This window comes from Nyctereutes procyonoides, unplaced genomic scaffold, assembly GCF_905146905.1.
Source record: "Nyctereutes procyonoides isolate TBG_1078 unplaced genomic scaffold, NYPRO_anot_genome, whole genome shotgun sequence".
Classification (NCBI taxonomy): domain Eukaryota; kingdom Metazoa; phylum Chordata; class Mammalia; order Carnivora; family Canidae; genus Nyctereutes; species Nyctereutes procyonoides.
Genome location: NW_026575125.1, coordinates 30,774,760 through 30,918,938, shown reverse-complemented (window position 1 = coordinate 30,918,938; position 144,179 = coordinate 30,774,760). Strand labels below are relative to the sequence as shown.

The 144,179-nt window shown below is 37.8% G+C and overlaps 2 pseudogenes; one reads left to right on the top strand and one right to left on the bottom strand.

Annotated features, from left to right (window-relative positions):
- Positions 1-12,670: 12,670 nt before the first annotated feature.
- On the bottom strand, positions 12,671-12,741 carry LOC129519028 (U4 spliceosomal RNA; annotated as a pseudogene).
- A 34,549-nt stretch (positions 12,742-47,290) lies between these two features.
- Positions 47,291-139,408, top strand: LOC129517871 (60S ribosomal protein L10a-like; annotated as a pseudogene).
- Positions 139,409-144,179: the final 4,771 nt, after the last annotated feature.

Sequence of the window (144,179 nt, the reverse complement as noted above, 5' to 3'; positions counted from 1 at the left end):
CAACTCAGTGAAAAAATACACTGATATTATCTAGAGAAATTAATGAAGGCCTAACTAAGAGAAATATGTTTGTAGATAAAAAAGTCAATACTATGACCATACTAAGTCTCCCCAAATTTAATCTACTGATGACTGTCATCCTTCTCTATAAATAAAACCCCAAAAGTTTGTGTGTGAATGTCTGTGTCTATGTGTACGTGTGTTTGAGACTTGATGAGCTAATTATAAAATTTAAATTGATTCACAAATGGCCCCAAATACCTAATATCCTCTTGAAAAATAAAAATAACATATAGTTTAGCCTACTAACTAGTAAGAATTACTAAAAATCTATAGTAATTAAGAGCTTGTGGCATAAATGCGAGCATAAGCAAATAGACCAATGTAACTAGTGTCTCCAAACAGATCTGCTTATACACCGTTGTTTGATTTATTAAAAGTGTGTCATTGCAGACAAGTGGAGAAAGAACAGCATTTTTATGAAGAAACGACAGTGGAACAGTTGGCTGTAGAAGAATTCAGATCGGGGTATAATCCCACATTTGTCATAGTGTAGCCTTGTGAATTTGGACATATAACCAAACTTTATATTCCTCAGGCTCTTCATCTATTAAATAGGTTTGAGAAGCTCTGTCCTTTAGGACTGTCAGAATATATGTAACGTACACAAAGAACATATTAGGGCCTGGCATATCTTAGATCATTAATGAATAGTTAGTTTATGGATGCATATCTCAGAGAACCTGACATGCTGTAGGACATGGAATAACAGATCCATCAAAATGCTGCTTTGCGAGTAAAAGTCCACCAATCTTCTCCATTCGAAGATATATCATTTGAGCTTTGGGGAGTCTTCTATAAATGGAAGCAACTCCAAACTCCTAAAATTTTTTGTTAAGGGCCATCTTCTTCTGTCCCTCCCAGCTGCCTTTCCATCCAAACCACCTCTGTTCTCACTCATTCTGCTGCAAACAGAACTCTGTCCCTTGTGTGTAGATTTACACAATTACATTCAAGATAACCTAATTCGTGACATTTTTAATGGAGCAGGCTCTGGCTCTCTCAGTGCAGGACAAAGAGTGCCAGCCCAGGGTCTTCTTCACATCCTCCTCAATGGAGTATCAAATTTATTTCTCAGAAACTCTTGGACACAAAATTCATAAAACGCCTAGTTTGTGTATTGAGCTCCACTGCCTGGGACAAGAGTACACAACTGCCTCGTTACTGCTGCAGCGGGAGATTCTTTCTGGTTTACCTAAGATACCAAAGTAACTGTAGTGAGCAGTTTTTCATTTCAGGCCTACTCTCTTAAGTCTAAGATACATCATCTGAGTGTTTGGCCTTGGCTTACCACTCTGACCGCCTAAGATGGCTTGCCACCCAACTTAACTTAAAATTACCTCCCAATGAAGAAATGGCAGTGTCCAAAACCTCAAATTTCCTTGTTTCATGACATTTACACTTAACTGTTCTCATCTGAAACCCATCTCCCCTAACTCTTTCTTTTTATTTATTCTTTAGGTCTTACAGAGTATCTCACTGTCTTCCTTATAGGATTGCTGTTCCTAGAGGCTCAAATTCTGTGAGCAAGGGCTGAATCTTCTTTATTTTAGCATACCCAGTACTAAGAAGGAACCTTCTGAAGAGCAGATTCTCAAAGTTTGAATAATGAAAGGGCTAGGGTTAATTTACGACAGTTTTATTTTTCCTACATCCTTGTTAAGCAAATCTACATGTCTTTAATTTTACTGAAAGGAAGACTAAAATATAAAGGAAACCAATAGTTAAACATTTCTTCTATTTTGTGATCCTATTTTACTGTGTGATTCTTTCCTATTTCCAAGAAAATACCAAAACTATTATTCTTAAACCTGATAAACAGCAATAGATGTGTGATACATGTCATTCATAAACATTGATTCTGATGCTACATAAACCTTCTGTATAATGGACATTTGCAAAATACAAAAAAGATTATTCATATAGAACAGGAACACAGAGACTATATACACTGTATCCCCTCCAGTCCTACTTCGACTTCACTACTTGGAATATTACTGCTCCCTTCATCCACAATGTGAATAATCTGTCTCAGACTTCACTAGGGGCAGGAAAAGCAACTGGACATAACTTTGTAATTTTCCCTGACAATGGAAATAGTGTGAGCACTGGCTGCAACTCTGGTTCAGGTTCTCTCTTCCTCATCTCTCAAAGCCTCTTCATACCAGGACGAGAAGACACTGGGACAGTATTGTTGACTTTGGCCCAAACTTCCTTGATTTTCCTCTTGCAGGTTTCAGCCTGGGTTCTTGGATCCCACAGAAAATCCTAGCATGGAGGATCATTGTTAGGCACCTGCCCCTACTCCAGGTACTTTGCCTACATCAAATCTCTGGTGATGACTTCTATGGGCTCCTTCCAAATGAACGACTTCCTCCCAGCATTTATCCCAACAATGTTCAGGAATTCCAAGATCTCTTTCTCAGCGGTATAATTGCCATTCACGGAGATCACACCCAGGAGAGGGATCATGAGCCCAATCTCATGCAACCCCCTGCCAACCCTCAAACTCCCTCTGCTGACAATGCCCACCTTGCTGACAAGGGCACAGGAGTGACTTCTGGAGTCAACTTCTTTCACATTAATGCCAAAGATAGCTCCACGTACTTAGAAGTTTTCGTGAAGATTTCAGGGTACTGGTCCTTGTACTTTGTTCTGACAATTTTTAGCATGTCTGCTTTTGTAATGGATCTTTCATTTTATACTTGTACAGCAGGAAGTGCACCATCAACTGCATTATTCTTTCTTGTTAGAAGGTCTTAGTGTAAGTTCTTAATTGAGAGTGGGGCCTTAAATAAAAAAAGAGTGGGGCCTTACAAGTGTTTGGTCTTTATCTTGGCTCTTGGCACCTTCATCTGATATCATACATGAAACACTTGCAAGAGCAGTGGTAGTAGATGTGGCTTTCTGAAGTTCCAGGGGAATACTAGCAGCAGGTAAGCTCTGGAGAATATTCCTCAAATTAAAAGTCTCAGGATAGGGAGGGGGGTGTTTCACTTTGGATCTTATGTTTCTCACAAGCACATTGCTTACTTCTTGACCTCAAGGCATGATAACACTGGTCAAGGGCTTCAGGCAGAAGTGTGGGCAGGAGAACAGGTAATGCCAGCCCACTGGAGGAATGAGGATGAGAAGATGTGCTCATCTTCAAAAGGGAAATACTTCCCTGGCTATAATAAGTTCCTCCTGAAGGTTTCTTTGAAGTTGCTTTTCTAGGAACCCACGAGAATTTTCTGTTCTGATCAACCTATCCCCTGAGAACTCTGATATAGTGGATTGAATTGTGTGTGCCCCCAAAAGGTGTTCAAGCCCTATCCTCCAGTACTATAAATGTGACTATATCTGGAAATAGGATCTTTGCAAATGTAATGAAATTAAGATGAGGTCATACTGCAATAGGATGGACCCTAAATTTAGTGATCGGTATCTTTATAAGAGAAAAGAGAGAGAAATTTGGATATATGCAAGAGACACAGAAAAGAGACAAAGGTAAGGAGGCCATGTGATAGCAGTGGTAGAGGTTGGAGTGGTGTATCCACAAGCCAGGAATGCCAAAAATGTTGCCAAACCATCAACGGTGAGGAGAAAAGCATGGAACAGGTTTTCTCTCAGAGCCTGCAGAAGGAACCAACACTGCCGATAACTTGATTTCAAATCTCTAGCTAAAGAACTGTGATTAAATAAATTTCTGATAATTTTAGCCAACAAATTGTGGTAGTTTGTTATGGTAGTCCTAGAAGCTAATACACCAGAGAAGGAATTTACAGTGAGCCTTAGGGTGAGGTTTTCCATCTTTGCCTGAGGCGTGCTGGGGTGGCAGCAGGCATTGGCAGTGGAACCCTCCCTATTCTGGAGTGGGTTGTCCCCTCAGTTCACATTCAGGATTATCATATCAACTCTTAGCTGGGTTGGGTCCCCTCTCCTCTACTGCTCCAAATTTGACACTTTAAACAAAGGCACTTACTTCCCTGGTGCCTCAGCTACCACCCTTACCATGGGGTACCTAGTGTTGGTTGTTCTATGAAGTCCTCTCCATTCTGGGATACTTATGGTCAGAAATCAAGGAGGGTTCTCACCTTTTCTCCAGATGGGATCTGGAACTACTTGCTCCCTTTGGTAACCAGTGGCTACATCTTTAGACCAAGGATCTCATGCCCTTTAGACCTGATATAAAGAAGTGAATAGGACCCTCAGACTGACAGTCTGGCTCAGGGTCTTCAAGGGCTGATCAAAGAAATTGTAAGATAATAATTTTGTGTTGTTTTAAGCTACTAAATTTGTGGTAACTTGATATTGCAGCAATAAAAAAAAACTATTATTCTAATAAAAAAACTGGGTTAAGCATATAATATCAGGCAAATTTATTTTGATAAATTAAAAAAATCAGGCAAACTAAGTGTTCAGAACAAATAAAATTATTAGTGACAAAGGAGACTATTATATGATAAAAAGGTTGATCCACCAAGAAAACAAAACAATCTTAATATACATGCTCAAATAGAAGAGCTTCAAAAACATAATCTAAAATCTGAGAGAACTGAATGGACTCATAGACAAATCCATATTTATAGTTGGAGATTTAAATGCCTCTCTCTAAGGGATCAACAGTAGTAATAGAAAGGAACTCATCAAGGATTTAGAGGATATAAATACAAGATAAAGGTATAGAACTGAATAGTACACAATCCAATGGGATACAATTAATGTTTATAGAACACAACCTAACACAACAGAACACATGTTGTTTTCAAGAACACATAGAATATTCAATAAGTTAGACCATATCTTGAGTAGTAAAAAAACAAAAACAAAAACAAAAAAACCTTAACAATTGTAAAAGAATTAAATCATACAGTGTGTTTTGTGGACATAATGGAATAAAACTAGAAATCAAAAACAGAGATATTATAGGGAAATCTATAAACCATTGGAAATTTTTTTTATTTTTTTTTTAATTTTTTATTTTTATTTTTTAATTTATGATAGTCACACAGAGAGAGAGACAGAGAGGCAGAGAGGCAGGCTCCATGCACCGGGAGCCTGACGTGGGATTCGATCCCGGGTCTCCAGGATCGCGCCCTGGGCCCAAAGGCAGGCGCTAAACCGCTGCGCCACCACCCAGGGATCCCTAAACCATTGGAAATTAAACAGCATACCTTTAAAAAATATATGAGGCAAAGAGGATTTCTCAAGGTCAATTTAAAATTGTGTTCAAGGGATGCCCGGGCTGCTCAGCGGTTGAGTGTTTGCCTTCCGCTCAAGGTGTGATTCCGGAGTCCCAGGATCTAGTCCCACATCAGGCTACCTGCATGGAGCCTGCTTCTCCCTCTGCCTATGTCTCTGCTTCTCTGTGTGTCTCTCATGAATAAATAAATAAAAATCTTTTTCTTTAAAAAAAGAATTTATAGCACAAATTGCTTATACTAGCATATTAGTTTTCTCTTCCTGCCTTAACAAATTACCACAAACATAGCAGCTTAAAACAACACAAATGTATTGTTTTACAGTTCCATATGTCCAAAGTCTGACTTGAGTCTCATCAGGCAACAATCACTGTGTTGACAGGACTGTACTACTTTCTACAAGTTCTAGGGTCACTCTACCAAGAAAATAATGCAATGTTTACTGTAGATTCATCAAACAACAGAGCTGAAAAATATGTAAAACAAAACCTGATAGAATTGAAAAGAAATACAGATAAATCTATAATTATGTTTAGAGGCGCTAAGAGTTTAGCTAAGCTACTCCAATGGTATTGTTGCTTTGACATCCATTTTGTTTGGACAAGCAGCCTGCAGGGACCTTAAACTGACAGTAACCTCTCATGAAAGTACATGCCCTAGGTAGCATCCTGCAGACTCACAAGCAAATATAAGTTCCTGTTATGACTTTGCCAATGGCCCCTTTTTTTTTCTAAGATTTTATTTATTCATGAGAGATACACAGAGAGAGAGGCAGAGACATAGGCAGAGGGAGAAGCAGACTCCATGCAGGGAGCCAGGTGTGGGACTCAATCCCCACACTCCAGGATCATGCCCTGAGCCCAAAGCCGTTGCTCAAACGTGGAGCCACCCAGGCATCCCCCAATGGCCCTTTGATCAAGTCTCTCCCCTGCCTCTCAGTTTCCTCTCTTTGATGCACCCCTTAAATAATATCCCTGTGTAACTTACCAAAATTCTGCTCCTTTGTTTTGAATTGACCAACCCAGCCTTAGCCTAGGATTCACCCAGGAACCCTAATAAAGACGTGTTCTCCATGTCCTGCCTCCTTCTGCATTCTGCTTTGATTTCCCCATTTGGCTCCTCAAGGCATGCTATGTACTTCCTCCAAGATGTGTAAGTAATAAATTTGATTTCAATTTCTCTTGTGGTCTATTGTAGAACTGTGCAGCTCAACATCTACTACCTTTTGCTCCACTTAATAAATGTTCATTTAATAAAGACATAACAGGAGTGTTCAATACTCGTTTCTCAACAAATGATTGAACACCAGATACAAGATACAAAATCAACATGGATATAAAAGAACTATCAGCCAGTTGAATCTAATAAACATTTATAGAACATTCTACACAAAAAAGGAGAGTGCACATTCTTTTCAAGACCCTATGCAACATATACCAAGATAGACCATACCCTAATTAATAAAAGAAACCTCAACCAATTGAAAATAACTACAATTATACAGTGTGTGCTCTCTGATCAAAATGTAATCAATATTAAAATCAATTAACAGAAGAAGAAGAAGACACCAAATATTTGGAAACTAAAAAAACATACTTTTAAATAAGCCATAGGTCAAAGAGGAAGTCTATAAAGAAATTTAAAAATCCATAAACTGAGTAAAAATAAAATATGTAATATTTCAGAATTTGTGGGGGCACAGCTAAACCAGCGTTGAGTGAAATTTATAGTACTAAGATAGTACATTTAAAAAGTAAGGGGGAAAAGGTGGAAAATACTCAAATCAATAATCTAAACTCATACCACAAGAACCTGGACAAGGAAGAGCAAAATAAATGCAGAGCATGGGAAAGAAAAAAATGGTAAAGAGCAGAGCTTAATGAAATTGCAAGCAGGCAACAAAAAGATGGGGACAACTAATGAAACAAAAAGCTAGTGGGTTTTTGTGTGTGTGTGTGTGTGTGTGTTTAAGGAAGAATCAATAACATTGATAAACCTCTAGGAAGACTGACAGAGAAAGAATAAAAAAAGAAAAAAGTTACTAAAGTCTGGAAGGAACTGAGTGGCCTGCCTCTTTCTTCGGTTGCTCCCTGACCTCTTGCATATGGGAGCTGGTTCCAGATTATACCCAGGGAAGCTCTCAAGAGGGCTGCCACATGCAAACCAACATATGGTTAAGGCTACAGGCTTTTGGATTCAGACGACCTGGTTTGAATGCAAGCTTCTCAAGTCATTAGACCTATGAGCTTGGCAAGTTATTCAACATTCTGTGCCTCTGTTTCTTCATTGATAACATGGTATGATATTAGGACTGGTCTTAAATTGTTATAAGAACTAAACAACTTAATGTATCCCAAAACCAAAAAAAAAAAGGACATCATACTAACAGAAAATAATAATAATAATAATAATAATAATAATAATAATTCTTATCATTGACATAATTCAGCACCTGTTGGTGACAAAAGTCTTAGGAAATAAACAAGGGGGTTCCCTTAACTTAATAATGAACATCTACCAAAATCCCCATTATGACATTATACTTAATGGTGAAAGACTGAATGACTTTCCCTTAAGATGAAGAATAAGGTCAAGAATGTCCAGTTTTATCACTGCTATAGTGTTAAAATGTCTAGACAGCCCATTAAGGCAAGAAAGGAAATAAAAGTCATAAAGATCACATATGAGTAGATAATCCCATGCCTCTTTGAAGATGTCATGACTTTGAAGATGATGTGTCATATAAAAAAAATCCCTAGAAATCTATAGGACAACTCCTAGGTCTAATAAGTGAGTGCAGCATGGCTATAAGATCAACATGAAAACATCTGTTTGTATTTCAATACACTACCAACAAACACATAGAAACTACAGATGCAATACCATTGACAATTGCTCAAAAAAACCCAAATCTAAAATACAAAGGTATAAATCTAACAAAACATGTACAGGCCTTGTTTGCTGAAAAGAGCAAAACCCAAAGACCAAATAATATCTAAATAAATGGAGTGATATAGTATAGTGTGTTAACATATTAAAAGAATCAACATAATAATGGTACCAATTCTTATCAAATTAATGAACAGGTTTTAACACAATTTCTATCAAAATTTCAGCAATATTTTTCTATATATAGCTAATCTTATCTAAAAATTTCTATGGAAGGACAAAGGAACTAGAATAGCTAAAACAATTTTTTAAAATAAAAATAAAATGGGAAGAACTGCTTTACCAGATTTCAAGACTTATTCTTTAACTGTAGTAATGATTCTTTGATAGTGATGGCTGGATGGACATATAGATGACTGGATCAGAATATAGAGCATAGGAATAACACCACATTAAGTATGTATAACTGATTTTCAACAAAGTTACAAAAGCAACTAGATGGAGGATGGATAGATTTTATAAAAACTGGTGCTGGAGCAATTGAATATCCATTAGGAAAAAATAAATTTTGACATAAACCTCACATCTTACATGAAAATAAATTCAAATATAACAGATTTATTTTATTAAGATTTTATTTATTTATTCATGAGAGACATAGAGAGAGAGAGAGACAGAGACATAGGCAGAAGGAGAAGCAGGCTCCCTGCAAATAGCCCAATGTGGGACTTGATCCCTAGACCCTGGGATCATGCCCTGAGCCAAAGGCAGATGCTCATCCATTGAGCCACCCAGGCATCCTAACATAACAAATTTAAATGTAAAATGTAAAGCTATAAAATTTTTTAAAGAGATGTTGGAGCGGGGTGCCTGGGTGGCTCAGTTGGCTGAGCATCCATCTATGTAAAAAAATTCATATATGGAATATCTAAAGACCTCTGAAAGCATATTTTAAAAAGAAAATAATTTAATTAGAAAATAGGTGCCTGGGCAGCTCAGTTGGTTAAGCGTCTGACTCTTTATTTTGGGTCAGTTCATGATCTCAGGGTCATGAGATTGAGTCCCAAATCAGGCTCTGTGCTCAGTGGGGAGTCTGCTTCAGGATTCTCCTTTTTCTTCTTCCTCTGTCCCTCCCCCTGCTCATGCTTGCTCTTTCTCTCTCTAAAAGAAAAATAAGTAAATCTTTAAACAAAAAAAAGAAAATGGATAAGACATTGTGAAATTTAAAAAATACATATAGTGGTCTCTTCTCCCATTCCTAGAACAGAGCTCCTAAAATCTTTATAATTTGCTAAATGATAAGAACACTAGGAACGTTTTACATCTCTTGTTGTAATATTTGTCTTTAACCTCATTCCTGACATAAGTATCCTAAAACCCTTGTGATTTCCTAAGTGATGAGGGTGCTAGTTGCATAATTTTTCTAATGAGATGACTCTGGGTGGGCTCCTAGATGGCTTCTAGATGGGGGCTGGTCACTAGAAAGACCAAGCAAGCCATGATTAGAAGCTTGGAAATTTCAGCCTCATCCCCATCCTCCAGAGAGGGGAGAGGGGCTAGAAAAGGAGTTAATAATTGATCATGCCTACATGAGGGAGCCCCCATAAAATCCCATTAGTGGACTTGGGGAACTTCCAGGTGGGAAAACACCAGACCTCACCCTAAGTACTTCTTCACTGGCTGTTCAACTGTGTCATTCATCATATCCTTTAATAAAGTCTGTGAAATGTTCTAGCAAATTAATCAAAGCCAAGGAGGGGGTCTTTGGCACCTCTGAAGTTGGCCAGAAGCATAGATGACAACCTGGGCCTAAACTGGTGTCTGAACTGCGTGTGTGCTGTCAGGGGTAAGGGGAGACAGTGACAGTCTTGGAGGCCTGAGCCTTTAACCTGTGGGGCCAGACACTATCTTTCAGTAGATAGTGTCAGAATTGAATTAAATTGGTAGGATACCCAGCTGGTGTCACAGAGAATTACTTGTTATGGAGAAAAAAAAAATCTCCATATTTTTGGTGACCAGAACTGTAAGATGTATGAGTATTCTGTGTATCTAGTAAAGGAGACACACAGGACAGAAATACACAGTAGGGAAGAACTGGATTTTTCCTTACAGAGGAAGGTGGAAAATGGACTTTTTTCCTATACAGACATGAAGGGACATTTCCCTAAAGAGGATATACAGATAGCAAATAAGCACATGAAAAGAAATTCAACTTCACTACACTTCAGGAAAATGCAAAATAAGGATCATGTTGCGATACCTCTATATATTTATCAGAACAGCTAAAAAATTTTTAAAAATGGTAACAATATCAAATATTGGTAATGATGCAGAGAAACTGGATCACCCATACATTGCTGGTGAGAATGTAAAATGGTACAGCAACTCTGAATATAGGTGAAAAGTAAAAACAAACAAACAAAACAAAACACTAAATATATATTCGCCATATAAACTAGAAATTGCACAACTGAGTATTTATCCCAGAAAATGAAATCTTATGTCCACAAAGAAAGCCTATACATAATTGTTCACGGTAGCCTAATGCATTATTTAAAAACTCTGATTATGAAAAAAATATTCCTGGTAACCACAGTCTCTGATGTGTCAGCTTAGGATCACCTTTTCCAAAGTAAATATATATATATATATATATATATATATATATATATATATATATATATATATATATATTTGCACACTGTAAATGTGATAACTGAAAATTTGAAACTGAAAATTTGAAATGTGCAGCTAAGTATAAAGAAAAATACAGAGTGGGGGGGGCAAGATGGGGGAAGAGTAGGGGTCCTCAACTCACCTGGCCCCACAAACTTATCTAGATAACTTTCAAAACATCCTTAACACCTGTGAATTTGACCTGGGGTTTAAAGAGAGAACAGCTGGAATGTACAGAGAGAAAAGTCTTCACTTCTAACAAGGTAGGAAGGCGGAAAAAACAAAATAAAAAAGAACAAGTTGGGAGAGGGGAACCGTGAGAAGCCAGGCTAAAGCAGAGCAGTGAAAGCCTCTGGGGCAGGAAAGCCCAGGCCTGGAGAAGTGAGAACTTTAAAAATCTGTGCCAGAGTTTTCCCTGATGAAAAAGTGCTTAGCAGGGAAATCGGGCCAAATTGCAGGAGGGGCAGTGAAGCCTCCAGTTTCCCAGTCGCTATAAGACTCTGGGCGAAAGCTCAGAAGATGCAGGGCGAAAGCTCACTGCAAACCGTGGTCCCATATTGGTAAAGGGCTGGAGCGCCACAGCCCTCTAGGGCATTTAGGAGAAGCCAGTCCGTTAGGTGAGCCGACTCCGGATGGAGGTGGCTCTACCCAGTTCCCTTCATGAGATCCAGCGGCACAGGGCCCCAGATCCCAGGGCACCGAAGCAGACAAAGCCGGGGATCCTGCATCCCCCTGGGACAGGCCGGGGATCCTGCATTCCCCCTGGGACAGGCGGAAGCGGGGAGGGCACAGGACAGCGAGGTGGCTCCTGCCGCCGGGCGACCCGCAAGCCGTGCAGATCAGTGCACCTGTGCCTATCCCCAGGAGCATCTAGGCCAGCGAGGACTGGGAGACTGCGGTTAGTTACTCACGGGAGGCTGACTCCAGAGCTGGAAATCTGGTCACTGCCGTTGTTTTTTCTCCTTGTTTCACCTTGTGCCCGGGAGAGGGGAGGCCGCCAGGGAACAGGGTCCTCACGGGATAAACAGCTGCCACCGAGTCCCCAACGGGGGGGCAGCTCCCCCAGGTGCACACACCTGAGAATCAGCACAGCAGGCCCCTCCCCCAGAAGACCAGCTGGAAGAACAAGGAAAGAGCAAGTTTATTGACCAAGCAGCACTGGAAATCTCCAGGACTAAGAGAATATAGTGTATAGAACTAGAGGGTCCTTTTTTTCCATTACGACTCTTTTATATCACACAAAAAATTTCCAATATTTTTCCCACCTTAACTGCAATATTTTACTAGCTCTTCATTTTTAAGTTTTTCCCTTTTTAACTTTCATATTTCTACAATTACATGTCTTAGATATATTTTTCACTTCTGGATTCCCTTCAATGTATTTAATTTCATTTTGGGAGATATACAAGATATGGGTTTTTGTTTTTTGTTTTTTGTTTCTTCTGCCTCACAATGGTGGAAGTTAGTACCTTCTAAAACATGGCCAACACACACCCAGAACCAAGTGGAACACTGTTTTGGTTCATTCTGAGAGATTATATTTTCTCTTCCTTTCCATTCTGCCCCCCTCTTTTATCTTGTTTATGCTTTGGTGGTCAGTGTTGGGCCTTTCTATAAGTATTGCTGTTTTATATAAATTTGGAATTGAGCATCTTCTAACATAAAGAACAAAATACACTCAGACCAAGAGGATCACCCTGTAGGACCCTTCAGGTAGACTACATTCTCTCTCCACTACCACTTCCTCACCAAAACCATCCCCCCTTTTTTTTCTCATTTTCCTCTTTTCTTAACTTTTTTTCTTCTTCTTCTTTTTCTTTATTCTTCTTTGTTTTTGGCTTTTGGCTTTTTATTTTTACTACTTTGTTTTAATTAACAATAATCGTGCCTCAGATAGACCTCATTGGCTACGATACTGCCACTGTGCAAAGCTACTACTTTGTTTTAAAATTTGTTTTTCAATTTAGTGTTTCTTTTGTTTTCTTTTGTTATGTTCTTTTTCTTTTATTTCCTGGTCTCTGACTTGTTTGGAATCATCTAGGGTGTATTTTACTTAGGTCGTGGTTGATATTTTTGACTCAGTCCGCTTATACAGCCACTCTGCACTGGACAAAATGACTAGAAGGAAGAATTCACTGCAAAATAAAGAACCAGAAACAGCACTCTCTGCCACAGAGTTACAGAATTTGGATTCCCATATGATGTCAGAAAGTAAATTCAAAAGCACAATTATAAAGCTACTGGTGGCTCTGGAAAAAAGCATAAAGGACTCTAGAGACTTCGTTACTGAAGAATTGAGATCTATACAAGCTGAAATTAAAAATAGATTAAATAAGATACAATCCAAACTGGATGTTCTAACTGTTAGGTTTAATGAGGTGGAAGAGAGAGTGAGCGACATAGAAGAAGTTGATGGTAAAGAAGGAAGCTGAGGAAAAAAGAGAAAAACAATTAAGATCCCACGAGGAGGGGATCCCTGGGTGGCGCAGCGGTTTGGCGCCTGCCTTTGGCCCAGGGCGCGATACTGGGGACCCGGGATCGAATCCCACGTCGGGCTCCCTGCATGGAGCCTGCTTCTCCCTCTGCCTGTGTCTCTGCCCCTCTCTCTCCCTCTCTCTCTCTGTGACTATAATAAATAAATAAAAATTAAAAAAAAATATTTAAGATCCCACGAGGAAAGGCTTAGGGAAATAAACAATAGCTTGAGAAGGAAGAATATATGTCTAACTGGGATTCCAGAAGAGGCTGAGAGAGAGAGAGGACTACAAAGAATATTTGAACAAATCATAGCTGAGAACTTCCCAAATCTGGGGAGGGAAACAGGCGTTCAGATCCAGGAGATAGAGAGGTTCTCCCCCAAAATCAGTAAAAACTATTCAACACCTCGACATTTAATAGTGAAACTTGCAAACTTCAAAGATAAAATCCTTAAAGCACAGAGAGACAAGAGATCCCTAACTTATATGGGGAGAAGTATTAGATTAACAGCAGACCTCTCCACAGAGACCTGGCAGGCCAGAAAGGGTGAGCAGGATATATTTAGGGTCCTAATGAGAAGAACATGCAGCCAAGAATACTCTATCCAGCAAGGCTCTCATTCAAAATGGAAGGAGAGATAAAGAGCTTCCAAGACAGGCAGAAGCTGAAAGAATATGTGACCACAAACCAGCTCTGCAAGAAATATTAAGGGAGACCCTGTAAAATAAAGAGGAAGCCCAAAGAAACAATCCACAAAAACAGGGACTGAATAGGTATTATGATGACACTAAATTCATATCTTTCAATAGTTACTCTGAATGTGAATGGGCTAAATGATTCCATTAAAAGACACAGGGTTTCAGACTGGATAAAAAAGCAAGACCCATCTATTTGCTGTCTACAAGAGACTCATTTTAGACCTGAGGACACCTCCAGCCTGAAAATGAAGGGGTGGAGAACCATTTACCATTCAAATGGTCCTCAAAAGAAAGCTGGGGTAGCAATCCTCGTACCAGATAAATTAAAGTTTATCCCAAAGACTGTAGTAAGAGATGACAAGGGACACTATATCATACTTAAAGGGTCTATCCAACAAGAAGACCTAAGAATCACAAATATTTATGCCCCTAATGTGGGAGCTGCCAAGTATATCAATCAATAACCAAAGTAAAGACATACTTAGATAATAATACACCAATAGCAGGAGACTTCAACATGGCACTTTCAGCAAATGACAGATATTCTAAGAAGGACATCACCAAAGAAACAAGGATCTTAAATCATACACTGGACCAAATAGATTTCAAGATATATACAGAACTTTGCATCTGAATGCAACTGAATACACATTCTTCTCAAGTACACATGGAACTTTTTTCAGAATAGACCACATACTGGGTCACAGATCAGGTCTTAACCGATACTAAAAGACTGGGATTGTCCCCTGCATATTTTCAGACCATAATGCTTTGAAACTAGAACTCAATCACAAGGGGAAATTTGGAAGAAACTCAAACATATGAAGGTTAAAGAGCATCCAACTAAAAGATGAAAGGGTCAACCAGGAAATTAGAGAAGAGCTAAAAATATTCATGGAAACTAATGAAAATGAGGATACAATCATTCAAAATCTTTGAGATACAGCAAAAGCAGTCCTAAGAGGGAAATACACCACAAAACAAGCATCCCTCAAAAAATCGGAAAACCTCATATATGCAAGCTAACCTCACACCTCAGGGAACTGAAGTCAGAAAAACAAATAAAACCTACACCATGCAGAAGAAAGAGATAATAGGGATTCGAGGGATGCCTGGGTTGCTCAGCAGTTGGGCACCTGCCTTCGGCTCAGGTTGTGATTCCGGAATCCAGGACTGAGTCACGCATCAGGCTCTCTGTGGGGAGCCTGTTTCTCACTCTGCCTATGTCTCTCCCTCTCTCTCTCTCACTCTGTGTCTCTCATAAATAAATAAATAAATAAATAAATAAATAAATAAATAAACAAATAAATAAATCTTAAAAAAAAGAAAAGATTCGAGCAGAACTCAATGAAATAGACACCAGAAGAGCTGTAGAACAGATCAACAAAACCAGGAGATGGTTCTTTGAAAGAATTAATAAGATAGATAAACCCCTAGCCAGCCTTATTAAAAAGAAAAAAGACTCAAATTAATAAAATCACGAATGAAAGAGGAGAGATCACAACCAATACCAAGGAAATACAAATGATTTTTAAAACGTATTATGAGCAATGCACCAATAAATTAGGTAATCTAGAAGAAATGGATGCATTTCTGGAAAACCACAAATTACCAAAACTGGAACAGGAAGAAATAGAAAATCTGAACAGGCTAATAACCACCAAGGAAATTGAAGCAGTCATCAAAAAGCTCCTCAGACACAAAAGTCCAGGGCCAGATGGCTTCTCAGAGGAATTCAATCAAATGTTTAAAGAAAAAATGATACCTATTCTACTAAAGCTGTTTCAAAGGATAGAAAGGGAGGGATTACTTCCAAACTCATTTTATGAGGCCAGCATTACCTTGACTCCAAAACCAGACAAAGATACCACCAAAAAGGAGAATTATAGACCAATATCCCTAATGAACTTGGATGCAAAAATTCTCAACAAGATACTAGCCAATAGGATCCAGTAGTACATTAAAAGATTATTCACCATGACCAAGAGGGATTTATGCCCGGGATGCAAGGGTGGTTTAATACTCGTAAAACAATCAATGTGATAGATCACATCACCAAGAGAAAAACCAAGAACCATATGATCCTCTCAATAGATGCAGAGAAAGCATTTGACAAAATACAGCATCCATTCCTGATCAAACTCCTCAAAGTGTATGGATAGAGGGAACATTCCTCAGCATCTTAAAAGCCATCTATGAAAACCCCACAGTAAATATCATTCTCAATGGGGAGACACTGGTAGCCTTTCCCCAAAGATCAGGAACATGACAGGGATGTCCACTCTCACCACTGCTATTCAACATAGTACTAGAAGTCCTAGCCTCAGCAATCAGGCAACAAAAAGAAATAAAAGGCATTCAATTGGCAGAACAGTCAACTGTCCCTTTTTGCAGATGGCATGATACTCTACATAGAAAATCCAAAAGACTCCACCCCAAGATTGCTAGAACTCATACAGCAATTCAGCAGTGTGGCAGGATACAAAATCAATGCCCAGAAATCAGTGGCATTTCTATACACTAACAAAGAGACTGAAGAAAGAGAAATTAAGGAATCAATCCCATTTACAACTGCAGTTTACAATGACCAGTGTTTAATTAACAATTGGTCAATTTCTCTCTCATCTTTTAATATGTACATGTCTGTGTTTATTATACATGTGTTTGTATATATATATATATATGAGAAGCTACATATACACATTAATAACTATTCCTTAATGTTTGCTACATACCATGTGTTAAGAACATGTACTTTATGTACATTTTAATATTTAATTCTCATTATAAACTTATTTGCCTTCACATGTTTAAAATACCTGAAGCAAAGAAACATTTTTTAAAAATTCCCAGTATCCAAATAATTAAGTTACTAAGTGTTGCAGTAGTTTCAGAATAGCACTACCATTAGCCTATCTGTCATACAGTAGACATTTAAGCATCATAAATACACACATATACAGATATACATCTGAATATATCCCAGAAAACTTGGCATTAATTTAACAAAATTATTGACTTAACTATCTGTAGGAAGTTGTGAAGGTCCATGGTCTTTGATATGTAATTTATGGGAAAAAAAAACAATCATATTTTTTGCAGAGCTAGTTTGTAAGAATAGATCAGTTATGTGAATCCAACAGACTGATTGGCACACACCAAGTGTGCCACGGACGTAGAGGGAAAGGTATCCAGAACTGAGAATGAAGCCATGAACTGGGAACATGCAATGGAGACTTGCAACAATGGGAATCCATGAACATAACAAATGTTAACTACATGGAGATTTATGATAAATCCCATCTAAATGGAAAAAGTCTATATGAGCTTTTAAATTACACAGAGAATGAATTATATTTTGTATTTCTAATTACAAAATAAATCATAAATTATTTGCATCATTTGGTTAACCTAATTGATTTTTCTTTGCATACTTCTAATTTCCAAAGATCCTGATGATTTAAATAGTCTAAGTCATCCATCAGATAACAAACATGACCAGTCAACCTCATGTACTTCATAAAAGCATTTTTCTTTCTTAATGATCATTGGGATGAATATCGAGACACTCTAATCATTGAAACCCATTCATTTGAACTCAATCTCGGTGGTTTAATTGCCTGCAGGATATTGAGTACTCATCAACATTGCTTATTTCAGGATTAAAACTTATTATTCCTGCAGAAATTGAAAACTTATTATTCCTGACCTTTGCTATCATAATATCTGGATACTATTATATCACAAAGTGTCTATTTCTTTTTCATGTATGACATCTAATTTTTTGTTTTTGTGTCAACTAAATTTATCCAACCCACCCTTGCTTTACCTTTCCTTTAGATTGCTTAAGGAAGCTATAATGTATGAGAACTTTAAATTTTATTTTATGAGATAATATAATTTGGTTAGGAAAATGTAATTAATATGATGGATCATGGAAACAGAGACTTACCACAACAGATCAAACCAGTCATTTCTTTTCTAGGGCCTCCTCTTTCTTTAGCAAACCAATTCCAACTCTCTTCCATAGCTTTCCTGAATTTTAGAAGTTTTTCTCAGATCCTTGATTCACTAGTTGTCCTCTAGTCTCCCCGTCTAACTACTACCAGTTCATCAAATTTTACAATAGTCTATTAACTAATTTACATTATGAAACAGATAGATTAGCCGATTTCTTACCATTGTAATTATGTGATCACAACATTTCACTAAAACTTTAGCGATTATCATTGCCCTCCTCCAATTAACTGATGGCTACTTCCCCTGCCATTTATTTGTCCTTGATTTGGAGTGAGATTCTATTCCAGTCTTCATACTCTTTGCATGATAGATAATAGGGTTTAGGGCAGGCTGCCGAAGAATATGCCACTCTGGCCTGTTGATTATTTTGAATTAAAATTACCTGAGGAACATCTCATGCAAAAAGAATATTCTGACCTTTCTTTTTGTCTGCCTGATAGCAGGAAATAAATCCCCAATGTGAAAGGTACCGTCTCTGCACCAGGAGGTAGAGAGACATCCTTATCATCTGAGATAGGGATTTCAGGGCTGAGAAAACTATATAAACGATTCCTGCTTAGATTCTTCACGAATGAATAACCAAATCTACCTTTCTTTGTTTTATTAATTCCTCAAAAATTTATCATTTATTTGTCTAAAATTTATAAAAGCTGCCTGCTTTGGTCCTTTCTTAGATCCCATATCTATAAGACCTCCATACATACTAATTAAAGTTTTTTTTCCTCCTATTAATTTGTTTTGTGTAAGTTTAATTATTAGAAGAACCAAAATAACTCAAGAGGGGTAGGAGGGATAATTTATCCCTCCCTTACAAAGCTGATAAGTTCTTTGGTGAATGAAGTATCTGCTGAATAATTTTCTATCTTTCTAGGTTCTTGGGTGAGAGCCCCCTCCCATGAAAGACGAAGTAACAGGAGTAAAACAAACAAAAGTTTAGTAACATGTATACCTCCCGTATACAGAGACCCAGAAAAATTGAGTAACTTCCCAAAATGACCTTAGTCACCACCTTAAATACCATCTTCAGCTTAAGACAAAAGAGATGCTGGGGGTGTGGGTAAATTATGGAAATATTTGCTACACAAAGGTTGCCTTGCAGATCAATCTCTCACATGAAAAAAGTTATCTCTGGTAATAGCTGTCTGTCTGTTTGGTAAGGACCCCTTTCCAATATAAATTTCCTTTATAAATGCAGGTTTTCCTACAAAGAGGTAACTTCTCTGTTTAGAGCTTCTCCTACATCTGCTATTTCTCAAAGCCATCGGCTCAGATTAATCCTTATGCCAAAGAGGCATATTTTGGAGTGGCATATTCTGCTCCCCTTCAAAAGCATCATTGGACTTTCAACCATTTTCAACGTTGTTGTTGCCATGACAAACAATTTCAAATTCTGTTCACATTGCTCCTCCAGAACATTTCTTTGATTTCTATTATTCCTCCTTTTCCTTACATGAGCATAGTCTATTTTTCCAGGCCTGGATTATGCCAAGCACTGGTTGATGGATTTTGTAACTGAGCAAAGAAGCAACTATATTTATTGAAATAGTTCACTGAATGACCTTACAACTGGATGCATGCTATAGCTGTGTAATTGATGGATTAAGAAGCTTCTTTTGTGTTCTACTTAGTGCATGTGTATGTATGCATGTGTGCACATGTACATATGAATGGTGTATGTTTGTTGCAGGAAAGAGGAAGGAAGTACACATAATGCAGAAGGAAAATGATGTAAACTTACTTTATTAATTAATCTTAAGACTAAATTAATCTCACTTGTTTCTGACCTCTACGCTAACTCACTTATCACAGAATCAAGAAAAATATTTCAGTTCAAATATAAGAAGTTCTCAATGACATTAAGCCTCCATATCTTCTCTATGTATCTAAATTGTTATTTATTTCGTGGTCCTACATATGTTATTTTTTCCTTGCAGAGTACATTATTCATTCATATTAAACACTTAAAAATCTTCAAAATTTTATGCAAAATACACATATTAGGTGTTCTTTTCAAAGCATTTATCTAAACCAATCATTCTATTAACTGTAGCCTACACACATATATTGGATTTCCTTGTTGAGTGTTAATTTGCATTTATATGCTCTCATAGGCAGAATTCTATAAATAGTTCCCCAAGATTCCAGCCCCCAAGTTGTTCACTCAAACACTGATCTATGTCCTGCTAAGAAGTTTTACAGATGTAATCAAAAGTTCCAAATCAGTTTACCTTAAAATATGGTGGGCCTGACTCAATCAGGTGAGAAGCTAAACAGTTGTTTCTCCAGATATGCAGAAATCAGAGGCATCTGCTCCTGCTGGCCTAAAGGAAGAAGGAATGAAGTACCATTGAAACAATGCCCCGTACACGTAATGAGGTTAAAAATGTCACCAGCAAGACCCTCACTGACCCCTTTGTTCTTCACAGGAAGGTTAACCTTATCTTTTGGGGGTTTTAAAGATTTATTTATTTGAGAGAGAGAGAGAGAGAGAGAGAGAAGGGAGTTACAGAGGGAGAGGGAGGAGAATTCCAAGCAGACTCCATGGAGAGTGGAGTCCAACTCGGGGCTTGATCTCAGGACTCTGAAATCAAGACCTGATCTGAGATCAAGACCTGAGTTAAAACCAAGAGTTGGATAATTAACCAGCTTCACCATCCAGGCACTCCTAACCTTATCTTTTATAGGTAAACATCAAGAAGAGTTCTGGCTGGCCTAGACCAGTTTGAGCTTGGCCCCCTCCTCACTCCTGCACAGATGAACCATGGAGTGCCAGCTATCTCTACCTTATTATAAAGTTAAAATCTCTGCCCAGGGGAGCATACATCTCATTAATGGAATATATAATGCATGTGCAAGCATGTTTCCTAAGTAGGCACGTGTGACCTTATACCTACCTATACATGCAATGAAAAGCTTTCCTTTCTGGATATTCCACCCTAATCCTAAATATAAATAAATAAATACACACATACATACATATACATTCATACAAACTGCTCACCTCTGCTTCAGGAGCCACAGTTTTGAAAATTAATCCCCATGATCTCCTTATTTGTGGAAATAAAGTTTCCTTTGTGTGACAACTCCACATGGTGCAGGTTGTATCTATAACTCACCAAAGAGCAAACTCACTTAAGTTTGGTTGCACCATATTGTGGGATGACTTCTGAGTGTGAGGCCTTTACAAACTGACAGCCACCCTGCTTGACAACCAGCAAGAAAATAGGGCCTTAGTCTTAAAACCAAAAGGACACAAATTCTTGTAAGAATCATTCTATTTGGAAAAGGAGCTAACCAAGACTTAGATGAGCACTGTAGTCTAGATGATACCTTGATTTCAGCCTGTGGGACCTGAGCAGAGAGCCCTGCCATATCAGGTTGGAATTTGATGTACAGAACTGAAGTAAGTGGTATTATTTTAAGACATTGGGTTTATGTTAATTTTGTATGACAGTGTTGTGGAAGAAGAATTTCCTCTGCCCTTCAAAGTCCTTCTAGTTGGACTAAGAATCAAGTTGACATGAGATGGATTACCAGAAGAAAATCAAATTTAATAGCGTATGTACTTACAGGGAATTCACACAGACATGGAAATTCCAAAGACAGGGACGTAACATGTTGCTTATAAGAGCTAAGGAGAGGTGTAGGGGTCTGAGGATATAAAGGGGAGAAAGACCATTAGCAGGAAGGTGAATGGTGTTTGGAAAACAATTTCTGTATTATTTGGATAAGTTTCTTAGATAAAGAAGAAAATGTTAATAGCTCTCTTCCTGGTATAAGAAGGCAATTGAGGGTAAGACAAAGAGCTTTTCCTGAATCTGTTGGCTTTGAATTGCTTTTAACTCAAAATAATATTCATGCCAAAGTGGCTGATCATGGGGCAACCCGCCCTAAGGCCCTACAAAAGCCCTGTCAAATAAATGATATTAAACCCTCGTAGATTAGTAGGTATGTTATTCAAGTAAGTGTTCTAAAAATTAAATGGAACTCCTAGAAATCTGATGTCCTACTTACTATGTTATTATCTTGCAGTTTTGTGTGTCACAGAAATAACAAATTTCCTTGTCAACTGCATTCTAATCAGATCTGTAACCATGTCCATTTTTAAATCTTTTATTATTTACAGTTATACTTCTACTCAGATGCCTTCATAAAAACTCCCTGCAAGTTTGCTTCATCTTCAATGAGACTCATGGAAAAAACTCTTGAGTACAGGTTTCTGATAACTTTAGATCATAAAACTGAACTACATAAAATTTCCAGAACTAATGGAAAAATCAGATTCAAGCAGAACGAGAATTAATAGCATGGCATTGAATGAACTGAGGAAGCTAATTATACTGTTTATGACTTTTTGCTTAAAACATTGCGGACTTTTAAAAAATGTTTTATTTTTTCCAAATTCAATAACATTGTTTCTCTTAAGCTAATTGGCTTACAGCGATTTGATAAAATATACTTTTATGAACAAATTGAAACATTTATCTTTGCTCCCTACTTGAACCCTCCAGAATTCAGAGACTCTCAGTGACTATTCTTATATTTTTATGGCAATATATTTATTTGTATAAATTCAATAAGACTCTGTTCTTCTTAGGACAGACCACAGTTGGAAACTGGTTATATTACCAAGGATTTGACTGGAATATCTTATCTGGGAAAAACATGTATAGGCTCAAATATGACCAGACAGCTTTAAGGAACTAAGGTTGACTTTATGGAGCCAATAAAGCATCTCTTAGCCTGATACCTTGCTTACAGAGTTCCCAGCAGCCTTACCAGTTGAGTAAAGAAGGTCACTTCCAGGCAGGTGCAGGAGTCTCAGGATATTTTCAGGACATCAAGAAGAGAGGAACTGACCCAAATCTATAAGTATATTGCAAACAAAGTCTGATGGCAAGTATTTGGCTTGGCTTTTGGCCTTGAGAAACTGTTAAAAGTTCAATCTAGAGATTGCTTATAAAAAGTTCCAGCAAAACTTTTTCTTGAAAAAGTTCCATATAGTCTTTTAAAAAGACTATATTCTTGCTGCACTTGTGTAAATAATCAGGCCAAGTTTTTTTTTTTTAACTCATCTTATTTTGCAAACAATTAATATTAATTTGGCTATCTTTAGTAAGATAGAGGGTGATTTATAGAGAGAAAATACATTTCAATAGTATGTTTTTGTAGATATTCAATTGTAATAGTATTCATTATAAACTGGACTAGATCCTGATTTCTTCTAGTGTCCCCCAATATCTGGCTACAACTCTCCAAAGTAACACTCTCATTTTTCCACCACCATTCTAACCTGGAATCATTTGAGAACTAAAACTTCCTTTTTTCCTGAAGCCCAGCAAACTAAATATAAATGACTTGATGTAAACTTCAGAGAAATCCCCAATAGCTCATAAATAGACAATCTTCATGCCTATTGCTCTGTAGGCCACTCAGATATCACCAGAGACATTTGAACTACAAACCAGGAAGATCTTGAGATTGCCACTACCTGCCCTCACTCTATCTGAAGATGCTTTGAGTCTAACATCTAGAAGTCTTCTCAGCTGGTTACCCCCAGAAATCAGAAAATGGCTTAACATTTGAACCAATCATTAACCCACTGTTTTTCTTTTTTTTTTGTTGTTGTTGTTGTTGTTTTTAGGAAGAATAAAAACATATAAAAACATTTATTCACTAGGAATAATTGTGGCAGACACAATCCAGTGAAAGCAGCTCAATCCTGCCCAGTTAGGCTAGTTGAAGAACCATGCTTTAAAAAAAGAAAGGAAGACAGGCAAAACCCCAAGTCCTGCCGTTCTGCCCATCGGCATCCAAATACCCAACAGCGAGTTTTCTTTTGTTTTGATAGAAATACTTCTTATTCAATACCTGAGTACTTAAACCACAATCCCGAGTCTGCCATCATCTTCATAACTAGCCTGGTGATCTTTAAAGATGTTCTTAAATTCATACGATTGATTTACTAACCCTTCTTGTAGATGTATAAATCTTACACTTCTTTCTAGAAGAACGGAAAGTCCCTGCAAGTAACAGAACAGGAATTAGGTCTCTTGTACAACCCTCAAACACTGAGATAACATCTAAAAGCTGTAAATAGGTATCATTAAATCTACATGGAGTCAGGAAATGTTACAGGCCACTGCACCCCCTCACTGATTAATGACCCCTTGTTCCTTTAAAACCCTCTTGGCTAGGCAGAAATGTCAGAGTTGGCTTTGGAAAAGATCCTGCCCTCTCTCTGGGTGGCCTGCCTTCTAAATAAAACTCAAAATCCTTTCCAATGAGCACTTGTCTCTTGAGTATTGACCTTTGAGTGAAGGGCAGCCAAACTTGGAATTTGGTAACAAATTTTGGCCAGCTAGCCAGAACCCAATGTCCCTGTGGGGTCCGATTACCCTGGGAATTGCAAAGTGGAGCAGTTGGCTATGGCTGCTCACTAGGGCTCACCCATATTTGGGCAGAGGAAGTAGTTAGCCTTGGCAGTATAAATTTGCTTCCCAGGCTATTAACTTGGATGACTATAGAAGGTTAGCTCTTCAGGGCTAGTTGGTCTTGAGGAAGGAATCTGAGGGATCTGTCTCTTCAGCTGCTGAGGTTTCTTTTGTCTAGAGGAAATTCCTTGTGATTCCCTACTGACACTGCCAGTTTCACCTTTTGACTTGAATGGAAAGGAAAAGAGCATTTGGGGCAAGAGTGTCTGTACTGGGTACAGATGTTTGTCAGAAGTGCACATTAACAGTTTCTCTTTTGTGAAGTGTTAGGTGTTTTTGTTTTTGTTGTCTGTGCTTTTCCCTTCTGGGAGAGGCACATTTGGGAGAAACTAAGTCAAGCCCTTGGGATTTGGGGCAGATCTGTCTCTGGTGTGTATGTGTTTGTGTTTATCATCTTTAGTATAATGGGAGGTTCTATCTCTATCCCATCGACCAACTAACTCATTGGTTCAAATTTTGAATATATGTAAAGAGTATAGCCAGGAACCTCTAACTAAGAAAAAGATGATTTTCTATTACAATACTGTCTGCCTAATGTACCATCTAGAATCAGATGAGATAGTCCTTGATGGATCTTTAAACTCTTACACCATTTTGTAATTTGAGTTGTTTTGTCAAATGGCAGGAAAGAATGATGAAATACCTTATATTCAGGCCTACATGTTCTTACACAAAGATGCTGCTGCCGGGGAAAACAGAAAGTTAATTGTGCAGAGACAAGGAGAAAAACCAAAAATTTGTCCTGATGATGCAAATGAAAAACAAAGAGAGAAGGAGGAGAAAGATATATGGTAAATCTAGCTCTACCATTCCCTCCTCCAGGGCTTTGACCTCTACCACCTCATCCCTCTTTTGGGGTTTTGGCCTCATCATCCCATGGGATATGATTCCAAGCAATCCTGGAATGGTCTCTCCCTTCAAAACCTGACAGGGCTCCCAATTTGGACAAGGAGTACCCACTGCAGGTGCTGGGCAACGTCCTTTAAGATAATACCTAGTAGGGTAGGGGGCATTGGTGCTCAAGGACAGTTTCTCAGATATTATTGGATTATTGGATCTATACTCACTCCTATTTCAACTTTAGACTTGAAGAAATAGAAAAATGCCAATTCCTCTTATTGAGACAACCCCCAAGAAATGATGGAACTCTTTTTGAGCATTTTTGTGATCCTTCAACTGACTTGGGTGGACATACAAGCTTTAATGAATATGATGTTAGCCACCAATGAAAGATGGCAAATATTGGCCAAAGCATATGAAGAAGCCCAGCACCTGCATCATGAGACCATGGACCCAGCTACTGCCATCCCATTGTTTGAACCCAACTGGGACCTACACCAAGGAGGTTTACCCAGGTTTGAGCATTAGCAGCGGTATGTCTTGGCAGGTTGAATAAGGGGGTACCTAAGCAATATAGTTTCAACAAATTCAGGAGTTGAGGCAAGAAACAATGGAAAACCCAGCAACCTGGTTAGAAAGAACTTATCAAGCCTATTGGAAATATACAGATATAAACCCAGAGGTTCCAGAAAAAACTTCACATGATAAACATGACACTCATTGGACAGAGCACCCCTGATATAAGGACAAAGGTCCAAAAGTAGAAAGAAACAATACAAATGAATGAGGAGACCCTGGGACTCCCTACCACCTCACTGACCATTTCCCCACAGGAGCCCTGGGTACAGCTGAGAGTGCGGATCCAACTGATAGACTTTTTAGTAGACTTAGGGGCCACATACAGTGTCTTGAATACTAAAATTGACATGGAATGCCCAGAAGGTAGTCTCTATAGTTGGGGTGAAACACAACAAAGGAGCCACAGAAAATGGTCCATACACCTGCACCCCGATGTTTATAGCAGCAATGTCCACAATAGCCAAACTGTGGAAGGAGCCTCGGTGTCCATCGAAAGATGAATGGATAAAGAAGATGTGGTCTATGTATACAATGGAATATTCCTCAGCCATTAGAAACGACAAATACCCACCACTTGCTTCGACGTGGATGGAACTGGAGGGTATTATGCTGAGTGAAGTAAGTCAATCGGAGAAGGACAAACATTATATGGTCTCATTCATTTGGGGAATATAAAAAATAGTGAAAGGGAATAAAGGGGAAAGGAGAAAAAATGAGTGGGAAATATCAGGGAGGGAGACAGAACATGAGAGACTCCTAACTCTGGGAAACGAACAAGGGGTGGTGGAAGGGGAGAAGGGCAGGGGGTGGGGATGACTGGGTGATGGGCACTGAGGGGGGCACTTGATGGGATGAGCACTGGGTGTTATTCTATATGTTGGCAAATTGAACACCACTAAAAAATAAATTTATAAATTAAAAAAAAGAAAATGGTCCATAAAGTCCCCCAGAGATGCCTGATATGTGGAAAGAATAACACACACACACATATACACATACACACACACAAATGAGAGATACGCACAGGCTAAAGGATACAATATAAAGGAGAATGTCCTTTCGAGGACTGGCAGATAGACTTTCCCCAAAGGCCTAGGACTACTGGGAATTTTAAATATTTACAAGTGTTTATATACATCTTTTGGGAATGGGTTGAAGCTTTCTTCCCAACCAAATAGAAAAAGCTTCAGCCATTGTAAGACTCTTGCTAAAGGAAATTACTCCTAGGGTTGGTTTATCCAACATCATTCAGAGTGATAACAGACCAGGTTTTGTAACAGGTGTAGGGTAAAAGTAAGCTCTGCTTTACATATCAACTGGAAATTACATGCTTCCTGGAGATCTCAATCAATAGGAAAGACAGAAAAAAAATGAATGACATATTGAAAAAGACTTTGACCAAAATCAAACCCCAAATGAGGTAAGGATCTACCTATTGCCCTATTCCACATTAGGGTGGCTCCCAAAAGTGAGCTAAAATTAAGCCCTTTTGAGATTATATACGGGAGACCCTTTCTGGCCTTGGCTCTAGGGATACCACCTTTAGACTCAGAAAATGATAACAAAATTAGACAGTATATACAACATTTGAGTCAAATATTAACTGTGTAGCACAGGTTTGTTCTCTCCAGATCTATGTAGTGTTCAGATGAGCCACTTCATCTTTTCAGGCTGGGAGACAGTATTGTTAAAGATCTGGAAAAATCAAGGACCCAATCATCAGTTGGCTGAGAAATGGCTGGGGCTTTATGACATCTTATTAACCACTCGTACCTTTCTAAAACTAACGGGCATAAAGCCATGGGTACACCACACCAGAGAGACGAGGGCTCAACCTACTGATGACAAAGAAGCCAATAAAACCCACCGCTGGGAAAGCTATCCTACTCTGGATTTAAAATACCTATTTAGGGGATCCCTGGGTGGCGCAGCGGTTTGGCGCCTGCCCTTGGCCCAGGGCGCGATCCTGGAGACCTGGGATCGAATCCCACATCGGGCTTCCGGTGCATGGAGCCTGCTTCTCCCTCTGCCTGTGTCTCTGCCTCTCTCTCTGTGACTATCATAAATAAATAAATAAATAAAAATACCTATTTAGGAATGAAACCCATGACAATAATATTCATTCTATGATCCATATTAACCATGTCTTCTCTCTCCCTAGGTCAGAAAGACAATGCACTAGTACAGGTAACAGACTTTGGCTACAGCTACATGTGCTGTCGGTTGTAGGACATGCCATCCAAAAGCCCAATCAGTACTGGACCATAGCGATCCCTTGATTCATTCAGTTTATAATACCTCAGAAATCCCCAAAGGCAATTGGTTTCTGAGGCCCAAATGTTAATGTATAGGGTTAGAACAGCTAGGTTCTCTCAAAATGATCATTAGGCACCTCTATATCTAATAGTCCCTCTAATTACTGTACTAAAGAGGCTATTTTCAAAGGACATATACTCAGACATATATTCCACAATTAGAAACATTGGGCTAGCTCCCTGAAATTATTTGCCAACTTGTGACCTTTCAAGCAATATCCCTGATGGGGATAAATATTTCGTTGGTTATACTTTATTGCCATGGTGAGGGCTTGTTGTCCATCAGCATATGCTTTGCAACTTGTCCCAAACTTTAACCATCCTGACTAATGAAACTGCCAAATCTTTGCTTAACTTACAAAAACCATTAGATTCCCTTCCTAAAGTTGTCCTAGATAAGCGTATGCCCCTAGAGCAAGGGGGAGTTTGTGTTGTTGCTAATTCATCTTGCTGCATTTATATAAATACCTCCTTGGTGGTGGAAACCAGTATTGATAAAACCAAACAGCAAACCCTAGATCATCATACCCCATGTTCCAGGGAGTATGGGATTGGTTTACGAACTTATGATCCTGGATACCATCAGGACTTGGGTCCATATTAGAAGGCATCCTAAAATTAGGATTCATCCTCATGCTAGGGGCACTATGTGTTTACATAAGAATTAAGCTCATTACAAGGTATATAACAAAACTGTGCAAGCAAGCCACATCGTTGTGCCTAAAGAAATGCTCCAAACCCAGGTTAACATATTCCATTCCAAGGTCCTGACTATGCATTATATCAGCATGAAGAAGCTATAGAGGATTGGCCTTCATCCTTAATCCCACAGATATGGAATGGTAAAATTAACAGTGGAGAACTGAGGCCACCTTGATCTTCATAACCAGCATGGTGATCTTCAAAGATGTTCTTAAGTTCATATGATTGATTTACTAACCTTCCCTGTGGATCTATAAATCTTATATTCTTTTCTAGAAAGAGAACAGAAAGCCCTCACATGTCACAGAACAGGAATTAGATCTCTTGCATGACCTTCAAGCACTGAAATAACATCTAAAAGCTATAAACAGACACCATTAAATTTACATGCAGTCAGGAAATGTTAGAGGCCACGGCACCCCCCGCCCCATTGGATTAAAGACCCCCTGTCTCTTTAAAATCCTCTTGGCTAGGCAGAAACCTCAGAGGTGGCTTTTGGAAAAGAGTCTACGTTCCCCCCAGGTGGCTGGCCTCCTGAATAAAGTTCATATTCCTTCCTTTCCCACCAACACTTGTCTCTTTCAAGCAACAGGAAGCCGAATTTGGGATTCCGTAACAGGTCTGACTTTGGGATTATACCTGCATCATTGTCTCCGGAAATGAGTTTGGCTAAACTGACCTATTCTCAGGACTAAGAGGCAGGTTCAACAAGATAAACAACCTACCAGCTCAACTTTTAATGTGTAAAACTTCAGGAAAGTTTCAGAGGAGGGAACTAGAGGAGCTGAGGGCAGGCTACCCTAAGATGGCTATGCTGGGGGGATCCCTGGGTGGCTCAGGGTTTAGCACCTGCCTTTGGCCCAGGGCGTGATCCTGGAGTCCCAGGATCGAGTCCCATGTTGGGCTCCCTGCATGGGGCCTGCTTCTCCCTCTGCCTGTGTCTCTGCCTCTCTCTCTTTCTGTGTCTCTCATGAATAAATAAATAAAATCTTAAAAAAAAAAAAAGATGGCCATGCTGGCATGAAGATTACTTTGAGCTGAAGGCAACTGAGACCCTGTGGGCTCAAAAGAAGCCCTTTGCTCCTCCCTAATTTCATAAAAGAATCTATGAGGGGGTCCACCTGAGGGAGGGGTCTTTTCCAAAATAAGGGCTATTATCACAGACAAGTTTTATCTGAGTGGTCCATCTGTATGGCAGGGCAAACAGCTAATTACTAATCATCTGCTCTTCTTAGTGCCCTGTCAATTGCATTCTTTTCCTCTCAAGTTCCAAAACTTTACCCTCCTCCTTCTCCTTAGTTCAAGATGACATATACACTTCAGTTTACGGGACTGTCTTTGGAATTTCGATGTCTGTGTGGATTCTCCATACATATGAAATTAAATTTTATTTTCTCTTATTAATCTGTATCATGTTAATTTGATTCTTAGTCCAGTTAGGACTTTTGTAAGGGACAGTAAATTCTTGCTCCCTGACAATATTTTAATTTTAAATAAAGTATAATTTGATATTACTACTTCTTCTTCTTCTCTTCTTTTTTTTTTTTTTTTTTTGAGAGAGAGAGATAGTGTGTGCGAGCAGGGAGCAGGAGGGGCAGAAGGAGAGGGAGAGAGAATCGCAAGCAGGCTCCACACCCAGCATGGAGTGGAACTCAGGGCTCCTTCTCATAAACCCAAGATCATGACCTGAGCTGAAATCAAGAGTCAGACACCTAACTGATTGAACCATCCAGGTGCCCCTGATATTAATACATTTATAGTGATTTTGTATATAATACCATAATATATTAATATATTATAAATGATAATAAATACTATTAAAGTTTTTAAAATTAAATTTAAGTAAAATAGTTTATTTTGGTAAAAATATTTCCTGAAATATAGGACAATTTGTGGTACTTTATCAGGAAACAATGGTAATATTTATGGATTCCCTATGGCAATCTACACAGAGATGAATAGTTAATGGTAAGGATTTTATTCTAAAAATAGTCAATATTAGAGTGGCAGCAAAATGAAAAGGCACAGGAAACCATGAATTTCAACTCCATTCTGGGATTTAAATTATAGTCTTCTGACATTAGTGATTTAGAATGTTTCTACTGGGCATAAATGAGGATGGACATTCTTAGTGACAACAGGGAGGATGATCTGGTGTGGATTTTGATGAAAGTGATGGTAATGGGCTTCTACTATTTGTGTCAGGTACTCTGGTGAATACTTAATGTGCATTATCTCATTTCTATAAATCCTCTCAATATTCTTATAGGGTAGATGTTATTATCTTTCTCAGACTTTGTTTATAACAAGGCCCTGGAATAGTCATTAATTGTTTAAAGTCACACAATTAGAAAAGAGTGGGGCCAAGTTCAACTTGACTGAAACAAAGCTATATTCTTAGTCACTGAATGAAAAGTTTCCATATCCATATTGCTGCACAAATGCTTAAATTTAGGAAATCTGGGTAAAACCATATAGACAATGATAAGTGTAGGCACTTAGAACCTTTTTCCACTAGCTTATTTTCTCACTTATATCATTAGCACACACTTTGGTCATTTCTAGCTGTTCTACAAATGTGCAATTGCATATATTCATAGTAAAAAGTAGTTTAAATAGTAGTCTTTTTAGAAGCTATAAATATTCTCCTGGTTCTCAGGAAGAAACCATTGATTTAAATACTCTCCAGGGGAAACAATAATCCCTACTTACAAAATTGACTTGACCAAATACTTTTATGGAGCACAGAAGTTCTTTCAATGGCAGAAAGTTTGATGTTTTGTACAGAGAAAAGGTACTCTTGAATTCTAAGGAACACCATAAAGTGAAACAATAGAAAAGAAATTCTAGGTAATTTCTGTCTAATGCTGATTCACATGTCATTCTCATGTACAAACTCTTGATTTATCAGTGCAATAAATCAAACAGAAAATACAGTAATGCATTGAAAGACAAATCTGGAATATACAGTTTAGTTTTTATCCTTTTTTTTTTCTTGAGAGCAAGAGAGAGAGAGAGCATGAACAGGGGGCAGAGGGAGATGGAGAAGTAGACTCCCCGCTGAAGAGGAGAGCCTCACTCCAGGCTCTATCCCAGGTCCCTGGGACCATGACCTGAGTTGAAGGTAGATGCTTAACCAACTGAGCTACCAAGGCACCCCTAACTCTCTACTTTAAAATATTCTAAACTTGCATAAGGATTGAAGACTAGGACAATAAACACATATGCATCGCACATTAGTTCACCAATTAACATTGTGACATAGCTGCTTTCTACTGTTGGGGAAAAAGAATGCCTTGTCCCCTTTGAGGTCTTTCAAGGTCAAGATTAACAAGAGAAGATTAAATAGTGTACATATAGGGAATCCACACTGGCATGGAAATTCCAAACACAGGCATAATGAGATATATATGTCATCTTGAATTAAGGAGAAGGAAGGGGGTAAGGGTTTGGGACTTCAGAAAAGAGGAATGTACCTCACAGGGCAATAAGAAGAAAAGCAGATGTTTGGTAATTAGATGTTTGCCCTGCCATACAATTGGGCTACTCATATAAAATTTGCCTCTGCTAATAGCCTTTATTCTGGAAATGACCTCTCAATTAACCCTCCCTCCACCATAGATTCTTTTATGTAGTAAAGGCAGGGACAATAGTTTCTCTTGAGCCCCTAGGATCTTGATTGCCTTTATCTCAGAATATTCTTCATGCAAAGTGGCCCATCTTGGGGCAGCCTGCCCTTGGCCCCTACAATAATACCTTCCTCTTTTATTTACAATGTACTTTCTTAAGGTATATGCTTGTGTGCGAATACACATGCACACACATGCACACCCTAAATGTCTAGCATGCATCTTCTAAGAAAAAAATTCTCCTATATAACAGCAATTCCATCACTACAGCCAAGAAATTTAACAATTCTATAACAACATTATCTAATTTGCAAGTACACACTCAAGAATCCCAGTAGTGTCAGAGTCCGAACTGGGACCACCCATTGAATTTAGTCTCCTTTAATCTAGGACAGCCTTCTTTGGTCCTTCATGGTGTTGACATATTTTAAGGGTCAAGGCCAGCTATCTGAAATCTCTGGCTGTCCTTTCACGACTGGAGGAGTTTACATTTTTTCTGCAAGAAAAATTTCTATGTACTGAAATATAGTTCTCAGGAAAAGAACCATCAAGAAGCACAAAAGGGGGCAGCCCGGGTGGCTCAGTGGTTTAGCACTGCTTTCAGCCTAGGGTGTGATCCTGGAGACCAGGGATCAAGTCCCACATCAGGCTTTTTGCATGGAGCCTGTTTCTCCCTGTGTCTGTGCCTCTCTCTCTCTCTCTCTCTCTCTCTCTCTCTCTCTCTCTCAATGTGTCTCTCATGAATAAATAAAATCTTTTTTTTAAATAAATAAAATCTTAAAAAAAAAAAAGCACAGAAGGTCAAGAGTGCCAAGTCATTAGTAATGCTGAGTTTGCTCATTTGTTTATTGTGGTATGCATCAAATGTTCTCATGTTAAATCTATCCTTCTCCTTTGGTAATTAATAAGTAAACCATAGATGAGACTTTGAGACCATGTAAACACCCATTTCTTTTTTTAAAAGGTTTTTATTTATTTATTCATGAGAGATACAGAGAGGCAGAGACACAGGTAGAGGGAGAAGCAGGCTCCATGCAGGGAGCCCGATGTGGGACTCCATCCTGGGACTCCAGGATCATGCCCTGGGCTGAAGGCAGGTGCTCAACCGCTGAGCCATCCAGGCATCCCAACACCCATTTCTTTATCAACCTTGCCCTCAGTGGTCCTGCATGTGGGCTGTGTAAAGCCTTCTGGAAGGGCTCACTCCAAGCAGTTAGGTCAGTAGTTCTCAGGACTAAAAACTACTGAGCCAGATTCCCAAACTGAAAAGTGCAGCACAGGACAGCAGCAACAGAAAATGAGAAAGAAACCAGATGCCTCTTGTAACAGTATGAGGAAATAAGTACGTAAATTTGTTTTATATCCTATAGGTACAAATTTATAGAATCAGTGCATCTCCTTTCAAGTAACACAGTCAGAAATTATCATCCCTCTGTACAAACTTCGGGCCATGCATGCAGTTCTCCAATTGAGATCTATAGGAAATAAACTTTTTGGCATTCCTCCAAGGAATTAATAATAGCAAGTCTTTCAGAGCCACAAGAAACTAAGAATTAGGAAGATAGTTGATCTAATTCATTACAGACCAATTATTCCTATGATAATACTTTCAATATGATGTACACTTTTTGTATAACTTAATTTCTAAACACAGTGGATTAATCTTGGTCCACATTTTGTAGGATTCAAGTTAGCTTATTCAATAAAATAATTTGTCTAAGTTTAGCTAAAGATTCTATGACAAAAATCTGTTGATCTCTGGTATAAATCACTATACAATAGATATCACTGATTCACAGTTGGAATGTTAGTTCTAATACCATGATTATCAAAATGAACATTTATAATGACTATGTTTTCACAGCATGGATGCTTTCAATAATAGCTTATTAAATACAGAAAACTAGGATAATGGACACTGCCTTTACAATTTCCATCCATGTATCTTAGAGGATTCCATTGTTTCTTTTATATAAATAATCAGAGAAGTAATTAAAGAATGATAATTCAGATTTGTTTCAGATCAGAAAACTTCATTAACACAGTTTCTGAATCAAATTTAAGAGCTATGTAAATTAGTAAATTATTTAAAACTATTATTATGGAAATCAGAATGTATTTACTTCAATTTTATTTGTACAAATTTCATTTGTTTATTTAATGTATCATTCTAATGTCTGTAGATTTTAAACAAACCTAATATAGAGATACTAATATTTTCTTTCAGTGAGTTTATAGTTTCATCCTAGACAGTGTTTTTTTGTTTTTGTTTTTGTAGTTTTATGGTTTTATTAACACAAATATGGCATGCACATAAGCTGTCTATTCATTTTCTTCACTATGCAGCCTGGCATTGGGATTGGTGACTCTGATGGCCAGCTGGGCTGCTCTTTCCACAATGGCTTTGCAGTTCTTGAAGCATACATTGTGAGCAATCTCTGCACAGTAAGATTTGTTGCACATCCGCACTTCAAGCTCCTTGACATTGTGGACTAGGAACTTCCAGAAGCCACTGGGCAACAATGTGCTTTGTTTTCTTGTTGCTCCCATAACCAATGTTGGGCATCAAGATCTGACCCTTGAATCTTCTGCGTACCCTATTGTCAAAGCCTCTGGGTTCCTGTCAATTGTGCTTAATTTTGACATATCAGTCTGACTGGTGCCGGATGAACTTCTTGGTCCTCTTTTTAACAATCTGAGGCTTCACCAGAGGTTGAGGGCAGCCATGATGCCCAGCAATTGATGGCTGCCACCTCCGCAGGCAGTGCCAAGGAAGAGCGATAAGTAGTTTTTGATGCTGGAACACTCAAGCATGTCTCAATCTCTTATGACAGCATCATATTTTTAGTTGTTAATAAAACAGAGTTTTTGAGATATATATTGACTTTTATTGAATTAAAGTAGACTCAAAGGTTTCCTGATAATGATGTAACTCTCACTCGTATATTGATACCTTCATGATGTTATTTTGGGCTTCTATTTCCTCTTAGTTAAAAAAAAAAAGATAACTTATGGATAGTGTGAGTATAATTATGGTATATGCCTGAAGCTGTAGTGGCACTTATTAAGTCATTACTAAAGCTGGTTGCATCAGAAGAATTTTTAAATATTGGGTTTAACCATATGAAACTGCCAAGTATAAAAATGACAATCTGATTTGATTCATTTAATATATCTATCTCCCAAATATGTTGTACACACACACACACACACACACGCATACACACACGCACACAGATTTGCACGCACCTATAAATACCATATCCCTCTCCCCATGTCCAGGTACACGTTACTATCTTAATTCAATTTTCCATTTCTCCCCATTGCCAAATTGTAGGGGAAAAGTCACTCTCCTATCAAAGGGGAAAGCAAACAAACAAAAATATCTTTTAATAAACAAAAACATCAGTGTAACTCACTCAAAAAGTTTTAAATTCACAGTCAGGAATAACCAATACAATGCAAATGATGGTTTTGAGCACCATGATTTTGAGGTTGAATGACATGATGAGTATGTATAACACATTAGAGAAGGTGTGCAAAGTCTCACCATTCATCACCTCGGTCATTAACTGGGTAATCGAAACACTCAAATCACATATCTGACTTTCCCCATCATTAGTGAAGATAAACAACCCTTATCCTTCTCTTTCCAAATTATGGTGGAGTTGAAACTTTGAGTCCTCATTGTAAATATCTGTGATAAAGGGCTCTGTAATTACAGTATTTTATTGCTTTCCAATAGCATATGAACTACAGTGAAGGCATATTGAAAATATGCTATGTACTATAAAATTGCGAAATTATTTATATCTTTCTGCTCTTAGCTAAGGTTCCATTCCTATTTGTACTGATGAAAGACAGACCTTAGGTCCACAATGGAATTTAATTAAATATGGCTTTAATTCATAGAAATAGGGTCAGAGCAAGAGGAGGCAACAAGACTCCAGTATGTGGTTTTTAGGAGCAGGTCTCTCTAGTCTTAATATGGTTGTGTTATCTAAACTTTCTCCACAAGGCAGCTAAGCTAAAAATTACATGTTGACAAAATGGGCAGTGCCTATAGTTAATGAAGAGTTTACTGCTAACACTGCTTTAGACTGACACACCACAAGTCTTTTAATAGGGCTAAATAAACTCAGAAAAACCCATGCTGGGTCAACCCTTTGAAAGTGCTTTATATTATAAAATCCACTACTACCACTACCGCCATTCAAAAGAAATGCTTATTACTATCCATCTATTAGTTAAGTGAAAACAAAATCAATAAAATTGATTTTGAATGCCTGTGCTTGCTGCAGAGAACATTATTACAGATAACAAACTTCATTCAGCAAGGTTTCTAAAGCTAATTTTAACTACCAGTATCTATTCAAAATATTTTTCAGGGTGCCTGGGTAGTTCAGTCAGTTAAGCCACCAACTCTTGGGTTCAGCTCAGATCATGACCTCAGGGTCCTGAGATTGAGCCCCATGTTGGGCTTCACCCTCAACATGGAGCCTGCTTTGTCCCTCTCCCTCCCCTCTTCTTCCCACTCTTTCTCTCTCTCAAAAAACTAAATAAAATCTTTAAAATATATATATTTATCAATTTAATAATGGTAACAAAAATATTCACATATAAATTCACTTATGCACAAAAGGGTTAATGAATGTTTATTTAAATATGTAATATGAACTATGGATAGCCTATTTATGTTAGGATAATTGACAGGATAAGTAAATTTTAATTCGTATGCAGTAATATATTTGTAATGATAGAGTTCATCCATGGTGTTGTAGAACATAAGAATATTTCTATCTTTTTGTTAATGAGGAATAAATTTCTTGTTTTCATTTATTTTCAAATACAAAGCAGACTCAAATATTCCTGGTGAGAATGTGACTCTCATTTATTCGTCTTTTTTTTTAAGATTTATTTATTTATTTCTGAAAGAGAGAAAGCAGGGGAAGGGACACAGGGAGAGAGAGAATCCTGAAGCAGACTCCCCACTGATTGTGGAGCTGGACCCAGGGCTCAATCCCAGGATCCAGAGATCATGATCTGAGCTGAAATCAAGACTCGGTCCCCTAACTGACTATTTCACCCAGGTGCCCCACTTATTTGTCTTTCAATATCCTTTCTTTAGAGGAGGAAATAGAATGTTACAGCTACTCTTTTAGGTATTGCAATAACTCAGAAATTATGTTATCTGCAGTTCATCAAGTCACTGTTACATAGGAAAATTAATAATTCTAGCAACTATAACTAATTTAGTGCCCTAAAAGAGATTTTTTGGTTTAATCTAAAATTTCCTAAATCCATGGGAATACATTGCATGGGTGAATGTTTTCCATTGATTTACATCAACAGAAGAATAAGGGCAGATAATTCTTTAGGTCACATAAGAGATTTGTAGATATTCAACAAGTATAGAAACATATGTCCCTTTAGCAACAACTTAAATTTATATTATTTTCACATGAATCATCTCACTTGCTAGATGCCAAATAATCTGGTAAAATAAGCAGAAACTGCATTTTCTATAAAACATTTGAGAACTCTGAATATCTCTCATAGGGGGTATCTTCAGTATTTTAAAATATTACCTCTGATTAGTATCTACCAATATAAATTTTCAAGAGTATTCCTAGAGGAAAACACTATAGTCTATTGTTAACAAATTCCGAAATGTCCTTTTAGGAATGAATTGTGACAAAAAAGAGAAATTGTCAATCCCTAAACATATTTCTGTTTGAGCAAAATTATATATACTATAAATTCACAAATCTTACAAATTTTTGTCTTTACAAAAGACATATGTAAATAACTATCAATACAAAGAGATACAAAGGTAAAATTTAAACTTTAAGTATTCAGAAAGATATATATAGTACTTTAACGCAGTACTAAATAACATTGTCTTAATGCCCAAGAAGTAGGAATGTGATATATGGTAGATTGCTCTGGTAATGTGATCAGCCTTAAAATGCCTAATAAAGCTGAATCTAAAAATTATTTGTAAACTCTATGATACAATAGCTTTTCTTCTCTTTTCATCCTTATATCTTTAATAGTTAATTCCGATGAATTTTGAGAAGAGGCAAAAGCCATTAAATATATTATGTGAATCAACATCTGCATCCTGCTGGTAACCAAAAGCTAAAACTCCCACTGTGATGACATAAACTCATATGAGCACAGTAAGCTCATTCTCATTAAATTGTTCCTTCAAATTTGTTAATGCATTTTATTTTAAGGCAGCCACAATCTAGCTAAAACATAGAGTAGGTAATATTTATAGGTTATTCCCATTTTATCTCTTGGAAAATTTTAGGAATTTTTTTCAACGAGCATAACAAAAAGAAGGTATAGTTCTGCTTGAAATACTTGGACCTAAACTAGTCCATTGAACTTCCATTGAAGAGGCTTTTATAAACAGACAGAAACTAAGGTCAGAGCTGAGTTATTAAAGGTCATCGATTCTGTATCATGATAGAAATCTCTGATAGAAACTCTTATTAAAATGTATTTCCCTAACAATGCAATCCAACGCCTGAAATCCCACCATGAAATGTGTGCTGTCATTGATCAGAGAGATGCTGAAGGAGAAAAATTGATTATAAATTTGTAACTTAAAGGTAAAATATTGATGCCTAAGTAAGAGAACATATATTAGAGATGAACTAGGCTATTATGAAACCAGTACAGCAGCTTGGGAAGCCAGCAGGTAGTCTGACATCACTTTCAGAAGAAATATGGTTGTAGAGGGTGGTATCACCTGGGGACTCCTGACATTCTAGGAGTGGCTCAGAAGGGAAGCAAACAATAAAATTAACCAGGAACTATAGTGTACAAAATATAGCATAAGGCAGTCTCCTCATGTAATTTTTTGAAGATAGATGAGCTTTTTCAGAATATTCCCATTGGATGTATGTCCAGTGATAGGAAAACAGACAAACTATGTTTGTACTGCATTGTTTTGTTCCTTTCTAATACAAGGTCAATGAAATGCATCCAAAACATCTGTGTTGAATCTCAGTTAAAGACTTGTGATGACAACATTACCAGCAGATTTCCGTCATCTTTGAAAATAGTTCCTAATCTCTGGGCTACAGATAGCTAAGGGGCAGCAGAAACCTGGGAAACAGCTTAGGTTTTGTATTGTCTTATGTACATCAAATAGTTTGGCAAATAATTTGCCTAACATATGTTTTTAAACATGATCTTATGGGTATCAATGAATGCTCTAATAGTTAATGAAGTTTCTACTTTAAAGAGTTGCTGAATTTAGAGTAAACTCTGGTCAAATTTTCACACACACACACACACACACACACACACACACACACACACCAGTAAAATATGCTCAAGTAGAGGATCTAGTAATTGGTTTGCTGTTCAAAGAGTTTGCAGTACTAGAAAACTATGAAACCACTGCCCTTCAGCTTGAAAGTAGTCTAGAATAGAGCACACCAGGATCCCATTAGTTTATGCAAGACTGAAATAAAGATCATTTAAAGTGCATTGAAAACAGGTGTAGCTTTAAGCCCAAAAGTAGAATTCTGAACTACTTTTTTTACTTCAACAGGGGAGAAATGATTTTAACTTCCTGATGTTAATGCTTCTTTATGTAGACTTTCCCCATAGTAATAAGAAAGCAGTATGGCTAACAATTCACTGGAAAAGGTCACATCTGAGCGTTTACTAACATCTAAGTTATGGCTACAAAATCCAGTTGGAGACTGACTCTCATGGTTAGGGACTAGATTATTAAACTTGTGGAGCTAAAATTTACTGCTGGACTGGGAAACTGGAAAATAATCCCTTAAAATACAATAGACATTGAATTTAACAGTTATCAAAAAAAAAAACAGAGTGTAGGGGGAAGAAATGAGAGGCATCAAAAAGGATATAAAACCAAATCAATTTGCATGTTTGTATCAATAAATTGAGTGATTAGATTTGAGGTTTTACTAGCTACTGTAACAGTTCTATCTGGGAGTTGAGTAGCATAGAGGGCATGTTATTAACAAATAAAATTTTAAAAATACTTTATTAATCACAACAAACAAACAAGAAAAAAATCCAGCCATTTTGAAACTGTGTACTAGTTACAATCAGAACGTGACTTCTGTTATCAAGGCTTAAACGTTGTTTTCATGACTAAGTTTTCTAGGTGTTTAGAGCAAGCTACAGAGATTGGTCTATGATTGCACAGGGCCCTATTCACATGTATACATGGTGCCTTTTAGTACTATTTCCTTCCAAAAGATTTTAGTTTTTTAAAGATTTATTTATTTATTTTAGAGAGAAAGAGAGAGAGCATGTGCAAGTGGAAGAGCAAGAGGGAGAGAAGCAGACTCCTTGCTAAGCAGGGAACCTGACTCCATCCCATGACCCCAAGATCACAACCTGAGCAGAAACCAAGAGTCAGATGCTCAACAGACTGAGCCACCTAGGCGCCCCTCCTTTCAAAAGATTTTAGAGACCCCACCCATTGCCATCAGTCTGCATATCCTGTTGTTTATTCTATCAAAAATTACTCCTTTTTTACTCTTTCCAACTCTCACCTCCACACAGCATCTGTCGGGGAGTTTATTTACTGCTCTGAACTTTTGCCCTTTCTCTTTCCACAGCCACTTGCACATAAATATCTTGCCACTTTCATCTGGTTAGAGTGCCTTAAAGGAAAAGACCAGCACACAGTATGTAAAAGATACTTTGAAGTTTTGACTGTATATATGGAATTAGATGGATAGATGGGTGGATGGAGAAAGGGTGATATCCCCAATTCAAGATATATTTGAACTACCAGAAAAGACTGCTTTGCAGTCATCAGCATGAATTCCAAAAGTGCCACATTCAATCCCTAATTGTGACAAGAGGTTGCGTGAGTAGGATTAACCTCAAGCCAGGCGGCCAAGATGTTGTAGGAGGTAAAAAATGGAGGTAGTCAGCTGATGACACTCCACATGACTGGGCAGCATGTCCCACACCTTGAAGAAGCACTAAGAGGTGTACTCATCAATCCACTTTTTAAATATTGTGATAAAAACACATACTTTCAATTTACCCCCAACAATTTTCACATATACACTACAGTGTTTTTAACTTTGTGTACAATATCGCACAATAGATCCCTAGAATATTTGTATCTCGCATGACTTAAATTATATACCCATTTGAACAACTCCCTGTTTCCCTCACCACCATTCCGTGGCAATCACTACTCTATTTTCTGTTACTAGAAGTGTAATTATTTTTGATATCTCACAGAAGCGGATTCATGCAGTATTTGTCTTTTTGTAATTGGTTTATTTTCTTTAGCATAATGTCCTCAAGATTCACTCATGATATAGAATTTCTTCTTTTTTAAGGCTGAATGATATTCTATTATATGTATATACTGCATTTCCTTTATACATTCATCTATCAATGGACTTTTCAAAAAAGTTCTCATTTGAATTCCAGTTACTTGGCAGCCCGGGTGGCTCAGTGGTTAAGCACCTGCCTTTGGCCCAGGGCGTGATCCTGGAAACCCGGGATCGAGTCCCACATCGGGCTCCCTGCATGGAGTCTGCTTCTCCCTCTGCCTGTGTCTCTGCCTCTCTCTCTCTCTCTCTCTCTCTCTCTCTCTGTGTGTCTCTCATGAATAAATAAATAAAATCTTTAATATATATATATATATATATATATATATACAGTGTTATATTAGTTTCAAGTGTACAATATAGTGATTCAACACTTCCATATATCACCCAGTGCTCATCACACATGCACTCCTCAATCCCCATCCACACTATTCCACCCATCCCTCCACCCACCTCCCTTCTGGTAACCATCAGTTTGCTCTCTATAATTAATCTCTCTTTTATCTCTCTCTCTCTCTTATTTTTTCCCTTTGCTTGTTTGTTTTATTTCTTAAATTCCACATGAGCATATTCATATAGTATTTATGTTTCCCTGGCTCCATCCATATCATTGCAAATGGCAAGATTTCATTCTTTTTTTATGGATGAATAATATTCCATCATGTATATACCACATCTTCTTTGACCATTCATCAATCAAATGACATTTGGGCTGCTTCTATATCTTGGTTATTGCAAATAATGCTGTACGCATCCCTTTGAATTCATGTTTTTGTATTTTTGGGTAAATACCCAAGAGTGCAATTGCTAGATGACAGGGTAGTCCTATTTTTAACTTTTTAAGGTACCTCCATACTGTTTTCCACAGTGGCTGCATCAGTTTGCATTCCCATAAACAGTGTATCAGTGTTCATTTTTCTCCACATCCCCACCAACACCTGTTACTTCTTGTACTGTCAATTTTAGCCATTGAGAAGGGTCACGTGATAGCTCACTGTACTTTTGATTTGCATTTCTCTGATGATCAGTGATGTTATGTTGAGCATCTTTTTGTGTGTCTGTTAGCCATCTGTATGTCCTCTTTGGAGAAATGTCAGTTCATGTCTTCTGCCCATTATTTAATTGGATTATTTGTTTTTTAGATATTTTTATGTTATTTATATATTTTGCATATTAACCCTTTATCAGATATGTCATTAACAAGTACCTTCTCCCATTCTGTAGGTTGCCTTTTAGTTTTGTTGATTATTTCCTTCACTGTGCAGAAGATTTTTATTTTTATGTAGTCCCAATAGTTAATTTTTCTTTTGTTTCCCTTGCCTCAGGAAACATATCAAAAAAGGCATTGTTGTGGCTGATTTCAGGAAGTTACTGCCTGTGTTCTCTTCTAGGATTTTTATGCTGTCAAGTCTCATATTTAGGTCCTTAATCCATTTTGAATTTGTTTTTGTGTATAGAATAAGAAAGTGGTCCAGTTTCTTTCTTTTACCTGTAGCTATCCGGTTTTCCCAACATTGTTGAAAAGACTGTCTTTTCCCATTGGGCATTTTTTCCTGCTTGGTTAAAGATTAATTGACTATATAATTGTGGGTCCATTTCTGGGTTTTCTATTTTGTTCCATTGATCTATTTTTGTGCCAGTACCAGACTGTTTTGATTACTACAGATTTGTAATGCCAGTTGAAGTCTGGAATTGTGATGTCTCCAGTTTTGTTTTTCTTTTTCAAGATTGCTTTGGTAGGATGCCTGGGTGGCTCAACAGTTGACAGTCTGCCTTCAGCTCAGGGCATAATCCTGGGGTCTGGGATGGAGTCCCACATCGGGTTCCCTGTGAAGAGCCTGCTTCTCTCTCTGCCTATGTCTCTGCCTCTCTGTGTCTCTCATGAACAAATAAATAAGATCTTAAAAAAAGATTGCTTTAGCTATTCAGAGTCTTTCGTGGTTCCATACAAATTTTAGGACTTTTTTTTTCTAGCTCTAGAAAAAGGTGTTGATATTTTGACAGGGATTGCATTAAATATGTAGATTGTTTTAGGTAGTATAGACATTTTAACAATGTTTGTTCTTCCAATCCATGAACGTGGAATGTCTTTCCATTTCTTTGCATCATCTTCAATTTCTTTCATCAATATTTGATAGTTTTCAGAGTACAGGTCTTTCACCTCTTTGGTTAGATTTATTCTTAGGTATATTATTATTTTGGGTGCAGTTGTAAATGGGATTGCTTTCTTAATTTCTGTTTCTGCTGCTTCATTATTAGTGTATAGACATGAAACAGGTTTCTGTACATTGATTTTGTATCTTACACTTTACTGAATTTATTTGTTCATTTAGCAGTTTTTTGGTGAAGACTTACAGGTTTTCTATGTATAGTATTATGTCATCTGCAAATAGTGAAAAGTTTTACTTTTTCATTACTGACTTGAATGCCTTTTAATTCTTTTTGTTGTCTGATTGCTATTCCTAGGACTTGCAGTACTATGTTGAATAAAAGTAATGAGAGTGGACATCTTGTCTTATTCCTGACCATAGAGGAAAAGCCCTTAGGTTTTCCCCATTGGGGATGATATTAGCTGTGGATTTTTCATATATGGCCTTTATCATGTTGAAATATGTTCCCTCTAGTTCTACTTTTTGAGGGTTTTCATCATGAGTCAATATTGTTCTTTGTCAAGTGCTTTTTCTGCATCTATTGAAATTATATGGTTCTTATCCTTTCTCTTATTGATGTGATATATCACACTTATTGATTTCTGAATATTAAACTACACTTGCAACCTAGGAATAAATCCCACTTGTCTGTGGCAAATGATTTTTTTAACATATTGCTAGTATTTTGTTGAGATTTTTGCATCTATGTTCATCAGGGATATTAGCCAATATCTCTCTTTTTTAGTTATATCTTTATCTGGCTTTGGTATCAGGGTAATGCTGACCTTATAGAATGAATTTGGAACTTTTCCTTCCTTTCCTATTTTTTGGAATAGTTTAAGATGAATAGGTATTAATTTTTCTTTAAATGTTTGGTGGAATTTGCCTCTAAACCCATCTGGTCCTGGACTTTTATTTTTTGGGAGTTTTTTGATTACTGACTCAATTTCTTTGCTGGTTATTGGTGTGCTCAAATTTTCTGTTTATTTATGTTCCAATTTTGGTAGTTTTTTTTAAAAGATTTTATTTATTTATTTGGGAGAGAAAGCACATAAGTTGGGGAAGGTTGGTGTTATGTGTGAGTCACTTCTTTTTGGTTCAGATATCTGCACTGACTCTGCCTGTTGTGAGCTATGCTTGCTCTCTGCGGTGTTAATGGGACCCAGGTAGGCTAACTCTGAGGGTCTGTGCCCACTGGGGAACTTGGTCACAGGGCAGGAGTATTAGTGAACTTTGTGCTGGGCCACTCATACTATGTTAGATCACCTGAAGTACTCTGGCAGCTGGGGGCTGTGTGCCAGGGCTGCCAAAGGTTGGGCATGGTATGAGACAATGGCTGGGTGCTGTGGCACCCAGCATACTTATTAATGGACTTTTGAGTTGTTTCCACATCTTGTCTGTTGTGAATAATGAATGAATACTATTGTGCAAATATCTCTTCAGGATCCTGTTTTTGTTTTTTTTTTTATATATATAGCCACAAGTGAGATTACTGAATTATACAGTAGTTTTATTTTTTGAGGAAACTACATATTGTTTTCCATAGTGGCTACACCATTTTATAATCCTACCAACAGTGTACCAGGATTCCAGTTTCTCTACATCCACATCAAAACCTCTCTTTTTGGGGGGGTGGGGTGTCTGGGTGGCACAGTCAATTAACCAACTCTTGGTTTTGGCTCAGGTCATGATCTCAGGGTTATGAAATCTAGCCCTGTGTCAGGCTCCATGCACTTTTCTACTTTTTAGTAGAAAAAAAAAAAGTTAAAAGGAAAGTACAGAGATCTCCCATATACCCACTGCCTCTTCACATGTATCACCTCCCCCATTATCAATATCTCACACCAGAAAGTACATTTATTGCACTTGATAAACCTATATTGATTATAGTTACCCAAAGTCCATAGTTTATCTTGGGGCTCACTCTTGGTGTTATATATTGTATGAGTTTAGACAAATATATGCTATGTATCCATCATTTAGTACCCTGAAACTCCAATTACTCCATAATTGTGTAAGCCAATTTCTTTATGTGTGTGTATAGATACATATATAGATATATAACGACATCCTATTTTGTATACACACATCCTACTGATTCTGTGTTTCTGGAAAACCCTGATTAATACATCACCTCTGTTACACAAAATGCCCCAAATTATAGAAAGCAATAGTTGAAAATAACAATAACTACAGAATTTATAACATGCTTTTGTTGGGAAAGGATATCTATACATTAAACCTCCAGAGTCCCAATATTGTGCTGTTTTTTTTAAAAAATGTATTTTTAAAAACGATTTTATGTATTTACTTGAGGGAGAAAGAGAGAGTGAGAGAGAGAGTAAGCACTAGTGGAGGGTGAGGGGGAGAGCAGAGGGAGAGGGAGATGCAGACTCACTGCTGAGCAGGGATCCCAACACGAGGCTTGATCCCAGGACCCTGAGATCATGACCTGAGCCAAAGGCAGACACACTTGACTGACTGAACCAGCCAGGTGTCCCAGTAGTGTTTTATTTCTTGACAAGAGTTATAGGAGCATTTACTTAATTTTTTAAATATGCAAAATAAGTTTTAAGTCATTTCCTCTTTGTTGTTTCAAGGAACAACAAGGAAACTTTTAAAAATAAGCAAAAAATTATTTAATAAACTAACAATAAATCAAAATGCCCTTAATTCACACTCCCCTGTTACAGAAAATTAAATTTGGTATGGTTTCCACTGACTGTAATTTTGAAGTGATTGGAAATTTCTCTGCAAATATGAAATTGTTGCTGGGGGTTCAGAATTTGGACATTTTGAAATATACCCCTACATTGTCCCCAAACCAAGATTATAATCAAAAGCCATAGACAACATGAAGCTAATCTTACTAGTCAGTGGGAAAAAACCCAACATGCTCTACCTAATGTATCTGAACAAAACTCTTTTTTTAAATAGAACAACAATATCAGATAGTGTGTCTGGAGGAATTTGAAATTCAGAGTAGACAAACCTAGAAGCTAGTGTATGTTTAAAAACAAATATAGACATTCAGCACATTCTCAGTTCACACTAAGTATGAAGTTTCCAAAAGATGAAAATATCCTAGAGTGCTACTCTTCTTAATCCTTAAGGGAGCTTTGAGTACCTCAAAAGTTGCTTCTAGCTAAATGGTATTTTCCTCAGATGTACTTAACTAATTATATATATATATAATACTGCTCTCAGACCAGGGTTTTGACCTCATGAACAAATTCCTGACCTACTTCCCTGGGCAGAGAGTCAGTGCAGAGGATGGCCTCAAGCATGAGTACTTCCGAGAGACGCCCCTCCCCATCGACCCTTCAGTCTTCCCCACGTGGCCTGCCAAGAGTGAGCAGCAAAGGGTGAAGCGTGGCACGAGCCCGTGGCCGCTGGAAGGAGGCCTGGGCTACAGCCAGCTGGGCGACGACGACCTGAAGGAGACGGATTTCCACCTCACAACCACAAACCAGGGGGCCTCAGCCGTAGGCCCTGGCTTCAGCCTCAAGTTCTGAGGTTCTGCACGGAGCCCACCCCAGCCCCACGGGGGGCCGCTCAGGATCACTCGGTGGGGGTCGGTGCTGGAGGCAGCATGCAGGTCCAGACCCAAGCCCTGCTTTGTGTGTACTCAGCTGCCACAGGCCAGGACGGCTCTGGATCTCCACCTCACGTCTCAGACTGCCTGTTCTGTTTGCTTTTCCACGTTTCATTTTTATTTTATCTTGGCTTGTAAATTTGTAGAATTAAATCACATTTTCCTTGTTGTGGGGAAAAAAAAATATATATATATATAGCATTCATCCTAGAAAACCACATAAGGATCAGATTTATCTACATTACAGTTACTATGCTGTTGCCAACTTGAGTGCATTCCAAATGGTTTTACTCTGGATCTGATTCATTTTTCTGCTGGTCTCCTCTATGTCATGCGGGTTCCTATCTCTTTCAAAAACAAAGATACTTAGAAGAGGCATGCTTAAAATACTTTAATAAATACTAGAATCTGAACAAACATGCCCAGATGCACCCTTCCCAAATACCATAATATGCATTGAAAGATTTTAAAAGCATAATTTTCATTTGAATGGCAATGTCTTGTTAATGAAATGAGCATAAGAAGGTTTATTATTCATATCAAAGTTTTAGGATCCCATAACAAGGCTGACAATATGTTACTGCCATATAAGAAAACAGTAAATATAATTAAGAGTTTTACATGCTCAGTTTTAATATCGGATTTACACATTTTAAAATATATTGCCCATCAGCATAATATTCCATGTTTTTATGATAAAGATTCAGCATTATTTTAGCTTTAAAGTTAGAGTAGAGGGGGACCTGGGTGGCTAAGTTGGTTGAGCGCCTACCTTAGGCTCAGGTAATTTGTCTCAGAGTCCTGTGATAGAGTCAGGTGTCCGGCTCCCTGCTCAGTGGTGAGTCTGCTTCTTCCTCTCTCTCTGCTCTTCCCCACCTGCTAGTACACATGGTCTCTCTCCCCCTCTCTCTCAATGAAATAAATAAAATCTTTGGGGGATGGGGGTAACTAGGTGATGGACATTAAGGAGGGCTTATGATATAATGAGCACTGGATGTTATATAAGATTGATGAATCACTGAACTCTACTTCTGAAACCAATAATACTCTATATGTTAATTGAACTTAAATTAAAAAAAATAAATCAACAAATTAAATTAATTTTTTAAAATATCTTTTTTAAAAATTAAAATAAATTTAGAGTAGAATGCTTAATTATCATATTAACAAATGAGGTATAAATTATAATTTAATTATCATTCAACCTCCTTATTAACTTAACATATTTAAATGTGTGTGCAAGAACCCATTTATATGTGTTTTAAAGTCTGAAAAAATTGTATCATCTAGTACTTTAAACCCAGCATGTATCAAAATAAATAAGATTGTGTCCAATTGTTTTTAAGAAAAGCTCAAAAATTCTGCTAAAACATATCTTGCTCATAACTAGAAAAGCACTAATTAATATTAGTTTATTATTTTTTTTTTAATTATTTTATTTTATTTATTTATGATAGTCACAGAGAGAGAGAGAGAGGCAGAGACACAGGCAGAGGGAGAAGCAGGCTCCATGCACCGGGAGCCCGACGTGGGACCCGATCCCGGGTCTCCAGGATCACGCCCTGGGCCAAAGGCAGGCGCCAAACCGCTGCGCCACCCAGGGATCCCTTAATATTAGTTTAGAGTGGGTAAATAAATCAGACACAATGCAGGAGTCTGTGTGCCAATAAATTCATAGAGGAGACATTTCGGTGACAGCTTTGCTGTAAATGTCATTGAAGCTTTTGAACACCAGCCAGTCCTAAATGTGCAGGACCACTGCTCCTGATGCTATTAAAATATAATAACAATGTTTTTTGGACACACTATCATGTTTTATATGGAAAAAAGGCAATATTCAGAAGAATTAGCTTCCATAATGAATCCTACAATGTAAAAGGGGAACTACAGATAAATAGCACAGGATCCTGGAGAATCCCAACTCTGTCAGGCATTAGCCTTTTAGTTACTAGTTCTTGAATAGGTTATGAGGTCTAGAGAGCATGGGTAGACCGCCCAGACATCAGGCATGGGCAGTGAAGACAGTGGCCAGTTATCATCTAGCGAAGAAGTAGCTCAAGACTTTATCCAATCACAAACATATGCCAACTCTGTGCCAGTGGAACACCAAACAGCCTTGAGTTTAGTTCAAACTCATCTACCAAATATACTCTGTAGTATTCTTACTGTGCATCTTGAATTGGCCTCTTATTTAGGACATAATATGTAGATTAACATTCACTAAATCAAAGTTTTGCTATATAAGTAATGGATTTGTGCAACTTAAAAATAATTTTATACAAGTTTCTTAGTAAGCTGATGATGTATTAGCATTAAAAACATGGTTGATAAAGCTGGTTCCCATGGTGTTGCAGGTCACAATACCAAAAGCACTACACGTGTAAACCAAATTTAACAATTAAATAGATGGAGGATGATGGATACAGGTCCCTCACTGTTGGATTGGGAAGTTACAGAAAAATAATGGGGAAAAGTTAAAATGATCCATGTGGTATTGAATTAGAATTGGAGATAGCAGAAAGAACTCATGTTTTAGTTTAATATAGATATGGATGAATACATATAAAAATATTGATAGGGGGATGCCTGGGTGGCTCAGTGATTGAGCATCTCTTTGGCTCAGGGTGTGATCCCAGGGTCGCAGGATCAAGTCCTGCATTGGGCTCCCCACAGGGAGCCTGCTTCTCCCTCTGCCTATGCCTCTGCCCCTCTCTCTGTGTCTCTCATGAATAAATAAATAAAATCTTTAAAAAAAGAGAAATATTTGTAGGTATGTGTATGGGTAGGAGTTAGTACACCTGCACGTATTTCGTTGCTCTGTCAGCTGAGATGGCCTAGAAGTATTGACACTTGGCACCCATTCTCCAATACATAATACCATATTCCAATACAAGGAACCAGAATGAAAAAAATGGCCAATTCCAAGGTTGGGACAGGAATATACATAATGGCTGTGAAGCATCTCATACTGAGAGTATGAATATTCTCTCTTTCTCTCTTTTTTAAAAATTAATTAATTATTTATTTGAGAGAGCATGAACAAGGGGGCAGGGCAAAGGGAGAGGGAGAAGCAGGCTCTCCGCTGAGCAGAAAGCCCAATCCAGGGCTAGATCCCAGGACCCCAGGATCATGACTTCAGCTGAAGGAAGACATTTAACCACCCAGGTGCCCCAAAAGTATGAGTAGTCTCAAAGATAACCACAAAGATAAGGAAGTGTCAAAGGGACAAAGAAGCCAACAGAACAAGTTCTCAATAGCCAAAACTAGAACAATTTGAGCAACAAGACACATAAAATAGTATAAGATTATAATCTAGTGTCTAAAATTATTATCTAAGAATCCATAATAATATAAATAAATGATTGAATAAATTAAAATAAATGGAAGAAAGCAGACAAATCTCCTTTGAAGAACAATTCCAAGTAATTTATGTATGTGAATACTCAGGCTCCTCAAAGAGGTGGAATGTAACTTCCAACTCCTTAAATGGAGAAACAGCATGATGATTTCATTCCAAAGGGTGCAGTATAGTTAGGAGGAAGAAAGTGTAATTTACTTGGAGAAATCTGACGGTTAATCTCAGGTAGGTGACCAAGGTTAACATTAATGGTGATAAGTCCTGGTGACAGCAAGTTCCCTTGACATGATGTGATGAGAATGGTATTTTACCTCACTGTTTTTTTTTTTTTTTTTGCCTCCAAGCCTATCTAAGTCAAGTCAAATCGTGAGAAACACCTCTGACAAAACCAAAATGAGGAACACTCTATAAAATACCTGACAAATACTCAAACACAAGTTGAGTCTGAGAAACTGTCACAGCCAAGTGGAACCTAAGAAGACAGGATAACTAGATGTAATGTGCTGTGCTAGATAGGCTCCTCGATGAGTAAACCATTAGGGCAAATCTAAGGAAATGTGATAAAAGTGTAAGCTTTAATAATAATGTATCAATATACATTTATTAGTTGTGACAAAGGTGCCATACTAAGGTAAAATGCTAACAAAAAGGGAAACTAGGTGTGAGTGATATAGAAACTGTACTATTTCCAAAGCTTTTCTGTAAATCTAAAACTGTTATTAAAAAAAATTTTTAAGGAAAGTTAGAAGAAGGCAAAATATTACACTAGGTATAATAACACTTGATCTCAAATCTAGCTTCTTTCATCTAAGAACTGGTTGAAAATACAAAAACTAAGTAGCCTAGTAATGTTTCTGTTTCTCTGCTGTCATTTGGAGACTACATACTGTATGATGTGGAGCTATTAGTAGGATAAAGTTAATATTTGCTTTTGTACTTCATTAGGTTATATATAAAGAGAATTATTAGTAGGAGAAACCAAATCTGCTCTAATGTCAGAAAGATATGTTTCTACCCTAAAAATTCCCACATCATTGCTAGCACTACTGTTATTTCTTGCCAAAGCGTTTACCAGTGTTTAATATAATCGTTCTGTTGGACCCTGGCTCACGGGTGCCAACGTGGCCCGGTGGACGCCCCAGAGACTCAGACCCCAGACAGGCAGATGCAATCAGCAAGAGGGTTTATTGAACGTTTGCGCAAACGGGCTCTCCGCCTCCCAGGAGGAAAAGAGCCCCGATTAGCAATTACAGGTTCTTTTAAAAGGCAAAAGGAAAGAAACTGCCTAAAGACAAAAGAACCGCGGGAGTCGCGTAGCATCCAGGTTGATTTTGGGGAGGGTCAACACGAACCTATTCAGGGACATTCCAATCAGGGTGTGTGTGGGGGGGAAACGGTTTTCTTATTGTGAACAGAATGCTTTTAGTTGCTAAAATTTCAGGAAGACGCCTGGATGGGCTGCCTCTGAGTTAGGGCTGGCCCTACTTACAAGGGGGGGAGGTTTCTTCATTCCCTCCTCTTGTTTGGGCTGATTTTAACCTTAAAATCTTAGGGAACATTTATTTCTTCAGTTTGGAGGGCCCGACATTGCTGAGTTAATACCAGAGCTTGGGTAATAGACAATCTTTCTCGGATGAACTGGAGCAGCCGGTTGAGGACGCAGGGGCCGAAAGTTAGCAGCAGGAGCAGGATAACTAGAGGGCCCAGAATGGTAGAGATTAGGGTGGTCAACCAGGGAGACTGATTAAACCAGCTTTCAAACCAGCCCTGCTGGGCCTCCCGGTCCCTTTGTCTTTTATTTGACCTTTCCCTGAGTTTGGCCATGGAGTCTCTGATGACTCCAGAATGGTCTGCATAGAAACAGCATTCCTCTCCCAGGGCCGCACACAGTCCTCCCTCTTTCAGGAATAGTCAATCCAAGCCTCTCCTGTTGTGAAATGCTACTTCTGAAAGTGAGGGGAGGGACTGTTCTAGCTTAGAAACGGACTGCGGAAGTGTCCGTAGATCCTCATCTACAGCTGTTTGGAGTTCTATATAATGCCGTGAGTCCTGGATCAGAGCAGCTGCGCCAGTACCCACCCCAGCAGCGACCCCTAGTCCCAACATAACGGCTAAGGTTAGGGAGACAGGTTCGCGCCGAAAACGGGTGGGATGTTTATCATACTGATTTTCTAGAGTTTCACCAGGGTGATAGAACACCCTGGGTATGATCTGCACCATGACACAGAAGTCGTTTGAGCTATTTAGAACCTTAGCCGACACACAGGAGGTGAGGCCTTTGTTGCATGCCCACCAAGTTCCCGGCTGGGGCTCCAGGTAAGAATCAGTCCCCAAAATCGGGGTGGTAGTGTTGCAGAGTCTCTGGTAGCCCCGGGGGGTGTTCCTATGCAGGTTCCCTGTCCTGTAACTTCTGTAAGGGTGAATTGTGGTTGGGAGTCGGGTGTGCATCCCTGAGTGCTAGTGATGTTATTATAGGTCCCTGAAGTAGCAATTCCCTCATAATAAGGGGGGGGGGGCGGGGAAGCAAGGCAGAGCCAGCAGGATTTAGTTACATCGGGGCTGGTTCGATTAAGGGCCAGGAATGCCCCTATGATAAGATTAAACAGTCGTTGTCCCGGCTCGGGTGACGACCCAGGGGTTGGAGTGACCGCGAAGTTAGTGGGTGCGGCGCTCCCTTCGGCTAGGGCCGGGGCAGCTCTTTGTTCCCGAGGACGGGTTAGGCCCGATCGCCACGGGGTCTGGGGATTCTATTTTTAGTTTAATTCTGAATATAAAACCATCATCTGTTCTTTCTTTGTATAACCTGAGTCCCCACGTATATCCATTGGCCCAGTAAGTAGCCCTTTTTCCGGGCTCCGTGAAGGATATCCGTAGGGGATGACACCACCCTTGGCAGGGCCCATAATTAAGGGTTTTCCATTTGCTAAATGTCGGGTGAGTATAGTTAGCCTTGACAGTGATATAATCCCAGGAGGAGGAGGGCCTCCATTCTGTATCCCCAGTATTTTCGCACCCCCAATTTTTACAATAGAAGTATTCCCCTCCTCCACAGGTGGGATTTAGCCTGCGATCTCTGTGGTGCCCGGGACAGACATAAAAGGGAAGAGTGCTTAGCATGGCCCTTCTGTCAGGCGTGCCACATCCTCCCCATGGGTCTAATCCCAGTCGCCCTGGAGGGCTTTCTTGGTTAGGGGCTCTAGAGGTGTCGAAGTATCCCTCTAGGTCCCATGGGCTAGGGGCCCCTATGGTTAGCTTGCATAGGTCAGGATATAGGTCAGGCCACCAGGTTCCCACGGGGGCGGTCTTAGTTATAGACCAGACCTCGTCACCCCCAGACGTTAGTACCTGCCAGGTTAACCTTTTGAGGGCATGAGGGTCACCTTTGGCGGAGGTGAAGAGCGCTAGGAGAGGTAGGAATATAAGAACTGTCATTGAACAATTTTTGAAAGTCTTATCTTGAGCGGGTTTTGGGTGCGGTGGAGCTTCCATTGGAGTGGCTCGTCCGGTCTGTCCTGGCTGGCGTCAGCGGTGCTCGTTGATGGGGCGCGCTGGACGTGCGAGGCGTGGACCCAAGCAGCAATGCCGTCTACCTTTAAGGCGGTTGGGGTGGTCAGTAGTACAGTATATGGGCCCTTCCAGCGGGGCTTCAGCGTCCTGGACTGATGTCTCCTGACGTAGACGGAGTCCCCGATCTGGAACGGGTGTGGGCCGGTTGTGTCTCCGGGGCGGTAGACAGCCGCAAGGGGCTTCCAGATCTGGTGCTGGATAATCTGGAGCGCCTTTAGCCTGTCCTGTAAACCGGGAGTGTTAGCAAGAGGGTCAATAGCAGAATCTAGTAAGTCCGTTAGTGGTGGGGGACCTCCATAGAGAATCTCGTAAGGAGTTAGCCCATGGCGCGCGGGAGTGTTCCGGACTCGGAACAGAACCATAGGGAGGAGTTGGACCCAGTCTCTAGTGCCAGTCTCCAATGTCAATTTAGTTAGGGTCTCTTTAATTGTTCTATTCATTCTTTCTACCTGACCTGAGCTCTGGGGTCTGTATGCACAATGTAATTTCCAATTTATCCCCAGTAATCTGGCCACCAACTGACTTACCTGGGAGACGAAGGCGGGGCCGTTGTCCGACCCTATTACCTTGGGCAGTCCAAACCGGGGGAAAATTTCTTCCAGGATTTTCTTGACAACCACCTGGGCGGTTTCTCGCTTGGTGGGGAAAGCTTCTGTCCAGCCATTTCGTAGAAAGCTACTCCCATCGGTGTACCAGGTTGCTTCAGCATCTGGCAAAGACTGGTCCGTCAAGTCCCCTCTGGTGCCATGGACTTCAGCTAGGATCTTTTACACAATCCTGTTCTGTCCTAGCCGCCAGGAGCAAATCATCCACGTACTGCAGAAGGACGAGGTCCGGATGGCCAACTCCGAAATCTGCCAAATCCCGATGCAAGGCCTCATCGAACAAAGTGGGGGAGTTTTTGAATTCCTGCGGCAGCCTTGTCCAAGTGAATTGTCCTGAGAATCCCGTCTCAGGATCTTTCCATTCAAAAGCAAAAATAGGCTGGCTTTGAGAGCTTAACCTTAGGCAAAAGAATGCATCTTTTAGATCTAACACCGTATACCAGACATGGCTTGGGGTAAGGTGCTGAGCAAGTTGTAGGGATTTGGCACCGTGGGATGTATGTCCTCTGTCCTCCAGTTAACCTCTCGTAAATCTTGTACTGGCCGGTAATCTCCTGTGCCGGGTTTTTTTACGGGTAATAGAGGAGTATTCCAGGGCGACTGGCAAGGTATTAAAATGCCCAATTGTAATAGTCTCTGTATATGGGGCCGAATGCCTTCTTTGGCCTCTTTGCTCATTGAATATTGCCGGATCGATATGGGGGTGGCCGAGGGTTTTAAGTTTATAATTATGGGCGGCTGGTTTACAGCTAGTCCCATTCCGGCCGTTTCCACCCAGGCCTGAGGGTAGTTAGTGAGCCATTCAGAATCTAGGGGCTGCACGGCCGGTGGAGAGTCCTCGTGCAGCCGGTGTTCATCCTCTAGGCGCAAGGTCAGTACCTGGAGGGGCTGCCCTGCCGCGCCAGTAATAGTGGCCCCTTTTTGCTGAAAATGTATCTGGGCCCCTACTTTTGAAAGAAGGTCTCTGCCTAGGAGAGGGTAAGGGCAGTCTGGGACCAGTAAGAAGGAATGCGTTACTTGCCCAGTGCTCAGGTGGACCTTCCGTTCGGTTGTCCATCGATATAACTTGCCTCCAGTTGCCCCCTGAACCCAAGACGTTTTAGAGCTCAAGGGTCCTTTTGCCTCAGTTAAAACTGAATGTTGAGCTCCCGTATCGACCAGGAAGGTCACCGGCTGTCCCCCCACTTTAAGGGGTATCCGAGGCTCGGGGGGGGGGTTCCTGGCCCTGACACCCCTAATCTTCATCTTCTAGGGACAAAACAGGAATGGGCTTCTTTTTAGGTCCCTGCGTTTGGCCCTTCCTTGGGCAATCTTTAACCCAATGTCCTTTTTCCTTGCAGTAGGCACACTGGTCTCGTTCAACCCGTGGTCCTCTTTTGTCTCCCAGGTCCCTACTCTGTCCTGACTTACTCTGCCCTGAGCCCTGTACTACGGTGGCCAGTATAGCCTTCTATTAACCTCTGCAGAAAACCTGCCGGCGTCTCATCTTTTCCCTGCACTATAGCACGTACCTTTGCCAAATTGGTGGGGCGACGCCCTGCCCCTTTGAGACCCGCTAGGAGTACCTGGCGATAGAGACGGAGCCGCTCCCTACCAGCAACAGTGTCGTAGTCCCAGGTCGGGCGAACCAAGGAGAAAACATCCTCAATCTCCTTAGGCAGCCGGGTCGGCCTCCCATCCGCCCCCGGGACGTTTTTCCGAGCTTCGAGGTAGACGCGCTGTCTCTCCTCCGTGGTGAGGAGAGTCTGCAGGAGCTGTTGGCGGTCATCCCAGGTCGGCTGGTGGGTCAACAGAATTGACTCAATTAATCCGGTTAGCGCCTGGGGGTCTTGGGAGAAGGAGGGGTTATGAGTTTTCCAGTTGTAAAGGTCAGAGGCAGAGAACGGCCAGTATTGCATCTGGCCGCCTACTGATCGGAGGGGAAATGCCTGGGAGGTCCAGACGTCTTCCGACTCTCCCCCGTGCTCTCGCCGAAAGCGGAGGCGACTGACGAGCGGGGGTGAAGCGAGGGGTTGCCCCTCTGCCCCCGTAGAGTCGGGGGACGGAGCTGAGGGAGCGGAGGGAGAGGTAGGGGCCTCCGAGCGGGGCGTTGGGGGTTGGGCATAAGGGGGAGGGGAGGAGTCCAAGAGAAGGAGACTGTCCTGGTCCCCTGGGAGCACAGGCGGCTCCTTAGGTTTTGATTCAGGAAATTTTAGGGGGCAAAGGGTGGATGGAGAGGAGGGACGGGGAATTGGGGGAGTGTGGCAGGGAGGGAGTGAGGGTCTCGGGCCCGGTCCCCCTTGAGAAGGGATAAAGCATTTTATCCGGGGGGGGGGATTCTTAGCGAGATCCTCCCATACTATGATGTACGGCACCTGATCGAGGTGCCCATTGGGTCCTGGCTGGAAGACCAGGGCCTTCACCTGCAAGATAATATCAATATTAAAAGTTCCGTTCCTGGGCCACCCGACGTTGAAAGCCGGCCACTCCGAGGAGCAGAAGGTGACCCATCTTCGTCTTCTGACTTCGACCGAAAGATTGTGTGCCCGGCCGGCGACTTCTTTCCAGTGATCTAGAGTGAGGCTTAAAGGGGTGGTTACAGTCTGCCCCATGGGTGTAGAGAAGCGGTGAGCGGTGAGGAGGAGGACAGGAAAGGAAGAAAAACACGGAACGAACAGACGCACACGAACGACAGGACTGGCGCGGCAGATTCAGACGCGAGCGGTCGCGAACCACGACCCTCCCCGAAGAGGAGGGAGTGCCGGGGCTCCGTTCCTCTTCCAGACCACTCCGGAGTCCGACTCCGGAGGGGGACCAGGGGTCTCGGGCACGTCTGCCTCCCCCGCTGGTCCAAATACAGAGTACAGCGTCCTGCAGGCACAATACAGACCCGGCACAAAACAGACCCGGCCAGTCAGACAAACGGACGAGACAGATAGGACATTTAGCGAGCTCGGTCTTACCTCCTACCGGTTTTAGGATTGAGTCTGGGGCGTCTCAGATCCCGGACGAGCCCCCAAATGTTGGACCCTGGCTCACGGGTGCCAACGTGGCCCGGTGGACGCCCCAGAGACCCAGACCCCAGACAGGCAGATGCAATTAGCAAGAGGGTTTATTGAACGTTTGCGCAAACGGGCTCTCCGCCTCCCAGGAGGAAAAGAGCCCCGATTAGCAATTACAGGTTCTTTTAAAAGGCAAAATGAAAGAAACTGCCTAAAGACAAAAGAACCGGGGAGTCGCGTAGCATCCAGGTTGATTTTGGGGAGGGTCAACATGAACCTATTCAGGGACATTCCAATCAGGGTGTGTGTGGGGGGGAAACGGTTTTCTTATTGTGAACAGAATGCTTTTAGTTGCTAAAATTTCAGGAAGACGCCTGGATGGGCTGCCTCTGGGTTAGGGCTGGCCCTACTTACAAGGGGGGGAGGTTTCTTCAGTTCTTGATGTCATTTTTTCCCCTTATTCAGTCTTTCTAGATCCCACGCTCTACATACTTTCCTGAGCACCTGAGTCACCTGAGAATGTTTTAAAAATACAAATGCTGCTGATTCTTTAGATCTGGAGAGGGACCTAAAATTCTGCCTTAAAAACAAGCTCTAAGTCTGTCCTCAACTATCAACCTTAGCATGGAAATTTTCAGGTCCCACCAAAGACTTACTTAACCAGGAGCTCTGGCTCAGAATCTATTTTAATAAGTCTTCCAGGTGAGTCATATGCAGGGTAAAGTTTGAAAATCAGCGTTCTAGAGCAAGGGTTCTCAACTTTGGCATCCCATTAGAATTGCCTGGGGAGCATTTAATACTTTCAAAGGCCCCATCACCCTTCAAATAGATAATATCAATTTTGGGGTGGCAAGAACACATGTGCAGTTTCTAAAACTCTCCAGGTGATTCCAGTGCCCAGCCAAAGTTGAAAACAACAGCTCTAAAGAGGACAAGGCACTTCTTATGCCGTCTCCAGGTGCTCCACTCCTCCCAAGTGGCCATGTGTTCAACCAATCTGAAAGCTCTCTGAATCCTGTCCTTTTAGTTTTTTTATGAAGGCTTCATGGCATAGGCACAATTGAATAAATCATTGGCCATTGCTCATGAATTCAACCTCCAGTCCCTCTCCCCTTCTCTAAAGTCAATATGTAGAAATGAAAAATCCAACTCTTTATTTGTGATTGGTTCCACTGGCAACCAGCCAAAGGTGCAAGCTCAAAGTCACTATTAACATAACAAAAGATACCATTGTCATTCTTATCACTTAGGAAATTCCAAGGGTTTTGGGAGCTCTGGGCCAGAAACTGGATGTAGATCAAATATGTGTGTGTGTGTGTGTGTGTGTGTGTGTGTGTCATACTATAAATAACAATATCATAGGATCTCTGAACTGCACGATGCAATCCAATAAATACATTAACCACATATGAGGATGTGCAGAAAAATTTAGAAAAAAAGCTTGCAAACTGAAGCTTGTGAAAGAATATGTAGATTAGAACAAGAGAAACTGGAACTGAGTAGGAAGTTACCAGAATGTACAGACTCTACATTCCTTTCATTGTTCACTTAATGCTATAGAAACTCAAAACCAGAAAAAGAAATTTAAAAATTAAATGTAAAAATGTGTATATTTGAAGAATAAATAGCTGATTCAAATAGTCTCAAGAAACTTGAGAATACAGTGACAATTTACCAAGAACGTGAAGATTCACACTTATATTGAAAGGACTAGAAAACCAGGACTATGGAGTGCCTAGCTGACTCAGTACAGAGAGCATCCAACTTTTGATCTCTGGGTCCTTGAGTTCAAGCCCTATGTTTGATGTGGAGATTACTTAAAATAGTAATAGTAGTAGTAGTAGTAATAATAATAATAATAATAATAATAAAATCTTAAAAAAAAACAGAACTGAATCACGAGCCAGGAAAAGTAAGATTTTCATAAACAACTGGTTGAACCTTCAGATAGCCCTAAATCCCAGCCAAAAAATAAAAAATAAAAACCACAAAGATACCTCTCAGTAGTAAAAGCTGGCCCTGCAGGAATTCTCAGAAATAAAAGAATAAATACCTGGCTTATAGAAGCTACTTTCCAGAAGAAGAAGAGGTGGAAATAGACTTTCAAAAAAGTGACTCCATGAAACAGGAAATCTCTGACTCCAAGATGTTCAGGAAAGAACTCGTTTAGTGTGCACATACTTTTGCCAAGGCTTGAAAGGAACAGAGGCCTTATCAACGCAGACAGAACTTCTTCAAGACAAATAGGAAGTGAGCTTGAAGTCCTCATGATGAAGCAAGGAGGTTAAGATCCAGGTGTCACTTTAGAACATCAGCAAGAGATTTTAAAAATAAAATCTGAAAAAAATAAAATAAAATCTGAACTTGAAAAGAAAGTCTTGTTTTATGAAGAGCAATATGTTGGATGTGAAGCCTCCAGTGTCTTAGAAGCAAAAAAGAAAAATGCAAAATATGAGGTGTGTGATTCAACAGCTTATCCTGCAGAAAGAAATATTAAAGTTAGAAGAGGAATTATAAAAGTCAAAACAAGACTATCATGATAAAATGGAAAAGGCAGAAGACATGGTAAAAGGTACATATTTGAAAAAGAAAGTGCAATGAGGTGTGAAGAAAACAAGAAATTAATGGGTGAAAATGAAAGGCTTTGATCTATTGTGGATAATCTAACAGCTCAAAATAAACCATGTGAAAGTGAGCTTAAGGATTTGGCGCTAAGAGAAGGTTGCCTGGAGGCAAGCTTAGATTGCAGAATCATGCATTGGATCAACAATAAGAAATGTCCAGGAGTATTTTCAAGCTCTTGTTTCTAAGATGATCAAAAAGTGCAAGACAGAAAAGTTCTAGTCTGAGATCAAGAACGCTGCTGGATCCGCTTTGTAAAGGTTAGGATAGTTAGAAGCTGGGCATGTCTGCAGGGTTTGCCATCTGCTCTTGTGGCAGGCAACCAGGCCAGGCAACTTGTGCAAAATTAACTGAGAAAAGTCAAAGATACAAATCTCTTTTATGGAAATAAGCTAAGGGATTTTGAAACAACAAGTAGAGATTAGCTGACATGGAGAAGAATTTAGAATACATGCAGAGCTCAAAATTCTAGATTTTCAAGATTTTCCGAGTATAGAACTAGTTCAGCTTGTAAGAAACATAAACTCCAAATCCAGAAGTGTCCTGAGAAGAGCAAGGCAGGTCTCAGCTGCAGCAAAGACCAACTGCTGTGCCATTGACACCACACAGGTTCTCTTGCTAGCTGGATCAAAGTCAAAAGCTCATTGATTTAACATCACGTCATCTTCCAGTCTTACCCACTATGGTCATTGCACCTCACTATGGTTGGACTAATGCAACAAGGCTATGGCTTGGAGATTTGCTCATTCACATGCCATCCATTCTGCAAAGAGAGTGCTCCCAAGGTCTGTCCAACCTCTGTGAGTTAGGGACACATAGGGCTAGGCAGGGAGAGATAAGGAAAAGGCCCAGAGTCAGGCTCCCACAAATCTCCAGGCTCCCATAAAACTCAAGGACCCTGAGAGGCCCCAAGGTCAGGCTCCCATAAATCCCAAGGACACTGAGATGTAACAAAAACAGAGATAAGGAAGTAAATCTGGCCCCCTGGCTCCAAAATGCTAGGGAGTATCTTCCTTTGATGGCTATCAAGTAATCACTGAGACTCAAAACAGTCATATATCATTCACTCAAGATGGCACAAAAAATCTCAAGTCCATCAACTCCCTAGTCAGGTTTTCTATAAAAGGCCAGCCAAAAAAGCCCTCAGTGGCAACTCTGCTGGGACCCCTCTCACTTCTGAGAGCTTTCTCTGTATCTCTGCTTAATAAACTTCTATTGCTTTACTCATTCTCCTTTGTCTGCAAGATTCATTCTTTGACTCCGTGAGAAAAGAACCAAGCTCTCCTGCACCATATGCATTCCCAGACACCTCTTGAAGTGGACATTCAGAAAGTTATAAGAACACTCTACAAAGTACACATCAAGGTCCAAAACATACCAGTGGAGAGAGAATGGCAAATACTCATGTATTGGTACACGATTTTTGTATTATTTGCCCGAAGGCAAATCTACCCAGCCTGACTTTGTTGTGAACCAATCTTATACCTTAGAGATAAAGATTTTCTGATGAGCTCTGTCCTAGCTTTAGTTGTTATATGTGTTCTGAGCTGAGATATTCCTTGTATATTCAGGATGGCAGTTTCTGTCTTAGGTACGACATAAAGACCAGTTCCCTATCCACTCTAACAGAAAATGAGAAAGCAAAGAGGAAATTGGCTAGGGTTCTAGAAAAACTTCAATCTATCCTACATAAAAATAGACTGAAAAATAAAATTGTGCATATTCTACAAAAAGCCTATGACAATATATTACCTTTTACTAAAGTAATTCTGACAGTCATTATCAAAAATCATCTAAGATTGCAGTTGGTTTAAAAGACTATATTTAATAGAGATTACCTATGATGTGATCATTAAGCTACTATGTGTGAGAGAGTGTACCATATTGAACTTGTTCCCAAAGAGAAAATTAAAGTGCTTCTGTTATTGGAGTAGTTGGGTTGCTGGGACTATGCTCCATTTTTTTTTTCATATTCTTCCTTTCAGAGTGTAGAAGGGGGCTTTGACATCAAGCTCCCAGAAATCAAAGGCTGCCTACTCATTGAGTTCTTCAACCTGTCTATAGCAGTGAAATGCCTGATCTTTTGTTGTGAAATCCATAGAAGTAAAATTTCTCACAGAAAGTTCAATGAAACTATGGTTCCAGGAAATGTACAATGGATGGCAATGTTCAAAATAAACCACTGTGTTGCCTGTTCTGGGTTCTCCTTGTTGAGCATCCATGAAGATGAGCAATCTCTAAGCCTAGTACATTCCAGTTGCTCCTCAGTTAGATTCTTAGCACTGTAATCTTTTTTTTAATTTATTTTTTATTGGTGTTCAATTTGCCAACATATAGAATAACACCCAGTGCTCATCCCATCAAGTGCCCCCCTCAGTGCCCGTCACCCAGTCACCCCCACCCCCGCCCACCTCCCCTTTCACCACTCTTAGTTCGTTTCCCAGAGTTAGGAGTCTCTCATGTTCTGTCTCCCTTTCTGATATTTCCCACTCATCTTTTCTCCTTTCCCCTTTACTCCCTTTCACTATCCTTTATATTCCCCAAATAAATGAGACCATATAATGTTTGTCCTTCTCCGATTGACTTATTTCACTCAGCATAATACCCTCCAGTTCCATCCACGTCGAAGCAAATGGTGGGTATTTGTCATTTCTAATGGCTGAGTAATATTCCATTGTATACATAGACCACATCTTCTTTATTTATTCGTCTTTCGATGGACACTGAGGCTCCTTCCACAGTTTGGCTATTGTGGACATTTAGCACTGTAATCTTCTGATGCCCTTTGTTCTTCAGAGCTCCGTAAGGATGAATATGTGCTTTGCTTCAGCCATATGAGATTACACATGGACTTGCAGCAAAAGTCATGCATGCAGGAACTAAGATGTACTGCAACCTATAGTTACAGTTCTCCCCATATCACAGTATACAGTGAGTATGGTTTTAATATACCACAATGATGATAAGACTATGGAATAAATCCAAATTAGTGGGCTGAGAAGAATAAGACCACTAAACTCTTAATGTATCCTCAACCTTCTCAACTGTGAGCTTCCCTGCTTAATCTACTTTAAGTTCCCTGGAACGGTCCTAAAGGTGCCAGACACTTGCAAATATGATTCGTCTTTAAGATTCCAGAACAACAGGGAATATAACAAGGGTGAACAGTGTTTGAGTGATGTCTCAGAGACCCAGAATGAGGGGCAGCTGAGTGGCTCAGCTGGTTGAATGTCTGACTCCTGATTTTGGCTCATATCATGATCTCGGGGTTATGGGATTGAGCCCCATATTGGACTCTGCACTTGGCAGGGAGTCTTCTTGAATTCTCCATCTCCCTCTGCCCCTCCCCCTACTCTTTTTCTCTCTCTCTAAAATAAATAAATAAATAAATAAATAAATAAATAAATAAATAAATCTTTAAAAAAAGAGACAGAGGGCTCAAAATGAGCTTCCAAATTCTGTTAACCCAAGCAATTTCAGCTACGTGACTCACACAGGGCCTGGCTTATTTAAGAGGGGACACCAGGACGGGTCAACATTCAAGGTCCATGTTTTCAATGACGGCTGTGCTTCCTGACAGTAACTTGCAGGAGAGCAGGAGCCTTCCCAGTTTCCCACAGCATCTTCAGTGCCTAGAATAGAGCAGGCACTTGGAAAATACTGGGTGAATGAATGAATTATAGGACTATTTGCCAAGAATCCTGTGGGCATGTTGAGATTCAGCCTAGAGTCAGTATTTCCTGGTTGGGAGATCCAGGCCCATTTCTTAACCTTACCTGTCCAAGCTCAGTTTTTTCACAGAAACATAGTGGAAATGTCAAACACTATCTCACAGATGGGGGCTGCCAGCAGGTGCAAAATGCTTTCTATGGTGGCAGCATTGGGACAAGGGGGGCAAGGGGACATCACCAAATACACTTGGTCAGCATCCGTGACATTAAAAGGGTCTACAGGGATGCCTGGGTGGCTCAGTGGTTGAGTGTCTGCTTTCAGCTCAGGGTGTGATCCTGGGGTCCTGGGATCAAGTCCCACATCAGGCTGCCCGCAAGGAGCCTACTTCTCCCTCGGCCTGTGTCTCTGCCTCTCTCTCTGTGTCTTTCATGAGTAATAAATAAAATTTAAAAAAAAAAGTAAAAACTAGAACCCTAAGCATGTGCCAGTTCCACAGAATCCCAGTAGAACAGGAAGGGGCAGGCAGTTGTCAGGTGTGGACCATTCTCAGGCAAAAAATTCATGGTATTCAAAAGAGTTTCCTTCAAATGAGACATAGATCACCTATAGGCAGAGTTGAGCATAAGCTTTACTAGATTTCTTAGTGTGTTCTGAATAGAAGATATACATGGCAGTCTTTAAGGGCAAGTATAACATTGTCGTCTCAGAGCTATACAGAAGACTGGATTTTGCCTACCATTATGGAACAGAGTGACCTAAAACTCATTATCACAATAATAAATAGTTTATTTCTTTTTGTATTTATAAATCAATTCTACTTTTCCTTAGACAACAATATAATAATTTCACCTTAATTTAAAATTCAAAACTATCTTAATATGTCACAGATTTCATTAGTGTTTAGCAAGTTTATACTTTGTTTCATGTCAAGTCAATTATATCTATCTTTAGTAATATCTTTTTAAAATTATATTTATTTATTTTAGAGAGAAAGAGAGATTGAGATAGTGTGTGCGTGGGGGGGCAGACGGAGAGGGAGACAAGCAGACTCCTCGCTGAGCTGGGAGCCCCACATGGGGCTTGATCCCAGGACTCTGAGATCATGACCCTAGCCAAAATCAAGAGTCAGATGCTCAACTGGCAACCCAGATGCCCCTTTAGAAATATTTTAACTTCTCAAAATAACAGTTCATTAAAATTTGAGTTGTTCTATATAGTCAGCTATATTAATTCTTAGTTTTATTTATAAACAATTCTATATAAATGACTCTCTCTTAACAGCATATATTCCATAATACTTATCTGTGGGACCTCCAAAAAGAAAACTATTGCCATTTCATCTTTTGGCCAAGGGAATTGATCTTCAATAATGTTGTTAAATGAATGGCTGAATAAGTGAATGGCTTGGACTGTCAATTAATTCTCTGAGTTTAAAACATACAAATCTTTCTTCATTTACTTCAAATGGGATTACAAAGTTGCTTGGGTGACTCCGTAGGTTAAGCATCCGCCTTTCACTCAGGTCATGGTTCCAGTGTCCTCAGATTGAGCCCTGTATCATCAGGCTTTCTACTCACCAGGGAGACTGCTTCTCACTCTGCTGCTCTTCCTGTTTGTGCTCTCTCGTTCGCTCTCAAATAGTCTTAAAAAAAAATAGAGAAATAAAGTCCCAAAAAATTCACTTAAAATTTTAATAACACATTTATAGTTTCAGGTCTCACCTTCAGGTCCTTAACCCATTTTATGTTTATTTTTGTATATGGTGAGGGAATGGTTCAGTTTCTTTCTTTTGCATTTGCTGTTCAGTTGTAGAGACTGGTTTTTTTCCCCCCCACTAGATATTCTTTCCTGCTTTGTTGAAGATTAGTTGAGCATATAATTGTGAGTACATTTCTGGGTTTTCTGTTCTATTCCATTGATCTATGTATCTATTTTTGTGTCAGTATCAGACTGTTTTTGATTACTATGGCCTTGTAATATAACATGAAACCTGCAGTTGTGATGGCTCCAGTTTTGCTTTGCCTTTTTAAGATTGCTTTGGCTATTCTGGGTCTTTTGGTGTTCCATAAAAATTTTAGGATTGTCTGTTCTAGCTCTGTGAAAAATTCTGGTGGTATTTTGATAAGGATTACATTAAATGTATAGATTGCTTTGGGCAGTATAGACAATTTTAACAATATTTGTTCTTCCAGTCCACGAGCATGGAATATCTTTCCCTTTGTGTCATCTTCAATTTCTTTCATTAGTGTTTGATAATTTTCAGAGTACAGTTCTTTCACCTCTTTGATTAAGTTTATTCTTAGGTATCTTATTGTTTTTGGTGCAATTGTAAATGAGATTGCTTCCTTAATTTCTTTTTCTGCTGCTTCATTATTGGTATATAAAAATGCAACAGATTTCTGTACATTGATTTTGTGTCCTAGGACTTTTGAATTTGTTTACCAGTTCTAGCAGGTTTTTGGTAGTTTTTAGGGATTTCTATATATAGTATCATGTCATCTGCAAATAGTGAAAGTTTTACTTCTTCCTTCTTACTCATTTGGATGCCTTTTATTTCTTTTTGTTGTCTGATTACTGTGGTTAGGAATTCTAGTATTATGTTGAATAAAAGTGCTGAGAGTGGACATCTGTCTTATTCCTGACCATGGAAATATTTCCCCATTGAGGATGATACTAGCTGTGGGTTTTTCATATATGGCCTTCATTACGTTGAGGTATGTTCCCTCTACATCTACTTTGTTGAGGGTTTTTATCATGCATGGATGTTGTGCTTTGTCAAATGCTTTTTCTGCATCTATTGAAATAATCATATAGTTCTTATCCTGTCTTTTGTTAATGGATGTATCATGTTTATTGAATAGATAAAGAAGATATAGATTATAGATAGATGATAGATAGATAGATAATGGAATATTAGTCATAACAAAGAATGAAATCTTGCCATTTGCAAGGACATGGATGGAGCTAGAGAGTATTATGCTAAGTGAAATAAGTCTGTCAGATTAAAAAACACCATATGATTCATTCATATGTGGAACTTAAGAAACAAAACAAATGAGCAAAGGGAAAAAAAAAGAGAGGGAGAGAGAGAGAGAAGCAAACCAAGAAACAGACTTGTTAACTATAGAGAACAAATTGATGCTTTCCACAGGGGAGGTGGGTGGAGTGACAGGTGAAACAAGTGATGGGAATTAAGGAGTGAACTTGTGATGAGCACTGACTGATATATGTAATCACTGAATCACCATATTACATACCTAAAATTAATATAACATAGTATGTTAACTAACTAGAATTTTAATAAAAACTTAAAAAAGAAAAAAATGTTAAAAGCACATTTAAAAAGTTTCAGGTAACAAGGATCAAGACAAAAATAAAAACAAAACAAGCAAAAACCACCTGAAGATGAGGGATCCCAAATTGGCAGCTGGTAAGCTGAGTTTGGCTCATATTTGTTTGGCTGGCTCAAACATTGAAATTTTTGTTTAATTTGAGTATTCAGTCAGAGCATCTACTTTCTAATTTGCCATTTGCCCATAAATCACCTCTTTTGCTTATGCTAGATCTAATTCTAACATCTTTCTTGTCTATTTGGCCACTTAGCATTTGAATCTGTGATCCCACGTCCTAGGAAAATCATGTGAACAGAGTACCCTGTAACTTAAAATTTGTAGCCCTCACTCTTTCATACTTAAAAATTATATTATGGTTAACATAAATCATCAATGAAAATTTAACAAAAGCAAATTTAGCACAAAAAAACCCCTTAGAATCCATATATACTGGCTATAGTGTACATTCTAGGAATAGCCCTAGAGAAGACATTACATTCTTATTATTATGCAGCAATTTGGAAGGAACTACAAGAATAAAGAAAGGTAATTTTGAATAGTTCAAAATCATTAGTCACATTGTTTATATGTTATCACTTGTATGTAATAATATTAGTGTATCGATATTTATATTAAATCTGGCTTATTTCTTCTTGATCACAAAAATAAAACAACAAAGCACCAGGAGTCTCTTGAGTAAGTACTCAAAAAATACAGGCATGGTCTAGATCATAAATAAATTACTCATAAATTATATACTGTTCTCCTCTGATATGTTTTTGCCATCAATATTCCTCCTTTCCTTTACAGCCACCCTGAGCCTTAAGTCTAGCACAAATTCTATAACCAAGTTCACTGTCAAAGCAAGAGCTCACCTTTCTCAAAGTACACTTATTGTCTTTATGATATATATTCTTTAACAAAAACAGGTCTTGGGCAGCCCTGGTGGCTCAGTGGTTTAGCGCCGCCTTCAGCCCAGAGCATTATCTTGGAGACCCCGGATCAAGTCCCAAGTCAGGCTCCCTGCATGGAGCCTGCTTCTCCCTCTGCCTGTGTCTCTGCCTCTCTCTGTGTGTCTCTCATGAATAAATAAATAAAAGTCTTTAAAAAGAAAAAAAAAAGACAGTTCTGCAAATTTCAGTACCAGTGTTTAGCACCCAAATTCAGTACACAATTTAGATTAATGTGATGTAATATGTTGCTTATTTACAGTGTAAAATATCATCCAATAATTGATATACATGTAGCTGAACCTCTCCTCAATTGTATTATAAATACCTTATTAGTAAGGATACTCTCCTTTTAGTACTTTGCAGTACTTGGGACAGTGTTAGATAGTGCAGTACACGTGTTACTGATAATCTTTTTTTTTTTTTAAGTTTATCTTCCTGAGATTGAGTCAATGTATCTTGAATTTCCAGAATCTGAGGAGAGTAGATTTTCTTGCAGATATCAAAATATCCTAGAAGGCTCAGTTCTGTTATGTATAAAATAAACGTAGGCTTCTTCAACTTTTTTTTTTTAAGATTTTATTTTTAAGTAATCTCTGCACCCAAGGTGGGGCTTAAGCTCACAGCCCTGAGATCAAGACTCACATGTTCTACTGACTGAGCCAGCCAGGTGCCCTAATCTTCTTCAATTCTGAGATATTAAAGAGCATAAAAGACTGCAAATAAAAAGAGTAAAATAAAAGGTAATTATCTTAATTTTGAGTTCCAAAATGTGAAAGAGAGCATCATGTATTTAGATTTTATATTTGGGGAAAGATCCACCAAGAGATTGAGTTTGATTTTTTCTTTAGTCAAATTTTTAATTAGTCAAGGATAACACAAAACTGTTCATATAACCAGTGGAATCACCTTTATTGACATGAGAGATGCTTAACGTCCCCTGCTCTAATGTTTTCAATGTTGAAGTAAATAATCATTGCCTTGGAGGAAATCATTGTACTGATGAATACCTTTGATTAAAGGATTCCTTCCTTGATTTGAAACTTATACTCCTTAACATCTACCCATCAGATATTTTCTTATTAGCAGTACAGAGTGAGTTCCCTTTCTTTTACTAATGACAATTTTGTGAATATATAAAAACAACTAGTTCTCACCTCTCCACAGCTGTCCAAAATCTTTCTTATGTAGGTTAGACATTTTCATTTTCTTTAGTCATTACTCATATTATACCTCCATGCATATGCTTCTCTAGACATAATCTAGTACAAAGCAGTTCTATCAAAAATGGCACACTGGAGATAAATTCATCCCTCCAAGTGTGAGTTGGGGAGGTTAAAAGTGCTCTTTTTTGTTCAGTTGTTTGTTCAATTCAATTAAACAATGACAGAGCACATATCATGCATAAAACATTGGGAGACAGACAAAAAAATCTTTAGATTTCTAAGAATTTACAATCTAGTGGGAAATACAGGTAAATGTAAAAGTAAATAAATACAAAATATAATTTTGTAAATGTAATAAATGTACTAATTAACACAGTACATGTACCAGATTCCAAGGAAAGAGCCAAAGGGAAAAGAAGAAAAATTTGCACTAAGTGCTTTCATCATAGAAAGTTGGTTCTTCTACAGAATCTACCTTCTACAACCATTTTTCATGTCAAGAAAATCTCTTGAAATACATAAGAATGAAGAAAATGAATTTAAAATGAAAGAGAACACCACCTTAAGATAGGTTTAAAGTTTGAAATGGCCCATCAATGAACATTTTTATTTTAAAGGTCTATCAAAAGTTGACACAAACCTTCCCAAATTCACTGTTCTGTAGTAGAAGTAGACCTTTTGAGATGAGCTGCAAAGAGCCACCAACATCTTAGAAGTACAGTATGGATGGATCAAGAGGGCATCAAAACCTCAGATCTTGATGTTTTGGTGCCAAAACAAACTTAAAACTTCAGGACATCCTTAAAAAGCCATCACTAATTGCTGAGAAGCCTTTTGTTTTTCCTTCTATATCGATTCTAGCATTCCCACAAATACAAAAGAAATTATCCCTACAATGCCAAGGGTTTTGCTGTAATATATGTAAATTAAAGTTAAAATTAAACAAGCAGGATGAAAAACATGTTTTTTATTCCTCTACAGAACACAAATTTAGTGACCGCTAGTGACATAGCACACTTTTCTGGGCAGTTGTGGTATACAACAGTTCACTAAACAAATATCTTCTCACAAATCCCCCTGTTGGAGACAAAGAGTAAACAAAGAAATATATTACTTTCAGGAGGTAAATGCTATCTACAAAGAAAGTTGAAGAAAACTTAAGATTTGGAGCATGGCTGATAGAAGTATGAGAGGTAAAAAAAATAAAAAAAAATAAAAAAATCAAGTTGATAAAGCAGAACCTCCTTGGTACCAGTCTAGCAGACCTGAAGTAATTAAGGGAGGCAGCCTCTAATATCTAAAGAAAAGCAACAAAGAAAGCACATAGGCCATTGGGGTGTATGTCTGCCATATTTGCAAAAGAGCAAAGAGGCCTGTGCTAAAGGAGAGACATGAGTGAATGGGCTTCAGTGGAGATGTTGCAAACCAGGGAAGGGGACAAAACTGACCCGGAAAGTCATGAAGACCATCCTGAGAATGTTATTTTTTATTTTGCCAGTAGAAGTGCAACATGAGTAGGTTTACATTTTAGAAGAATCACTTTGGCAGCTTTGTGGAAAGTAGATTGGCCTTATTTAAATTATAAAATAGAGTTCAAGCTATAATAGAGTCTATAGTAATAGTAATAACAATAACGATGCCATACATATAGAGAGCACTTAGTATATACCAGCTCATATGCTAACATTTTACATAATTATTTCACTTAGTTTTCATTAATGCTATATGTCTTATAAAACAAATTGAGGCTTCAGGTGTTTTAGGTAACCAGCTACAGTCAGCCAGCTTATTAGAGTCTGGATTTTCAGCCTGGTGATCTGATCCCAGAGACAATCCTCTCTGGATGAGCAGAACATCCTGGGCAACTTTTATTTTTTAAAAAAGATTTCGGGATCCCTGGGTGGCGCAGCGGTTTGGCGCCTGCCTTTGGCCCAGGGAGCGATCCTGGAGACCCGGGATCGAATCCCACGTTGGGCTCCCGGTGCATGGAGCCTGCTTCTCCCTCTGCCTATGTCTCTGCCTCTCTCTCTCTCTCTCTCTCTCTCTGACTATCATAAATAAATTTTAAAATAAATAAATAAATAAATAAATAAATAAATAAATAAATAAATAAATAAAATTTCATGGGCAGCCCTGGTGGCTCAGCGGTTTAGCGCCACCTTCAGCCCAGGGTGTGATCCTAGAGACCCAGGATCCAGTCCCACGTCAGGCTCCCTGCACGGAGACTGCTTCTCCTTCTGCCTGTGTCTCTGCCTCTCTCTCTCTTTGTCTCTCACGAATAAATAAATAAAATCTCTTTAAAAATAAATAAATAAATGAAGATTTCATTTATTTATTTGAGAGAGAGAGAGCATGAGCTGGGGGAGGGAGAAGGAGAAGCAGGCTCCCCACTGAGCAGGATCCCAGGACCCTGAGATTATGACCTAAGCCAAGGGCAAGATGCTTAACCACCTGAGCCACTGTGGAGCCCCTTCTGGGCAACTTTCAAAACATGTCCCCACCTACCCCTTTGCAGAGATTCATATTTAATTGTTTGGGGGTAGGGCCTGGATACATTATTTTAAGTTCTCCAGGGCACTCTAACTTGCAGCCACAATTGAGGGTTACTGTGCAATAATGGCTACATGCAATGCCTAAGATTACACAGCAGAATACTTTGTTTCAAATATATTATTTAGTAAGAAAAAAAAAAAAACAAAAAAACCTGATCTATCTTTCCAGGGGGAAAAAAGCCTTCAGTGCAAACCTCAACTTTTTCTATGACAAATATTGATACTGAGTAAGTAGTGACAGCTCTGTACACATTTCAAAAGAAAGCAATTTAAGCACATCATCTGTCCTCCATTCCCACCAGGACCTTGGTCACCCTCAGAAAGGCAACGACTATTCTAACACTACTGCTCTCCGCGGGCCTGTCACCGACCTTTGCTCATACTTCATATCAGACATCTGTTGTCTTGCTGCAAAAGCCAAAGTCTTCTCCTTGGCTCCATTAGTCAGTGGCAATTTGAGCTCCACATTCAGTATTTAAAGGAACTTGCATTCCAAATACAGAACTGGGTTTTCCTTACTAAACACTAGGGGAAGCAAAAACATTCATGACTGTGATGATCATTTATGTTCTTGTCCTTGTTATCCAGGATGGCCCTGGGAGATAAGCAACATGAAACTGCAGTTATAAACTTCATTAAGCAGGGTAAAATAAATGGGTAACATTTCTGTTTGCTCTAATTCAGTGATTGAAGAAGAATTAAAGAAAAGGCATTTTACTGATAATATCAAATATGTCTTCTGACCAAATGGTTCTTTCAAAGAAACATTAACACGCTCAAAACATTAGTGACCATTATGCTTATGCATTAGAAGGCAAAGGAAATAGAAACGAATGAACTGAAACATACCACGTCAGAGAAACTAACAAGTCAATAAAAACAAATCTGGACTTAGATAAGGAGAGACTTGGGGCACCTGGGTGGCTCAGTGGTTGCGTGTCTGCTTTCCACTCAGGGCATGATCCCAGAGTCCTGGGATTGAGTCCTGCATTGGCCTCCCCTCAGGGAGCCTGCTTCTCCCTCTGCTTGTGTCTCTGCCTCTCTCTCTGTGTCTCTCATGAATAAATATGTATAATCCTAAAAAAAAAAAAAAAAGGTAAGGAGAAACTTTATTCAAAACAGTATTGAGGGCACTTGGATGGCTCAGTGGTTGAGTGTCGGCCTTCAGCTCAAGCCATGATCCCGTATCAGGCTCCCCACAGGGATCCTGCTTCCCCCTCTGCCTATGTGTCTTCCTCTGTCTCTGGATCTCTCACAAATAAATTAAAAAAACAAACAAACCAAAAACCAGTATTGAAATAGGGAGAATGCTCTGACCTTAGGATTTGAACATATCTCAAAATCAAATTTAAAAGCACTTTTCTTGGGGCATCTGGGTGGCTCAGTGGTTGAATCTCTGCCTCTCTCTATGTGTCTCTCATGAATAAATAAAATCTAAATAAATAAGTAAATAAATAAATAAATAAATAAATAAATAAATACAAACACTTTTCTTTTAAATGAAGAGATAAGCAGGGCTAGTAGGAACTCTTGAAGGGAAATTGGGCAAATGAGAGAGTGAGCAGACTACAAGATCAGAGCTGTTTTTCAGTGTGGTCAGCTAACTGTCAGGATGACATGCTAAGTTGTGGGAGGATGTTCTACATTTTAATGTTTAATCAAACTTGAGGGCAAGCCAAAATTAAGGAGTCTGTGGGGCAGAGAAAATCCTGACTAAAGGTTAGTTGAGCTAAGGGAAGTGTATATAGTGGGCAATAGTGAATACTTGGTCACAACTTTACCACTTAATACTTGATTCTTTAGTGATTATTGATGAAGAAAATAGGACACAGACTTCCAGGTCATATTGTAATACATAGATTATGAAAGTATAGTGTTTTCCAAATCATTTGAGAAATAGAATGTTCTGCTGAGTAAATGTTTTGCATATCAAATTTTGATATTAATTTCAAGATTGAAAATTAAACTTTTAAAAGAGCACCATAATCAACATTTTTAGTTGGTAATATGTTGCTCTATTACATACATGCTGATATAATAAAGTTGAAAGGGTGCTTTCCAAAATCCAATTGTTTACTGGAATAGTTTACTATGAGGATAGTTAGGTGACTATCTGAAGAATAGCATTATAAATGAAATGTAACATATATATATTTCTAACTTCTTCTGGAATACTGATTAGTTAAGTAGATTTAAAGAATTTATTGGAAGGAAGATGGAAGGTAAGGGAATCATACTTGTCCTTCACACAATGTATATTAATTCTGCAATATATAACATAGTGACAAAAACTTAAGTTCATAAAAATTGTGTTGTCATAAAACAAAATTGTTTCCATATTCCATATTAGAGCAGCTCACAGAACTCAGAGGAACAGTTTGCTTACTAGATCACTGTTTATTATAAAAGGATAGACCTCAGGAACAGCCAGATGGAAGAGTTGTATAGGGCAAGGTAGGGGGAAAGGGTGGGGAGCTTCCATAACACGCTCCCAAAATCTCTATGTGTCCACCAATCCAGTTCTCCAAACCCCATTCTTTTTTTTTTTTTTTTTTTTTTTTATGGAGGTTACAGTACATAGGCAAGATCTTTCAACCTCCAGTCCCTCTCCCCTCCCCTGAGGTCAAGGGTCAGGGAGGGGACCAAAAGTTTCAAACCTTTAATAAGTGGTTGATTCTCTTGGCAAAAAGACTCCATCCTTAGGTACTTTTCTAAAACCACCTCATTAACATAAACCCAGTTGTGGTGGAAAAGGGCTTGTCATGAATAAGAAGACACCTATTCACCTTTATGGCTCTGAAGTAATTTCCAGAACTAAAGACAAAGGACCAAATATTATTGACAAAAGATGCTTTTGCTGCTCTTACAGATCCAAAAGTTCCAAAGGTATTGGGAGCTGTGATTCAGAAATGGTGGGCAAAGACCAAATATATATGAGAAATACATTTTGATCATCTCAATGACTAAATATATATATTTCTTACGTTAAGAAAAAAAAGAAATAACAGACTGAAGATGGAGTCGCTTGCCGCCTAGGACAGCAAACCAAAATAAGTGCAGTTTTAGTCTCTCTCAGTGCAATTTTAAACCAGCCAGCCCTGGTCAGCACTACTGAGGTAATCTGCCTGATAAAACCCTCTGCCTTCCCTTTTGGGAAGGTAACCTTAACTGAAATAATTCTATCTTTTCTTTTGCTAATAAGCTCCTTGTTCCATCTTGTTTCTGTCTATAAAATCCTTCCATTTTGTACAGCTACTCTAGGTGCCTATTTACTATTGGGATGCCGTCCGAGTCATAAATCATTGAATAATGCCAATTAGATCTTTACATTTACTCAGTTAAATTTTGTTTTTTAACACTTATAAATCACAATATTACACAGAGAGATAGTCAAAAGATATATCATACAATAATAATGGATGAACCTTATTTATATGCTAATTGAAACATAGGTACTTGGAAATGGCAGCAAACACACAAACACAGGAGACAATTAGGGAAATATGAACACTGCCTGGATGTTTAATGATATTAAGGAAAAATTTTAAAAATATTATTAGTAATGGCTGTGTCAAAAAAAAAGAGAGAGAGAGTCTGCTTGTTTTAGAAAAACTGAACTATTTAAGGATAAAATGATGTGATGATTGGGATTTGATTTGAAATAATCATGAAAATGTTTGGCCATGTACTAGTGAACCTGGGAGAAGGAGATAGAGGGATTTATTTTTAGTTTTATCTCTGTAATCATATATATTTTATATTTTCCATAATAAAAAATGTTTTTAATTCCTATATCTTAAGAAGCAGAAGGATGGAAAGGATGTGGTGTAGACTACATGAGGCGACACATATCAAAAACCTAACCCTTTGCCTAGCAGTTACCAGCGAAGGGGTTAAGGACTCCCCAGAATGTACCACTCTGGCATGTGGATTATTTTGAGCTACTTAAGGCAATCCAGACCCTGTCGGCTGAAGAGAAACTTCTGCCCCTCCCTTAACTACACAGAAGAATCTAAATTGGGAGTCTTTCCCAGAATAAGTGTTATTAGCATAGTTAAATTTTATCTGGGCAATAGGGTAAACATCTAATTAGCAGACATCTGCTCCTCCTATCACCCTGTGAAGTATATTTTTTTCCTCTAATGTCCCAGACCCCCACATCTTTCTCCTTAGTTCAAGATAACATATATATCTCCTTTTGCCTGACCATCTTTGGAATTTCCATGTCTATGTGGATTTGAGGTCAGATGCTTGGTTCCCGGATCTATGTTTTGTTTTTTTTTTTTTTAAGATTTTATTTATTTATTTGAGAGAGAGAGAGAGAGAGAGAGAGAGAGAGCAGGAGCAGGGGAGGGGAGGAACAGGGAGCCCAAAAGGCTTGATCCCAGGACCCAGAGATCATGACCTGAGAGCCCAAGGCAGATGCTCAACTGACTAAGCCACCCAAGCATCCCCTGGACCTATTTTAAAGTTTGTTCCTTACTTAATTATGTTTTATGCATCTCCTAACCTCGTGCATGATCAATCATTAACTTTGCCTTTTTACCTCTATGCTCTGTTTACTCATTGATTATAAAAACCTAATGCAGACTGGATGGTAACTTTTGTCTCAAGGTATCTGATCATACCAGGTCCCAAACAGTGCTTCAACATCTGAAAGAATGTTAACCTCCAGAGAGTCCCAAACCCTCCACCCCCTGGCCCCCACCCCTGCTTCAAGTTTTCAAGAAATACTTTACCCTCCTCTCATGTATATAAGCTGTTTCTAGGCCCAACAGAGCAAGAGAGTTTTGGGAATGATCCTCTGCCTTTTGTTAGGCTGCATTTCTGATAATGAAGTTTTCTTTGCTTTATAAGTGGTGTCTCAGGGTGCTGCAGTCAGTTGAGCGACCGATTCTTGGTTTCGGCTCCGATCATGATCTCAGGATCCTGAGATTGAGTCCTGCATCAGGCTCAGTGTGCTCAGCACCGACTCTGCTAAAGACTCTCTCCTTCTCCCTCTGCCTCTCTTCCCACCATGTGCGTGCATGTGCAAGCACTCTCTTTCTCTCTCTCTAAAATAAATAAATAAATATTTTTTAAAAAAAATAAATAAAAGTGATGTCTCAGACATTGGCTTACTGTGCATCAAGTGTACAGACAAGTTTAAGTTTGTAACAGATTCTCTCTTGGTAGCTATGCTATTAAATCTGATTTTCTCCTATTATTCTGTCTCATGTCAATTTAATTCTTATTCTGAGGAGCGCCTTGGTGGCTCAGTGGTTGAGCATTTGCCTTTGACTCAGGTCATGATACTGGGGTCCTGGGATAGAGTCCCACATCAGGCTCACGGCAGGGATCTTACTTCTCCCTCTGCCTCTCTCTGTGTGTCTCTCATGAATAAATAAAATATTTAAAAAAAAAATCTTATTCTGGCTAGAGGGACCTTTGAGGAGACAGGAATTCTTGCTCCTTGACACCAGATCCATCTAAATGCAGTGGGGCCATTCTTTGAGAGCAGGGCTTCTCAAATTATCATGAGCATACACATCATCCGAGGATCTTGTGACTCAACTTCTGACACAAAAGATCTAGAGAGATCAAGACTTGAGAGAACCAATGAAAACCAAAGCTGGAAAACTTGGGTTTGGCTCCACAGTGGAGAATCTTGCAACTGAGTGGGCTTGTAATAGGCATGCAGATAACTACTAGAAAACCAAAGGTTATCAGATTTAGCTTTGAAGAAGAAATGTAAGGTGTTTAAGTGCCCCACAACTTTAAAACAATATTAACTGCATGCCTGAGGGATTATTAAGACAGATATATTTAAATAGGCAACCAATTTTTAAATGGATCATGTGTAAAATGTTCCAAAGAATATAAATATCTTAGATAAGAAGTGAAATGGTGGAAAGAGAAAATTAAATAGGAAAACAATGTAGAAATAAATAATTTGTTTGCAAGGTCATGCTGTTCCTAGCTTCATTACCTTCTTCTCAAATTGATATTTGTTTATAATATAATTCATTTGGTAGTCTGCTTCCATAGGATAAAGCCTCTTAGAATATCATTAATTAAGATATACAATTGTCTGCAGTTCAGCTACTCCAGGAAATAAATAATATTTTATAGAATAAGCATACAGTATATTTTCTAAGCAGCCATGCATTTTGAGGGAACAAAAAACAATTTTTTAGTACTAATTCAGCTGAGTGATCAATGCCAACGATGGAAAATTTTCAGTAGTAATTAGAGGACAAAAATGCATCAACTCAACAAAGCAGAGGCTTGAGAAAACAAGAAATCCGTTTTTTAGTTTTATCCAAATTGTCTTGGCATCCTTATTTTAATTTAAAATTCTGTTATCTTCACTCCCAAATATAGTATTCATAAGCAATTAGACTGAGTGATTATAACATTGTCACAATTTTCAATGTTTTTGTATGTGGCTGAAGGAAACCTGAGCTGAAGTTTGAGTATTAAGCCATGAGAGTCTATTTAAAAAGAGAAAACTGTTTGCCCAGATATCTTTCTTTAAAATAAATTACAGTGTCCCATCTATTGATTAGCCAATTTTTATTAAGATGTCAAGAAATCACTCCCCATTCAATTCCATTTATTTCTACATCTTACACAGATGGTGTTGTAGTGACCAAGGACAGGCTGCCCCAAGATGGGCCAGTTTAGCAAGAATGTTATTTTGAGTTAAAAACAATCCAAACCCAGGAGATTTACCTCCCCTCAACTGCCTTCTTTTACCAGGAAGAGAGCTATTAACAGAGATTCCTTTTTATCTAAGAACCTTGTCTGCATTATGCAGGGCAAATTTTGTTTTCCAATGGTCTCCTCTCACTTTCTTGCTACAGGTCTCTCTCCTCACTATCCTCAGACCCTTACCTCACGTGAGCTTCATGTTGCCTTGCAGTCTTTGCAATTTCCATGTCTGTGTGGAGTCCCATCAGTATGTATGCTATTAAGTTTGATTTTCTCTTTTTAATCTGTCTCATATCAATTTAATTTTTAGTCCAACTAGAAGGACCTTGAAGGACAGAGGAAATTATTCCTCCGACAGTGTATTACCATTTGCCTAAAAATTATTTTATCCAACTTGTTCACTTTGAATATGTTCTCTTATTTATTATGTAACAATAATTATTAATAATTAAATAATTATTTAAAATAATTATTATTTTGCTTATGTCAGAGAATTTATTCAGGAGACTATAATCTGAGTATAATACAGTCTAATGTAATAATTTTTCTCTACTTTTCTTGAAATAAAATCAGACCAATAAAAGAGTGCAAATACAATAAGGAATGTTGTAGATTATGAGATGAATAAGTCCTGGAAAAGTAATGTACAGCATTGTGACTATAGTTTATACCGTGTTGTACCTTTAAAAATTGCTAAGAGAATAGACCTTAAAAGCTTTCTACACACATACATTTAATTGTAACTATGTAAGATGATAGAGGTGTTATCCTTAGTGTAATCATGTTGCAACATATACGTATAGCAAATCATTATATTGTATACTTCAATGTTATGCCAATTATACACCAGTAAAGCTGGAAAAAAAAGAGAAATTCCTTAATTTTGAAGTCTAGAGGTTGTGACCAGAGAAATGAAATTCTCTGAAAGATAAGATGTTCTTATAGTCACCTGAACCAGTTCCTTCTTGTTTTTAATTCCAGATATTCAGTACACATGATTAATTGTAATTATACTTTCCTGGGAGAAGCTAAGAACATTCACAAAAAATATTTTTTTCATTCTATTTGGATAATTGTATTCCTCAAATAGCATGGTTGCATGCAACTTTGCAAAAAGACCAACTACAAATGACCCAGAAAGGAAGGACACAAAACTGAATTGGCAGAAAAGGTCTAATCCCAGCTCTGTGACTAATTAGCTGAGAAACCTTGGACATGTCACGGATGCCCTCCAGATACAAATAACCTCAATCTTTCAAAAAGATTTTGACCTAGATAATATCTGTATTGTCTTTTAGATCCTAAATTCAACTTATTTTCTTATCTTGAGCATAGATCGTGTTGGGTTTTTGTAAATTATTTGCTTGAACTGTATAGGCAAATTATATGAGTTTGAAGGCTAGATAGGCCAAATGAGAGCTAAACTGAAATTATAAAATGTTAAATAGTATAGCCTAGAAAGAAGTCATTAATCATTCAAGATGATTACTTGACTTTTAAAATTATACGATAACCTGACCAGGGCAGATTAATTGCTGTTATTTTGAAAAAAAAAAATTTTCAGTTGAATAACTGGTAATAAGTCAGAGAGATACTCCGGTAGACTCAATGAGGGTTAAAGACTCAAAGATTTGTATGACTGCACTGAAAATTTCAGTCATTTTAACATAATCTTATCTGCATGCCTGAGAGATTATTCCATAGACATTTTAAAAAGGTAATACATATTTAAATAGAATAACATATAAGTGGATTGCTTAACCAACATTGTGTGCTATATGACATTATCTCAGCAAATACCAGGAAGCTGTGCCTAAACTCTAGAACTGTGGCAATGAAATTAACACTTATCCTCCCCACTATTACTGTTTCTTGGAAAAGAGTTTCAGTTCAAAACTTTGCTATTGCTTTGCTCTGCAAGTAAATTGAAATTTGCTTTCCTTCAAGTGTGATTGTCACCAAAACCATCATCAAAATTGATCTTTACAACCAGATTCATCTTAACTGTTTTCCCCTTCCCCTTCCCTCCTTCCTATTCCTTCCCTCAAGTGCAATATTGTCACCTCTTTTTTCACTATTACTTCTCACATCCTTCTTTCTGTTTCTATACTAGTAATCAAATATTTGTCCTAGGGTATTCCTTGCCAGAATCATGTAAGGAAAACCAGAAAGCAGTAGAGGTAAATTGCCAGAGCTAATTAGCCAGTGTGCCTGACTCTGGTGTCTATCTCCAACTCTTAATGCACTCTCCAGAGATTCTTTCTAAAACAAAGATGAAATCAGATTTTACCGGTGATCGATATCTTCCATTGAGTTCCTGCTTTCAATAAAATAAAACCTAAGTCATTCAGCTTAAAATTTACTGGCCTCCTCAATATCATTTTGTCTTATCCATGCAACTAATTTATTGCCATTTCTTACAAACCATTCTCAAAATTGGCCACTCAAGTATCCATGAAATTTCATGCTTAGCTGCTCTTTTTGCAGTCTTCTCCGAAGCACATCTGTCCCTTGCCATCTCATTATTTTACTGGCAAGTTTCTACTCATCTTCTTTGATCAAGCTTTTTTGTTAACCAATTATTCCTGTCTCTATCATCATATAAAAATGTATTCTTTATTCTAGAAATTGTTAGTGTGTGTCTAACTGTATTATGGAAATTAGTGACCATGCACTAGGACACCATGTATACTAGCAAAAATTATGCTTTGCAAGGGGCATCTTATTGAGGGCAAAGTTGTTCTAGCACAAGGCTGGCTGCATTCACTGAAGCAAGAAATGTATTCTCTAATTCTTATGAATATGACATATGCTCAGCAAGCTATTCTCATCCACTCATTCAGGCTTGAAAGTGGCAAACATTAAAATTTGTTATAGTCTTTCTCCATATCCTACAGTTTACTTTGAGAGTGAGTTCAAAAGAAATAGTAAGTAGATTCATACAATTAACATTGTTAAAAAACAATAATTCAACTGAGTTAATTTTAAAGATCTAATTGACTGGATCAATTAATTCATGAGTTGGGCATCATCCCATCTAGCAAGTAGAAAGATGCTCCAATGGGTTACAGAAAGGGAAAGATTTCTAAAGGCAGGGCAACAAATCATAAATAAGAAAAAAAAAAGGATTGTTTAGGGTGAGGTCACCTTCTTTTGGGGTCAAAAGGATCTTATTAAGTGGATTACCTCATCTTCCTTTAAAGGATGGAGAGGGTCCATGTGACAGATTCACTAATTGGTGCTGATTAGAAAATTCCTTACCAGACAGAGCTCCATTTCTGGGAGAGTTCAAAAACTGCAATTAGGTTAGGGGCACCTAGGTGGCTCAGTCAGTTAAGCATCTGACTCTTGATTGCAGGTCAGGTCTTGATCTCAGGGTTATGAGTTCAAGCTCTGTGCTGGGAATGGAGCCTACTTTAAAAAAAAAAAAAAGTTAAAAGAAAAAACCTGCAATTAAGTTAGGTAGTAAGGCAATGTTTAGTGACATGGCCTAGCATAAATAACTCCATTTTGGGCCTGTGGTTTGATTTTGTTTGTTTTTTAACATCATCAACACTTTCTTCATCTGGCAAAAAGCATTTGAGGAGATGTCCCTTTGTACTATAATATTAGTACCCTCAAAACATGTGGCATCTTACAGAGAAAATAATAGTGCCATTGATAGGAACTCAGATGCAATCTCCAATAATAATTAAATACCAATTGAATACAAGTTTCTCATTTCCAGATTTTCTCCTCACTTTGTTCTTTAAAAAGCATGCAGTAGCTTACTGTGGGATGACAAGTTATGGTAAAAGGGAAAGGAGGATGGCTGAAGTGGGAGAGGCTACCACATAGAGAGGGGATTTGTATTATGTGTAATTTTATGAATATTTACTGCTTTGATTAAGACTTTAGCTTTCATGTAGCCTCCTCCCAAATTCCAGCAGTCACAATGAAATCAACAATTGCTTTCAGGTGTTTGATAGTCAGATGAGATTTCATCTCTCTTTTACCCAGATAATTCATAATTCACTGATTTGGACATGGGGAGAGGAGTATAGCTACAAAAATAAAAACAAGGAGCAATGATCATAAATTGAATCAATATCAAAGAGCATACAGATTTGGAACTTGTCATCAAATTATGGAAAAAAGAGAAACCACCCTCAAATAATACTTAGTTCTTTTAGATATAAAAATAATGTCTACTGACTGGGTGGCACAGTCAGTTAAGTGTCAAGTGACTCTTGATTTTTGCTCGGGTCATGATCTCAGGGCTGTGAGATTGAGCCCCATGTCTGGCTTTGTATTCAGTGGGGAATCTGCTTGAGATTCCCTCTCCCTCAGTCCCTTCCCCTGCTCTCTCTCTCTCTCTCTCTCTCTCTCTCTCTCAAAAGTAAATAAATACATCTTAAAAAATAAATAAAATAAAAAATAAAAATAAGTTTTATAAATAATCAAAAAGGGCAGAATAGGACACTTCAAAATTTTGCCCCCTCACAAAAGGAATGGATAGGCTGATCTGAACTTCCAAAATCAAGTTCTTTAAAATTCTAGAATCTAATAAAAAAAAAACTAAAACAAAACAAAACCCAGGGAAACTCAATGGAAAAAGAAGCTGCTGAGCTTTTTTTGGTTAAAAAAAATGCTCTGATGTTTTAACTGTTTACCATAACCTACTCACCAGCTTGGCAGCAGCCATGAAAACAAAAGCCCATATTTCTGGTAAAAGTTTCTGGTACCGGAGAGACTAATACAAACCTCATTCTCAAGGAAAAGTGGTTGTGTGTTTTGAACTGTGGTAGATCCCTGAAGGTTCAACTGAAGCACTTGCATTTGTTTCACCTGCATACAGTATTCCCAGGGCTTATTTTGCTTTCTGAGCATTGTTGAAAACCAATCTTAAGTGCAAATGTAATAATAATAATAATAATAATAATAATAATAATAGTAATGTCACCTGGGTAAAGGACAAAAAATCTGTACAAACAATATACTGAATGAAAGCCTGATAAGGAAGAAGCTAGTGAAGAAGATGTTTGGAGAAATTAAAACTTTGAAAAGGGCAGCCCTGGTGGCTCAGCGGTTTAGTGCTGCCTTCAGACCAGGGCATGATCCTGGAGACCCGGGATCGAGTACCGCATCAGGCTCCCTGCATGGAGCCTGCTTCTCCCTCTGCCTGTGTCTCTGCCTCTCTAGCCGTCTCTGTGTCCCTCATGAATAAATAAATAAAATCTTCTTAAAAAAAGAACACTTTGAAAAGTTCTTACATGTACTGGGAAATCTAGAAGGCTATGTATATGTCCAGGGCCAGAGGCATACTCAAAAAATGCCTAAGAAGATCATGACCTTCCACTACTGGCTGATATTTTAGTTCCATGCAGGAAGAAATTGAATGCTATGGTAGAGTTGTAAAAAACTTGGTTAAACTCTGAATGAGTGTTCCAAGACAGACCCAACCTGCAAAGAATGGAAGGTATAGATACTAAATAAGAGGATGGGTGGATAGATAGATAGATAGATAGATAGATAGATAGATAAATACATAGAGGGGTGTTTGCTTTTTTTTCTTTTTTCTTTCTTTTTTTTTTTTTTTTTTGCTACTGCTGTTTCAGAAAAATAGCTGACCTCTAAACTAGAGGAATAGAGGAATAAATAATTAGTAACCACACATGACAAAGAATATAGATTTTACAAAATTTACATTAGTGATTCTCAAGCTCTTCTAAAAACAAAAAAGTTGGGGTGCTGGGTGGCTCAGTCAATTAGGCAACCAACTTTTGATTTCAGCTCCAGTCATGATCTCAGGTTCTCGGATTGAGACCTGCTTCAGGCTCATTGCTCAGTGGGGAGTCTGCTTCTCTCTCTCTCTCTCCTTCTGCCCCTTCGCACACTCACACATTCTCTATCTCCTTCTAAAATAAATAAATAAATCTTAAAAAAAAAAAACAGATTTTTAAAAAACAGAAAAGGTGGGGACATTTCCTAACTCTTTCTATGAGACCAGTATTATTACTCTAATACCAAAACCCAAGACATCATATGAAAATAAAACTACAAATGAATGCACAACTCCTTTTTTAAAAAAATATTTTATTTATTTATTCACAAGAGACACAGAGAGAGGCAGAGACACAGGCAGAGGGAGAAGCAGGCTCCATGCAGGGAGCCCAATGTGGGACTCGATCCCAGACTCCAGGATCATGCCCTGGGCCCAAGGCAGACGCTAAACCACTGAGCCACCCAGGTGTCCCTGGATGCACAACTCCTAAACAAAATACTAGCAAACCAAATCCAGCAGCAGATTAAAAGAATTATGTATCATGACCAACTGGAATTTATCTCAGAACTCATGAGTTGTTCAACATCAGAAAATCAATGTAATCTACTATATTAACAGAATGAAGGAAAAACTACATGATCATCCCAATTAGTGAAAAAAAAAATGCATGCGAAAAAATCCACCAGCCTTTAATAAAAACATTCAAACTACTAGAAATGGAATGAAACATTCTGAACCTCATAAAGGGCATTTAAGAAAAAGCTGTATCTAACGTTTTAGTCAATAATGAAAGAATGAAAGCTTTCCCCATAAGATCAGTGACTTCTGCCACTTCTATTCAACATTGGATTTAGAGCATTAGAGCAAGTAGGTAAGAAAAATAAATTAAAAATACCCGAATTTGAAAGGAAGAAGTAAAGCTAATTATAAGCTTAGATAACATCATGTAATGTATAGAAAATCCTAAAGAATTCATACGGAAATCTAGAGTGAATGATGAATTCAGCAAAGTTGCAGGAGACAAAATCAACTCAAATATCAGTTATATTCTATCAATTAATCATGAACAATTAAGAAGGAAATTAAGAAAACAATTCCATTTACAATTACATGAAAAAGAACAAAATAGGAATAAATTTAACAAAAATGGTACACTAAAAACTGCAAACATTGCTGAAGGAATTAAATAAGGTCCAATAAAAGAAAGACATTCTGTGATCATTAATTGGAACACTTAATATTCCTAAGATGGCAATACTACTCAAAACAATCCATATATTCAAGGCAATCTTTATCAAAATCCCAATATGCAGAATCCCTATTATTCAGAAATGTAAAAGCTGATCCTAAAATTCATATAAAATTTCAAAGGAGGGGGCACCTGGGTGGGTCAGTGGTTGAGCATCTGCTTTCAGCTCAGGTTGTGATTCCGGGGTCCTGGGATTGAGTCCTGCATCAGGCCCTCTGCAGGGAGCCTGCTTCTCCCTCGTCTATATCTCTGCCTTGCTCTCTGTGTCTCTCGTGAATAAATTAAATCTTAAAAAAAAAATTCTGAGTGGCTTAGCAGTTTAGCACCTGCCTTCGGCCCAGGGCGTGATCCTAGAGTCCCGGGATCGAGTCCCACGTCGGGCTCCCTGCATGGAGTCTGCTTCTCCCTCTGCCTGTCTCTGCCTCTCTCTCTCTCTCTCTCTCTCTCTCTCTCTCTCTCTCTGTCTATCATAAATAAATAAATAAATCTTTAAAAAAAATACAAGGGAGCTTGAGTAGCCAAAACATAGGTTTATCATTGACCTATCAATTATACTCCTAGTTATATTCTCAAAGAAACTAAAAACAAATGTTAGAATCTTGTACACAATTGTTTATAGCAGCACTAATCACAAAAAGTTAGAAATAGCTCATGTGATCATCAATTGATGAATGGATAGCAAAATGGGGTATATTCATAAAATTGAATATTATTCAGCCATAAAAAGAAATGAAGTACTGATACATGCTATAACATGGATGAACATAAGAGAGGCCAGGGTGACATTCACTCTATTTAACAACTTGTATGGTATAGCCTACATCAAATTGTTGTAGAACACACATCATCAAAAAGGCCTCACAGGGTCTTCTACCTGGAAATGAGGAGCCATGCCCTGTCAACCTTTTGTTTGCAGTGCCAAAGTTGAAACTCCTTGGTATGTGGAGCACTAGTGTGAGCCTGAAATAATTTACATAAACTGTCAGGAATTCAGACTCCCTTCCCAGCTTCCTTAACACAGCAATACCTAGATTTTGGTCTCTATTGTTTCTGACCAACATGTATAGACAGAAAAGGACAAAAAACGGGTGCCTGGGTGGCTCAGTCACTTAAGCATCCAACTCCTGATTTTTTTTAAAGATTTTATTTATTCATTCATGATAGAAATGGAGGGAGAGAGAGGAGCAGAAACACAGGCAGGGGGAGAAGCAGGCTCCATGCCAAGAGCCCAACATGGGACTCGATCCTGGGACTCCAGGATCACGCCCTGGGCCAAAGGCAGGCGCTAAACCACTGAGCCACCGAGGGATCCCCCAACTCCTGATTTTGACTCAGGTCATAATCTCAGGGTCATGAGATATAGCCCTGGGTAGGCTCCATGCTCAATGGGGTGTCTGCTTGAGATTCTCTCTCTCTCTCTCTCTCCCTATGCTTCTCCCTTACCTCACATGCATATGCAGTCTCTTTCTGTCTCAAATAAATAAATAAATAAATAAATAAATAAATAAATAAATATTTTTTTTAAAAAGGACCAAAAAAGGCTTAGAAGTAAATCTATTTGGGGGAAGGAGGAATCTCAAAAAATGGCATAAGTTTTGGTTGAGAGGGATGATTCTGACCAAGCAAGTGGCTGAAATTGGAACCTTCTTTTAACCCAGCCCGAAGCTCAAGGATTTCTTGCCTCCCCCGCACCCTAATACCCTAATAATTGATGCCCACATGGATTTGACCCTCTCTCATACAGGTAAGCCCGGCAATGCCTGGTGGTTTCCTACCTGGGAATCCAGGACTATGCAGAGCAGGTGCTCACCTGCAGGGCACCACAGTAAAAACAGAGCCCAAGGGTTATGTCAAGACATTGTTTTGTACTTTACATTGTTTGTGTGCTTTGTGTAGGGGTCTGTCAAGTGCTCTTCCCAGAAGATACGTTTTCTGATGTACTGGGTTATGACTTAATCTGCCCTGTCTACACAAAAAGAGAAATTTCGTTGGATTTCTAATATTTGACAGCATGAATTTTCAGGGCTTTTGTAGGATTGACCCTAATCTTAGAATCTTTACAAATCTCAGTGGGAGTTTTGTAGAACTGTTTCTACTTTCATAGAGCTTTTACATAAATCATTTCATTTTTATTTGGAGGTTCAAGTTGAATAAAAAGAAACAAATGACTTTTCCTTGATAGCAGTGTTTGTAGAAATGTTTTTATTGTACATGGATAAAGCCATCAAACAGAGGCCTAATTACTTCATAGGTTTCAACATGTGGTTCTTAATGGCACAGAAGTTAATGCACATTTAATTAGAACAAGAGCCAACTAGTTGGGCTTAGAGATTGATTACATATTTAAGTGTATACTTCCATTTTTCAATATACTTACCAATATAATTGAATGTATGAATTAATAGATCCATTTCTACATAAGTGTTTGTAATTCAATATAATCTATTATATTGAGAGCAGTATTCATTTGACAGCAATTTAATTTCATGATTGTTGTTTTTTCCTGATATTTTCTGTAAGAAGACAAACTACATGCAATCAAAAGTGATGTTTTAGTAAGCTGAGATGCCAAATTAAGAGCAATTATATTTTGATTAACTAATATAAAATTATGGAGTAAAATATTAATATTCCCATTGTCTAATTCAAAGAATAAAATTGACTTTGTTACTATGCTATTATAAATTAACATTAGCATTTTTCTAAGGCTAGATTATGAATTAATACACGGGGACTTAGAGCCTTTCATTAAATCACTGATCATATTGCAGTTCATATTTTTCACAATTTTTTATATAGGAGAATTTAGTTAAATCAGAAGCTCCCTTAATGAAAAAGAGAAACAAAATTTACTATTACCATACAACATCATTATACGTGTAATTTTATGTGTAAAATTAAACTGTATTTTACATGTTTAATATGCTCTATTTTTATTCATATGTAAGTGATTCTGTGTGAGGTAAGTCTGGCTTTAACTGAAAACGTATGAGCCCCTAAGCACATGACTGATCTAAGTCTTGTCTGGACTCCTAACCCAAGGAAACTGTGAGATAATAAAAGTGTATTGTTTTAAGCTCCTAAATTTGTGTTAATTTCCTACACAGCTATAGATAACTAACACAGATAAGTTCGAGGTAAGATCAATGGGACATTCTACGCAATCATTTAGAATTTATTCAAAACTCTTCACTCATCTGCCTTCCTCCCTAGTCTATATGCAGTTTAAGGACTGAGATTGTTATATATAATTCTAGAGACCCATACAGTGACTGACACATAGTAGGCACTCAAAAAATGTTTATTGTCAAATATTAATCACTATGGTGGGGTAAATTAGGAATATTAATGAGGCCATCATGACAGTGAAGTGATAGGAAGATGTTAGGAAAAGCTCTGCAAAAGGGATAAAATTTGGTTCTTGAAAGAGTGGTTAGATCACCAGTTGCTATCTTTGAAATTTGGACTTCACAGGTTGAAAAAAAAACAACATGCTACATGTTGTCGTCATGTCGTTAATATGCTACATGTGACATCAAAACATGTCAAAACATGGCATGTCGTCATGTCGTTAATATGCTACATGTGACATCGAAACAATGAGTAACCATTTAATCACAACTGAAAACTAGATTCATTGCTTTATAATCAAGTTTCCAGTATTCCCCTGAGGTGAGAAGAGTGGAGGCAAATAAATATATAGATCTTCACAATAAACTGTGAGGTGAGAACAACTGCATGGGACTACAGAACAATTTTTCATAAAAGAAACACAGAGATAGAGAGAGAGGATAAATTGCTTAATACCTACGGACTTATATCTCATCTTAACAGAAGTGGGTTCAGTATTACTTAGATTCACACAATGATGACAGCAAGCAGGGATGGTATATTTTTTAATAAGATTTTATTTAGGGATCCCTGGGTGGCGCAGTGGTTTGGCGCCTGCCTTTGGCCCAGGGCGTGATCCTGGAGACCCGGGATCGAATCCCACATCGGGCTTCCGGTGCATGGGGCCTGCTTCTTCCTCTGCCTGTGTCTCTGCCTCTCTCTCTCTCTCTCTCTCTGTGACTATCATAAATTAAAAAAAAATTATAAAAAAAAAAGATTTTATTTATTTATTCATAAGAGAGAGAGAGAGGCAGAGACATAGGCAGAGGGAGAAGCAGGCCCCTCACGGGGAGCCTGATGCAAGATTTGATCCCAGGACTCCAGAATCACTACCTGAGCCAAAGGCAGGTGCTGAACCACTGAGCCACTCAAGAGCTCCGGGATTGGTATATTTTTTGGACACATTATATATGTTTGGGGGACACATTATATATTCACTGTTAACTGACTGATTTGCTATTACTCCTTTGAAAGAAGAGTGTACTATGTAAAGGGCTTAAAAAGCTAGTATACTATTTGCAAATCGAAAGGCATCTTTGTTTTCCGTAGAGAGAAAATGAATGATGGGTACACAGTGAGAATCTTAATTATTATTAAAAGCTATGGATGTTGATCGCACATGAAAAGAAACATACTTCGTTTATAGAGATTAGGTCAGGAAGAAATAATGATGTTAAAATCCATCTCCTTGGTTGAATTGCATTTGACACTTAAAAATATTAATAGGTTTCTAGTAGGGAAAATATTTTAAAAATCCAAAAATTGTAGAGTTTCAACTAATTTTATATTAGCTACAAACTTCTAGTGATATTTTGATAGGCTGATTTTGCAATGGCATGTTATGAAAATACTCAAGGGTATGGCACCTCAGATGAAAAAGTACCAGGCACTATTACTATGAAGCATCTGAGACATTTGTGGTTCCAGAGAAATCTAAGTCTTCAAATTTCAGGTGTAAAACAATCCTGGTTTGTGAAGTGATTACACATGTAAGGGCTCTGATCACCCAATTTCCAATGTGTGGGAGATATTTCCCCATACCAACAATTCTCAGACACACCAGCTGAATGTCCTAAAATTCAACTCAATTTGACACTACCTACCTGAAGATAGTGTCAGATCCTATAGGCTCAGTCCCAAAGATTGCCCTCCACTTCAGATGAAATGGCAAGTGCGGGTTGTTACCTGTGCTTCTGACCCACTGGCTACAAACTGGAATTTCCCACCATCCCCTACTCAGGTTTGATTAATTTGCTAGAGGGGCTCAGAGAACTCAGAGAAACCCATTTACCCAGTGGGTTATCAATTTGTTACAAAAGATATTAAAGGATACAAATCAACAGCCAGATAAAGAGCTGAGTGAGGTCCTGGATGAAGGAATTCTGTCCTCATGGAGTTTGGGACCCAGCATGGTTGTCTATGAAAGCATTCTGGTTCTCCAATCTGGAAGCTCTTAAACCTTGTTCTTTTGGGGTTTTATGGAGGCTTCATTACATTGGCATGATTGATTGAATCATTGGCCATTCATTAGAACAAGCTACCACTTCAGGTCTTAGTATGTGAAGCTTCCAGGGAAGTTTCAGGGGACAGAACCCCAGGGACCTAGGGCTGTCCAACCACAAAATGTTCCACAGTAATGTGCTGCTTATTTTGAAATAAAGTTACTTAAGAGGGACACCTGGATGGCTCAATGGTTGAGCATCTGCCTTCAGCTCAGGTCATGATCCGGAGGGCCTGGGATTGAGTCCCATACTAGGCTCCCCACAGGGAACCTGCTTCTCCCTCTGCCTATGTCTCTGCCTCTCTTTTTGTGTCTCTCATGTATAAAGAAATAAAATCTTAAAAAAATAATAATAATAAAGCTACTTAAGAAATGGCCAATGCAAGAACACTTAAGACTTTCTCCTTTGTCTCCAGAAAGGAGGAAATAAATTCTGCATGTGAATGCTATTCCCTCACACGCCAGGAAGTAGAGAGACAACCTCATTGTCAGTGATATGGAACTCAGGGCCAAGAATCCTGCATAAACAAATCTTGTTACTTTCACTAATTTACTACCCAGTCCAAATCCTGTTTAGAATCCCTTACTAATTATAGCTCCAAAACAAAAGAAGATAATTGTCCTGCACATTCTTCACAGATTTATGCTTCTTTGTCCATGAAATGTATAAAAGCTTCCTGCCTCAGTCGTTCTTTGCATCTCAATTTCATCATTAGTCCTCAGAGTGCATATAATAAAACTTGGGTTTTTCCTCTTGTTAAAAAAACGACAACAACAAAACACATTACCAGAACTCATGAATGAATTTAAGGAGTAGAATTATATGCATAGAGGTGGGTTTTTTTTTTAATCATTTTCTTTTGTTAAAGATTTTATTTCTTTATTCATGAGAGACACACACAGAGAGAGGCAGAGACATAGGCAGAGGGAGAAGCAGGCTCCCTGTAGGGAGCCCAATGTGGGAATCGATCCCAGGACTCCAAGATCACCCCCTGAGCTGAAGGCAGGTGCTCAACCACTGAGCCACCCAGGTGTCCCATTTTTATCATTTTTTAATTTGGTAGCAAAAATTAAAATATCATTTTTCTCACTTTTATTTTTAAGTAAGTTATATGTGTGAAGAACTCTATAGTAATACTATATTTCATTTTATTTGGACCTCTGAGTTGTAATTCTATTTGGGCTTTCACATCCAGTCCATAATTGCAACTATCTAAAATATTTTGCATACTTACTGTATTTTAAACCTTTTTTAAAGTTTGGTTGAATGCAGTGATATAAGCTTGGAGGAATATAAAACTCATTGTAAGTGCCATATATTGTGATCCAGTGCTTTGCTTTTTTATAAAATTTCCACAGATATGTTGACTCAAGACATGTTTATTTAAATTTAAATTTGCAAGTTTGAGCATATTTTCAGCAAAAGCATACAGATGTCTAAGATTTGCTGAATGGAGAAACAGTCAGTTAACTTAGCAAATAATAATCCAGCTTCCACTAGTCAGTCCCAATACACTAATTTTTTATCAGTCAAATTTATTGACCACATTACATGGTAGAAAGAGTTAAATTTTAAAATGTCAATATTAAATTGATGTCTCCACTGGTAATTATTACTAATGTTTAGCACTGTACCACAACAAAATACTGTGTGATTCAGCATTGTGCTTGTTTATTAATGTTTAATTTTTTTCTTATGTCCTATTGGGCAAATGGAAGGGCAGCTGGATGAGTTGCTGCGCCATTGATATGTCCCGTTGTAGAATACTGCCAGTAGGAATATATCGTCATTATATATTCTCCTTTTCCTGTCATTTTTCCCCAGTAAAATATACTTTATTTCTTAAAATGGTTTCAGATTCACAGCAAAGCTGAGCAGAAAGCACAGGGTTCTTGTGTACGCTCTGCCCCCAACACATGCACAGCCTCCCCACTCTCAGCATGCCAAACTGATATGTTTATTACAAATGATGAACCTAAATTGACACATCATTATCACCCAAAGTAGATAGTTTACATTAGGGTCCACTCTTAGTGTCAAGTATTCTCTGGGTTTGGACAAATGTGTAATGACATGTAATCCACCATTATAGTATCATATAGGACAGTTTCACTGACCTAAAAAATCCTCTGTGCTCTCCCTATTCCTTCCTTATCCCACCCAACCCCTAGCAATCACTAATCTTTCTACTATCGCCATGATTTTTCCTTTTCTAGAATGTAATATAGTTGGAATCATATGGTATGAGGCCTTTTCATATTGATTCTTTCACTTAGTTATATGCATTTATATTTTGGTGGCCTTCAAGTTTTGGCAACTGCAAATAGGGTTGCTATAAACATTTGTGTGCAGGTTTTTATGTTAAGATAAGTTTTCAGGGTATCTGGCTGGCTCAGTCAGCAGAGTATGTGACTCTTGATCTCAAGGTTGTGAGTTCAAGCCCCACATTGGGTGTAGAGCTTACTTAAAAAGCAAAAAGCAAAAAGCAAACAAACAAAAACCTTAAAGAAAAGATAAATTTTCAACTCACTTGAGAAAATAGCAAAAAGCATGACTGCTATATCATGTAGTATAGTGTGTTTAGTTTTGTAAGAAACTGACAAACTGTCTTCCAAAGTGGTTATAACATTCTGCATTCCCATTAGCAATGTATGGAAGTTACACATTCCACATCCTCATCAGCATTTGATGTCAGTGTGGGGGATTTTGGCCATTCAGATAGATGTGTGGTGGGATCTCACTGTTTTAATTTGTATTTCTCTGATGACATAGGATATGGAGCATCTTTTCATATCCTTATTTTCTGTCTGCCTATCATTTCTCGTGAGGTGTCTCTTCAGATCTTTGGTCCATTTTTTAGTGGAGTTTTTGTTTACTTATTGAGCTTTAAAAGTTCTTTGTATATTTTGATTATAGTCTTTTATCACATTTATCTTTTGCAAATATTTTTAATATTTTAACAAGTTCAGCTTATCATTTATTTCTTTCATGGATCATGCCTTTGCTGTTGTGTCTATATTTTTTGCCCTACTCAAGATCATCTAGATTTTTATTTTATATTATCTTTTCAGAGTTTTATAGTTTTGTATTTTATATTTATTCATTACAAGGTAAGTTTTGTGAAGAGTATAAGGTCTGCATCTAGGTTATTTTTTTTTTTTTTGCATGTGGATGTTCAGTTTTCTTTCTTTTTTTTTTTTTAAGATTTTATGTATTTATTTGACAGAGAAACAGAGCACAAGCAGGGGGAGTGGTAGAAGGAGAAGCAGACTCCCCTCAGAGCAGGGAACCCAAGGCCAGGCTCCATCCCAGGACCCCTGGATCACAACCTGAGCTAAAGGCAGACACTTAACCCACTGAGCCACCCAGGTGCCCTGGATGTCTAGTTTTCTTCAGAACCATTTATTGAGAAGACTATCTTTGCTCCATTGTACTACCTTTAGTCCTCTGTTAAAGATCAGTTGGCTAAACTTATGTGTATTTATTTCTAGAATTTCTATTTTCTTCCATTGGCCTGTCTATTCTTTGATGAGTACCACAATGTCTTGATTACTGTAGCCTCATAGTAAGTCTTGAGGTCAGGTAGTGTCAGTCCTCTGACTTTGTCCTTCTCCTTCAATATTGTGTTAGCTATTCGGGATCTTTTGCTTCTCCATATAAATTTTAGAACGAGTTTGTTGATGTCAAAAAATAAATTGCTGGGATTTTGACTGGGATTGCAATGATTCTACAGAGTAAGTTGAGAAGTGACATCATGACAATATTGAGTTTTCCTATCCATAAACATGGAACATCTCTCCACTTCTTTCTTTCATGAGTTTTAGAATTTTCCTCAGGCATTTCTTTTGTTAGAATTTAGCATTTTCCTCAGGTATTTCTTTTGTTAGATTTAGAAATTTTAAGATTTTGTTAGATTTATTTATAAATCTTATTTTTTAAAATAAGATTTTATTTTATTTATTTATTTTAGAGAGAGAGCATGAGCAGAAGGAAGGACGGGAGGGGAGGGTGAGGTAGAGAGAGAATTTCTCAAGCAGACTCCATGCTGAACACAGAGCCCATGTGGGACTTATCTCACATAACTGAAATGATGAACCAAGACCCAGATGCTTAACTGACTGAGCCACCCAGGCATCCCCCCAAAAAATAAATAAAATAAAATGAAATTAATAAACATTTATGTAGATTTTAATATGCATTATATACTGAGCAGTGAGGGGACTTAAAGGTGAATAAATACTCTTACTTTGCTCTTAAATAAATTTTTTAAGGATCTTTATTTATTTATTCATGAGAGACACAGAGAGAGAGAGGCAGAGACACAGGCAGAGGGAGAAGTAGGCTCCATGCAGGGAGCCCGATGTGGGACTCGATCCCGGGACTCCAGGATCATGCCCTGGGCCAAAAGCAGGGATCCCCTTAAATAATTTTTTATTTTTGTTTTTGCCACTTAGGATTTTTCAGCCACAAATAACTGAACACATGAGTCCAAGTGGTTTAAAGATAAGAAAATTCAGGGGCACTTGGGTGGCTCAGTTCATTAAGCATCTGACTCTTGATTTCAGCTCAGGTCATGATCTCAGGTTTGTGAGCTCAAATCCCACATCAGGCTCTATACTCAGTGGGGAGTATGCTGAAGATTCTATCATTTGCTCAGCTACCCTGCTGGCTTCATTTTAGGTATATACACTAATAAACCCAAAAAAGCTACAGAAGATCTTATATAACACTTTCATTCAGCTATTCCTGGTGGAAGACAAATGTTAATTCTCTTTGCACTTCTATTTTTCCAGGAGGCAAAACTTTTCCAGTCCCATGCAGCAGAGTTCCCCTTGCATTTCATTTTGAGAAATGTGTACCACGCTTGTGGATAAACTTGTCTTTGGTAAAAGGCATGGTATATTCACAAAAATTGGTATAATTAGTGAAGAAGAAAGGAAAAATAACTGCTAGGAAGGCAAGCAACACAGTGCTCTCTAGGGTTACAGTATATCAATGGTACTGCTACTTATAGTTGGAGTCTAGTGTGAAAACTGGGGAAATCATGAAATTATAGCATATTAACTCCACCATTAAGCTCCTGATCATCTTTCCTCTTCTAGTTACTGTCAAGGAGACCCAGGTAATCCAATTCAATACCATCCAATCCGAGGTCATAGTTCTATGTAGTAGTAGGACTTTGCACCTAGTTTACCTGATTTCTGCTCCAGTATCTTTTCTATGATAAGATTCCCCCCAATTTGTTGGTTTAATTCTCTGGTTTTTGCGAGTCAAGTAGTGTAACATGATCCTTAGAAGAGAGATATCAAAGATCTAAACAATTGAAATTCTTTTTGGTTAGATAAATACAAAGGAATTGCTATGTTTTGAAATATATTTCAGGGTCCCTGGGTGGCTTAGTTGGTTACTTGTCTGCCTTCGGCTCAGGTCATGATCCAGCAGTCCTGGGATTGAGCCTATATCGGCTCTCTGCTCTTCAGAGAGCCTGCTTCTCCCTCTCCCTCTGCTGCTCCCCCTACTTGTGCTCTTTCTGTCAAATAGATAAGTAAATAAAATCTTAAAAAAAAAAAGAAATATATTTCATATGTGAATCTTGTTTTAAAAAAACTTGATATTTATTTGAACACTTTTTAAATACAAGAATGGCAAAGTGTAATTTCTCTTGCTTTTCTCATTGAAATATATCACAAGGAAAGTTATGAAAGTTCTTTCACTTAGAGTCTTATCTGGTTCCCCACTGTACTGTCTTAATTATCAAGTATATTTTCCTTTAAGATAAACATTATTTTCATTTACCAAATAAATTATTACATGCTCATAATATATTTTTTCAAAGATTAGTTTTTTAAATAAATTTTATATTGCTACCTATTTTAAGTCATGTATACTAAGAAAGGGTTTGAAAAATTATATTAACCCCAGATTTGAACCTTGAGTGTTCTGCTACCAGTTTCCCCGATTTCCCAAAAAACACATTTCCCATCACCCTCAAAAGCGCTTTTTGCATCACACCCATAAGCTGGTCCTTCACACATAAGGCCGTGAAGGGACATATTTTTCATTTTGAAATTTACCTCCTCAGGCTACAAAAGTGAACCTGAAAATCAAATTCTTTAATTTTGTTTTTATTCTATTAATCTCTGAAATTATTTCCCTATGTCTATTGTCTAACGTTTTCTCTACTGAAGAAATGTGAGATCACATCTCGCATACTGATGAGAAACTTTGGGGTCCTGATATATTTCTTAATCTTCCTCAAATAATAATCACAGACAAATTTCCTATGGAGGCAAACCAGCTGTCTTATTCTTTTTATTAACAATCCTTTTCCAAGGCACCTTTATTGGTAAATCTTACTGCTTGTTGACAAAAAAAAAAAAAAAAAAAAAAAAATCCAAAACAACCACCACAACAAAAAACCCTTTCCTTGACTTTGGATTATTACAGAGGACAGTGTTATTCTCCAATAACTGCTACCAAATATCATATTCCTACTTCCACATGACACTCTAAGTCACTTGTAACATTTAACCACTTGTGTTTCTAGGGCAGGCCCAGATCACTTTAAGTTGCTAACTTGAATATGTGCCATTAAAACACAGCAAATTTTCATTTCATGGAAGTGCAGAAAGATGACAGCTCACTTGGTGTCAGTGCGTCTTTTAATCTCTGCCTCACACCAACCTCAACACTCTTTTGCTCTGAATAATTCTTCCCCACTACCTCCATCCTTTTCTAGATCTTAGGCATTATATCACTGACAGAAAGAACCCTTCCTTTTCCTGATCCTGGTCCTCCAATAAGTTGGAGCCTATTTTTGATTCCTACTTACATTTCGGTTATATGTATTGGCCTTGCTGCTTGTTATTCCTCTATAGTTTAGGATTTTATCTCAAATTTATTCCAAACTCCATCCTTAAGTTATCTTGTTAATCAACACAATTATAATTTCTGCCTTATTATAATATGTCTTTCCTGGGAAAAGTATTTTTCCTAACCATTTCTGTTTGATCTACCTGACTGTTGCATCATTTCTTGTTCATATACCAAGTCCTGTACTCTGATATCTAATATCTCCACAATGCGGCCCTGTCAAGACAATCTTTTCACCCACTACTTGTCTGCTCTTATCTTAGGCATGATCCAAGTTGTACTTCTTTTTCTTTCTTGAATGGCACTATGTTACTTCTCCCCTTCCATAAAGTGCTTTATATAGCTTATACAGACTCATATATCTTTATATCGTGTCTTATACAGCTTTTCCCTTCCAATAGAATACACCATTATCCTTGCCTCAAACACAACCTATTCAATATCATATACTCTTTAAGGCCCATCTCAAATGCAATCTCCCCCAATGGGTTTTTCATTCAGAATCTTTTGCCATCCTTTTTTCATGTCTACTGGCCGTTTGAATTTTCCTGCATTATATGGTTCTGTAACAGAGTGATAATATTTTAGCCATTTCAGTCATTTCTAGACTATAGTAATTCTCCTGGGCTCTGAGTGGTTATTATAGAGTCTTTGAAGCTGTGAGGTCAATGTTCTACTTAGAACACGATTCATTTATCTTTTAGCAATTCTAATTAATCTTTCAGCACATACGGCAAGCTCTTCTGATTTGCTTTCATTTTCCTGTTTGCTGTTTCTACATGTCAGTGCTGTTGGCAATCAGTAACTTCTTAAAAAATAATGCAATGATTGCTGTACCATTTTAACTCATTTTATGTATTTGAATAATCTGTATATCTTCTAATTTATATATTTCTTCTTTGAAGGTGAGTCACTGACATTTGTTACCCAAATCCAATCCCAATGTTCATACTTTCTGACTACATGTTTGAATTATTCCTAATGCATGTCTCCAAGAAGGTGATATCTTTTCACTGTACTGTATATGACACTATGCTGAGACAGACATGGATATCTTTGGTATCAAAATAAATGTTAGTTAAGCACCTATCTTGAGGTTTTTATATTTCTTTTATAAGCCCCAAATAACAGCAATTTTCTATATAATTTTATTAAAATTGAATGACTTAGCAAATGTGCCCCTTTTAGGCCCAGGATTTATGACTAAAAGAGATATTTTATACTTAATAATAACCACTTTGAATGAGAGTCCTTTCTTATTTATGAAATTAATTGAGTTTGAGGAGGTGGAAAATGAAAGTTAACTACTTTTAAAAATCCTACCCCTTCAGGCTACTTGAGACTCATTTCATGCATGAAAGGACTGACACTTTAAGGGGAATCTAGTGATCTGAATATGTTCAACTTTTCTTTAGTCATTTACAGTTAAGTTTTTTTTTTCAAATGTGGACACAAAAAGAGGAGCAAAGATGAAAATTCTCCTGAACAGGATCATCTTATTCCCAGTAATTGGTTCTATATACACTAGAATTGCTGAAAGTGTAATTATATATTTATCAATTTGCAGAAGAAATTGAAAATGAAACTTGAGTCTGGTGCTGATAACATTTATATAGAATTACATCAGTGTTTGCAACTGTCATCTTTGTGGTGGAAATACTTCTCTATTCTTGTCTATATCTTGTCAGGCTACATTAAACCCATTTTTCTTCAAATTATTTGTTCTGTATTACCACTTTGGAAATATTGTCTAGCATACAATTTTAAATTGTTTATATTTATCTTTTTCCCTACTACTAGTTTTCATAAAATCATTAACCAGATTTATCTGTTTCCCCATGCTTTTTTTCTCAGCACACAATGGGCTGATATAACCTTATTTTGTATAAATATTTTACAGCTTTAATCTGATTCATGTTTATTCTTTTTCTTTTTTTTAATTTTTTTTCTTTAAACTGTTCTATGTATTCTTATTCAAACTTTTATTAGGATAAAAATATTCTTATGTTGAAAACTTATCCATATTGATCTTCAAAAGTGTGTTCTGGTGATCTTTAATTTATAACTGTAATCTCCTTGAGAAAATAACGGTGCAGCCTGCAAAAGAGTGTGAGTGATGCTTTATAAGGATTCAGCTATAAATTGGGAAAAAAACCAAATTCTTGTCTTATCTAAATATGAGACCTGAAATCATAAAAATCCTAGAAGAGCACACAGGCAGTAACTTCTCTGACATCATCTATAGTAACTTTTTTCTATATAGGTCCCTTGAGGCAAGGGAAACAAAATGTGCAGAACATGACCAGACATTTCTTCAAAGAAGACATCCAGATGGCCAAGAGACACATGAAAAGATGCTCACCATCACTCATCATCAGGGAAATGCAAGTCAAAAACACAGTGAGATATCACCTAACACTTGTTAGAATGGCTAAAATCAACAACACAGTAAACAACACGTGTTGGCAAGGATGTGGAGAAAGGGGGACCCTCTTGCACTGTGGGTAGGAATGGAAACTGGTGCAGCTACTGTGGAAAACAGTATGGAGGTTCCTCAAAAAGTTTAAAATAGTACTACGCTGTGATCCAGCAATTGGGTATTTATTAGGTATTTAACCAAAGAATACAAAAGCACTAATGCAAAGGGATGCATGCACTCTTATGTTTAGAGCAGCATTATTTAAAATAGCCAAGATATGGAAACAGCCCAAGTGTCCATCAATTGATGAACAGATAAAGAGGTGGTATAAGTATACAACGGAATATTATCCAGCCATGAAAAGGAACAATGTCTTGCTGTTCGCAAGGACATGAATAGAGCTAGGGAGTATGATACTAAGCAAAATAAGTCCATCACAGAAAGACAAATACCATTTCACTCATATGTGGTATTTAAGAAACAAAACAAATAAGCAGAGGAGAAAAGAGAGAGATAGAGACAAACCAAGAAACAGACTTTCAACTATAGAGAACAAACTGATGGTTACCAGAGGGGAGGTGGTAGGGGGATGGGTGAAACAGGTGAAGAGGATTAAGGAGGGCACTTGTTGTGAGCACTAGGTATTGTATGGAATTATTGAATCACTATATTGTACATCTGAAACTAAGATAATACTGTACTATAATTAAAATAAAAACTTAAAAAAATTTCTTGTCTCAAAGTGTAAAGGGCCCAGATTAGAGAAAGAAAAGCATCTCCTTTGCCATTTTCTGCTAACAAATATTGAGATGTGTTCTTTTCTTTTGGTTTTATTTCTTTCTGTTTTTGTCCAAAGAAGAGATTCAAACCTTATAAGAAAATCTCTTCAGCAGTATTTACTAAGATGTATCACCAACTGCAATGACGTGCAAGGGCTATAGAGGCTAACAGGCCAAGTGCTGTAATTATATTGCAGTATTTTTTACTTCAGGATAAAGTTTCAGAAGCATAAGAAGTTATGTTAGTTAATATTTAAACACAAATTTTAATTATGATGTAAAAATAAAATTAAAACATATTTAACTGAAAACATGCTTTCTTGATTTATTTAGCCCATTACTAGAAATAATGCTTGGACTTAAAGAGTATAAATAAGATGTTAGAGACAATACTTTTTACACCCAGACTTTAGCAGCAGACTATGTCTAGGAAAAGGAGAATTACATAGATTAATTTCAATGTAATATTTATAATGAAAATCTTTGCATATTTTTAAGTTTATAGTTTCTAATCTAAGATACATTTTTTTGTTATTATCAGATATTATAATTTATTTGTCTTTTATCTTGGAAAGTCATAAACTACAAAACCCCACAACAGAAAGAAATCACCGTGAACGTCAAACTCCTTCCAAAGTACTGAGGACTTACATAAGTTATTGTCTTTGTATGTATTCACTGCAATTAGCATTTTCCACTCAGGAAAAATACATAATTGTCTGCATCTTTTCAACAAGAACTGTTTTGAAAAGAAATTATATGTATTTATAATCCTATAGATGTATAAGCATCATCAGATAAAAATAAATAAATAATAACAGTAAATCAATTCTCCTTGAAATATTGTTTGATCTGTATGATGTTTTTTGGGAGACTTCCTTAACATGGTTATACCTCTCAGATGGCTAGTTATTTTGGTTTGTGAACTCACGTGAGTATAGGTAAGGGAGGTCAGCCATCTTGTCTGGCCTGCTGCACTGGAAAAGCACCCAAGCTGAGGCATGGTCTGTGTCAATCCCAGGAAATTTAAATGCAAACCCCTAGGCATGACATGAATGGCTGTCAGTCACTCCAGTTTGCTACCCACTTCCCAGGCAACTCCTCTTTTCAGAGCTTTTCTTGAACTCCTTAGAGATTAGCAGTAGTGCTAATTATATCTAAAGGTATAATCCACCAGTTCACTAACCCTTGGGGACCTGGAAGGAGTGGGTGACGAGGGACTATCTGAAAAGTCCATATGCCCAGCTTTGCATTACTTCCTCACTCCAACTTTGGACTCAGGCATCCAGAGATCTAGCTTGTTGACACTTTTTTCTGTAATGTAGGGAGGGTGGTGGTTGTACCTAGATAGCCCAGGGAAGAGGTGAAGAAAAGAACCTCACATGCTCATCCAGTATCTCCTCTCATGGCTTCCTTCTTGTCACCTTCAGCTGTTCACATGATCCTCAGTCCCCAAACAATCCTAAACAACCTTCCCTCTCTCCAGGTTCATTGTGGTTGTTGTGTAAGTCGCTTCTCACCTTACAGCTTTTGCAGGTTTGATGTTGCCTGAAGGAGTTAGCAAGAACATTTTTCTTATAAATTATGACTGTTCATAAAACTTATGTATAACATTTGCTGAAGTATTTAGTATTGCATAAAATTATGTCATTAGCTAAACTTAGCATCTGTATTTCATGTATTGCCAAAGAAAATCACAGATTTTTTTTATACCCAGCCACCTGAACATATTTGAGATCCTTAAGTCTGCCTGAGGCAACTCAAAGAAATAGACCATAAGCTGGGAGTTCCTTCTCCACTCTACACATAATATAGGAAGCATTAAATCTGTTTTTTGTTTAAATCAGGGGAGTGGGGTACCTGGGTGGGTGGCTCAGTGGTTGAGCATCTGCCTTTGGCTCAGGTCGTGATCCTGGGATCCTGAGATCTAGTCCCACATTGGGCTCCTCACAGGGAGTCTGCTTCTCCCTCTGCCTATGTCCCTGCCTCTGTGTGTGTGTGTGTCTCTCATGAATAAATAAATAAAATATTTTAAAAATAAATACATAAATCAGGAGACTGAGTTCTCCTAATTGTTGAATTCATTTCTTAACATAAAATGAAAAAATATAATAAAGTCAGAAGAAAGGTACTTGAGAAAACTTAAGGAAAAAACTCTGCTAACCAAGCTTTTATGACTTCATAATCATCTGTCCTGTTTTGCTGGGCAAATTCTCTGCAGTAAAGGGGAAAACTTCCCATCTGTAGCAGCATTTGTCTAGGTGGTATAAAACTCCATCACAACTGCTATAACCAACACTTAAAGCTGAAAAAGTGCTATTATCTTTGAATGAATCTCACTGGGCCTGACTAAAGGCTCTTTTGTCCAATGAACAGCAGCACTAATTTTTTACCCAATAGATACAGACCAATGGGCTATTCAGATCCTCTCTAAAGTGATAATTTTCTATCCTTAATTAGCATGATCACTAAATAACCCCCTAGCTAAAAATCCCTGAATCCTACCCCTCACTTCCCATCTCTACTCAGTTAACTTACTGGTAACTATTGACTTTGTCATAAGTTATTTTATCTCTGAGGATCTAGGTGTAAGTTTATCAAATGATTAGGTTTTAGAAACTAGATTCTCAAAAAAGTGTGGTCCATGGATAATAAGCATTTATCTCACTACAGAAACAAGCTAGAATCTTTAGAACCCTCCCCTAGAACTATTGAATCAGAATTTGAATTTTAACACAATCCTCAAGGGATTCCTATACAGAATAAAGTTAGAGAAGGGTAGGTCTAGGACAGGATTTATCAGAGGTAAATCCATGGGCAACCTATATCAAAAGCACCTGGAGAGTTTGTTTTAAATGCAGGGTCCTGGGCAGAGCTTGGTGGCATAGTCGCTTAAGTGTCCAATGCTTGGTTTTGGCTCAGGTCGTGATCTCAGGGTCATGAGATCTAGCCCTGTGTCCAGCTCACACTCAGCGTGGAGTCTGCTTAAGACTCTTTCCCTCTCCCTGTACCCTTCTCCTGCACCCCTCTCCCTCCCCCTCAAATAAATACAGCTTTAAATGAAGGGTCCTGGGATCCATGTCAGATTCACCTAATCAGAGTCTCAGCAGGTAAAACCTTGGGAATCTGAATTTTAAACAAGCACCCCAAGTGATTATAATGTACACTGAAATGTGAGAACTGCTACTTTAAAAATTGCAATCATCAAGTACATTTTTTATCAAGCAATTTGTATCTCACTTTTACAATTAATTTTTCCATTTATTTTAAGGAGAATGTGTTTACCATAATTAAGCTGGGGCTAATCAAACAGAAGCAACGGAATGCTATTTTATCTCTAAATAGTACATTACAGCATATACAAGATCAAATATTTATTATATTGGCTTAATCTTTTGATCTGTGTGTCAAAATGTCTTATCATTGTGCCTGTGTAATAGCCACAATAGATTATTATCCAAATAAATTGCACCAATGATTCACCTTAGATTCACAGAAATATTAAGAAGCATTGGAGGTTTGTTTGTTTTTTTTTTTTTTCTGGCTTCATAATTTTATGAAATTTAAATGAGAATGCGGTGCCTGATTTTAAATTTAAATTACTCTCTGGAGAGGAACACTTCCTTACATATTTGTCTAACTATAACTTCATAGTGATATAGGTACATCTGAAAGTCTGTCATATGTCTTGCATAATTCATACACTGCCTTTACTATAATTAATTTTATAGAGTGAAAATTTTTTAGTAAATTATAATGGTATACCTTACAACTCAAATAGGAAAGCACTAGGGGCAATTGGGTGGCTCAGTCAGTTAAGCATCTGTCTTCAGCTCAGGTCATAATCCCATGGTTCCAGGATTGAGCCCTGCATTGGAATCCCTGCTCTGCAGGGAGTCTCCTTTCCCTCTGCCTCTGCCTGCTGCCCCTCCTGTTTCTTTCTTTCTTTTTTTTTTTTTTTTTTTTTTTTTGCCCCTCCTGTTTCTGATTTCTCTCTCTCAAATAAATAATAAATAAATAAAATCTTTAAAAAAAATAGGAAAGCATTAGAAATATCAGGTTAAATGGGTGCCTGGGTGGCTTAGTTAGTTAAGTGCTTAATTAGCATAATTAAATGCTCTTGATCTCAGTTCAGGTCTTGATCTCAGGGTTATGAGTTCAAGCCACAAATTTGGCTCCATGCTGGATGTGGAGTCTACTTAAAAAAAAAAATCTATATATCTATATCTATATCTATATAGATAGATATATTTCAGGTTAGAACAAAAGGAGATCTCTTCAACAAATGGTGTTGGGAAAACTGGACAGAAACACACAATACACAAAAGAATGAAACTGGACCACTTTTTTACACTATGCACAAAAGTAAATTCAAAATGGATTAAAGACCTAAATGTGAGACCTGAAAACATAAAAATCCTGGAAGAGAACACAGGCAATGAATTCTCCAACATAGGCTATAGCATTTTTTTTTCTATATATAAGTCCCCTGAGGCAAGGGAAACAAAAGCAAAAAATAAACTATAGGGATTTCATCAAAATAAAAAGCTTCTGCACAGCTAAAGAAACAATCAAAAAAACTAAAGGGCAACCTATGGAAGGGGAAAAGATATTTGTAAATGACATAGCCAATAAAATGTTAGTATCCAAAATATATAAAGAACTTATACAACTCAACACTCAAAAAACAAATAATCCAATTATAAAATGGGCAGAAAAATAAAAATAAAAATAAAAAATGTGCAGAACATGAACAGACAGAATGACAGATACCATTTCATTTATATGTGGTATTTACGAAACAAAACAAATGAGCAGAGGGAAAAAGAGAGAGAGAGACAAGCCAAGAAACAGACTCTTAACTATAGAGAACAAACTGATGGTTACCAGAGGGGAGGTAGTGGGGGGATGGGTGAAACGGGTAACAGTGAATAAAGAGTACATTCGTCATTATGAGAAGTAGGTGATTAAAATAAAAACTTAAGTGGGTGACTCTTGATTTCAGCTGAGGTCATGATCTCAGGGTTGTGAGATCATGCCCCATGTTGGGCTTTGCACTAGGTGTGGAGCCTGCTTAAGATTCTCTCTCTCCCTCTCCTTCTGTCCTTTCCTCCCACTTCCTCTCTCTAATAAATAAATAAATAAATACATACATACATACATACATACATACATACATATATACCTACATACATACATACTTAAAAAAAAGAGGAGAGAATTTTATGTTAGTTTTCAAATGTCAAAAATATTACAGTTGTGTGACTGTGGGTGGGTGTGGGTAGGTGTGCACCTATGTATGCAAAAATGTAAACAAACTTTCATTAATCTTATTGCTGGCCTGTTTTTTATTGATTCGATTTTTCTGCATTCAGAAGTTGTCCTGTATTACTTATTCTAAATTTTTGCTAGTACAGCTATTAAAGAAGAGTACCCAATCAAATGTTGATATAAAGAATAAAGTATTTATTTTTTATTTTTATTTTTTATTTTTACTTTTTTTATGATAGTCACAGAGAGAGAGAGAGAGAGAGGCAGAGACACAGGCAGAGGGAGAAGCAGGCTCCATGCACCAGGAGCCCGATGTGGGATTCGATCCCGGGTCTCCAGGATCGCGCCCTGGGCCAAAGGCAGGCGCTAAACGCTTCGCCACCCAGGGATCCCGAATAAAGTATTTAAATCAAAATATTGATATAAGGAATAAAGTATTTAAATTAAGATTTGGCATAAAGATGATAAACAGAAGATATGTACAGGACAGCATCATGTGTATACATGTTATGGCTTCTTCCTCCTCCTCCTTTTTTTCTTTTTCTTTGAATATTGGTTTGAGGAACGCCAAAATGATTATGAAAAAGTTGGCTAGAAGAATAAACCTTCTTCACTTACCCTAAGATCTTTCTGCTGATAGGAATGGGCAGAGCAATATGAAGAGTAATTGACAGAGGCACAGAAGTGGTCTTTGGTAGATTATGGGCTTTCCCAAAATCTCCTTAGGCTAGTTCATTTCCTCTCAATTTCTCTGATAAGGCTACTCTGGGATATTTACTTTAATACATAGATTTCTGGGCCCCCTTCCACATCAACTGAATCAGACTCTCCAAGGACCTGGGATTCCGTGTTTTCTCTTCAAGCATACATATTTTGAATGGCAGAGTAAGAAGACTTAGACTTTTTAAATTTTTTCATTCTAATTATAATGATTTTTCATGAATGGTGGGAAAAGGGGAAGAATTTTTTGTGATCATGTGGATTTTGGTGCAGTAGATTTCTAAATAATTCTTGTTTCATTTATTCCAGTGCCATTTTGGTGGACTCCTGACTAATTGTATCTTTACCATAACAATGAACTAAATCTGGACAATTAGCTAACTACTTGAACCACTGATATTTTTATTTTATAACCGTTAATTATCAAAGGGAATTCAGTATCATTTCATTTTATCATTTATCTAAAATTACATATTGAATCCCCAGAAAAAAATAAATTTACACTTACATATTGATTTTAATTTAATCAAATAATTTATATTATTCACACTTTTATTCAAATATATCTGGTTATGTGTTACTAGGTTTATGTGCATGGTAACTGAATAAATATGCACCTGATAGCATTACTATTTAAGCTTCTTCCATCAGATTTGTGAAGTCAGTGTTTACAGTTTAAAAAGAGTCTTTGAATTCTGAATATAGAAGTAGTTTTTAAAACTTAAATTGCTTTATAATTCTAATATCTTTTAAACTACAGAAAACTCTCAAGGGCAAAATAGATTAAGAAGTATTGTTATGATAATTATGGAATGTCAAGGCAAAGGAAAATAATGTAGACTTTTACTAATGAAATGGATTGATATATTAGCCTTTACTGTTATGCCATTAACGTATTTTATACCTTTGTCTCTGTCTGTGTGATCCTCTTAGATGTAAAAATGGTTCAACAGGTAAAAGCTGGGGTAGTTTTGGTTACATGGGACTTCCCAATGTTAAAGTCATCTGAAATTATTACAATGCTTAGTCTAAGCTCACCCAGGTTAAAATTAGTGTATTTTAATTTTCAAAAGTGAATTGTACTTAAGCCAATAATTTTAAGAATTCCTAAAGTTTGTATAGGATGTATGATTTCTCTATTGATTGTTCTGCGAGAAAAGATGTTAAGATACCATTTGCTTTCTCATTTGGCTTCCATAAACAATACAACATGAATTAATAAGTTGAGCTTTAATACTATACTGTACCATACCACACTACATATCATGCTATAACATATCATACCAGGAAATTTTAGATATCTTATGTTAACTTATTTGTAGATAGCAAATATTATCATTGCCAAACACTTTAGTAAACAATTCGTCTAGAAATCTAACTTTCAGTCCCTTGCATCTTCTTAACTAAATGCTTCCTTTGTGATGTAGATTTCACCTAAGTAGTCTCAATAAATTTTCTTTACTTGTAATTTTGAATAATTTACAGTATCACATATTAAACTACAGTGAAACTTCAAAGCAGTAGAGTAGGTATCTCTGAGCATACGTAACAAAAAATTGACTCAGTTTAATGAACAGCAAATTTAAGTCTACTTTCACAATTTGGGATGCAATATAAGAATTCTTTCTGTCTTATAAACTTTACCATGTTTGTTTCTTTTTTTTTTAAGATTTTATTTATTTATTCATGAGAGACACACAGAGAGAGAGGCAGAGACACAGGCAGAGGGAGAAGCAGGCTCCATGCAGGGAGCCCAATGTGGGACTCGATCCGGGGACTCCAGGATCATGCCCTGGGCTGAAGGCAGATGCTCAATCGCTGAGCCACCCAGGCGTCCCTACTTTCTTTATATAATGTTCTGGAATGCCCAAACACATTCCTAGATCCAAAGTTCCAAAGTTATTAAAGCCATAGACACTAAAGTTATAGGTAAAGGTATTTTCCTTGTTATGGTATATTTGCCAAGCCAAAAATAAAATGGAATCCACGAGTATAAAAATATTTATAATATAATTTTGGCAGGAAAGGAGACCTTAGAAGTACTCATCTAAAATAATTACCAAGTCAGTATGAACTCCAACTATCACATCCACATTCTAGACAGCAGCAGAAAAAGAGGAAGGACGATGGAAAGAGTATGACCTCTCCATTTTGAAAAGCTTCCTAAAAATTCAACACAGCACTTCTGCTTATAGCCCACTGGCCGAATCTTAAGCAGATGACTGAAACTAGCTAGAATGAAGACTGAGAATCCTCTCTCTCCCCCTTACGTGACTAAATAAAATCAAAGTCTTATCAGTGAGGAAGAAAAGACAAATGGTTATTGGGGCAAACAATCAACAGTCTCCTCCACAAAAGCTCACAAAAAGAGTTTTTTTTAATCACAAATAGCACAAAGTTATCTAGTATTTCGTTGATCTGGGACACTTGGGTGGCTCAGTTGGTTAAGCCTCTACCTTTGGCTCAGGTCATGATCTCAGAGTCCTGGGATCCAGTCCCATGTTGGGCTTCCTGCTCAGCAAGGGGTCTGCTTCTCCCTCTGCCTGTACCCCTTGCCCCCATTCATGCTCACTCTCTCTTTCTCTCAAATAAGTAAATAAAATATCTTTTTTTAAAGATTTTATTTATTCATTCATGAGAGACACACACAGAGAGAGAGGCAGAGACATAGGCAGAGGGAGAATCAGGCTCCATTCAGGGAGCCCAGTGTGGGACTCAATGCCAGGACTCCAGGATCATGCCCCAAGGCGAGGCAGATGCTCAACTGCTGAGCCACTCAGGCATCCCAAATAAATAAAATCTTTTAAAAAAATAAATAATAATAATATTTCATCAATCTGCTTTCATTGGCATAATGAGGCCTTTTGATGTTTAAATATTTCTTAATAATGTGTAGTAATGTCGCAAGATAACATTTTTCTTAAAGTTATTGTTATTTGACTTTGAAAAAAATTCCAGACACAAAATGTAAGAATGGACATTTAAGGGGATCCCTGGGTGGCTCAGTGGTTTAGTGCCTGCCTTCAGCCCAGGGCGTGATCCTGGAGTCCCGGAATCAAGTCCTGCATCGGGCTCCTGGCATGGAGCCTGCTTCTCCTTCTGCCTGTGTCTCTGCCTCTCTCTCTCTCTCTCTCTCTCTCTCTCTCTCTCTTTATGTGTATCATGAATACATTAATAAAATCTTAAAAAATAAAAAGAATGGACATTTAAGATCATAGCTAGAAGTCCTGTATAGTATCTCTATGGTTAACTTTTTTATGTAATCTAAAATGTAACAACATTACATTGTCTAAAAAACCCTTAATCTGGTCTCTAGGTTTAATCAGAAAGGTAACACTGGTAAATAAGAAAAGGTTCAAAAAAATCCCCATAAACCTACTGGATTGCTATTAAACTTTTTTAAAAAATTCATGTTTCTTCTCTTTTGAGGCACATGGTAGTACTACACTTCTTTACAAATACTGAGGTTAAATATAAACATATAACTTCTTTGGCCAAAAATGTGTGAGAAAAAGTGCTGTATGTTATTTCCAAATTGAATGTCATTGGATGATTTTTCAAGCTCCCCTTCCCTGCCACATGTAGAAACTGATCCTCACTCAGCATGGGTGTACCTTCTCAGTGTACCTCTGAGTATACTCTTTCCATCTATGATGAACACGTACTATGAGCAAGAATTAAACTATTATGTAAATCCTCTGATTTTGTATGATATGTCCAAAAGGATGTATTTTCTCTTCTCAAATGAGCTTTATGGTACTGAAATTATCTTTCAGGTGTTAAAAATATAATAGAAAATGTTATTTAAAAAATTAAAACAGGGACACCTGTGTGGCTCAGCGGTTTGGCACCTGCCTTTGGCCCAGGGCATGATCCTGGAGTCCTGGGATCGAGTCCCCACATCGGGCTCCCTGCAGGGGGCCTGCTTCTCCCTCTGACTGTGTCTCTGCCTCTATCTCTGTGTGTCTCTCATGAATAAATAAATAAATAAAATCTTTTAAAAAAATAAAATATTTTTACAAACTGTTCTTTATAAGCAATAGATAAATATTTTAAAAATTTAGAGGCACCTGTCTGGTTCAATTGAAAGAGTATGCAACTCTTAGTCTCGGGTTGTGAGTTCAAGCCCCGTGGTGGGTGTAGAGATTACTAAAAAATAAACCCTAAAAAATTTAAATGGTGTGGGAGGTAGACTTTATAAACATCACACATTTTATTTTATGAAAATATGAGGTGTTAACATAAGCAAGAACAGTTTACAAATTCTTATTCTAATCAATCCCAAAAGAATAGGTTGGCAAGGACCAGTTTTAGACACAGTTTAAAATTGATCGATAGATCTTCTATGCTCAAAAATGACCCCTTTGAAAATAATATTCTACACTAATATGATTTGCTTTTCTTTCCAGCAATATTGACTTATGTACTCATTCAACAATACATACTGGGTGGTATCTCAAGTACTCTTTAGTACTAAAGAATATAATGATGAGTCAGTTATTTCTGGTCCTCAAGGAGCCCATCATCAAGTACAAAAACTACACAAATGTTTGCAGTTGCTCAAGGTAGGATGCTTCCAGTATTATATATATGAAAAAAATGATATATGAGTTGATAAAAGAAGAATATCACTAGATTTTATAGTCATGTATATACTGTACTCTTTTGCTTTTATTTATCATGTAAAAATGAGGCCTTGAAAAATGAATAAGATCTTGATGGCCAGAGTCGAAAGAAGGGGAAGATGTTCCCTTCAAAAGGAGGCAAAGAAAGAATAACAGATGTAATGGGGGAACAACAAAGGGATAGCACAAGCCATATACTTGTGCCTATGGACCACAAGGTTGGCATAGAAGAGTGTGAATAAAGGCTGAAAAGATGCTGAACTGTTTACCGTTCTGTATTGTAATTATTTCTTATAGGCCTGCGTTTTGTGGAAGAAATGGTACATGAGCTTAGGGGCTTCATCACTCATCCTATGTCCCAGAGTAGCTTGACCCAGAATAGTCAGCCAAGTAAAAGAATGCTGGAGTGGAGATTTCTATGTGTGTCCTGACCTTACTAAAAGCTCACCAAAAGCTGGATTCTAGAGATCCATGATTTTAAAATATTTCATTCTACTTCACTGAATTAGCAATTAGAATTAGGCACGTCTCTAAAGAAACAGAGCAGATCACAAGCCAAGTGTACATACTAAGTGCAGGAGTCTCCCCCTAACCACCAGGGATAAATCCCAAGATACCCCATGGATGCCTGAAACCACGGATAGTACCAAAACTATAACTAAGTTTTTTTTTTTTTTACTTTTTATGTTTTTTTTAATTGAAGAATAGTTGACATACAAAATTATGTTAGTTTCAGGTATAACACATAGTGGTTTTACAATTATATACACTACAAAATGCTCACCACAGCTAGTGTAGTTAACATCTGTCACCATATAAGGTTATTAACACTATTATTGATTATATTTCCTATGCTGTACTTTTCATTCCAAAGACTTAATTATTTTATTTTATTTTTAAAAGATTTTTATTTATTTATTCATGAGAGACAAAGAGAGAGAGGCAGAGACACAGGCAGAGGGAGAAGCAGGCTCCCTACTGGGAGCCAAATGTAGGACTCGATCCCAGGACCCCGGGATCACAACCTGAGGTGAACGCAGACTCAACCACTGAGCCACCCAGGTGCCCCGAGACTTAATTATTTTATAGCTTTAAGTTTGTACCTCTTCCAATCCCTTCATCTATTTCACCTATTCCACCATTCCCCTTACTATATTTTTTTCCTATACACACAAGCCTGTGATAAAGTTTAATTTATAAATTAGGCACAGTAAGAGATTAACAACAATAATAATAAAATCAAACAATTTTAACAAAACACCGTAATAAAAGTAATGTGAATGTGGTCTTTCTCTCTCAAAATATCTTATTATATGTACTCAGCCTTCTTGTAATGATCTGACAAGATGCCTATGTGATGAGCTGAAGTGAGGTGAATGACACAGGCATGGGGATGTAGCAGTAGGCTACTATTGACTTCTGATGATTCGTCAGAAAGGATCATCGGCTTCCAGGTTGACTGCAGGTATAACTGAAACCACAGATACAAAACTGCAGACCCGAAACTGCATAAAGTGAAACTGAATAAGAGGGGATTGGAGGGGCACCTGGGTAGCTCAGTTGATTGAACATCCTACTCTTGGTTTCAGCTCAGGTCCTGATCTCAAGGTTGTGGGCCAGCTCCTTTTCCTCCGCCCCACACTCAGTGCGAAGTCTGCTTGTCCTTCTTGCTATGTTCCTCCCCATGCTTGCCATCTCTCTCTCTCAAATAAATAAATAAAATCTTTTTTTTTTTTAAGAGGAGATTGTAATAATGTGTTTTGATCCTCTTGTTCTAGTTCAGAGTTTCTTAACCTTTTTTTTTATGCCATCAGCCTCTTTGGCAGTTTGGTGAAGCCTATGCCTCTTCACAGAACAAGGAGTTCATACATAAATACATAAAATATGATGCAAGAATTACAGAGCTGTCTGGGTGGCTCAGTTAGTTAAGCATCTGACTCTTGATCTCAGCTCAGTTCTTGAACTCAGGGTTGTGAGCTCAAGCCCCACAATGGGCTCCATGGTGGGAGAGGAGCTTACTTAAAAAAAAAAAAAAGTTACAAGGATTATAGAAAAAAATAATAACATTCCAATAGGTTATCAAAAAGTAAAATATATTATAATACATTAAAATGTGTACTTCTTCATTAACACAATGCATAATAAGATCTAATGGTGGGGCTATTATAACTGTCATACTTTAAAAGTAGTCATAAATATAAATAATATTTCAAGATATCTTTAACAACTGAAATGTGATATAAACATGTCTGTAGTTCTGTGATGACCAAGTTATAGATACGACTAATATCGTTGTGGTTTGGGAATGCTGTATTGCAGTTAAAAAGTGAAAATAAAGATGGGATTTTGCATATCGACTGTTCTTGGGCCCCAGGTTAGAGCTGCTTCAGATAACTCAATTTCCCAGATGCAAAGGGGTATGAAATGTAGCAAACATCCCATTTTTACTGTCTTTTAGATAGCCACTTGGGTACGTATATGAAAATATCTCTATTCTTTTTTATGTTCTGTCCACTTTCTGTATGATCTTTCTTATAAATGCTAAAATATCCTACTATTATGTTGATAACTGCAAATCCTAGTTTCCTTACCCATACAATGAATGTATTTAGATCAATGACTTTTATGTTTCTTTTGGCTTTTCTGAATGGTTTAAACCTATTTAGGTGATGGATATCACCATGTTTAAAATTATAAGGAGAACACAGATTTTTTTTTTTTTTGTTTTATGAAATAACTGAAGCTTTAGAAAAGATGGATAGAATGATAGATAGGACAATGGATATAGGAATGTTCTGGTTATCTCTAGCTACAAAAGAAACCACCCCAAATGTAGCAGCTTAAACAAAGAAAATCAATTATGATTATTTTCTCTCACACTCCTGGGGTGACTAAGCTAAGCTTGGTGCCTCTTGATCAGAGTCTCTCCTGTAGTTCCAGTCAGACGGAGGTTGGAGCTTGAATCATCCAAAGGTTTTTCTCACTCACATGTCTGTTGGTCAATGCTGCCTTTTGGCCAAGACTTTAGCAGGGGTTGTTGGCCTGTACATGCCTGTGCACGCAACTCAGTCTATTTCACAGTATGGTAGCTTGGTTCTAATGGAGAGTGAGTCAAAAAGACAGAGAATTAGGCAAGAAGTTTCATAAAATTTTCTGATCTAGTGTCAGAAATTACATCACTTCATTTCTTCTGCATTTTAGCATACTAGGCTAGAATGAAGTCACTAAACCGGGCCCACTGTATCACCACATTCCAGGCAGTGTCAAACAATTTGTGGCCATATTTTCAAACCACCAGAAAGAGGAGTTTATGGAGTACATAAAACAGTCCTTTACTTCCCAGTTCAAAATTTCCCTCACACCTTGTGTTGTGAACTGTTACATAGACTATAAAAAAATTTTGAAGATTCATGGGTGACTCCTTTACTATGTATATACAGGTTAATTTTTAACAGTACTGGAGTTCCCTTTGTAGTGAAATTCTTTAATAGAGGGTAGCAATTATGCATTTTTTAATATCAAGGTTGAGCTGGGGTCACCCATACTTTCATTAACAAATGTATCATCTTCTAATCTTGTGTGCTAATGCTTTGAATAGTTTTATCGATCCCAAAATGTTCGTCACTAATTGAAACAGATGCTTTATTTAAACAGCACTTATAAAATGATATGCAAACAAGCTCTGCTTCATGTTTTGGCAGAAGTTAAGTCCAATTTGATCAGAGAGCTCATCTGTTCTATATATACTCTTTACCTAGGAGAGAAAGAGACCTCAAGCCCACAGCTCTACTCTCCTCCCTTTGACATGACATGTGCTCCTGTGGTGAGAGGAACAAAGACATGAGAACAGAATTGTGGTCTCTACTTTCAGCGTGGACTGCAAACGTAATGGAGTAACCATCTTTAACAATATATCCTAATGTGCTTTATTGATCTGAAAACTGAAACAAGATATATGCAGGCCTTATATTCTCTATTTATAAAATAGAGAAAATAATTATGTTAACTATATTACAGGCTGTTATGAGGAAAATAATGATAGAAAGTTGCTCCACAATAATGATGAGTTACTAACATTCTTGGAATACTTGAGGCACTGTAACACTCAATAAATATAACAGGAATTGTTACAATGATAAGGCATTATTCACATGAAATAATTAAAACTGTCATTATGGATATTTGATTGGATTTGAAACAAAATTTATAAAATAGAGATGATAGAAACAAGAAAAGCATGTGAAAGGCAGGGCAGAGATTCAGGAAAAGGTGGTGTTTGTTTTTTCAGTCAAAACGGCTGATATTGTGACAAGAGAGAACATGAGATAAGGTCTTGGGTTTCATGTGAAAATTAAAGTTGTAACTGAAAACTCTGCATAAAATGGGAACTTTAAAATAGGTGTACCTTTGTTGAAATAAGTGATTAGATCAAATCCAGCAAAAGTTTACAAACATTCTATTTTGTGTGTCTTTGTCTGACTACTAGATGAGAAAAAGCATTTCCCAGGAGGTAACATGGGCAGTCTGTTCATCCAGTGCACTCTTGGTTTGTATTATTCCACTTGAATGGATCAGGAACCCCAAACCAAGAACTTTACATAGAAATTAGTCTAGGGACTGTTATATCCCCTAGGATTACTGGTAAAAGCAAACATAAAGTAATTCAAGAAAGGAATTCATACAATTCAGGCTGCACAGGGGGGCAAGGGGGTGTGTGGGGATGAACACCAAAGCACATAAAGAAGCAGTCTATCAAAAGAAAGAATCATGAGTCCAATGGTCAGAAAGAGTAGAGCACAAATAACATAAGCAAATACTGCACAAATGTATAAATATAAATAAAATATCAAAATATCAAAAGAAAGAATCATGAGTCCAATGGTCAGAAAGAGTAGAGCACAAATAACATAAGCAAATACTGCACAAATGTATAAATATAAATAAAATATATAAAATATTTTATAAAATAAAATAAAGCATTAATGCTTATAAAATATAAGCATTTTTTAAATGGCGAAGACATAAAAAAATGAAATTGAAATAGTAATTTAACAAAAGAAAGAAATAGTAATGAAAAATGATCCTTTTAAAAATAACAGGAAGGGGCTGGCTGGGTGGATCAGTTGGTTAAGTGTCTGACTCTTGGTTTCAGCTCAGGTCATGACCTCAAGGTCATGGGATGGAGCCCTGTGTAGGACTCCAGGCTCAGTGTTCTCTCTCCCTCTCTCTCCTCTTCTGTCCCTCCCCTGCTTGCATGCATGCCTGGGTGCGCTCTCTCTCTCTCTCTAAAAATAAAATAAATAAATAAAATCTTTAGAACAATGAGACTTTAAAAAAAATAACAGAGAAGAACTGGAAATTTCTGAGTGAAAAATATAGGCACTGACTTTTTAAAAATATATATATATATATTCAATTGATGTACTAAGTTGCAAATATTTGCAGATGATGACAGAAATGGAGAACTGCAGCAATGTTTTGAGTAAACTAATTCAGAATCCAGAATTCTGCATAGGAAGACATAAGTGAAAACTACAAGAGACATTCTGACACATGAAGGATACTATGGACTCTAACCCATATTGTGGGGGACCTCGTTTTGAATTATATAGATGCCTTAGCCAGCATGCTCTAACTCAGTTCACACCTTTCCTCTAACAGGCACCACTTCATTTGCTCTTGGGCCTAAGAGTCTACCATCAGGAGGACTGATTCAGAGAGAAGTCCTGTGCAAGTGCTAGAAGTAGAGTCAGGCTAACTAGTAAGGAATCTTGGCTTTACAGGTGCCTGGAATGTGAGGGGGGATGGACACGTTCTTTTGGATCCTCAGCCTCCTTGCCCTGTGAGGAGTGGCAAAGGCAGAAAAAGGGTAAAGTGAGGCTCTGACAAGCATGAGGCCTAGGGCAGGGACCTCAGTTGATTGGTTTAAAAGGAGGTTTTAGGTTGTATACTCCCAGAAGCAGATATTGAGACTACACATTGAGAACAATAGGGTTTTTTTTTAAGATTTTATTTATTTATTTAAGAGAAAGAAAGAATAAGCGGGGTCGGGGGTGGGGGTGTGTGGAGGGCAGCAAAGGGAGGAGGAGAAGCAGACTCCCCACTGAACAGAGCAGAGAACTGAGCAGATGGAGCAGGGCTCCATCCCAGAACCCTGAGATCATGACCTATGCTGAAGGCAGAGGCTTAACCAACTAAGTCACCCAGGCACCCCTACAAATAGTTTATTTAATAGGTGATCTCAAGAAGCATACATAGGGGAGTGGGAGACAGTGAAGAGAGATCAATTCAGGTGATTTTAATACAGGGAATTAAAAAGTACAAACTTCCAGTTATGAAATAAATGCTACCACGTTTAAAAAGAACAGCACAGGGAATACAGTAAAAAATACTGTAATACACTTACGGTGAGCATTTTGTAACGTGTATTATTGTTGAATCACTATATTGTATGCCTGAAACTAATTTAATATTTATGTCAAACTATACTTCAATTAAAAATTTTAAACCTTTAAAGAAACATTTTTTTTTAATGAGCAGGGTACCACTGTGGGCAATTGGGGCTTAATCCTGTTGAGGACCTCTGGAAGAATTCAGCTCAGGGTTATTCTAGCCAAAGGGTGAGGAAGCTGGGTTATTTCTCTGCTAATCCCCATCCATCATCCATTGAGAACTGCTCCTGCGGGCTTTCACTGCCACTTCTGGCCTGATCCATGGATCAGGACTGCTCCAAGGGCGGAGCACTCCCCTATAGCCAGAGAAAGCCCTCAAAGAGAAAGAAGCTTTCCATTCAAGCCATTGACCTACAGGGAAGATTTAAATGCCCAGAGGACCTGGCAGAGCATGGATGGCATCTGCTACAGTGCAGAATTGGACGAGTCTTTGAGAAAACATGTCCCTTAAAGAGAATGATGGTATGATGGCATAATGTGGCCAGCAAAATTTCCAAATTTCTAAAGAGCAAAATGGTTTCTACCTCTGCTATTTTACATCTGAAGGGACATGAATACAGAAGGATGAATCTCTTGATCCAGAAGTGGCTTCTTATTTATAATATTTGATAATACTTCTATTTATGTTTATTACACAAATCAAATTACTTTGCATGTTTAAGAAAAGATACATATTATTTTAACAGTACATCTTCAAAAACAGAACTATGTTACCATGAGCTTCACTGTTATGATGAATTCCTTTTTGGAAGGAGAGAGACTGGCCCTATGCATTCCTTCGGGTCTTTACTCATGAACATTTCATGAATTGGAAAATGTACACTTAAGAATGTCCTTGGCTTTCACTTTCAGGCTCAGTATCATTAAGAAGTAAATATTTTTAGGAAAAACGAATGGTGTATAACATAAAGCTTTTGACACAAGCTTCATACTTTAACTTGTGCATTTCCACTTTTGTAGACTATAAAATAGCTAGTGATTCTTTAGCCTTGATGACATTATAATACTATTGAGATGTTTAAATTTCCTATTCTAAACATTTCTTTTTACTTAAATTTCCTATTCTAAAGGTTTTCATCTCAATCTGTTTCTGTGTGAGCAAAATCAGGCATATTTTTGGGCGATTTCTGTTAATAAAACAACACACTTTGATCAAACAATTCTTTCTCCTGATTTGCTTTAATGAGATTGCCACAACCCAAATACTTCTCTCAGAATGAAAGTAATCAATGAACAAAGGTGATAAAATGTGCCTGGAGTCCTTTTTTGCCAAGAGAAAATTACATTCTAAAATTATATATTTGTGTTTGAGTAGGATGGAATTAAAATAGCAATATTTTGACAATCTTTGAGACTACCTGTTTACCCCATAGACCAGCTGAGAATGCTGGGGCTTCGGTTATACATAGTATGGATTCCAACAGTGATTCATTGCCAATGCGTGTTACTGTATAATATTAAATTATAATATGGTATATGCACATAGCAGCATATAACAATATGTGCTATATAATTTACAGTTAATATGTATAATATAATTAATTTGTGATATAAAATATAGTTCATACATATAACATAAACACAATAGCTAGATTTGTTTTACAAAGGATTTGAAGAAGTTAATATTCTTGCAAGAGGAACTGATTTTCTTGACATATAGATTTCAGTGCGTTTGAAAATAAAGTTTCCATCTTTAACATTTGATGTGTTAAATGTTTCTCATAGTGAATTAAAATTCTAGCCAATCAGTTTCATTGTCATGGATACTTGTCTGATTGATGTGCTTGACTTTCTTTCTAGTTTTCCAGAGAATTTCCTCATATGGAGTTAGGCCTCAGGACAGTTTTTTATCACTAGTTGTTTATCGATTACTTACATATATTGGCAGTAAATGGAAATAAAAGTAAAATGGTTAAATTTTTATTATTATTTTTCAAATTTATTATTATTATTTTTTTTCAAATTTATTATTGAGTTATAGTTGATATCCCATGTTTCAGGTGTACAACATGTGATTCAACAAATTCATACATTTGTATTATGTTTTTTTTTTATACTGTGTCCTACCTTAGGGTTGAAAAGATACTCAGAATGATGTTAGGATCTCACTAGGATTACAAAAATGGTAACCTTCGAGAAAAAGTGACATTGCTCAAAGGGAAAATCAGCATAGATAAGTGAAACAAAGGATAGCCTGCCTAGCCAGTGTGAGGCCTTGAAGAAATAGCAAAGCTTTCCCTGGCTAAACAGCAAGGTAATGAGAATGTCTTCAACACAGTAAGAGTAATTATTATGCTTATGTTGTCCAGCTGTCTGCCTTCTACCTTCTTTTTACTTTTTCTTTTTCTTAAAGATTTCATTTATGACTCATAAGAGACACAGAGAGAGAGGCAGAGACATAGGCAGAAGGGGGAGCAGGCTCCCCGTGGGGAGCCCAATGTGGGACTCCATCTCGGGACTCCGGGTCATGCCCTGATCCAAAAGCAGACACTCAACCACTGAGCCATCCAGGTGCCTTGATGTTGTCAATTCTTAATGGTATTTGAGTAGTAGACTGCATATCCTGTGAAGGTCTAGAAGTGAGATTTGAAGATACAGTTTCTCCTTAAAAAATTAATAGCATACCTTATCATTTATTTATTTGGAGAGAGCTGAGGGGAGGGGCAGAAGGAGAGAGAGAGAGAGAGAGAGAGAGAGAGAATCTTAAGCAGGCTCCATGCCCAGCATAGACCTTGACATGGGGCTCCATTCCATAGTACTGAGATCATGACCTGAGTAGAAATCAAGAATCCGATGCTTAACCAACTGAGCCACCCAGGTGCCCCAATTAATACCACATTTTCATTTAAAAAATAAAAGATCATTAAATTGTTCTTGCCTCCTTCTCTCAGTTGGATAAATCAAGCATCTTAAATTATTTACTTGCTATCCTCAAAAATATAATTTGCACAGATTTAAGAAGGAAAACAAGAGTCTGGAGTAAAGGAAAAGTAAAATCTCCTAAGATATTATGGTGAGGATAAAACAGGACAATAAAGGGAGGAATCAATGCTGAAGTTACTAGGGAATTACAGAAAAGTTTTATCTTGTAGGTGCTGATGAAAAGAAAGAGAAAGAAAAAGGAAAGAAAGAAAGAAAGAAAGAAAGAAAGAAAGAAAGAAAGAAAGAAAGAAAATTATATAATGAAGTTCAGACCAGCAGGCGGGAATCTCTGAATGTCATGCTAAAATACTGAAAATCAATTCCTTATTCATTCATTCAGGTAATGCTGGTGGGCTCTTATATGTGACAGAATCTGTGTTTAGTAGAAGATATGACGGTCTGAACAATGAAAACAAATAATGAGAGTCAGGAATTGTGTTTGAGAAAAAAATGTTCAGCAGATGGGAGACTAAAAAAAATATAGACATGAGGTTCCTAAGGGGTTCAGTCGGTTAAGTTAACTTGATTTCGGCTCAAATCATGATCTCAGGGTTGTGAGATGGAGCCCTGCCTTGGACTTTGAGTCAGTGGAGACTATGCTGGAGATTCTCTCTCTCTTTCTCCTTTTGCCCCTCCCCCTGTTCTCTCTCTCTCTCTCTCTCTCAAATAAATAAATATTTTTTAAAAAATTAGGCATATTGAAATTCAAGTGTTTTCAAGAAACTAAATTATGTAATTTTGATCTTAATCCAGGAGTAGTAAAAGTCGGAAGTGATTCTCAATAATATGAGAAGAAATACTGAAGACTGAGGAGGGCCAAGTGAGAGATGGGCCTCCTGCAATCTAGGTAAAATACAAAGAAGCTCAAGAGTGTGACTATAAAAAGGAAAGATCATATTCGGGGAGGGAGGAATGTCATTTGGAGTTTTCAAAAACCTCTTTTAGTGTACCTACTTAATAATACTTTTTATTTTTCCTCTTTTACAGAAACATGTTTTCTTTATCTTATTTGTCTACATTTAACTTTATGCTTATTTTTAAACACAGGGCAATATAGCATGGTGAAACTCATAATGTCATACATTTTTTCTTTAAAATAAAATGCATATATTAACGTAGAATTTGAGCATAGGGGATGCCTGGTGTCTCGGTCAGTTAAGTGTCTGCCTTCTGCTCAAGTCATGATTTCAGGGTCTTAGGATCGAGCCCCATGTTGGGCTCCCTGCTCAGTGGGGAGTCTGCTTCTCCCTCTCCTTCTGCCCCTCTCCTCTGCTCATCCGTCCTCTCTCTCTCTTTCAAATAAATAAATAAAATCTTAAAAAAAAAAGAATGTGAGTATAGTGCTCATGTACAGTGTTTCCTGTATTTCTCTAACTGGATGAAATTGAATATAGGCAAGTATACTGAAAATATACTCATGAATTTTGTTTAAAGGTAAATTGTTTAATTAAGATTAATTATATGCAAAAGAAATGACATACTTACAATACTATCCCCCAGTAGGTATAACATTTTGCTTGACAAAAAACAGAGAAAATAATAATTCTCAAATTAACAGGTCATTAATCTTGACCTTATGAAAGAACAAAGTAATTTGTTTCAAAAATAATTGAACCTAATATGTGAAACCTAATAAAGTTGTGATATTAGTAATGTAATTGTTCTCATTTTAAATTTGGGTCAAGTTTATAATATAATGAGAGAGCAAACAAGGAGAATATTAACTTCATGAAAACAAACAGCAAGAAGTTTCCCTTTCCTCGACAGACAGTAAAGTACAGCATAAATAGGCAAAGTTTAAAACCCTAGTATCAGCTCTTACTATCCTCAGGACAAGTCACTGAACTGCTCTATAACTGCTCTGTCTCATTTTGGGACAGAGATGGTTCAATGAAGAACATATGATGTTATATTTAATTCACTTAAGCCAATGTGTAGAACATGATAGATACTAATTAAAGGTTATTAATTGTTTTTGTTGTTATTATTAATTCATCAGGTAAACAGAAATGATCTAGGGGCACTTGACTGGCTCAGTCGGTGGAGCATAAGACTCATGATTTCCCAGTTGTGAATTTGAGCCCCATGTTGGGTATAGAGATTACTTAAAAATAAAAACATATTTTTTAAGGATTTATTTACTTAGAGAAAGAGAGACAGTGGGGGGAGGGGCAGGAGCAGAGGGAGAGGGAGAGAGAAACTCAAGCAGACTCCTCACTGAGCACAGAGTTCCGCACAGGGCTGGGTCTCAGGAAGCATGAAATTATGACCTCTACTTAACCTCTCTCAGCCTCAGTTTCACAGGTTCCTTTTTCCACAGGCTTCAGTGGTTGAGGTGACTCAGAATATTTCAATAGTAGGTGCAAATTTTTATCTTCTGTTAAATGAAGAAATAGAACATGTCTCTCAGGGATGCTAATACTCCAGAAATCAGTTATCACTAAATTTCTAAAAAGAAAGTTCAAGTGCCAAACTTTCCTGAGTTTTTTCCTGCCCATCAACCTCTGTACAGCTGACTTTAAGTAGGTATCTGCTTAGATGGTGTGACATCAGTGGTGCCAAAATGTCTTTGTACAAATCTATTTTTTCACCAGGCTTCAGTAGACTTTAAAAGGTACATCTTTCCTTTGGATCTAAAGCATTGATGGCTTCAGAGGAAAGCAAGTTGGTTAGCTGATCTGAGTAATGCAATAAACAAACATATAATCTAGAAAGAGCCTTAGGGATTGTGATCAAAGGCTGGTAAAAGTTAATAGAGTCAGACTTGTCATGTGAGAAGCACACAGCTAGCAGCAATTCCAGGATCCTGATGAGTGCTCTCTCTCTTTATTCCCACTTGCCTGAACATCTGTTAAGATCCAAATATTGTTTTTATGCACCAGAATAAATGGTCAAGAATACTCTTCAAGCTCAGAAATCTCCTCCTTAGAGGAAAGTGAGTGCCATATGACTGATAAATGTTAAGAATCCATAAAATGGGGCACCTGGGTGGCTCAGTCAGTTGGGCATCTGCCTTTGGCTCAGGTCTTGGTCCTATGGTCCTGGGATTGAGCCCCACATCAGGCTCTTTTCTCAGTGGGGAGTCTGCTTCTCCCTCCGCCACTCTCCCCTGCTTGTGATCTTTCTCTCAAATAAATAAATTAAATCGTTAAAAAAAAGAATCCATAAAATGATGGATCCCTTTAAGCTAGGGTATTAAGGAAAGGCAATCTATAGGAGCTAGCACTGTAATTGAGGCTTGGAGAATGACTAGCACATTTATATGTAAACTTAGAGGTGGTTGTAAATCCAGGGAAAGTGGATGACAAGAACAAATTCTCAGAATATGGAATTTTCCAAATTGACTGAGACACTGCACCTTTGGGAAATTTGGGGACTTGAGGCTGTAAAGGTATATTCATGTCAGTGATTGTTTGCAGCACTCACTGAGTACTGGGGAGTCATGAGAAATTTTTACGTGGAAGTATAACAAAAATAGTTCTTTGGAAAATTACTATGGCAGTCTAAGATTAAATATTTTAGGTTTATGAAATCAATTTGGCAGATATTTGCAGTAATCTAGCCGTTAAGTCACAAAATCATGAACTAAAGTGGTGAGAATGGATATGGACAAATAAGGGCAGAGGCAGAAGAAAAATCAAAGTATGTTTTGTAGGACTTTGTATGCCAAGCCAGCCTACAAACACTACTACTACTCCAATTACAAAGATTCTCAAAATGGTTATTCAAACCAAGTTTGTTTTGCTTTCACATAGGTTAAAAAGTTCAAATGACTTTGACTGGACTGAGGATATAAATATGAGTGCAAAAAGTTATCAGGATTTCCATAGTTTCTCCAGCTTAGAGATCAATGCAACCCATACTGAGTGAGATCAGGTGTAGCCTGTGGAAAAGTTTGTGTATGTGTATGTTCTGCTCTTTAAATTAATCATACAGAGCTGGGGCCAGGTAAACATTCGCATACAAAATCTTATGTATCTGTGATTACCACAGAGACTAGGAAATGAGACCATCTACTCAACATGAGAAGAGATGAGTCTTGTTAATTAAAGTGCTCAGGGAAAGATCTGAAGAGTCCTTTGGAAACTACCATGTTAGGGAAACATGAAATTGATGAAAATATGGCAAAGTAGGGGTGGAAAAGACAGCGAGAGTGCACAAAATTTTAGGAATAACCCATATTTGTGCTTTCCTTACCATTTTGCAGGAATTTGCATAATAGGGGTGAGGTTAATCTACGATAGATAAACTTCTGTAACATCGAGGAACATCAAATAAGTAAGAGATTCAAGGGCACATTTGAAATAACTGACCTTGAGCTCTATGCTAATTACCAAGATGACTGTCAGACATTTTTATGACATCACCTTACATTTCCAAAGATAATGGCAAGAGACAAATAAAGGAAAACCTTGATTCTGGGATTAGATAGCATATTTTAAAAAATGAAAGTAGGGTCCCCTGGGTGGCTCAGTCAGTTTAGTGTCTGACTTCAGCTCATCTCATGATCCCATGGTCCTGGAATCAAGCCCCACATCAGGTTCCCTTCTCAGAGGGTAGTCTGCCCTTCCCTCTCCCTCTCCCTCTACCCTTCCCTCTGCCTCCACCCCTCCACCCACTTGTACATGCTCTCTCTCCTCTGTCTCAAATAAATAGATAAAATCTTTTTCAAAAATTATAGTAGAGAAGTAAGTAAATGTTGAAGAGAGACAAGTTTAGGTTATAAACTTATGATGAATGACAGTTGAAGAATAATGGTCTGAATTTATCTATAATGTTCTATCCGTGTTCCATTTGCCTTCGAGTCTGGGGGAGTAGATTTGGAGATGACTGAGCAAATATTTAAGGAAATAGAAGTTCAAGCTTAGGTAGGAAGATATGGATAAATTTGAACCCAGTTAGGAGTAGAGTGGGTAGGATGGGCAGAAAGATCACAGAAAACTAAGGAACTGAACCAGGTAAGAAAGGTAGAATCAAAGATTGTTTGATGGGAGAGTCGATACCTAACACAGAAGGTGTAGAGAACTGGAGCAAAAAAGATAGTGCATAAATAGTAGACTGAATTCAAATACTATTAGTGAGCAAGAGGGAAATTTTTAAAAGGCATAAACATGGCATAAACTTTTAGTTCTGTTTCACTCCATTATCCTTTGCCACTGTAACAGAACATACTGTAATGGAGGCGTCCACTGGCTCACTCCTCAACTTTGGGTGTACTTCACATCAAATGTCACCACCACAGTAGTCCTTAACATCTTCTGAAATCTTCTCATAACTTTCAAGAATTTTGTTTTCCAAAGTCCATTAAGAATTCATGAAAAAAGGGTGGCATAGTCCATAAATGTCCAACTGTTGATTTTGACTCAGGTCATGATCTCAGGGTCATGAGAATAGAAATATTCATCTCAAAAATTCGTATATGGCTTCTATGAGATAAAGTAACAACAGTGGCTGGTAGGATTGTTTTATGAACACTACCTGAGTTTCACTTTAATGTGTCCTCGTCTGGAATTCTGGCTCACTTGTTCTACTTCCAGTCTATTGCTTTACGTTTCTTTTCCTTTATAACATTGGGGGAAAATTTCACAAGAGAGTAGTATAAATCTATTTTAAAACTTTCAGTGAAGTAGTATCTTTCATCATTTTTTTGCATGTAATCCAGGGATGTAAACTGACTAAATGAATTTCACTTTTAATCATCAAATGACAGCTCTACAATTGAACTATTCTTTTTGTGAAGAGCAACAACTCCCTCAGAATTGGCATGATTATTTTTAGACAAAATATAATGAACCTCAGTGTCCTGTTGTATATAAGGCAGCAAAGTCTGCTACTTATGAGAAGGAACACGTGAGGGATCATGAACTGTGCATTGTTGAATTAAGAATATTTGTGACAACCATGAAAGAAGCTTCTGGGCCAGTAGTTATTGAAATGAATAGAATAATTAAATAATTACACTTGATATGCTTTTCCTTTATATAAGCTTTTTTGTATTGGTCTAATTATCATTTGTAAGGCTGTACATTTCAAGACATGCTTAACAAATATGTGCTCTTCTGACATATTTGCATAGAAAATTTCAGAAGGAATTTAGGGAAGTAAAGGCAAGTCAGGGTGTAAAATGCAAAGTGAGGGTGGATTACTGTAACTGTTGCTGGTTACATAAGAGATTTGCAGGTCTTATTATTTTGAAAAATATTTGTGAAACATGATTATGATAGCTCTGCCCAGAGTTTTCCCTTACAGTTGAATTAATGTTGCCATTATGCTCTGAAAAAATTGAGCAGTCAAGGAAAGGCTAATTTCATTTTTATTGATATTACTATTGAAAGACTTGTACATGCTTTTAAACACTAAGTACAATTGTTTTTTGAACAGCTGTTAACTAATATGAAATAACATAAGAAAACTAGACTATAAATTTTCACACATATATGAAAATCTTCCTATTTGTTCTGGTCAAAGATGTGTATTAACGTGTGTGTGTGTGTGTGTGTGTGTGTGTGTGTGCATGCAGCAGTCTTTAAAAAAAAGTTGCATTCATTTTCAATTGTTCTTAAGTATAAAGCAATTATTCACCAAGGATCTATAATTAAGAAACCCTTGATAAGCACAGTAGTTCTGAACAAGGCTGACCTTCAACCAGTTATGTTCTGCTTGTTACAATATTGCAATAGTTGCTTTTATTATAGTGTAACCCTTGCCATTCTAACCACCACAGGCCCTCCCTCAGAACCCTCTGGATCTCCCAGTAATCTGGTAACAACTAAGGAGTTAATACATAGTGTATTAGGGGGCCTCAGAATCTTGCTCAGGTGTCCTTTCAGATTGGTAAAGACTCTAATCTATGCTTTTTAATTATATTTAATATTATTACTGGATAGAAAGATGGATATGATATGGCTTCTGCCTCCCAGGAATTTATATCTGGTGGTAGAAATAGATAGTCATAAATCATCTCAGTACAAGGTATACTCTGATATATCGAAAATTTAAACAAAGTGCTGGGGAGCATGGTGGAAAGAGATTAATCACGACAGTGTGGATCTGAGAAGTCTTCTTAGGAGATATAGGGATTTATCTGAATCTTGAAGGATGAACTGGGATTTATCAGCCAATATGGATGCAGGAGGGCATTTCAGCAGATGAAACAACCTTAATTTAAACACAGAGGAGGCAATTTCTATAAATAGTGAATAAGGAGGTATGTTTGGAAGGTGTGTGTGATTTGAATGCAGAATGACATATGGACAGAATTTGTAGGGTGGGGTTTTTGTTTTACTTCTTTTTGAAGTGGGAGCCATTGAAGATTCAGGAGGAGTCAAGAGGCATGAGTCAATAAATTTAGAAATCTGGAGGTAATATATTAAACAAATGGTGAGGGAGAGATAGAGCACCTAAATCTGGGAGATCGTCTAGAAGCTTTTGGTAATAATTTAGATCATGTAACAATAATCTTTTCTGTAAATGTTCAGAGAGTAAAGGTTCTATGCTTGCAGGTCATCTGGTCTCTGTTGTAACTACTGGAATCCACTGTTATAGCATGAAAGCAGCCTTAGACAATATCTAAATGAATGTGAGTGACTGTGTTCCAATAAAACTTTACTTACGAAAACAGATGGCAGACCAGCTTTGGCACACAGGCCTGTTCACTCCTTTCCTAGATCATCAGTTATCAGCGTTAAGTACCTTATTTTGAGTTTCCCACAAAGCAAACTCTGAAACAGGGATTTGAATGCACATAATTTATTTGGAAAGACCTGTTATCTTAGGAAACACCTGAAGTGGGAAAGTAGGAGCCCAAAGAGTGAAAGCCAATAATAGGTAGAATTAGAAACAGATTACTACCAAAATCTGGAGTACCTCACTGGGGACCTTATTAGAGACAATGTGGAATACCCCTCAGAATTGCACAATATGCAATGAAGAAGCTGGATATGTATTCATCATATCCCATTATTTGAGGGACACTCTTGAGATATTATCCCCTAAATATTTCTGACATAAACAGGCTACGTATGCTCCCATGACAAAGAATGCCTGCAGGCAGAAAGATGCAGGAAAACATTAGTGGATATGAGAACCATTGTGCAGAGTAGGTGAGCTAGGAACAGTATGTGCTTCAATGGGCATCACGGCATATAGGTGAATAGGAAAAATTTTTAAGAGAAGGTGAAGTTGAAATGTGTCCCTTTACTGACCTCCAATCAAGATCCACATGTCTGTGGGAGGAACATTTATTTTAAAGCCAACATGAGGGCAGCCCTGGTGGCGCAGCGGTTTCGCGCTGCCTGCAGCCCAGGGTATGATCCTGGAGACTGGGGATCGAGTCCCACATCGGGCTCCTTGCATGGAGCCTGCTTCTCCCTCTGCCTGTGTCTCTGCCTCTGTGTGTATGTGTGTGTGTGTGTGTGTGTGTGTCTGTCTGTCTGTCTGTCTCTCATGAATAAATAAATAAAATCTTTAAAAAATAAAAAAAAATAAAGCCAACATGATGTGGACTAAAAGTAGAATGGCCACTTGAAATCAAAGTTAATGGTAAATGGATATAGGTCCATGAGGAACAGGAAGATAGTTTTAAGAGAAAAAAACAGTAAAAGAGTCTGTCACAGGTTGGGTTCCAGAGGAAGCAGTTTTGAAGATGCAAGATGTTTGTTAGGAACTGCTGATGCCATCGTGTGTGTGTGTGTGTGTGTGTGTGTGTGTGTGTGTGTGTGTGTGTGTTGGTGGGGGCGGAGAGGGTATAAAACAGAAATGGAGAAAGGTAGGTACATGTTGAGCTGGGATGCAGTCCCAATGGAGGCCTCTGTCAGCCTCATGGGGCATGCAACAACTGAGCTCACCCTCCAGAATTGCCACCAGTCAGGGCAAATGGGCCAGGTCTTTATAGCCCCGTGTTGGTCAGTCATTGGAAGTTGGTTTGCTTTGGAAAGAAGCATGATCTTGGATGAAGCCGTTTTCTTCAGCTGAGGAAAACCTGACAGAAGGCTAGTAGCCAAAAGGACCCTACAGGACCCCAACAACTGAGGGAGTAATTCCTGGTTGGCGCTTGATAATTTCCACCACAGGTACGTTTGATGATGATTGGATAGAGAGAGACTAGGGAGAAAAAATAGGCAAATATGGTAATGGCACTGAGAGACCCTAGAGCAGGTGATGCCAGTAATTTAAAGGAGGGGAAAATTCAGCGGATAAAATCCCAGTTAAATTTTGAGGTCAAAATTACCTTTTTTTGCCAACAGATTATCAGGAAATGAAAATATATTAAATAAGTTGTCTTACACATAAAAATATGAAAGCTAGTTTCACAAATACCACATCATCTCAGTGAGAGAAAAAGAAGCAAAACAAAGCAAGCAAGCAAACACACTATGTGTGAAGCTCATTTTTCTTAAGACCGTGGCAGGAATAATATTAATGATATCACACTTTAAGACATGATGAAAGTTAAGATTCTTTTTTGAATAACAATAAAATGACCTCTCTGGTGTGGATATAAATTATAATTAGTAAAGCCAATTTTACTGTCTATTATTGCAGAATTGCTACAGAACAAGTTGTAGAAATGTAGTAGGATGGCCTGTTATTTACTTGAAGTAGTGAAATATGCAAGTAGATTTCCATTTTTGTCAGGAAGAAGTTTGTTTTGCACAAGACAAATTTAAGTGAATATGATTGGGCCTAAGTGGTTAACTTGTGCTTTAGTAACAGCATCCTTAAATTTATTTTGATTGCAATGACATAATATGATTCACAAACGTAATTTAAAGATGGTTATAAAAGATGCATGTTCATAAGATAGAGAGATCTCACTTCTAATGCAGTATTATGAAAATTAACTTGCACAATTAGAGGTTGTATAATGTGGTATAACCTGCACATCGTTTTTCTGATAATTTTCTCCAGTTTCTCTTTAATAATCTACATAGAACTCATACTTCTGAGGTGTGTGTCTCAGGCATGACAGGTCTGAATTTCTTATGAGGATGTTACCCTTATCAGCTTGATGCTCGCCAGCTTATGAATATCAGGACAATAATATACGTTTAAAAGGAAAACTTCCATAACAATAAACAGGTAAGTGCTTAAACTTACAGGGCCACCTTCAGGACCACTTTTCTGTGTTATCAGTTCCCTACTTCCAGAACCTACTATGTACAGTATAGCTGTTTTGAGCCCATTTTTTGACACAGATTCCTTTGGCAGTCTAAAAAATATATACCCAGAATACTATTTGTATATAAATAAAAATATATGTATAGCAAAGGAAAGCAATAATTTGGAAATAGTGCTGTCAAAATAAAAATGAAATGCATTTGTGATGTAGGACATGTGCTCCTTAACATAGTGAACAACACAGTATAGGGAGTGGTCCCATAATTTTTAGAATTCCAAGATGTATATCACAACCATTACATGATTTCCAAATACCTGGGAGGTTTGCTGGTGACCTAGTCATAGGTACTTCTTCCTCATTAGGTTGTCCACATTCATACTTGAAGGAAACGATACATTTCAGTGAAATGTTAGTGAAAACATAAATGTTATTTTTTCCTATGATTCTTCAACACTTTTCAATCCTCTGAATCCTATACTTGGGCATCTTGGGGGGACAGACTCCATGGACGCTAGGTTGGAAACCCATGACAGGTCCTGCTCTATTGCCCTCTGCCAGGGCCACATTTATGGTGAATTGAGTATTGACAAGCCAGTCCAGTGGTCCCTCTGCACCATCTACTTCAATGAAATCCTTCTCTGAGGGCATTCCTTTGATGTAAATGATGCCAGAAGGTGAAGGAATGTACATTCCTGAACAAGAGGTTTAAACTTTAATTCATAGACATTTTTCAGCCTTTGATACTCTTCTGATAGTACACCAGTGTGATGCAAGCAGGGATTTATCCTTGTAATTCTGTTAGTGGTGAACAAAATGGCTTGCAACAGAGGCCAGTGTTGAGCAAAGCATAAAGAGGAAAGAGGAGTTGAGTTGATCTATCATTGGCTCTATCCTGATCTTAAGAATGAAGAATGAATTAGTAGGCAGGGTGATGAATTATTAGAACCTGATGAATGTGGAATTTTAATAAAGTGGCAAAGCTCTCACTGATAGTATTTCCTGGCCAAGTAAATAGGAAAGTTGTTACAATACAAAAGCAGAGAAATGAGAAGTTAAAATATGTCTGGGGAAGCAAGGCTATTTGTATCATTTAATGGCTGAGGAAATGTCCAATGGGCATTTGTTAATCTTGAACTGAAGTTCTGGGGGAGACTGATCTAAGATCTAGTTTGGGAGTCATATGGAACAAGATGCTGTATGGATGGGTGCTGGGTGATTCAATGGTTGAGCATCTGTCTTTGGCTCAAGTCGTGATCCTGGGGTCCTGGGATTGAGTCCTACATCAGGCTCCCTGCAGGAAGCCTGCTTCTCCCTCTGCTTATATCTCTGCCACTCTATGTCTCTCATTAATAAAAAAAATAAAGATCTTTAAAAAAAAGATGCTATATGGATTTGTGAGTATGGTAAGATATCTGAGGAACGAGGTACAGGACAAGAGAAGAGCAGAGGGGTAAAACAAAACTTTGGGGGATGCTACATGAAGGAAGAGTGGAGAATTTGTGAAAGAAGACCCTCAGACACAGAAGACAAAGTAATAGAACAGTATTGCATAAGGTAAGCAGTTATAAGGTGAACAGATTCTGGGGCCAAAGGTACAGCATGGCGACTAGAGTTAACCACACTGTACTATATATGTGAAAGTTACTAGAGAGTAAATCTCAAAGATTCTTACCACAAAAATAAATAATGATAACTATGGGAGGTGACTGATGTGTTAACTAACCTTGCTGTGGTGATCATTTTGCAACACACACACATATATCAAATCATCACATTGTACCCTCTAATATATACAATGTTATATATCAATTTTATCCCAAAAAAGCTGGGAAAAAAGAGAAAGAATTTGCCAAACTGTCTTCTGAAGTGACCATAACACTCTGCTGTCCCACCACCTATGCATGAGAGCTTCCCTTGATCCACATGCTTGCCAGTATTTCGGTGTTGTTAGTGTTCTGAATTTGGGCCATTCTAATAGGTGTGTAATGATATCTCACTGATGTTTTCTAATTTTTAAAAGATTTTTTTTTATTTATTCACAGAGAGAGGCAAAAACATAGGCAGAAAAAGAAGCAGGCTCCCTCTGGGGAGCTTGATGCAGGACTCAACCCCAGGACTCCAGAATCATAACCAAAGCCAAAGGCAGATTTTCAACCACTGAACCACCCAGGAGTCCCTCTCACTGATGTTTTAATATTCATTTCCCTGATGGCATTTGATGTGGGGCATCTTTTCATATGTTTATTTGCCATCAAAATATTTTCTCTAGTTAGGGGTCTATTACGGTCTTTGGTTCATTTTTTAATGTAGTTGTTTGTTTTGTTATTGTTGAGTTTTAAGAGTTATTTTTATACAATAGTTCTTTATTTGATGTGATTTTGTAAATATTTTCTCCCAGCCTTTGGCTTGTCTTCTCATTCTCTTGACAATGTCTTCCACAAGCCAGAATTTCTCATCTTAATGAAATCCAGTTTATCAATGATTTCTTTCATGGATCAGGCCTTTGATGTTATGTCAAAAAAAGTCACTGCTGTACCCAAGATCATCTAGGCTTTCTTCTGTGTTATTTTCTAAGAGATTTATAGTTTTGGATTTTATATTTTGGTCTGTGATTCATTTTGAGTTCAGTTTTGTAAAGAGTGTTAAGTTCTGTGTCTAGATTAATTTTTCCCATATGGATGTCCAGTTGTTCCCACACCATTTTTTGAAAAGATTACTTTTGCTGCATTGTATTTCTTTTGCTCCTTTGTCAGAGATCAGTTGATACTCGTGTGAGTCTATTTCTGAGCTTTACATTCTGTCCTATCCACTTATTTGTCTTTTCTTTCACCAAAACCACACTGTCTTAATTACTATAGCTTGATAGTAAGACTTGAAGTTGGGTAGTGTTGGTCTTTCAGATTTGTTCTTCTTCAATAGCGTGTTGGCTATTCTGTATCTTTCACTTTTTTTTTTCTTTTTTTAAGTAAGCACTAGGCCTAACTGGAACTTGGACTCATGACTCTGAGATCAAGAGTTGTGTGCTCTACCCACTGAGCCATCCATGCATCCCTCTTTTGCTCTTCTGTATAAACTTTAGAATAAGTTCGTCAATATCTACAAAAAAAACTTGATTGGGTTTGATTGGGATTGTACTGAATCTGTACATTATTTGGAAAGATTTTGCTGTTAAAAATTTAGTATGTTGACCTTGGCTGATGAACCAAAATATTTCCAAACATTAAAGAAGAATCTTTTCATATAGCATTTACTTACAGTGGCAAGTCTTTAAATGTTCTAGCACACTACATGCACGCAGTTCAAGCTGTCCACAAGCTACTTTAACTCTGTTTATGTTAGAGAATTAAATCCTGAGAACTCATAATTAAGGTGATTTCCAGTTATATTTAGTAAGTTTAATCTCTATCCTGAACATTCTTTTTTTTTTTTTTTTTAGTTTAAAGATTTTATTTATTCATGAGAAACACAGACAGAGAGAGCCAGAAACATAGGCAGAGGGAGAAGCAGGATCCATGCAGTGAGCCTGATGCGAGACTTAATTCCAGGACCTCAAGATCACGACCGGAGCTAAAGACAGAGAGGCTCAACCACTGAGCCACCCAGGTGCCCCTACACTGAACATTCATAATATAGTAGTCTGAAATTCAGTCCTATTACTCATGACCTTTAATAGTAAAAAATAGTCAGTTAAGTTTGTAGCTCCAGAAGATAAGTAACAATGATTAATTTTAACATAATTAACAAATACCTTATATTTTTGTTCAATAGGAGCTGTAAAAGTGTTTTTTTACTTGCTTGAAAAGTGATTGTATTCATTTAGTTCTCAAAAGTGTGAATTATAGCTAAAACACATTTCTAAAAATTTGCAATTCAGAAGTTAGAACACTGGAAAGAGATCTATTATGACATTGGCACAAGAAAGCCTCATCCAAACAATTGCAAACAAGTTTTTATTCAGCTTTGGTAAAGACTTGACATCAGAAAACTTCTGTTTAATGTCTAAATAAAATGTTTAATGTGAGCACAATAAAGTTGTTCTTATGTTAGGCCTACATTAAAGCAAGATAGAAATAGTTTTTATAGTCAACATTCTGCCACTCTCTGAAATGATACACTTTCCAGAAAGATATTTATTACCAGCTGCCATCTTTAAAGTGACAAATTCAAATCAAAATTTGATTTCTAATATTATGTGTAATGAGAAGCACCACTTGCCCTGTGCATTTTTAAAAAGTGATGCCAAACACAAGTATTACCATTTAGTTTTGTATTTTCATTGAACTTTGGGAAGAATATTTATGTTATCTACCACATTGTAATGGCAAAATGGCATGTCTCATACTTTGCAATTTCCTATTTAACTATTATTGCGAAAAGAACATATTCAGAAGCCAAACAATTTGGTTTTCAATGCTTTCTTAAAATATCCCTTTGAAAACGTTTCAAGGTAAAGTGAAGGTTATATTTCAATTGATTTTTAGCATTATCTTTGTTCTTAAGACAATATTCCATAATCATAACAGTTGACCTGAAAAAAACATTTATTTTTACAGATTTTATTTATTAATTTATTTGAGAGAGAAAGGAGAGAGAGCGTGAGAGGGAGGAGAAGCAGACAAGGAGGGAGAAGCAGAAGGAAAGGAACAAGCAGACTCTGTGTCAAGAGCAGAGGTGAGGCCCGGGCTTCATCCCAGGACTCTGAGATCATGACTGGAGCCAAAAATCAAGAGTAGGAAGCCAATGAACCATATGAGCCACTCAGGTCCCCCTTGAGAACAACTTTTTTTCTAAACATAAAGCATTTATAACAAGCTTACTTCATTTTTACTTTTATAAAATATATTTTATATATTATTTTCTAAAATATCAATAAATGAAGAAATCCTTTTCTTTCTTTTTAAAGATTTATTTCTTTGTTTATTTAAGGGGGGGTGTGGGGAGCAGAGGCAGAGAGAGAACCCTGAAGTAGGCTCACCACTGAGTGTATAGCCAGACATGAAGCTCAGTTCCTGGACCCTGAAATCATGACCTGAGCCAAAATCAAGAGTTGGCTGTTAACTGACTAAGCCCCAAAACACTCCTTTTTCTTTCTTTTAATTGAGAGATCTTTGAGATTTCTCTTCCTTCTTGAATATAAGCCAAACTACTTCTTATATCCTGAGTAAGCCATCCTTTAATTTTTGTCATTTAAATGATGTGCAGCTATTTCAACGCTTCCAACAATATTGTAATAACTAAGAATCACCTTACATAAAATCTAGTTTCGATTTATTTTATGTATCCTAAGAATATGTAATATTTTTTCAAAAATGATTTTTTAAAAATCAAAGTTCATCATCAAAATATGATTGCTTTTTATATTCCCATGTTACATGGAAAACAGACTCTGAATCTACCTATCACTTATTGTCTCTGAAACCTGAGCCAGGTTATTCAATTCCTCTGATCCTCAATTTCCTCATCCATGGAATGATAATATAAATACTCCTTACATAATGAACTGTTAGGCCATCAATGGGTGATGGTGCTGTGCAGCCCCTAGCATAGAACATGCAGAAGGCACTCAATAAATGTTAGGTCTCCCCATCATTTTATGCAATTGGATAAACATGACTTCAACTCCCAATTATGTTATTCTCTGGTTGTGTCACATTGAGTTATTGACTTAACCTCACTGAATGTCAGGTTTCTTATTTGGAAAAGACAGATAATATTTAACCTTTCAGGATGGGTATAGGCAGTAAATGAGAATAAATGAAATGTGCTAATCTAGTAGGGGCTCAATTAATGTTTATCACTCTTATTTAATATGGTAATTTTCATCTCTACCTTATCCCTGACCCTCACATTTTGTGAAACAGAGTTTTCAACATAGGAAAAATAATGTAGGGGGCATATTTTGCATGTTAGCACTGTGTTAATAGAAATTTACCTTTTTTAAAAAAAAGATTTAAAAAAATATTTGAGAGATAGAGAGCATGCACAAGCAGGAAGAGGGGCAGAGGGAGAGGAGAAGAAGATTCTGTGCAGAGCAGGGAGCCTGACACAGGATCCTGGGATCATGACTTGAGCTGAAGGCAGACACTTAATGGAATGAGCCAGCCAGACACCCCTGACATTTACCTTTTAATCTTCAAATAAAGCATGCCCCAGAGAAAATCTGTTATACAGCTGGCTTAGAAGATGCAAGGCACAAATGTAAAATGGTGATCAGTTTCATTTTTCTATATCATCTAATAACTGCTGAACAACACAGCACTCCTTTTTAAAAAGTACTAACACTGGGGTACCTGGATGCTTCAGTCAGTTAAGTGACTTAGGCTCAGGTCATGATCTCAGTGTCTTGGGATGGAGTCCTGCCATTGGCCTCCGTGCTCAGTGGGGAGTCTGCTTATCCCTCTCCCTTCCCTCTCCCCATCCCCTAACTCTAGCTGTTTTTCTGTCTCTCAAATAAATAAATAAAATCTTTTTTTTTAAGTAAATACTAACAACGTATATATGTATATGTATATATGCCTGTATGTATGTATATATTTATGTATGTATATGTATATGTATTCTTTTCTAATCCCTAAGAACATTTGATAAAGGTACAATTATTTCTACTGTTCTACAAAGGAAGAAACTGAGGCACAAAAGAGTTTAAGTAAGTTGTTGACATTCACATAACTTGTCAGTGGCAAAGCAGAGATTTGAATTATGGCAATTTGTTTCTAGAATCTTTGCTTAGTATTTCTGTGCCATACTATCTCTCTTTAATGTTGAAAGAAACATAGTGAGGCTCTTTTCTGGTTATTGCAGCACAGCACGCTGAGCAGCAAAGTCTCCCCTGACACCCTGTAGGAGGCTGTGTGGGAAGCCCTGCACAGGAACCAGTGCAAGTGCTGGAAGCTTTTGGAGATGGTGGAGCAGCAGATTGACTTGAAGAACTCTGACCCTCAGAAAGACAGATGCTTCTCCTTGGGCACAATCAGGCTTACATCCAGTCCTCACCTCAAGTTCTCCATATGTATTCTGGGGAACTAGCAACACTATGATGAGTCCAAGGCTGTGGATATTCCCCACATGGACATTGAAGCGCTGCAGACACTCAACAAGAATTGAAAAAAAATTGCTCTCACAAGAGCTATGATGCCTTTTTGGCTTCAGAATCTCTGGTCAAGGGGCACCTGGGTGCCTCAGTGGTTGAGCATCTGCCTTTGGCTCAGGTCATGATCCCAGGGTCCTGGGATTGAGTGCTCCAAGGGACTCCCTGCAGGGAGCCTGCTTCTCCCTCTGCCTATGTCTCTGCTTTCTCCCTGTGTCTCTCATGAATAAATAAATAAAATTTAAAAAGGAAAAAAAAAAGAATCACTAATCAAGCAGATCCTACGAATCCTAGGACCCAGACCTACATAAAGCTGGGAATTTCCCTTCCTTGCTGACCCACAATGAGAACATGGTGGCCAAAGTAGATGAAGTGAAGCCCATATCAAATTCCAAATGAAGAAGGTGCAGTGTCTGGCACTAGCTATTGGCCACATAAAAATGACAGATGATGAGCTTGTGTACAGCATCCACTTAACTGTCAATTTCCTGGTGTCATTGTTCAAGAAGAATTGGAAGAATGGCAGAGCTTTATACATCAAGAGCATCATGGGCAAGCCCCAGAGCCTGTACTAAGACACAGCTTAATAAATCCTAGTGCTATCATTAAAAAAGGAAAAAAACAAACAAAAGAAAGGAAGGAAGGAAGGAAGGAAGGAAGGAAGGAAGGAAGGAAAGAAAGAAGGAAAAAAGAAAGAAGAAAAGATAGAAAGAAAGAAACTAAATTTAGGGACTATAACACGACAGAAAATACTAAGATATTATCTAGTGTAAGCTTTTGCTTTCTCTGTCTTCTCTTTCCTCTAGCTATTCTCTTCTTAGTTTGGCAGGAAAATGCCTAAAAAGCTATGGCCAGATAGTTATACATCTCTTTTTTGAAAACTCTCTAACATGATACATGTATATGGTGGATTTTGGACTCCATTTGGCTTCTACCTTCTCCTAGTTTGTCTCACTGAGAAAGCCAGGAAGCATAATGTCAAAGTTTGTCAAATCGCATTTGTATTTTGCTGTCTTGTTCCCATGATCAGTGTGGTCTGTCACATAGATGTAGAAGCATAAAAACCAATAAGGTGCCTCTGGTTTTTCAAGTGTTGGTTGCTACAAACCATTTTATTGTTCTTTTAGAGGACAGGAATGAATTGCAAAATCAGAATCAGTGCCTTGGGATACTTCAGAGAAAGAAGTATCCATTTGCTTGGATCCCATCATGGTCCTTTGGACTCTCCTTTTTGCTTTTATTTTTCCATCTCTCCTTCCCCAGGTGGCTCTGATGTTTCATGATAGCTCCAGCCACCTTCATGGTGTTATGTTCCACTGCTAGTGAGCACTTGACTTATTCTTTCTGTTCCCATCCTTCAAATCAGGAAATGCTTTAATTGTAGGTCCAGATGATTGGCTTAGGGATAAATTCATTCATGTTAATAAATCAGTGAGTGATGACATATTCTGCACTTTCTGTTTTTACATGAGATGATCTGTCCTTTACCTACCAGGGCAGCATTGGCCTCCGGATGAATACCTGGCATTTGGCAGCAGGAATCCTGTCAATAGTGAGTGGAAGAAGAAAGACATTTCAAAACTAAAATTGTATTCTATTGCAATAATAGGAGCGCAATTAAATACAAGAACACTATCAAGGAAGATATACAAACTGAAGAAAAGTATGAATTTGACAACTGTATCTACCTTGTCAGGCTGAAAGAAAGACACTCTTGTAACTCCACTGTTTACCATGAAGCCCTCATTAAATTGGCACAACATTAATTTGCATTCTTGATTATGTGCTAGAGACATAGTTCTTCCTAGGAGTGCAAGACAGGCTGTAGATGTTCTATTGAATATAAATTCAGATTGCTTTAGGACGAAGGCTCTAGTGGCTGATTAATCCACTCTTGATATTTTGTTTAAAGTCTTTATATCTGAATTTTGAACAACCAGGATACATTTTGCACTTATATGGAGAAGATAAAATTCTTTGTGTATGTGTATGCATGTGTGTGGGCATGTGTGTGTCCCATTTGGCCAATCAAAAAGAATTTGTATATGTTGTGGTTGGTTATTTATAGTCAAATGAAAAGGTGATTTGGCAAGCTTTTCTCATGTAAGGCATTTATATGAGAAGCTCAGGAACCAGAAAAGCCCCCGAATAGCCAAGGGAATGTTGAAAAAGAAAACCAAAATGGGGGTTATCACAATGCCTGACTTCAAGTTTTATTATAAAGCTGTGATCATCAAGACAGCATGGTACTGGCACAAAAATAGACACATAGATCATTGGAACAGAATAAAGAATCCAGAAATGGACCCTCAACTCTATGGTCAATTCATCTTTGACAAAGCAGGAAGAATATCCAATGGAAAAAAGACAGTCTCTTTAATAAATGGTGCTGGGAAAATTGGACAACCATATGCAGAAGAATGAAACTGGACCATTCTCTTATACCATACCTAAAGATAAACCCAAAATGCTTGAAAGATCTAAATGTGAGACAAGAATCCATCAAAATCCTAGAGGAGAACACAGGCAACAACCTTTTTGAACTTAGTCACAACAACTTCTTGAGAGGCACATCTATGAAGGCAAGGGAAACAAAAGCAAAAATGAACTATTGGGACTTCATCAAGATAAAAAGTTTCTTTTTTAAAAAATATTTTATTTATTCATGAGAGACATAGAGACATAGGCAGAGGGAGAAGCAGGCTCTCTGCAGGGAGCCCGATGTAGGACTCAATCCCAGGACCCTAGGATCATGCCTTGAGCCAAAGGCAAATGCTCAACCACTGAGCCACCCAGGTGTCCCAAGATAAAAAGCTTCTGCACAGGAAAGGAAATAATCAACAAAACTAAAAGACAACCTACAGAATGGGAGAAGAAATTTGCAAATGACGTATTAGATAAATGGCTAGTATCCAAGATCTATAAAGAACGTATCAAAATCAACACCCAAGAGACAAACAATCCAGTCATGAAATGGGCAGAAGACACGAACAGACATTTCTCCAAAGAAGACCTACACATAGGGGCACCGGATGGCCCAGAGGTTGAGCATCTCCCTGTGCTTAATATATATAATATATTATTTATATATTGCTCAGCTATTAGAAGGGATGAATACCTACCATTTGCATTGACATGGATAGAACTGGACAGTATTATGCTGAGTGAAATAAGTCAGTTGGAGAAAGACAATTATCATATGGTTTCACTAATAAATGGGATATAAGAAATAGTGAAAGGGACCATAAGGGAAAAGAGGGAAATTGAGTGGGAAAAAATTAGAGAAGACAAACCATGAGAGACTCCTGACTCTGGGAAACAAACAAAGGGTTTCAGAAGGAGAGGTGGGTGGGGTGATGGGATAGCTAGGTGACGGGCATTAAGGAAGGCACATGATGAGATGAGCACTGAATGTTATACTATATGTTGGCAAATTGAATTTATTTATTTTTATTTATTTACGATAGTCATACAGAGAGAGAGAGAGGCAGAGACACAGGCAGAGGGAGAAGCAGGCTCCATGCACCGGGAGCCTGACGTGGGATTCGATCCCGGGTCTCCAGGATCGTGCCCTGGGCCAAAGGCAGGCGCCAAACCGCTGCGCCACCCAGGGATCCCGGCAAATTGAATTTAAATAAAAGAAAAAAAAAAGAAAAAAAAGAAACTCAGATATAGGAGTTTATTAAGCTACTTTACTTATACATCATTGCATTTTTAAGAAACTCTTTCAAATTCAAAGCACCCTTTAAAAATTCTTTCCTACTGTGTGAGTAATTAAACATAGCCTATCAGAATTAGTAGGATGAGAAGATTCTTGAGCAATTCTGAAACTTTAAAACTGAAGGCTTTCCATAGAAGCTTAGAAACCCACTACCACAGTGCAGTGGATCCAAGTAGATGAACACAATTGCTCATGCCATTTGCAGGATGGAGACTCAGGAAAGCTGGTGATGAGTTTCAGTCCAAACCTGAATGCCTGAGAACCAGAGGAAATAAAAGGTGCAAGTTTTAGTTCGAGGAGGCCAGAAACCCAGGCACACTGATATTGGACAGCAGGAGAGATAAACATCCCAGCTCAAGTACAGAGCAAATCCATTTTTCCTCCACTTTTTTTTTTTTTTTTTGAGAAAGAAGTGGAGGAAGCAGATGGAGAAGAAGGGAGGATATTAAGCAGGCTTGATCTTGTAATACCTGAGATCATGACCCTGAGATCATGACCTGAGTGGAAATCAAGTCAGACGCTTAACCAACTGAGCTACCCAGGGGCCCATTTCTTCCTCCACTTTTTAGTTTCTTCAGGCCCTCAGTGGACTGGATCATGCCCACTCAGACTGGTGAAAGAGATTTCCTTCATTCAGTTTACTGATTCAAATACTCATCTCTTCTGGAAACTCCTTACAGATATATCCAGGCATAATGTTTTACTAGCTATCTGGGCACCCCTTAGTCCAATCAAATTGACACATAAAATTAATCATCATAAGTGGATTATGTATAGAAAATGATATTATAAAATTCCTACAACATGTAAAGGGAATCAAAAAGTATGTAGACAAGAAAAACCAGGGATAAAAATGTTTCACAGATGTCTCAAGCAATTAATTAAGTTATATATATTTTTTCTGTTTTTTTTTTGTGCTTACAGTATATATCAGCTTTCAAAATTTATAATTTGTTATTTCTTTTCCCATTTTCAATAGTCTTTTTCTTTCATTTAATCTTTTTCTTAAACAGGCTCTACACTCAATGTGGGGCTCAAACTCATGACCCTGAACTCAAAAGTTGCATGTCTCACCAACTGAGCCAGCCAGGCACCCCCAATAAATAGTCCTTTTCAAACCTAATTTTAAAATTGTATTATTTATGTATTTATTTTAAAGACTCTTCTTTATTTATTTGAAAGAAAGAGTGTGCATGTGTGCAAGAGCAGAGAGAGGGGCAGAGGGAGAGAAAGACAAGCAGACTCCCCACTGAGTGGGGACCCAGAGATCATGACCTAGCCAAAATAAAGAGTCAGACGCTCAACTGACTGAACCACACAGGCACCCCTTTAATTTTTTAATTTTAATTTAATATTCTCTTCTCTTAAAGAGGCTGCATAAATCAAGCAACCTTCAAGCCCCCCCCCCCCCCACTCCGGAGCAAGCTCACCATATCACAAGTGGGAGAACATTCTTGCCTTTGTTGAAACATCTGCTACTTAATCCTTTTAAACAGAACTGACAGTTTATCCAGATATATACAGTGCTTTTCATTCAGTACCTATTTCATCAACCCTGCCAGTATGAGGATGGACCTAGGCTGAAAGCAATGAGAGATGGTGTAGTTAAATTTCTGATTCAAGTA